Below are 144,179 nucleotides of genomic sequence, written 5' to 3' on the forward strand. Positions count from 1 at the left end.
ACGTGTTTCATGTATCACTGTTAAGGAAATATCAGTTGGACCCATCTCATGTTCTGAGATATAACCAATTTTGATCAGAGAAGACTTGACTTATATTGAACAACCAATTGAAATACTTGACAGGAGAGTGCAAGTGTTATGCAATAAAGAAATTCCTCTGGTTTGTGTGTTATGGCAGTCACTAAAAGGAAGAATTGACATGGGAACGAGAAGATGAAATCCAGGGTAAGTACCCCCAGTTATTTGATTAACTTAAACATGATTTTGAGGAAAAAATCTTATTTATGGGGGGGATGATGTAACGACCCAGACTTTTCCGATCAAAAAGAGTGTACGGCGGATAAGAAGGGAAGAAGGAGAGAAGAGCACATAGCTGTAGAATGCATGGCTGTGAAGCGTGCGGCAATGAAAGGCACGCAAAGGAGAAGACACGGCAGGGTGCGCTCGACAGCGAGAATAGAAGAGAGCGAGTGTGCACGGTGGAGTGCGCATGATGATAAGAGAAAGAAGAAGAGAGAGTGCATGCAGCAAAGTGCGTACCCCGATAAGAGACAGAAGGAGATAGAGTGCACACGGTGATAAGAGAAAGAAGGAGAGAGAGTGCACACGGTGATAAGAGAAAGAAGGAGAGAGTGCACGTGGTGGAGTGCACACGATCATAAGAGAAAGGAGAGAAAGTGGATGTGGTGATAAGAGAAAGAAGGAGAGAGAGTGTGCACGATGGAGTGCGCACGACGGTAAGAGAAAGAAGAAGAGGGAGTGCGTGCGACGATAAGAAGAAAAGAGAGTGCCCTAGGCAGTAAGTGAAAGAAGAAGAGAGAGATGCGCACGACAATGAGAAGAAGTAGAAAAGAGTGCCACCGTGCGCGATGCCGCCGAGTCTATGCATGGTCCATGGTTACCACCTGCCTGCTGCATGCTACCACCATACCACTTGTCAAGTTGCAGACACTTGATAAGCCTAGGATGCCACCACTCATGTAAGAGAGTACAAAAGCCCCTTCTCTCCCTTTTGCTTCACGTTTTGAACCCATCCTTCCCTCTTGAAACACCAAACTCCAGGCCTCTTGAGCCTTGTCAGAAGAACTAAAGTGAAGAGGAGGTGAACTGTTTTAGTGATTGTGAAAGCACCGTTGCACACACAAGGTAAGTGGGTCACTACCTTGCAGGTCCTTAGTCATGAAAGCATGAATTAAGCATGAATCAAGCATGAAGTTGAGCAAGAGCATATGCATAAACAAGGACTACATATGTACCTTGTTATGCCATGTTTTCCAGAAATTTAGCCTACCATTGCATGCCAAAATGAGCATTGAAATCCCTCTTCATTGCCATGAGAATTTGGCGAAGGTTGTTCTTATGTATTTAATGTATAATGGAAAAAGGTTTTATGCTGAAATCTAGTAGGATTTGGGGGATTATTGACTGATCTTTGGGTCATGTTGTGACCACACTGTGAAATTCCAAGGAGGTTTTATGTTTTTCCAACATAGTTTTGACTAAACAAATGACATCTAAATGACTCCAAATCACCCCCATTTGAAAGATAAATGTGTCTACTATGATTTTTGTGCTTAAATACAGTTCAAATTCTTTATAAATGGGGAGATATGCTCCAATTTGTGAAAGCATGTTACTATTAGCAGATTTCATTGATATTCAGAACTGTTGGCTCTATTGCCATGAGCTTTTGACTAACCAAATGGAGTCCAAATGCTTTCAAACTACTTCAATTTGAAAGATCTATGTGTTTACTTAAATTTTCATATTGAAATCATCTCGAAATAACTTTAGATTGAAAACTATTCCCCTAATAAGAGGATTACATCACTATTAGAAGAATTCAGAATTTCACTTTTATTGCTATGAGCTTTTGATCGACCAAATGGAGTCCAAATACTTTCAAATTAACTTTGCTGGAAAGATTTGTGTTTCTAATTGAACTTTAGTTTTAAAACCATCCCAGAATTCCCTAAAATTTGGGAGATATACTCCTGTTGGTGTAACATGTCACCGTCATAGATTGCTGCAATTTTCAGAAACTATTGCTCTAGATGTGTTGGGGTTTTTACTAATCAAATGATGCACAAACAGTTTCGAAATCTCTTTGATCGAAAGGTATATATGTCTATTTCAAGTGAAGATTGAAATTGAGTTGCAATTCCTCATGAATTGAATGCCATGTCTCATTTTGTATATGCATATTTCTAATGGGAGTGATAATGAATACCAAACTGTTATGTGAATCATGCACATGTTATGCACTATTATTTTTTAATATAGCTTGATTTCTTCATAAGGAGATTTAAATTATACGTTATAAGATACTAAAAATGCATGCTTATGATCCTATGAATATCCCTGAACCCTTGCAAATAGAAACGCATGAGCAAATGAACGATTGGGCAAGCATGTACACAGTGCAATTAAATGTGACATGACCACTATGCAATGGGTCCTCCATTCGTAGTTGGATTTTGTGATCCTATTATTTATATGTGATACTGACCACTACACAATGCGTCCTCCATTGGTAGTTGGATATTGTGATTCTGTTATATTGAGAGTGATATATGTGACATGACCACTATGCAATGGATCCTCCATTGGTAGTTGGATATTGTGATCCTATTATCTATATGTGATACTGACCACTATGCAATGGGTCCTCCATTGGTAGTTGGATATTGTGATTATGTTATATTGAGATTGATATATGTGAGATGACTACTACGTAATGGGTCCTCTATCGGTAGTTGAATCGAATGTGCCTCAACTCCAATGATAGGAATGGAATCAGGAGGTGACTGTAAATAACAAGGAGGGTCGCGCCGCCCATTGGGTCCTTCAATGGTAGTGTAACACCCTCTCACCTGAAGGCATAAAGAGAGGGTCGTGTCATACAAGGCCACCGCCTATCAAAAACCCCAAAGCGCACTAGGGATTGTGTATGTGAGTGAGGACATTACAAAATGGGGCTTTCATTTTTCATTGTCCTCTCTGCTGAATGAGGGTAGAAGTTTCAAGTTTATGATTGGCTTAGCCAGATCGATGTGACTTCTACTTCGGGAGTAGACAACACTAGACTTTGCTTGTGTGTTCTTTCTGGGAACTGACCTATTACTGTGATAAGAGGTGAAATAACTATTAGCTCATATAATATGCACTACATTGATATATGAATCATACTTTGTTTTACACTACTAATGAATTGTGATGCATGACTTTACTCTGTGACGCACATGAACTGTGATAATCTGCGGACCACATTATCTTATATGTGCGCATGTAGGTGGGAATGCAAGGGCACTGATCTACTAACTGGGCTTTTAGATCATTCCTCTTATTTTTCCATCTGTGTAGAGTGATAACTGACCATTCTTGAGGGTGCAGCTGGACAGTGGTAGTAGGCGGTTGAAGATCAGGATCTGACAAGGAACGTTTTGATAGTAGGTGTCGGGTGGCGGTGACACAATGTTGTTTTTTATGTAATATTGAAATTTTGTTGTCAAGCTAGTACTGCCTTCGACAGAATTGTAAAGAACCTTTGGAGATTGTATATGTACATAATGGTTTTCATTTGTACAGTTTTATGATGCTTGATGAATGAGTTTTATTTTCTTTCGTGGTTTTCTTTGATTTCGCATTTCTAAACGCGTTGAGCCACTCCCACCTGAGTGACGTTCGTGACCTCTGATCATGATACCACACTCTATCGTCCTCCAGCAAGTACGGTAGGGGTCAGAGAGTGGGGTCATGACAAATTTACTTACCGTTCGTCTTACTCAGGGCAGCGAAAAGGGCCAACCCCTCATTTTCCATCACTCTGAGCCCCCATTTCTAGAGGTGCGACACAAAGAGGAGGCTTCAAAGCTATCCCCTCTCAACTCACAAGGACTAGCGGTTCACCTGCAAGTCCACATCTCGAGGTAACCCCAAAGATACCCCTCCTCACCATCACAAGCTAGGTCTCTTAGAGCTCTGCCCCACACACAGGGGTAACCAGATGGTCACCCCACCAAGCATGTTGCATCTTTGTCACTCTACTCCGGATAGTTCAAAAGCCATGTCCCAATGAGCACACAACCAATGGCTTGGCCATGGTCCATCAGAGCACATGTTTGTTCATTGTTGGAATGGTGACTACCAAGTTGCTCTATTGTGCACACTTCACGACAAGGCCGGCATTGCTAAAGCCAGATCGTTTGCCCCTTCTTAGGGCAGTTCTAGTACTGCCCTGAACACACCTTTGCACTGTGCACACACGCATGGATCTAAGGCTTCCCTTGGTTCTAGAGGCATTCATGAAAGAGGGTTGGAAGAACAAATCGCCTTTGCTTGAAGGCAGCTCTACTTGGCCATGAAGAAGGGAAATCATGGCCAAGCCTGGAAATGAGGTGGGAGACCAAGACACTGAAAGCCCAGCTCAGGGGCAAAGAAGAAAAAGTGATTGAAGGCTTCCCTTTCAAAGATGGGAGTCCTTTCCCCCCTCTCATTCCCCTTGATGTGGATGATGCTGAAAAAGCATGGCATGAGGTGAACACCAAAAAGATTGCTCAGGGCATGATGAAGTTGGTTATCTATGAAGATCCAAGCTTGACTCTAGACAAAGGCGATCCTCCAGACAGGGCAAAGATCCAGTCTGACCCCAGTTACCCCGTCAATCCTGATCCAATTAAGCCATCACTCGATTAGACACCTGAACACATTTCAGGTCGGAGCACTGAGAGCAATGGCCTATTCAAGTAGACTGAGCTTGGGGCAGCTCAAGGGCCCGAGCCAGTTTCCCCTAGATTCCTATTGAATCAAAAGGTACAGCTGCAGGGCAATCCCGATGCCCCAAGTGAGACAGAAGCCAGACCCACTGTGTCCATGATCCCTTGTTGGTGGAAAGTTCAAATGATGAAGGGGCTAGTCTTCTTCCTATGATGCAAGAGAATGATCCACCATCTTTCCCAAAAGTCTGCCTCGACATCCCAACTCCCCAAGATGAGAATGAAAAGAAAACTGGTATTGTTGAGCTGCTCAAAAGGGTGGAGAAACTTATTAACGAGATCTAACTTATAGACAAAAGGAGACTTTTCCATGGTTTTCCCTCTCTTGGCCTTCATCGGAATTCATCTTAAAATCTCGACAAAGTGATGGACTCCCATCCCCACATGATGGTTCCAATGAAGTGGCCTCCCTCACCCTCTCTCATCCAGATATTTTTACCTTTGATGAGAGTTTGTCACTCTCATTGGAGGAAAGCCACTCTCCCGTACTTAATGGGAGGAACTGCACTCCTCGTGCTGACAGCCCGACTGAAATGGTTCCTTCGTGCCCTAAAGGCACCATGATTCCCCGTGAAGTCAGCTGCATGCTTCCCCCATGTCATGCGTGCTGCATGTGCACTCTTGACGATGACAGTGCAACCTTTTCCTATGAGGATTTCACATTCCCGTTTGGTGATGAAGAGCTAAATTCTGATGGGATGATATCCCTTGTCCTCATACACCCAATGACTCAAACCTCTGATGAGAGCACGTCACTCTCATTCGAGGAAAATCATTCCCTAATAGAGGATGATATGGGCAGCATTCCCTTTGTTGACCACCCCAATGAAATGGCGCCTTCAGCTCTCTAAGACCCCATGATTCTTTATGAGGCACACTACATATGGGCTCCATGTCCTGAAGGTGTCGTGGCCCCTTATAAGGACGATTGCATGTTCTTCCAATGTCTCAAAAAATGCTCCCTCAATGATGATGATATGACCTCATCGTCTTATGAGAATTTCACATTCTCATTAGATGATGAGGATACTCAAGCCTTAGAAAATGAAGCAGGTTTGAGGGAAGGCTCAATGACCCTCACTAATGATGTTGTTGAAGAGGCAGCAGTTGAATTCAAGATTGTAAGCTCCGAGGGATGAAATGGGAATATAGAAGAAGTGCCCTCAAGTATGGCAGATGTTGAAGCTATGAGGATCAATGAAGTACCAGAGTCTTATGGAGACAAGATTGTCCAGCTTAAGATCACATTAAGGCAGTTACAAGACGAGATGAGGTCAAAAGATGAAATGGTGGAAACATTTCGCCAAGAGGTACAGGTGTCTCGTACATTCTCGAGGCATCAAGCCCTCTTTATAATCTCTTAAGCACCTTGCCTAGTAATCAAAACAGCACCATCAAAAGAGGGGCCACTCCCACCCTCTCCTCCCTCATTATCGGTCTCTTCCCCACTGACTGAGGATGGGAATGGAGAATTAGTAAAGGGCATGGTAGCTGAAGCATTGAAGAAGTATAATATCTCAGTGATGGAGGAGTTGAACCGCTATCAAAAGCCTTACCCGGCCTATGTCGATAAAACTCCATTCCCACCAGGCTACCAAAGACTCAACTTCCCCAAGTACGATGCCACTAGCTCGTCACAATAGCATATAGCCCATTTCATTACAGCCTATGGCAATATGGCGAACAATGAGCATCTATTGCTTTGGCAATTTGTAGGACCTTACAAGAGCTGCATTCAAATGGTACTCTCAGTTACCACCAGGGTCAATTTCATCATGGGAGCAAATGGAAGGAGAGTTTCTCAAGCGCTTCTGTGACATAGAAAGGAAATTCCAACTTTTTGAACTTCTTGAAGTAAAACAGAAGCCACACGAGCTGGTGAGCAAAGATATCGAGAGGTGGGACACTCTGGCCATCAATTTGGCCACATCAATAGGCAAGCCTCAAGAAACGGAATACTACATAGACAGGATGCAACCAGAATTGACATGTTATGTCATTATCTCATGGCCTACTACATCCACCAAGATGGTTAACAAGGCAGTACAAATCGATGGATTTCTCAAGCACCATGGAAGTATATCTGGGCCCTTTACATTGGTCAAAGATGATGATCAGTTAGCAGTTGACAAGACAAATACCATGCACTCCTCAAGTCAAAGTCGGCGCAATATTTATTCCTTCGACAAGCGCATGGTCCCCAAATTGCTTAAGACCCTCCTATCAGAAGGGATGGTCGAGCTACTCATGCAAAAAATACCTAGGGAAGTCGGAACGGAAAACAAACCCAATTACTACCAATATCATAGAAGACTTGGTCACAAGACTGAGGAGTGTCGTGCTACGACATCGTCCAGAACTTCATAAACAAGATAAAATTGAACGTGGGGCCTGATTCCATGCGTGATTCAGTGACACACTTGGTCCAAGTTTTACAACGCTAAACTATAGCACACGTTCTAATGGCACGACTTTAAACTGCACAACATACGGTCACGGAGGAAAGACCGTAAGCATGCCTTCCGGTCTTGGTGTATGACCATAAAACACACTACCCTTAAGGTCTCAGAGGCAAGACCTTAAACATGCCCTCAGGTCTTGACAGATGACCGTCAATCATACCAAATCGACGGTCACAGTTGCATGATCTTAAACACGCCTCCACAAAAAAAGGGAGAAGGACATGACAAAAACCTGAAAGCGTGTCATGGGTAAAAATGTCAAGAATATAGAAGAGAAAATAAATGACGGACATGGTATGCACCCCCAAAGACCACCATGGGCAAAATATGTCAAAAAGAAAAAAAGAAGAAGAGAGAGGCGGGCATAATTAAAACTTGCAAGGGCACTATGGAAAATATTGAAAAAATAAAGGGGGTGTGGTGAAAACCCTTCGGGGCACTCACTTTCAAATGACGGGCATGTTGATCTTGCCCAATGGGTCATTATGAGAAAAAATGTCATATGTCCTTGTAGCAAGACGTTAAACTATGCGACATATAGTTCATTCGCATGACTATAAACTGCCTCTTATTCTTACATGTCTCCATGAGGTTATCGCATGACATCCACCTACACATACCCTGCCACATCTTCTTCACAAGCCCTCGGTGAAAGGATACCACCCCTCCGAGGTGTCCTCCCTAAACAAGGTGTACCTAGGTTGCAACTGTGAGGCTTTGAAGCAAAGCGTGCATCTCAAAGCATGCAGCCGCCTCTACAACGCCATATCTCAAAAGAGGTGTACCACATTTTTTTGTGAGGCTTCGAAGTAGAGCATGTAAGCATGCATCCGCCTCTCAAAAAGGTAGACCGTAGTTTTGACTGTGAGGCCTTGAAGCAGAGCATGCGACCGTCAAAGCATGCGCCCGCCCCTACAAAGCCATATCCCGAAGAGGTGTACCACAACTCCTGTTGTGAGGCTTTGAAGTAAAGCACGCACTTCAAAGCATGTACCCACCTCCACAAAGCCATATATCAAAGAGGTATACCACAGCTCCAGCGGTGAGGCTTAGAAGCAGAGCATGTAACCATCAAGGAATGTGCTCGTCACTCCAAGAGGTGTACCACAGTTTTGACTATGAGGCTTCAAAGCAAAGTATGCAAGGCATGCAACCACCTCTACAAAGCCATGTCCTAAAGAGGTGTGCCACAGTTTCGACTGTGAGGCTTCAAAGTAAAGCCTGCAAGACATACGACTACCTCTACAATGCCATATCCTAAAGAGGTGTACCACAGTTTCAACTGTGAGGCTTCAAAACAAAGTATACGACCACCTCTACAAAGCCATATACTAGAGAGGTGTACCACAGTTTCGACTATGAGACTTCGAAGCAGAACATGCACTTTAAAGCATGCGCTTTATGATCATATGTCCCAATGGGTCATGAGAAAAAATGTCATATGTCCCTGTAGCAAGACGTTAAACTATGCGACATATAGTTCATTCGCATGACTATAAATTGCTTCTTATTCTTACATGTCTCCATGAGGTTATCGCATGACACCCTCCTACACATACCCTGCCACATCTTCTTCACAAGCCCTCGGTGAAAGGATACCACCCCTCCGAGGTGTCCTCCCTAAACAAGGTGTACCTAGGTTGCGACTGTGAGGCTTTGAAGCAAAGCGTGCATCTCAGAGCATGCATCCGCCTCTACAACGCCATATCTCAAAAGAGGTGTACCACAGTTTTTTTGTGAGGCTTCGAAGTAGAGCATGTAAGCATGCATCCGCCTCTCAAAAAGGTAGATCGCAGTTCCGACTGTGAGGCTTTGAAGCAGAGCATGCGACCGTCAAAGCATGCACCCGCCCCTACAAAGCCATATCCCGAAGAGGTGTACCACAACTCCGGTTGTGAGGCTTTGAAGTATAGCATGCACTTCAAAGCATGTACCCACCTCCACAAAGCCATATACCAAAGAGGTATACCACAGCTCCAGCCGTGAGACTTAGAAGCAGAGTATGTAACCATCAAGGAATGTGCTCGTCTCTCCAAGAGGTGTACCACAGTTTTGACTATGAGGCTTCAAAGCAAAGTATGCAAGGCATGCAACCACCTCTACAAAGCCATGTCCTAAAGAGGTGTACCACAGTTTCGACTGTGACGCTTCAAAGTAGAGCATGCAACACATACGACTACCTCTACAATGCCATATCCTAAAGAGGTGTACCACAATTTCAACAGTGAGGCTTCAAAACAAAGCATACGACCACCTCTACAAAGCCATATACTAGAGAGGTGTACCACAGTTTCGACTATGAGACTTCGAAGTAGAACATGCACTTTAAAGCATGCGCTTTAAAGTCATATGTCCCAATGGGTCATTATGAGAAAAAATGTCATACGTCCCTGTAGCAAGACGTTAAACTATGCGACATATAGTTCATTCGCATGACTATAAACTACTTCTTATTCTTACATGTCTCCATGAGGTTATCGATGATACCCTCCTACACATACCCTGCCACATCTTCTTCACAAGCCTTAGGTGAAAGGATACCACCCCTCCGAGGTGTCCTCCCTAAACAAGGTGTACCTAGGTTGCGACTGTGAGGCTTTGAAGCAAAGCGTGCATCTCAAAGCATGCAGCCGCCTCTACAACGCCATATCTCAAAAGAGGTGTACCACAGTTTTTTTGTGTTGCTTCGAAGTAGAGCATGTAAGCATGCATCCGCCTCTCAAAAAGGTAGACCGCAGTTCTGATTGTGAGGCTTAGAAGCAGAGCATGCGACCGTCAAGGCATGCGCCTGCCCCTACGAAGCCATATCTCGAAGAGGTGTACCACAACTCCGGTTGTGAGGCTTTGAAGTAAAGCATGCACTTCAAAGCATGTACCCACCTCCACAAAGCCATATATCAAAGAGGTGTACCACAGCTCCAGCCGTGAGACTTAGAAGCAGAGCATGTAACCATCAAGGAATGTGCTCGTCTCTCCAAGAGGTGTACCACAGTTTTGACTATGAGGCTTCCAAGTAAAGTATGCAAGGCATGCAACCACCTCTACAAAGCCATGTCCTAAAGAGGTGTACCACAGTTTCGACTGTGAGGCTTCAAAGTACAGCACGCAAGACATACGACTACCTCTACAATGCCATATCCTAAAGAGGTGTATCACAGTTTCACTTGTGAGGCTTCAAAACAAAGCATACGACCACCTCTACAAAGCCATATACTTGAGAGCTGTACCACAGTTTCGACTATGAGACTTCGAAGCAGAACATGCACTTTAAAGCATGCGCTTGCCTCTACAAAACAATATCCCAAAGAGGTGTATCGCAGTCTCCACCGTGTACCCCTACACCTAATAGAGCACTTTCACCACTCATTGTACCCATTCCATGCATCAGCGTGACCAAACACATCATTACCTCAAGACTCTCTTGGCCACCATTTTCCTAGTTGAGTCACACCACTCATAGCCCCCTTAAGCCTCCATCATACACCTTAATTGCCCATGATCCCACTCCTTGTCATGCGTGCTCCTACCTCAGCATTTTTCACAAGGGTGAGGACTTTAAAAGCACCCCTTGGAGGTCCATTGGGTGCAAAAGACCTTAAAAGACCTTTCCACATGAAGCCGAATCTATCGAGGCAGTAGGTCCCAAGCCCGATCCCAAGGTTTGAGGTCCTTCACAAACGGCCTGTAATGACCCAGACTTTCCAGGCCAGAGAAAGTGTGCATGACAGTAGGAGAAAGTGCATGTGGAGGTAAAAGAGAAGAAGAAGAGAAAGTGCACGTGGAGGTAAGAGAGAAGAAGAAGAGAAAGTGCGTGCGGCAGTAAGAGAGAAGAAGAAGAGAAAGTGTGCGCGGTAGAGTGCACGCGGCAGTAAGAGTGAAGAAGAAGAGAAAGTGTGCATGACGGTAAGAGGGAAGAAGAAAAGAGAGTGTGCATGGCACTAAGAGAAGAAGAAGAGAGAGAGAGACACTCAGCAATGAGAAGAAGAAGAAAAGAGTGTCGTCGTGTGCCACACTACCTAGCCGGTGCATGACTCAGGGATGCCACTTGCCTACTGCATGCTGTCACAGCTGCCACCTATCAAACTGCATGTCACCGAACTGCCATATGGCAACCCCAAGCTGCCACCTCACACTTTTGGAGTACATAAGCCTCTCTCACTTTCCCACACGCCATGTTCTCACTATTACAAGCCAAAACACTTAGCATTTGCAGCCCCCTTTCTAACCTTTGTTGGAGCCCAAATTGAGGAGCTTGAGGAGTGAGTTGTGGGAGGAAATCTGGGAACACCATTACACACAAAAGGTAAGTGGATCAAAGGCCTTGCATGTATTTAGTTATGGAAGAATGAAAATTAAGCATGAACTTATATGAATTTTGGGGAAACAATGGTTGCATGTGTATTCTGTTGTGTCATGTCTTCCAGAAATTAGGCCTTCATTGGAAGACAAGATGAGCAATGAAATTACTATTGTTGATCATGAAAATATGTGAATTGGTATTCATGTGAGTCTCAATCAAGATGAAAAAGGTTTCATATTAATATCTAACCTAAATTGGGAGTATTTGATTTGTTAATTGAGAAATGTCATGTTTACACTGTGAAATTCCAGGGAAGTTTCATGCTTTTGTGGCAATCTATTGACCTATAAAATGATATCCAAATGACAATAAATCACCTCCATTAGAAATATACATGTGTTTAATATGATTTTTATATTTAAACTTTTTTCAAAATATTTATAAATGAGGAGCTATGCTTCAAATTGTGCAAGCATGTCACAGTTGGCAGATTTCACTAAAATTCAGAACTGTTGTCTCCGTTGCTATGAGCTTTTGATCACCCAAATGGAGTCAAATTGCTTCCAAAATACTTTCATTTGAAAGATATGTGTGTTTAATTAAAGTTTTATGTTGAAATAAATTTCTAAATATCCTCTAGATTGAAAATTATTCCCTTGAAAAGAGGGATACATCACTGTTAGCAGAATTCAGAAATTCAATTTTATTACTATGAGCTTTTGATTGACCAAATGGAGTCCAAACGCTTTCAAATCACCTTTTTTGGAAATATATATGTTTCAACTTGAACTTTGGTTTTTAAACCATCACATAATTTCTTAAAATGTGGGATTTATGCTCCTGTTGGTGTACCATGTCACGGACGTAAAATTGCTGCAATTTCCAGAACTATTGCCTTTGTTGTGTTGGCCTTTTAACTGATCAAATGATACACAAACAGCTTCGAATTCTCTTTGGTCGAAAGATATATATGTCTATTTGAAGTGAAGAATGAAATTGAGTTGAAATTCCTCATGAAGTGAACGCCATGTCTCATTTTGTATATGCATATTTCTGATGGGAATGACAATGAATCCCAAACTGTTATGTGAATCATGCACAAGTTATGCACTGATATTTTTTAGTATAGCTTGATTTCTTCGTAAGGAAATTGAAATTATATGTTATAAGATACTGAAAATGCATGCTTATGATACTATGAATATCCCTGAACCCTTGAAAATAGCAAAGCACGAGCAAATGAATGCTTGGGCATGCATGTACACGGTACAATTAAATGTGAGACTGACCACTACGCAATGGGTCCTCCATTGGTAGTTGGATACTGTGATTATGTTATATTGAGACTAATATATGTGATATTGACCACTATGCAATGGGTCCTCCATTAGTAGTTGGATATTGTGATTCTGCTATATTGAGACTGATATATATGATACTGACCACTACGCAATGGGTCCTCCATTAGTAGTTGGATAGTATGATTTTTTTATATTGAGTCTGATATATGTGATACTAACCACTATGCAATGGGGCCTCCATTAATTGTTGGATAGACTGTGTCGACTCCAAGGATAGGAATGGAGTTGGGAGGTGACTGTAAATAATAGGGAGGGTCGCGCCCCCCACATTATTCTGGGCACTACACATTGGTTCCTCCAATGGTAGTGTAAAGCCCTCTCGCCTAAAGGCATAAGGAGAGGGTCGTGTCATGTAAGGCCACCGCCTATCGAAAATCCCAAAGCGCGTTGGAGATTGTGTGTGTGAGTGAGGATATTACGAAATGGGGCTTCCATTTGCATTGTCCTCCCTCCAGAATGAGGGTAGAAGTTCCAAGTTTAAAATTGGCTTCGCTTGATCGATGTGACTTTTACTTCAGGAGTAGACAACTCTAGACATTGCTTATGTGCTTTGTGTGTTCTTTTTGGGTACTAACCTATAACTATGATAAGAGGTAAAGTAATTGTTAGCACATACAATATGTACTGCCATGATATCTGAATCATACTCGGTTTTACACTGCTAATGAATTGTGATGCATGACTTTTACTCTGTGACTTGCATGAACAGTGATGATCTGCAGACCACTTTATCTATAAGTGTGAATGTAGGTGGGAATGCAAGGGCAATGATCTACATAGTGGGCATTTAGCTCATTCTTCTTATTTTTCCATCTGTGTAGAGTGATAACTGACCATTCTTGAGGGGGGCAACTGGACAATGGTGGCTGGCAGCTGAAGCTCGGGACTAATCAAGGAACTTTTTGATAGTAGTTGTTGGGTGGTAGTGCCACAATGTTGTTTTGATGTAATATTGTATTGTTTTTGTCAGGCCAGTAATGCCTTGGACTGAATTGTAAAGAACCTTTGGAGATTTTATATGTACATAATGGTTTTAATTTATGCATTATTATGTTGCCTGATGAATGAGTTTTTAGTTCTTTCGTGGTTTGTTTCAATACCGTATTTTTAAACTCATTGAGCCACTCCCACTGAGCGACGTTCGCGACCTCTGATCGTGATCCCACACTTTGTCACCCTCCGACTGGTATGGTAGGGGCTCAGGGGGCGAGGTCTTGATAGTTATGGTATTAGAGCAGCCATGATAGGATTCTTTGCCTAGGGAATCTTAGGAGTATCTCTAGAATGGACTTGAATAAGTTAGTAACTAGGTGATCCTGTTTTAGGTCAAGATGCAGAGGACTCGTGCTAATAATGTGAGCTCCAGCAATGAGAATACCGAGGCCCTCGGTGAATTCTTCAGGACCCTGGGGACCAGGACCCAAATGATGAAAGGCAGCATGCCAGCCCCGACTACTCTTGCCCCTGAACTAACTGATACAGGGTTGATAGAAAGATTTAGGTGGTTCACACCTTCGACGTTCTTGGGGCACGAGGGAGTGGAGAAAGTGGAATGATGGAGGAGACAAGTGGAGAAAAATTTTGATGTGTTACACTGTACTGATGACCAGAAGGTTAGGCTGGGAACCTTCATGTTAGAAGGAAATGATGAGCACTGGTGGGGCTCAGTGAAGCAATCATGGGACGGGTCAAGGACAGAAGTGAATTGAGAAAACGTTTTGGAAGCATTCAATGAGAAGTACTTCCCTGACTCTAAATGGGAAAGAAAGGAAGTGGAGTTCATTGAGCTGAAACAAGGAAACCCATCAGTGGAGCAGTATGCAGCCATGTTTTTTTACCATCAAGATATGCGCCACACATCATCAATATGGAGGCGCAAAAGGCGAATAAATTTGAGAGAGGCCTCAGGCCCGATATAAGGGGAAGGGTGATATCGGGAAACCTTAAGACCTTCTCCCCTTTGGTAGATTTGGTTATGAAGATTGAGAGGGATTGTGAAGAGTCCCAATTTGGGGGAAATAGGAAAATGGGACCAGCCTAGTTTGGGAACCTTGGGAGGAAGACTCGGCCACCTCCGAGGAAAAGCTTCAAGGGAAGGTATAACCAAGGAAATAAGAAGATTTAGAAGACCTTTTTGGGAGACATAAGGGAAAACCAGCGCCCGACATGCCCATACTATGGGAAGGACAATCACTCTGCAGCTGAGTGCCAAAGAAGGGTAGGAGAGTGTTTCAGATGTGGTAAGTCTGACCACCTGATCAATGACTGTCAGTAAAGGGACCAGAAAACCGACCGAAGGCTCAAGGTTGGGTATTTTCTCTCACATAAGAAGAAGCTAAGGCTTCTGCCTCTATAATTTGACGTACGCTCTTTGTTTGTGGCGTGGAAGCTAAAATTCTGATTGACCCTGGATCTTCGCACTCTTTTGTTGCAGCTCACTATATGCCACATGAATGTTAGACCGACACTTCTTGACTGGACTTTGGTAGTATGCACACCTATGGGGGAACCTTTAGAAACTGATATTGTTTATAAACATTGTGGAGTCTTACTTGAAGGATGTGTCTTACCTATAGACTTGATACTATTAGACATTCAAGATTTTGATATTATTTTGAGCGCAGACTGGTTGTCCACACATTATGCTACAGTAAATTGCTATGATAAAACTGTAACCTTTAGATGCCCAAATCAGCCTGAGTTGAACTTTGTGGGCATTAAGGATGGCTCCCCTCTACACCTTATTTCGGCCCTTCGGGCTTCTCGCCTGTTGGCCAAAAGATATGTTGGGTATTTGGCCTATGTAGTAGAGAACCAGGATGTCCAGTCCATGTTAGAAGATATATCAGTGGTGAAGGAAGATCCCGAAGTTTTTCTTGAGCAGTTGACCTCTTTGCCTTCAGTCAAGGAGGTAGAATTTGAGATAGATGCAGTTCCAGATACCATTTCTATCTCTATAGCCCCTTATAGGATGGCCCAAGCCGAATTAAAGGAACTAAAAGAACAATTGCAAGAGTTGTTGGAAAAGGGATTCATTCGACCCAGTATGCACAGGTCCTATTTGTGAAAAAGAAAGATGGGTCTTTAAGGCTTTGAATAGGTTATAGACAGCTAAACCAAGTCACTGTAAAGAATAAATACCCCTTGCCTAGAATTGATGACTTTTTTTACCAACTTCAAGGGGTCCAAGTGTTTTCTAATATTGACCTTCGATTAGGCTATCATCAATTGCGGGTCAATGAAGAAGATGTCCCTAAGATGTCATTCAGGACCCGATATGGACACTATGAATTCTTGGTAATGGCACTTGGGTTGACCAATTCTCTGGCTGTCTTTATGGATTTGTTGAATAGAGTTTTTAGACCCTTTCTAGATGATTTTGTGGTGGTCTTCATAGATGATATTCTGGTATATTCAAGGAACCTGAAAGAGCATGGGAAACACATAAGAATGGTTCTCCAGACTCTAAAGATAGAGAAGTTATATGCTAAATTGGGGAAGAGTGAATTTTGGCTTCTGAGGGTGGCCTTCCTTGGGCCGTTGCATCTAAGGATGGGATTGCAGTTGACCTTTATAAAATTGAAATTGTACTTCAGTTGGGAAGGACGAAAAATGTGATTGAGTTCCATAGTTTTCTAAGACTGGCAGGATATTATAGGCGCTTCATAGAAGGGTTCTCAAAGATAGCACTCCCTGTGACTCGCTTAACCCAGAAAGAAGTGAAGTTTGTGTGGACAGATGATTGTGAAATAAGTTTTCAAGAACTGAAGAAGAGACTCACCATGAGCCTGATACTGACCTTACCTGAAGGGAACGAGGATTTTGTGGTTTATACTGACGCATCTCAGAAAAGGCTTGGATGTGTGCTGATGCAGCAAGGGAAAGTCATAGCGTATGCCTCCAGATGGTTAAAGTTATATGAGCAAAATTACCCTACTCATACCTTGGAACTCGCGGTTGCAGTGGTTTCCTTTAAAATCTAGAGACATTACCTCTATGGGGCCCAGTTTAAGATATTTATAGGTCATAAGAATCTCAAGTATCTATTTTCTCAGAAGGACTTAAACATTAGGCAAAGAAGATGGATGAACCTACTGAATGATTATGACTATACCATCAATTACCAACCAGGCAAGACCAATGTAGTAGTAGATGCTTTGAGCCAAAATTTCATGGTATCAATGGCACATCTGATGGTTCGAGAGATGAAACTATTAAAAGATGCAATGGAGTGGCACCCAACCATACCCCTTAGTGATGGGGTAGGAATGACTGCTTGTATTAGGATGGAGCCCTAGCTCTTTCCACATATTCGAATAGCACAAAAGGAAGATCTCCAACTCATGAAAATCCTTGAAGAAATAAACTGGGAAGAAAGGATGATTTATCTTTGAGCAGTGATGATCTATTAAGATTTAAAGATTGGGTATGTGTTCCGAATGATGAGAGTGTGAAGCGACCTATTTTGCAGGAAGCACACAGCGAGTACTAAGCTGTATCAGGACCTGAAGAAGACTTTCTAGTGGAATGATATGAAAAAGGAAGTAGCACAATTTGTCTCTAAGTGCTTGACATGTCAGCAAGTGAAAGTTGAACATTAGAAACCCACCAGACTGTTGAAGCCCTTGCCCGTGCTAGAGTGCAAAGTGGAACACATCACTATGGGCTTTGTCTCTGGCTTGCCTATAACAAGTGCTAGGCTTGATAGTTGTTTATAGTGTAAAATCAGAGAGATCTTGAAATGAAGTTCTCTCGGATCTAACACCTTGAAATGATGAAAATGAAATAGTAGAGAAGGTGGTACAAATCGAATTCAGATATGAGGCCAGATCTGCCCAGAAACGAGCAGATCTACTCTTAGATCAGTGGTTGAGCCAGCATGATCCAAGATATCAAAATAGGATTTTTAGAGCGGATTAATCAAAAAAAAATCAAAATAACATAAACCAATAAAGAAATGAAGAAAGAGAGAGGATTGAGAATGATACCAAATCGGGCCAGATGACCCGGGACTCCCAAGCCTTCTAGGGCTTACCCATATCAGAACCAATCCTCTGTTGTCTCTCTGATCCAAATATTAGTACAAAAATCCCTTAGTATAGGGTGGTTGTGTCCTGTAGATGGTTCTAAATTCTCTAAGGTTTTAGGGTTGAAGTTATAAGAGGCTTGCTCTAGGGTTTTCATCTCTATCTCTTTAGGTTTTTCTCTCTCTATCTCTAATCGTATTATCTGTCTCTGCTAGGGTTTTTCCCTCTCATCTCCAGCCTCTCCTCAAATGACCACAAAAAGACGCCTTATAGGGGTCAAAACTTGTTGGGAAAGATAAACACGCGTAACAATCAAATCCCTAGTCAAAAGTCAAATTTTTTAGAGTCACCAATTTGGACGGCACTCTCTGTGTCACATGTGCTGCTTGAGTCTTGTCACCTGGGCAGCACGATTCGTGTCGCCTGGGAAGCACGCTCTGTGTCGCCCAAGGCTGGGTAGCATGAGTCGTGTCGCCTGGGTGGAACGCTTTATGTTACACACACCAATTTTTGTAGAAATTGTTATTTTTCACTTCTGGTGTGTTTCTCAGCCTCTTGTGAAGAATTAAGATAAAATTTGGGTCAAAATGGATGTTTTTATTATTTTTAATTATTGTTTTAGTGAAACAGGTAACGAATGCCACTCAGGTTGGAGTGCGCTCATCGCTTTTAGAGAACAGGTAAACAAAGCAAACCACGAGAAAAAGAAAACTCTAAACACAACTATACAAGAAACTGGGCAAAATAAAACTGAAACTTATATTTATACATATTCAAACTTAGAGTATTATAATCGTCTAAGGCACCAAAGGCCTAGATACAAAAATAAATTGCTCCAACATAAACAAGAACATGGCCCACAGCCATTCAAATACATACAATCAAAAAGTCTTTCCGGGAGGTGCAGGTCCTTAGAGCCACCAAAATTCTCACCCAACCAACTGTTCATGACCTGCAGCTACTACTCGACAAGGATAGATAGTAAAAGAATGAGTTATAAAGCCCAACAAGTTTAATCAGATGCCATGCTTCACTATTGTATCTAACAAAGAGTCATGAGTAATTCTTTTCGGAGATAAGCAATAATAATAACACAGACATTTAAAACACCGATCTATCAGATCTTATCAGCACAAGTATCATAACGAATCACAAAACTATAAATTTGAAGTAATACCATTGTGTAACAACATCAACATGTATATTAACCAACTCACTCTCTAGGTCCTCTATGCCCGAAGTAAAGGCCATATTCATCAGGCCAAGCCAATCCCACTGCTTATGACCACTACTATCACTCAGGAGGGAAGACAATGACAAGTGGATATCCCACTTTGTAATGTCTTCACACATGCACACACACAGTCCCCAGCGTGCTTTGGGGTTTTCGATAAGCGATGGACTTGCAAGACACTACTCCCTATGCCACCTTGGTTAGGAGCATCACACCGTCATGGTGTGAATCAGTATAAATGGGGGAGTGACCACCCATCGTCATCTACCTGACTCCTGTTCTATCATTGGGCGAGCCAGAGAGGTCACGAGTCGACAGCACAATACGCTCAAAGCATGCTAACAAGTCACATATCACAATATGGTCATGGAATATGCTCAAAGCATGTCAATCAGTCTCATATCATGATATGGTCATGCAATACACTCAAAGTATGCCAATCAATCGCATATCAAAATATTGTCATGCAATACGCTCAAAGCATGCCAATCAATCTTATATCACGGTATGGTCATGCAATACACTCAAAACATGCCATTCAATCACATGTCACAATATCACATATCACAATATGGTCATGCAATACGCTCAAAGTACACCAATCAATCACAATATCACTTATCACAATGCATAGCTAACCACAGGGGTTCATTCACATATCGCATATCGCAATCGGACATGTATTATGCACACATATCCGAGCAGTGCAATTCTTGAAATCATGTTCATTTGAATTCGTATAACACTTCTCACGTGGCACTTATCATACACATTCATCACATTCACTTATCTCATGCACTTATCACACACACTTATCACAGGTCACTTATCTCATGCACTTGTCTCATGCACTTATCTCATACATTTATCACATGCATATCTCATGCACTTATCATATACATTTATCACATGCTCTTATCTCATGCAATTAATCATTAGCATTCACTGATCTTTCATTTAGAGCTAGTGTGGGCTAGATCAGGGGTATTTTGATCAACTAATTACCCCTTACAAAAATAGGACGATTATGGGATTTCCAACAATTACATCAGGGACACATTCTTTAGAAAAGTGTCCCAATTTTCGACCCTTATGGGATTTCGGCTTGACATCAAATCATTTTTAGAGTAAACTCACACATCAATCAATTAAAACAGGTTGGAGTTCATTTGGACATATTTCAATCAATGGAAAATACAACACAAATACATGGAAGATTCCTGCAATTTTCTGCATTCATAACAATGGCATTGCCTTAAAATCCAAGGAACACCATTTCCAAACCATAGAAAATTTTGACATGCTTCCATAGCTAATTTTACACTAGACACACATATCTTTCCAATGGGGGTGGTTTGAAAGTATTTGGACTTCATTTGTCCATTAAAAACTCTGTACAACAGGGATATATTTCTGTAACGTGCTGAATTTTTGTAACAGTGACATGTCCTCACAAATCGAAGCATAACTTTCAATCTAGAAGGTATTTCAAAATAATTTCAACATACAACTTTAAGCATACACATAGATCAAATGGCAGTGGTTTGAGAGAAGTTGGACTCCATTTGGTTAGTCAAAACTCATAGCAATAGAGGCAACAAATATGAATTTCAGTGAAAGCCAATACTAACATGTTTGTATAATTTGAAGCATAGCTTCTCATTTATAACGAATTTGAAAGAGTTTTACACATGAACATCATAGTAGACACCTGTATCATTCAAACAGCGGTATTTTTGAATCATTTGGACGCCATTTGGATACTCAAAGATTCATTACAAAAGCATAAAAACTTCCTGGAAATTCACAAGTGTTAATCATGGCATACCTCAAAGAACAATCAATAACCCCCAATTCATGATAGACAACCACATGAACCCTCTTTAATCTCATATTAGACTTACATGGTTCTCGATTCACAACGTTTCATGACCATCAAAAGAATTGTATTACTCCAAATCATCATGCAATGAAGGCCCAATTTTTTTCTTGAAAATAGGGTCCTCTTCATTGCTTTGCAACATACAGCCACATGCATAGTAAGATTTCACCCATAACCCAACTTAAGCCTCGTGCAATGCACATTCATGCTCATACTTACAATCACACATACATGATTTCATATTTGGATGAATCAACCAAAAACATGCATCATGAGAGCATAAAAGTGAATCTACTTACTTGTAGCAAAGTTCCAAGTCCCCTACACAACTTCCTCCAAGGTCAAGCTTTCAATGGAGAGTCTCAAACTTGGGTCTCTTAAAGGCTGATGGGTCAAAACGTGGAAGAGAAAGAGAGAGAGTGGGTCTAAACTCTTGAGAGGGTGATTGAAGTGGTATTTATAAACAAGAATGGGAGAGGGGGCTGTATCACAAGCCAAGTGGCAGCAAGATTTACGAGTGTCATGTTTGTGGTGTCCAAGTGGCTAACAAAGGCCTACAAGTGGCTTACATGGGGACTCACATGTGCCACATGGCCATATACTCACAGTAGAAACACCCCCGGCGATAACATGCACTATAGTAACTCTCTCTACAAGCATGACGATAACACGCATGGCGGTAACTCTCTCTACAAGCACGGCAGTAACTCTCTCTACACACACAGCGATAACTCTCTCTACTTACTGTCATGCGTGCTCACCACCATGCATTCTCACAGCCACGCGCACTCTCACTGCCACACACACTTTCATTGCCATGGGCTCTTGCTGTCGCGCGCACTGTAACTACCGTACGCATTCTCACTACCATGCGCACTCACTATTGCACACTCTTGCGACCGCATGCACTCTCACTACCACACGCATTCTCACTGCCGCACGCACTCTCATTGCCGCGCGCTCTTGCTGTCGTGCTCACTCTCACTGTCGCGTGCTCTTGTTGTCGCGCACTCCTCCTTATCCCACCGTGAACTCTATTAGGCCGGGAAAATCTTGGTCCTTACATCATCCCTCCCTTAAAAAGAATTTTTTCCTCAAAATCATATACTTGATCACCTTCTAAATTGGGGTCTAAAAGTGGCACTCTACTCCAACAACTACTAAGGCACAAGCACACGACCAACCTAGGCCCCGAAGGGCATCAAAATCCTAGACATCCAAAAGAATCACACTTAAGGAGGAGACACTAGTCCCCAAATGTACCCCCTGTACCTAAACTCTGAGCCGGCCACCAAGGAGGCGTGCACACACACTAAAGCATGATCAAGAGGTGCAGATTCAATACTTAGGTGACTATAACAAAGAAGGAAAGCAATCAGGGTCAACATAATTCTAGTTTCTCCAACCATAAATAAAGAGCTTACCTTGGATCTCTAAAGTAGAAGCCTTCGCCTCCAGCTCCACAAGTGCAAATACCCTACCTTGAGTCTTTGGCTTGGGCTCATCCCTCATCAGGGGGCAGTTTCTAATCAGGTGGCTTGGCTTGCTACACTTGAAGCATGCCTTTATCTTCAGCCAGTACTCGAAAGCCGCATGACCAGGCTTCCCACAAAAGCCACAATGTACTGGTTGGTTTTTCTTAACATCTTCCAAAAAGTCTCTTGGGCTTTATCATTTGCCCGGTCTCCTCTTTCTTGGTAATCTCTCGGAGGCGGGGGTCACGCCTTCTGCTTCTCTCTCCTTTGTTGGAGAACATGACAATCCTTCTCAATCTTCTTAGCTAAGTCCACCAGTGGGGAGAAGGTCTTAAGATTGGCAGAAATAATCTTCCCTCTTATGTCTGACCGAAGGCCCCTCTCAAATTTTCTCGCCTTACGTGCTTTTGTATGAATGATGTGTGGAGCGTTTCAGGAGAGCTCTGCAATTTGGCTGCGTACTGGTCTACTGACAGTCTTCCTTGTTTCTGCTCGATAAATTCTACTTCTTTTACCTCTCGGACTAAATCAGGGAAATATTTATCGCTAAAAGCCTCCAAAACGTCTCCCCAAGTCACCGCAGTCCCCGACTCTTCTCAAGATTGTTTCACCGAGCTCCACCAATGCTTAGAATCCCCTTCTAACATGAAGGTCCCTAATCTCACTTTCTGCTCATCAGAGCAATGCAACACTTGAAATATCTTCTCTACTTGTCTCTTCCATCTTTCAGCTTTTTCCACTCCTCCGTGTCCCGAGAATGCGTGGCAAGTCTCCTAAACATTTCAATCAACCCACTGTCATATTGATCTGGAGTGGAGGCAGCCGAGGCCGGCATGCAATTTTTCATAATTTGAGTCATGGCCCCCAATGTCCAGAAAAATTCCCCAAAGGCCTCGATGTTGTCATTACTGGAACTTACATTGTTAGTACGAGTCTTCATCGTCTTGACCTACAATATGAACACCCCAGTTACAGACCTATTCATGAACCACTCTAAGGACACGAGCAAAAGAAGTGGAAAAAAAAGCAAACCACGAGAAAAAGAAAACTCTAAACACAATAAAACAAGAAACTGGGCAAATTAAAACTGAAACTTATATTTATACATTTTCACACTTAGAGTATTACAATCGTCCAAGGCACCAACAGCCTAGAAAGAAAAATAAAAGCTCTAACATAATTAAGAACATGGCCCATGGCCATCAAAACACATACAATCAAAGGTCTTCTTGGTAGGTACAGATCCTCAGAGCCATCAAAATACTCACCCAAACAACTGTCCTTAATCAGCAGCTACCACTCTACAAGGATGGAAAGTAAAGGAATGAGTTATAAAACGCAGTAAATAGAATCAGATGTCATTCTTCACTACTATATCCAGCAAGGAGTCATGAGTAATTCTTTTTGAAGATAAGCAATAATAATAACACAAACATCATTTAAAACACCAATCTATCAGATCTTATAAGTTTAAGAATCATAACGAATCACAAAAGAGAGGCTCTATTCCTAACCATAGGGCAACTTCTATAATCAACAAAATGTACATTAACCAACTCACTCTCTAGGTCACCTACTCTCGAATTAGAGGCCCTATTCATCAATCTAAGACAATCTCATTGCTTACGACCTCGACCATTACTCAGGAGGGAAGACAATGACAAGTTGGTATCCCACTTCGTAATGTCTTCACACACGCACACGCACACACACAGTCCCCAGTGCGCTTTGGGGTTTTTGCTATGCGATGGCCTTGCAAGACACTACTCCCTACGCCACCTTGGCTACGAGCATCACACCGTCATGGTGTCAATCACAATGAATGGGGGAGTGACCACCCATTATCATCTACCCGACTCCCGTCTTATTATTGGGCTAGCCGAAGAGGTCACAAGTCGGCAGCGCAATACGCTAAAGCATGCCGACAAGTCACATATCACAATATGGTCATGCAATACGCTCAAAGCATGTCAATTAGTCTCATATCACTGTATGGTCGTGTAATACGCTCAAATCATGCTAATCAATTAGATATCACAATATGGTCATGCAATGCGCTCAAAGCATGCCAATCAATCCCATATCATGGTATGGTCTCAAACCAAGCCAATTAATCGCATATCACAATATCACATATCACAATATGGTTATGCAATATGCTCAAAGTATGACAATCAATCACATATCACAATATCACATATCGTGGTGCATAGCTGACCACAGGGGTCCATTCACATATCGCATATCACAATCGGACATGTACTGTAATATGCACAGACATCTCAGCAGTCCAATTCCCAAAATCATGCTCATATGAACTTGAATAGCACTTCTCACATGGCACTTGTCACACACATTCATCACATGCACTTATCTCATGCACTTATCACATACAATTATCATAGGTCACATAATTCATGCACTTGTCTCATGCACTTATCACATACATTTGTCACATGCACTTATCTCATGCACTTATCATATACATTTATCTCATGCACTTATCACTTGCACTTAATCATTAGCATTCATTGATCTTTCATTTAGAGCTAGTGTGGGCTAGATTAGGGGTAGTTTGATCAACTAATTATCCCATACAAAAATTGGAAGATTATGGGATTTCCAGCAACTACATCAGGAACACATTCTTTAGAAAAGAGTCTCAATTTTCGACCCTTACGAGATTTCGGCTAGACATCAATTTCATTTTTGGATTAAACTCACACATCAATCAATCAAAATAGGTTTGAGTCCATTTGGACATATTTTAATCAATGAAAAACCCAACACAAATACATGGAAGATTCTTGAAATTTTATGCGTTCATAGCAATGAATTGCTTTAAAAACAAAGGGACACCATTTCCAAACCATAGAAACTTTTGACATGCTTACAAAATTAATTTTACACCAAACACACGTATCTTTCCAATGGGGGTGTTTGAAATCATTTGGACTTCATTTGACTAGTTAAAAATGTAGTACAATGGGCATATATATTCTGTAACCTGTTGACTTTCTGTAACATTGACATGTCCTCACAAATTGAAGCATAGCTTTCAATCTAGAAGAAATTTCAAAATAACACAACATACAAATTTAAGTACATACACAGATCTTTCAAATTGCAGTGGTTTGAGAGAAATTGGATTCCATTTGGTTGGTCAAAACGCATGGCAACATAGGTAACATATATGAATTTTAGTGAAAACTGCCAAAAGTGACATGTTTGCATAAGTTGAAGCATATCTTCTAATTTATAAAGAATTTAAACAAGTTTTACATATGAACATCATAGTAGACACTGGTAGCTTTCAAACATCGGTAATTTGGAATCGTTTGGACCCCATTTAACTACTCAAAGGTTCATTACAAAAGCCTAGAAACTTCTTGATAATTCATAGTGTTAATCATGGCATACCTCAAAGAACAGACAATAACCCTCAATTCATGATAGACAACCACATGAACCCTCTTTAATCTCATATTAGACTTACATATTTCTCGATTCACAACTTTTCGTGACCAACAAAAGAATTTCATTTCCCCAAATCATCATGCAATAAAGGCCCCATTTGTTCCTGGAAAACAGGGCCCTCTTCTAGCATAGTTTTGTAACATACAGCCACATGCATAGTAAGATTTCATCCATAACCAAGCCTCTTGCAAAGTACATTCGTGCTCATACCTACATTAGCACACACATGATTTCATAATTGGATGAATCACCCAAAAACATGCATCATGAGAGCATGGAAGTGAATCTACTTATTTGTAGCAAAGTTCCAAGTCCCCTACACAACTTCCTCTAAGGTCGAGCTTCCAATGGAGAGTCTCAAACTTGGGGCTCTTGAAGGCTGATGGGGAAAAATGAGGGAGGGAAAAAGAGAGGAAGTGTGTAAACACTTGAGAGGGTGATTGAAGTGGTATTTATAAACAAGAAGGAGAGAGGGGCCAGTATCCACAAGTGTCATGTTTGTTCCCAGTCTCCTCTTTCTTGGTAGTCTCTCCAAGGACCTCGCCTTCTGCTTTTCTCTCCTTTGTTGGAGATCGTCACAATCCTTCTCAATCTTCTTAGCCAAGTCCACTAGTGGGGAGAAGATCTTAAGATTGGCTGAAATAATCTTCCCTCGTATGTCTAGCAAAGGGCCCCTCTAAAATTTTCTCACCTTACACGCCTTTGCATGAATGATGTGTGTCGCGCAGCAAGAGAGCACTGTAAATTTGGTTGCGTACTGGTCTACTGATAGTCTTCCTTGTTTTAGCTCAATAAAATCTACTTCTTTTCCCTCTCGGACTAAATCAGGGAAATATGTTTCATTAAAAGCCTCCAAAAAGTCTCCCCAAGTCACCGCAGTCCCTGACTCTTCCCAGGATTGTTTCACTGAACTCCATCACTGCTCAGCATCCCCTTCTAACATAAAGGTCCCTAATCTCACTTTATGCTCATCAGAGCAATGCAACACTAGAAATATCTTCTCTATTTGTCACTTCCATCTTTCAGCTCTTTCCACTCCTCCGTGTCCCGAGAATGCGAGAGGGGCAAGTCTCCTAAACTTTTCAATCAACCCACTGTCATCTTGATTTGGGGTGGAGGCATCTGAGGCCGGCATGCAATTTTTCATAATTTGGGTCATGGTCCCCAAAGTCTCGAAAAATTGCCCAAAGGCCTCGATGTTGTCATTACTGGAACTCGCATTGTTGGCACGAGTCCTCGTCATCTTGACGTAAAATATCAACGCCCCAGTTTCTAACATATTCATGAACCACTCTAAGGATACTTTTGAGACTCACTAGGCCAAGAACCCTATCCTGGATGTTCTGAAACCATAACTGTCACGACCTCGCCCCCAGTCCCCTATCGTTCATGCTGAAGGGTGATATAGTGTGGGTCCTTTATCCCAAGGTAGCGAATTGCACTCAGGTCGGAGTGCGCTCATTGCTTTTGGAGATGTGGAAGACAAAGCAAACCACAAGAAAAAAAAGACTCTAAACACAACCATAAAAGAAACTCGACAAAACAAAACTGAAACTTATATTTATACATATTCAAACTTAGAGTATTACAATCGTCTAAGGCAACAAAGGCCTATATAAAAAAATAAAAAGCCCCAACTTAAACAAGAACATGACCCAGGGCCATTCAAACACATACAATCAATGGCCTTCTTGGTAGGGACAGGTCCTCAGAGGCACCAAAACGCTCAACCAAACAACAGTCCTTGACCTGCAGCTACTACTCTACAAGGATGGAAAGTAAAGGAATGAGTTATAAAGCCTAGTAAGTAGAATCGGATGTCATGCTTCACTACTATATCCAGCAAGGAGTCATGAGTAATTCTTTTCGGAGATAAGAAATAATAACTACACAAACATCATTTAAAACACCAATCTATCAGATCTTATAAGTACAAGAGTCATAATGAATCACAAAAGAGAGGCCCTATTCCTAATCATAGGGCAACTCCTATAATCATTAACATGTAAATAAACCAACTCACTCTCTAGGTCACCTACTCCAGAAGTAGAGGCCCTATTCATCTGTCCAAGCCAATCCCATAGCTTACGACCTCTACCATTACTCAGGAGGGAAGATAATGACAAGTTGGTATCCCACTTCGTAATGTCTTCACACACGCACACACACAGCCCAAAGCGTACTTTGGGGTTTTCGATAGGCGATGGCCTTGCAAGACACTACTCCCTATGCCACCTTGGCTGGGGCATCACACCGTCAGGGTGTCAATCACTATGAATGGGGGAGTGACCACCCATCATCTTCTACTCGACTCCCGTCCTATCATTGGGCGAGCCAGAGAGGTCACGAGTCGGTAGTGCAATACGCCAAAGCACACCAACAAGTCACATATCACAAGATGGTCATGCAATACACTCAAAGCATGCCAATCAGTCTCATATCACTCTATGGTCATGCAATACGCTCAAAGCATGTCAATCAATTACATATCACAATATCACATATCACAATATGGTCATGTAATATGCTCAAAGCGTGCCAATCAATCTCATATCGTGGTATGGTCTCAAAGCTTGCCAATTAATCACATATCACAATATCACATATCACAATATAGTTATGCAATATGCTCAAAGTATGCCAGTCAATCACATATCACAATATCACATATTGTTGTGCAAAGCTGACCACATGGGTCCATTCACATATCGCATATCACAACCAGACATGTATTTTAATATGCACACACAGCTGAGCAATCCAATTCTTGAAATCATGCTCATTTGAATTCGTATAGCACTTCTCACATGGCACTTGTCACACACATTCATCACATGCACTTATCTCATGCACTTATCACATACAATTATCTCAGGTCACATAACTCATGCACTTGTCTCATGCATTATCACATACATTTGTCACATGCACTTATCTCATGCACTTATCATATACATTTATCACATGCACTTATCACAAGCCTTAATCATTAGCACGCACTAATCATTCATTTAGAGCTAGTATGGGCTAGATCAGGGGTATTTTGATCAACTAATTACCCCTTAAAAAAATATAAAGACTATGCGATTTTTAGCAACTACATCTGGAACACATTCTTTAGAAAAGAGTCCCAATTTCCGACCCTTACGGAATTTCGGCTCGACTTCAATTTCATTTTTGGATTAAACTCACACATCAATCAATTAAAATAGGTTTGAGTCTATTTGGACATATTTTAATCAATGGAAAACCCAACACAAATACATGGAAGATTCTTGAAATTTTCTGCGTTCATAACAGTGGAATTCCTTAAAAACAAAGGGACACCATTTCTAAACCACAGAAAATTTTGACATGCTTCCAAAACTAATTTTACACTAAACACTTGTATCTTTCCAATGGGGGTATTTGAAAGAACTTCGACTGAATTTGGCTAATTAAAAATGCAGTACAATGGCCAATTTGGACTTCATTTGGACTTCTATAACCTGCTAAATTTCTGTAACAGTGACATGTCCTCACAAATCGAAGCATCACTTTCAATCTAGAAGGTATTTAAAAATAACTCAACATACAAATTTAAGTATATACACAGATCTTTCAAATGGCAGTGGTTTGAGGGAAATTAGATTCCATCAAAACTCATGGCAACAGAGGTAACATATATGAATTTCAGTAAAAACTACCGAAAGTGACATGTTTGCATAATTTGAAGCATATAGTCTCATTTATATAGAATTTGAACAAGTTTTACACATGAACATCATAGTAGGCACTGGTGTCTTCAAACGGTGGTAATTTGGAATCATTTGGACCGAATTGTCTACTCAAAGGTTCATTACAAAAGCATAAAAACTTCTTGAAAACTCACAGTGTTAACTCATGGTATACCTCAAAGAACAGTCAATAACCCTCAATTCACGATAGACAACCACATGAACCCTCTTTAATCTAATATTACACTTACATATATCTTGATTCACAACTTTTCATGACCAACAAAAGAATTTCATTATCCCAAATCATCATGCAATAAAGGCCCAATTTTTTTCTGGAAAATAGGGTCCTCCTCTACCATAGTTTTGTAACATACAGCCACATGCATAATAAGATTTCATCCATAACCACGCCTCATGCAATGTACATTCTTGCTCATACTTATATTCACACACACATGATTTCATATTTGGATGAATCAACAAAAAACATGCATCATGAGAGCATGAAAGCGAATCTACTTATTTGTAGCAAAGTTTCAAGTCCACTACACAACTTCCTCTATGGTCAAGCTTCCAATGGAGAGTCTCAATCGTGGGGCTCCTAAAGGCTGATGGGGCAAAACGTGGGAGAGAAAGAGAGAGGGAGTTTGTAAACTCTTGAGAGGGTGATTGAAGTGGTATTTATAAACAAGAAGGGGAGAGGGGGCATCCACAAGGGTCATGTTTGTGGTGTCCAAGTGGCTAACAAAGGCCTATAAGCGGCTTACATGGGGACTCACATGTGCCACATGGCCATACACTTACAGCAAAAACACCCCCGTCGATAACACGCACAGCGGTAACTCTCTCCACACGCACAGTGATAACACGCACAGCCGTAATTCTCTCAACACACATGACGATAGCACGCACGGCAGTCTTACTACACACGGTGATAACTCTCTACACGCATGGTGATAACTCTCTCTACTTATTGTCGTGCATGCTCATCATCGTGCACTCTCACTGCCGTGCGCACTATCATTGCTGCGCGCTCTTACTGTCATGCACACTCTCACTATCGTGTGCTCTTGCTGCTAAACACACTCTCACTGTCGCACGCATTCTCACTGTCACACATACTCTCACTTTCCCACAGTCTATACACCCTACACCATACACCCTATTCCCTACTACCAAGTTCATACACCCTACACGATACACCCTACTTCCTACTCCCTAGTCCATACACCTTATACCCAACTCCCTAGTCCATACACCCTACACCATACACCATACACCCTACACCCTACACCCTACACCTAATCGGTAATCCTCTCAAGGTGCTGGTCCCCCAAGCTGCCAGTCTTGCCATCATAGATGTCGATCTCCCCATCTAGGTCTCTCTCTTTCTCTCTCCTCCATCAGACTGACGACCAAGCTACCGGTCTCCTCCCTCTCTTCCTTCCACACTTCTCTCTCTCTCTCTCTCTCTCTCTCTCCTGCACCAAACCGGTGGCCAAGCCGTGGCCTCCCTCCTTTCCCCCTCTTTCTTCTCATTTCTCTCTCTTTCCCTTTCTCTCTTTCTATTAGACCGACAGCTCCTCCTTCCTCTCCCTATTTTTCTTGCCCCTTCTCTATCTCTCTCTCTTCATCTTCTCTCCACCGACCTGCAGCCAAGCCGTCGGCCTTCCTTCTCTCCCTCTCTCTCTCTCTCTCTCTCCAGCAGACCAACAACCAAATTGCCAGCCTCCCTCTTGGACCTCTCTTTTTCCCTCCTATCTTTCTCTCTCTCTCTCTCTACCAAACTGGTAGCCAAGCTGCCGACCTCCCTTCTCTCCCTCTCTTTCTTCCTTTTTTTTTCTCTCTTACCCTCTTTGTCTCTCTCGCCTCTCAAACAGACCGGTGACCAAGCTGCTGGCCTCCTCCCTCTTTCTTTCATTCTCTCTCTCTCTCTCTCTCTCTCTCTCTCTTCTCCTTCTCTTACTCCCTCTCTCTCGTTCCCTTCTCTCTTTCTCTCTTACTCCCTCTCTCGTTCCCTTCTCTCTTTCTCTCACACTCCCTCTCTCGTTCCCTTCTCTCTTTCTCTCTCTTCTCTGTCACTCTCGCTTTCTCTCTCACTCTCTTCTCTACTCTTCTCTTTGCTTTGTTCCTCTCTTCCTCGTCTCTCTCTCTTACTCTCTCTCTTTCTCTCTTTTTCTCTCTATCCCTCTTTGGAGACTTGCGCTTGAAGTTAAGCCGGGGCTTATTCGTGGAACTTGAGAAGCCTCCTAGGGTTCTCTTTCTCTCTTACCCTCTCTTACTCTCTCTTTCACTTCTCTTTCTTTCCCCGTCCTTTACTTAGCCCCCGCTCCTTAAGGAGACTTGGGCCTAAGGTTAAGCCCGATTTTGTTCTCTGAGAGGATTGATACCTCTTGACAAGTCTTCGAGGTATTTAGGCCTAGAGCCTATTCCCTTTATCCCGTCTCCGATATTACCTCTTAGCGAGGTGACGTCGAAAGGCTAGCGAATTTTATTGAGCGGTTCCCCCCTTTTGCCTTGACCTATCAAACCTAGCCTCTCAACCCTTGAACAATCCAAGCTTAACTCACCTCTATCCCATCATAACTCTCAAACAAGCACGATCTTCTTTCTCAAGGCCTAAGAGACGATTTCAGGGTCTTTGTCCTGAACCATACAAGTGCATGCCACTAAGCGAGGATGATGTGAAGGAGTTGGTCTCAAACCGGGCCGAAAGGCAAGGAGGCTTTCCACCAGCACCTTAGGATGTCGAGATCTAAGAGAGCAAACACACCTAGGCGCATCCGTCCCCATCACTTTGAGGTAAGCCTTTCCTCAAAACTTTCTTTTGTTGGTTCGAACCGATACACACCACACCGCCCACAACCATTATCCTAGTGGGCAACAGGGTCACCCTCGTGCGTACATGTCTACGAACCCTAGTGAGGTGCGCAGCACACGTTTTCTCCTTTTTAAAAAATAAGAAGTACAAGCACCATAGTTTTAAGAAAGGGTTTTGTGGTCACGAGGTATGGAACCAAGGCCGACCAACTGGAGACTTCTCTGAGGATGCGCCACCCCAAGGTTGGATCATCTTGTTTATGATCTCACTTACTCTAAACACCCACAAAATGGTTTCTCGATGGACCTCTTTAGTAATTTTTGGGACTCTCTTGGTCCTAACTCTGTACTTTCATCTATGGAATCTATCAATATGAAATCATTTACCAAGCCATGGACACCACCGTAGTGGCTTTGATCCCAAAAGTTGATGGGGTTGACAACCTTGAAGCTATTAGGCCCACAAGTCCTCTTAACAATTTATACAAAGATTGTAAAGTCTTGGCTTAAGGGAGGTGCTAGGTTACCTCATTTACCCCGACTAGGGTTCTTTCATTAACGAGTGTGTTATCCTTGATGGTGCCCTTGTTACCTATGAGTGCATGCACTCGAAACATCTTGCTAAACTCCTTGGTTGGTCATCAAGCTAAACTAGGTAGACCATGTTAACTGAGACCTTCTTCAGGAAATCCTAATTAAGATGGGTTTCAATGAGAAATGGTGAAGTTAGATAAGATGTTTTATTTCATCTCTGTCCTTCTACATTTTAGTAAATGGCTCCTTGCAAAGGTTTCTTCTCGTCCTCTCAGGGTCTTCACTAGGGGACTAACTTTCACCTTTCCTCTTTGCCGGAATTTCAAAACTTTGAAGAACAGATCAATATTTCGTGACATCGTGCAAAATACATATCAAATCATTCCTTTCGAGATGATCTCTGTTTTCATGATGATAGATCATCCGAAACATAGCAAAATAGCCCGAAACAACACCCTGAACCATGTGGAAAGGAAGAGCCTACCTTTCGGGGGACTATTTTGTCATGTTCACATTTTTCTTAGGGGTAAATGGTTATTTTTGACCAATTTTGGGATTCATTTTTTACGCACTTTATTTCTATTTTTAGGCAATTCACTTAGTTTTGAGGGTTCACCCTTGTTTAAGGGGTACCTCTATATATGCCCATGACTTGTCATTTGTATCAGGTTGGCAAATTTGGCATGATGTGAATTGAAATTGGGCTTGATCCAACAAAGAGAGAGGAAACCTTAACCTTTGAAAGGAATACCCCTACACCTTACTCCCTTGACCATCCACCCTACACATGGACATCACCTTAGTGGCTTTGATCTCAAAAGTTGATGGGGCTGACAACCTTGAATATATTACGCCCACAAGCCCTCTTAACAATTTATACAAAGATTTTCTACAGTCTTGGCTTAAGGGAGGTGCTAGGTTACGTCATTTACCCCGACCAGAGTTCTTTCATTAACGAGCACCATATCAATGATGGTACCCTTGTTGCCTATTAGTGCTTGCACTCGAAACATCTTGCTAAACTCATTGGTTGGTCATCATGCTAGACTGGGTAGACCATGTCAACTGAGATCTATTTCAAGAAATCCTAATTAGGATGGGTTTCAATAAAAAATGGTAAATTTGGATAAAATGTTTTATTTCATCCCTATTTTTCTCCATTTTAATAAATGGCTCCTTGCCATCGTGATTGAGGTCTTGTCGCTTCATTGATAGGCTATTCCAACAAAGCCTCTTGGAAGGCGTCAACATAGGCAGCCAAGGTCCCACGATCTCCCACTTACAACATTGCGTCACCCTCACTTTTTTGTGATGCCACCTAGCAACAAATGGAGATCCCTTGGGGTGTACTAGTCTTTAGAGTTCACCACTGATATCACGATCAACAGAGCATATATAAAGTTATGGGGGTGGCCATGGACCACATCCAAGTACCAACTTTGCCTGACATATTTGGCTGTGGGTTGATGACCTACCATCCAAGTATCTTTGGACTGCATTGGCAAGCCAAGAAACAATTGTGGGACCCTATAGTAGAGAAATTCGATAGTAGGTTGGTTGGGCAGTAAGTTAGATTCCTCTCAAGGAGAAATGTCCCTTTTTCAGTCCCTACCGCCTACAAAAGGTCCGATGAAAGGAATGGAAGCGATTGACACGGGAGCTCCTTTAATTATTCCGGTTGGCCAAGCTACTCTCAGACGAATTTTCAATGCTCTTGAAGAACCAGTTGATAACAATCATCTTTGGCAGCAATTAGTTTACCAGAATTATAACATTGATTCCATCTTTTGGCTACCTAGTGGACCCTCAAACAGCCAGTCCTCTAAGGTTTCGCACATTCCATGCTTCTCCTTGGACCAATGTTCCTTTTAGAGTTAGGCCGGGGGACTAAGTGAAGTTTTGGCACCACTCTTAGGTTGTATACTCTATCCCTCAAGAGAGTTTTAAGAGTCAATTTTTGTTGGCTAAGACAGGGATGCTTGGGTCACAGATTTATTCGAACAACTAGGGGAAGATAAAGAGTATTGGAGCTCAAACTATAAAGGCACCTGCAGGATCATGAAGTCCCCTTTATCCAATCCTTGCTTTCCACTTACCTACACGTAGCATGGGACGATGCACTTATTTAGGTGCCTGGCTCCTTTGGGCTCATCCAAAAAACCCCTCGCCGGCCCATCAATCCTCTTCCTTAGCACCCACGGCATGGACTACCCCTAAGATCAGATTTTGAATTAGTACGATTGTTTCATCGAGTTAATGAAGAAAGATTATGAAGGCTGAAAATAAACAAAAACAGAAGGAAACCAAAAAGGAAACGATGGAAAAAGTAGAGACATCGTTAAGAGGAAGTCGCAAGCTTAGCAAGAAGCATCCAAGTTGAAGCCGCGATGAACGTTAACAAAAGAATAGAAGATTCATACCCCTAGGATCTAAGTATTTTGTTGGCTTCAGAAATCCAAGAGGGTCCTCTTACCTTTTGACTTTCCTTCTACACCATTTCAATTGGCACTAGGCAACGCCATTCTCCAGCCTACTCTTCCAAAGCTTCTTGTCTGCCCCTAGACCTGCTGAAGGCCGTTTCCAATGACAGGCAGCTATTAAGGGTACCATTTGGGCGACTTCAAAGGAAAGGAACATGAGTATATTTGAAGGATGAGAAACCTCGGTCACTACAATTATGGACCGTATCTATGCTACAATCATCTTCTGGCCACAAACTGTAAAAGGTTTAGACATAATGCTGTCAATAACCTTATTCTAAATTGGCAAGAAAATTTTCCAAAATTGCTCGCCAGCAATTTTGGAAACTTTGCCCATCCAAATGCCTCGCTCATCTTTTTGGTGCTATTTGGAATCAATCTTAATTTTGATAGTTGTTCCCTTCACAACCTTGGACAAGCAGACTTCCCTGGGGTTTTAATGGACCGCAGTGACAACATTTTCTCCTACCCCAGTTTCATTGGCTACACCGATTCGACAAGTGTTGAGTCTATAGCCATTTTAGAGGGGATCGGAGGATTGGTCTAGGCAGTTAGTAGTGGAAGGGGGCTCCAAAAATGTCATATCCTGGGCTAAGAGGGAAGTAGAATGTCCTTGACGACTGCACCACTTCTTTGATGAGCTACTTAATCGTTGTGGGCATATAGTACATGTTGTTTCATATACATGCCGCAAGGAAAACCATTAAATACACTTACCAAGGCAGAAGCATTATCTGAATCAACAAACTTTGCTCCCAATAGTCTGACCTCCTTGGCACCTCTTCTGAGAAGGTCACAACCCCTTTTGTTTTCTTCAGATGTATTCAGAGTATTCAGATGTACCAGTCTCTCAACCCCTTTTGTTTTCTTCAGATGTATTCAGAGTATTCAGATGTACCAGTCTCTCGCCCATTTATATAGCTTTAGCTAGAATGCACTTTCTTGGAGTGTATGTTGTGGGCTGAAATCTTAAACACGCAATATAACTGTTTACATTTCACGAAAACCCAAAAAAAAAACACTTAAGACCATGAAAAGAAAATTGACATAAAAAATCCAAACTTCTACATTCATCCCAAATGTATGTGCTTCGAAGGACTAAAAGATCAACAAATAACCATTAGCTTAATAATTGACGTACATTTATACAATTTCCATGGATGCCAGTCTCAGCTGCAACTCAAAAGGTAGGTAGTCCTTGAGGTGAATACAGGTAGCATGCAAAACAAGTAAGAGGAAACTAGACATGCTTTCTTGGCTTTTGTCAATGCTGCCCTGGAATTTTTCCTTGTCCCCACCTTCCAAATGTGCAGCCCAGCCATGAATGCGCTCCAAGAAAGCCCACAGCTTGGCAGCAAGAGCCTCCACAACAGGTTTCCAGGCACCGGATAAGAAAAGAGAAGGAAGTGTGACTGGCAGGTCCCTCAGGACTGAATCTGGGTTTGAAATCAAAACTACAGCATAGTGGCACCAGCAGCTTGATAGAAGGCCAAGAAATCGTAGAGCCTTGTAGAGGGGGGGGGGAAAAATCTGCAAATCAGTCTCTCTCTCTCTCTCTCTCTCTCTCCCCTTAATTAAAGGGAAAAAAAAACAAACAAGTCTCTCTCTCAAATACACTGCACATATGGGGATGGAGGGAGGAGGATTGACATTTTCTTTCTTTATTTTTTTTTTATCTATTTATTATTTTTTGGAGGGTTCGGGTTTGGCATTTGCTTCTAATTACTTGGTGAGAAGAAGTCTCAACATAACACAAAGTATGAGCACCAAGTACTGCACAAATACAGCCTATTGCATGCTGGACTTGTGGGTGTGGTTTGTATAAGGTTGAGTAAGGCGTACTTTCAAATAGTGTCAAAATATGACTTTTCAGTGGAAAATACTGTGAGAGCCAGAAAATTTTATTTTCATTTGTAATTATAAAATTTGAAGCCTTGGACATAATGCAGATCACGCATATCTATAAACACTAGAAGATATTGAAAATTGAAGACGCAGATAATGCATTACAAGATGTACTATTTTCCAGACTAGAAATCCAATATTTTTTTCACGTTTATGCATCTCGAGGTCGACATGATCAATTCGAGGAGATCGAAACAACCTTTTCTAGTAAATTTTTGAGGTGTGCCTTAATGTAATTGTTTAGAACCTCAATCTTTTAAAAAAATTTCCTTTTCTGTTTTACATGAATGCCAGAAATCAGCATGCTTCAAACGTTTCCCAAAGTATTTTGTACATCTCAGTTACTTTTCTATTGGATAACACAAAGACAACATACCGTAGAAGGATACTCGGTTATGCAACCGATATCAATTGTATCGATAAGCCACTGCTGTTTAATGCTGATTTCGGCACACTGCACAGCCGCAGCCACTTCCAATAGTACCCGCCAAAATCCTGCAACTGCCAACAGAAATGATACATCAAAGTGACCAAGCATGTGTGTGCATACATGCTTGTCACTGTGTGTATATGTGTGTGTGTGAAAGAGAGAAAGAGAGAGAGAGAGAGAGAGAGAGAGAGGATAACATTTCCAGTCTTAACTGGCCATGCGAAAGGAAAAAGTTAATAATCAGAAAAGGAGAACTTGCAATGAGAAACAGACAATGAATGTACATGTCCTCGTGTGTGCGCCCATCCATGTGCAGTGTGGGATTCTTTTCTATATACAAAATCAAAGCAGTATTCCTCACAAAGAAACCAACCATCTGAGTCTTTATTAAGGACATAAGGCAACAATTTCATCAGCTCTGACAGTGGTGAGCGATCATTCATTACTAGTCTAGCTCTCAAAAAAATTCTCTTTGCTGCTTCATTAGACAGCTTTCCTAGTGTTGAGTCTGTTTCCTGTACCTGTTCATAAGACCCATATATCATGCTAATGAAGATTTACCTTAAAACAATCACGTTTGCTGCAGCCAGAACAGAAGCCTACAGGTTCATAAGATTTTGACATAATATTTTAAGCAGCAATCCACTAGATGTAGTTGAAGTATACAAGGAACACCAAATGCCTTATTTTCAAAGGAAAAGGAATTCAATTTTCAAGTCCATTTAACTTCATCTGAAGTTAAAATATTATCCACTAAGATTTTTCTGATTACTTCTGAAGTTTTTGTAATGGAGTTCCGAAACTTGTATCACTACCTAGCACTCCTAAAATTAAACATGGAAAAGAAGGATCTGTTGCCATTTCCAAGACAGTTACAATATTGATAACCAAGTAGCATGCCTTTGTCCTTTCCTATGAAATGGTTCACATCTAGCAGAAGTTTATGCACTAGTACTTGACAAGCAATGCATAGCAAATTTGAGACAGAAGAAATCATATTGGCGGTAAGCTACATGTCGAGAGATCGAGATTGAGAAGTAGAGAGAGGACGGGGGGTTGGGACGGAAGGGGGCCGAGAGAGAGAGAAAGAGAGAGAGAGAGAGAGAGAGAGAGAGAGATTTACCAGCAGGATATTCACCAGCCATTCCTGTTGAGCCTGGCCAAGACATGTAATGGCCTCTGACCACTCTTGATCGCAGTCATCAGAAGGCCATGGAGGCAGTAAAACGAACATTGAATCAAGGCACTTATCCAAGATTGACAGAGAAAGCGTGGTGCCAATTGGCCCTGAAGGGCATATCTGCAAACCTTTCCAGAATGACGCCCTCAATGACTTCTTCGTATTTGGGTCATAATCCATGTAAGAGGAAGATGGAGAACTAAAGAACTCAAACATACCATTGTACAGTTTCTCCATTCTGGATTTAGAGAGAAGTTTCATCATATCTACCAAATGAGCCAGGAGGAAGGACTTGAGAGGAACCTCAAGCAACTGAAACCTAGCAAGCTCAAAGAGCTCATCGAGAAAGCATAGAAGAGGAATGACATGCTGCGCATGTGCAAAAGAAAGAGCGAGGCATTCCACTCTTACTGTTCCTCTTTCAAGGGACTGATCAGAATTATGGTTGATGGAAGCATGATCACCATATTTCATGCAACGTCTAATAATTATTCCCCAATCCAAGGCGGAGGGCAGCCGAGGAGCACGTGCAAGGCATCTCAAGACTGAGGCAACTGTATTTGCAGGGGCACTTGTACTCATCTGATATTCCAAAAGAAAAAAACCAGATATTTATTACTCCAATCGACCAATCTATAACTCTTTTGAAGATAGTGAGTGTCCTAGAATCATCATACACTTCAATAATGGTTAAATATCACCATATTACACCATGAAGGAAACATTTAAGTCATTCGAATATCTGATTCCAGACCATCAAGATAAAAACATTGAAGAATAGCATCTTCGAAGGAACAATACTTGAATCCGGAGTACAAATTAAACATATGCTCCACAGAAAGTTCTAGAGTTTTACATGTTTCAAGGCACATTCATGCAAATTGCAAATATTAGGTAAATGATCATGTTCATCTGGTCTAACATTTTAAAATAAATCAGAAACCAAGCTAGAAGATCATCCACTCTAGTCTAATTGTCTTCTATAAGTACTTGTTGTAGCTTAAAGCTTCCTATTTTTTCCATGGAAATACCAGCTCAATTTCTTTTCTTCACAAATAATGAATGACAAAGAATTAAGGAAGCATTAATTAGCACGAATTCTCTTTTATAAGTATCAATTCAGGCACTTATTTAGTTGTAAGTATGATGCCAAAGGATAGCCCATAGTTAGGGGGAACCCCTTCCCTGGGGAATGCTCCCATTCTAGGAACATGGTTCCACATTCCCGGAGCTGATCCACCTTGGGGAGCTCTCACCTGATTAAATGGGATATTGATCCCATTTAACATGTGAATTGTGATCCATAGTCAATTAGATAGGGCTTTTTTTTTTTGGGATAATTGAAATATAATTCAATAAATTATCCGACTATAGTCACTAACTCGCTGCACTATGGAAGTGTCTGTGTGTGCAATAGGATATCAGAGATAGTTCTCAAGGTTCCATGAACACCATCTAAAGATTGATGATTTAGGGATTTCAGTTCACTCTCTTGTCGTAGCCCTCTCAATAATTTTCCTATGGGACTCTCTTGCTACTGAATTATTATGGTATATCTGTATGAAACATTAAAACATTTGTTTTAAAATTTTACAGTTCCAACCTATTCTATATTGTACATATAACATATATTACATATGATACTATACAAGTATATAATATATAATAAATTTATATTCTATGGCACTCCCTAATATGATATAGAGAAATTTATCACACTACACCTAGGATTTGAATTATTTTAACATCTTACAAATATTTTTCGATCCATTTTCAAATGGCTCATCATTCCCTAGATTAAATTTCAAAAATCAAATGACACATCAACATGGGTTTTGAAATTCATCAAATTACAGCTAGGGTAAAATGTTAATAGTTCAACTTTTAGATGTATTTTAATAAATTTCCCACAATATCTATATTCCACGGGCACCCCAATGACTGTCCAAATCAAGCAATTCCATGCACTCTCATAGGAAGATTTAGAAAGGGACAATCCCCGATCCCCACTCTTGCTCCCGAGAGCTACAGGTAGCTGTTGAAATCTTTTAATGTGACCCAAATTTAACAAATAGTGACAAACAGAAGTACCAAATCCTTGATGCAATACTTCTACGAGAGCAATAGACCATTCATAAATCCCTGGTAGGTGGAAATAGGCTTGCAAAACAATAAATGGTGCACGACCGATGGAATTGGTCATCGAGAACCACTAGTTGATCCAGAAGGTGATTTAAAACAAAGAAATCAAATCTGATGCTGATACAAAAGTTCTGAGCCTCTTTCAGTCCTTATACATGTATTTGAACCACAAATACAACCAGATAAACACCGAAAAGCATTATTACGAGCTTCATTCTTTCCTTACTTTCAGTCAGAATGTTATATGATTTTATGTACAATGTCACCAGATTAGACTGTTGTTTACACAATGCAGAAGAACTATGCATGAAGAGTCTTCGAGTTTCTAAACTGTAATCACCCAAAATTCAGCACAAGAAGATATTGACAAACAAAGGTGAGAGACAAACAAAACTCAAAAACTCGGGATATGGTAAAAACCCATGCATTAAGCGACTCAAAATTAAAGAACTAACACCAACCCGGAATGTCTATATTCATATCAAACTTTTGTCAGCATTACATACCTTTGAAAAATTAAGATCGATCAACCACAAACAGAATTTCCAAACTGCACTGTCTTCTGGAAAGTTTTGAGAGACAGGTTTGCTATCCACTGGGTAACTCTGGAAACTATTTACTGCAGGTAAATCCCTGGACAGCCATCTATTTCTGAGGAAAGACATTGACCACGCAGCAGAACTTCTCATTTCTTGGTTTTCAGATTCTCGAGCAACCAGAAAAATTTCTTGCATGAGTGATGTAGAGAGTGGCTCACAAATAGGACTGGATAGTATGGGCCCATTGATATAAGATGAAGCCTGAACATCAAAACAGAAGAAAAGGACAATGAGTGTCGTATAGGACTTCATCAGAAAAAAAAAAACGTTATTGTGATGGAAAAATAAGGTTAAAATAACTTTACTATTTCGTTGGAATCAATCTGAGAACAAAACCATGAGGATGTACGAGTTAGAAGCCCTGCCCCAGCACCTAACGCATTAACCACCCCAAACATACCACCCAAGTGAACACAAGGAGAGTTTGGTTTCATGTATGCATCTCTCATCATTTCCAGTAAAGATTTTATAAGCTCAACTCTTATAGGGTACACTCCTTCATCCAAAATGCAAGAGATCAGGTTTCCAGCACCAATGCAGGATGCCATCGTCAGATTCTGATGGGATGTTCCGAACTTGTTCACCTTTGAAAGTTCAGAAATTAGTTCACGATATCCAATCACAAGAGGGTCTAGGTTGTCATCCCCCATCTCTGCTCTTTGGCATAAAGCTACAATGGTGGGAAGTGCAAGACACGAGCCCACCGATAAAGACAACATAGGGACATTTTCATAGCTATGAATGTTCACATTAACATGAGGGATCCAGGACATCAGTATTTGTTTTATTTTCAGGACAGTTTTGTGATCTCCGGATCGGTAAATAGCAGGCACACAACTGCCCAGACCAATAATAAGACCAGCACCACCCCATACATCATCCTTCAAATTCTTACAGCTGGCACCGGCCGAACCAACAGCTTCCTTCTCTTCCTGAAAGTGACCAACACCAATGGGATTATATTGGCAAAGGTCCTTCACAGCCATGTTAGAAGGGCACATCAGGGCAATCATCCTTGCCAAGGCTCTCACTATCATTCTCAGTAATTCCACTTCCTTCATCTTATAATTCCCCTCATCTATGCCCAAATCATTACCAACTTCATTTCGAGCAAAGAGATCAAGGCAAGTGAAACCAAGGCCTACCCCACATGCTCCTTGGACAAGCGAATTATTGCTGCCATATAAAACCTGGAAAATAAGCATGTATGTCATTTTCAATTAGAGGCCTTAAGGAAAGAAATCTCATGAATATCAAAATGTTTGCCCTTTGTCATTCAATTAAGCTAATGGAGACTCCAAATATGAAAGACAAGAAAGGATGGGGGTGCATACTCAGTTCTATGAAATAACTTCAAAATGCTATATGGCTAATACTCTCATGAATTGCAGCTTTTGTTTTTAGAAACAGTGTCGTCAATAGCAATGACCATGAAATCCTAAATTTCCAAGAACGCAATCATAGTAACCTAAAATAATTCAAAGGAATAATTCAGAGACTCAATTTATTGGACTCACAAGAATTGACTAAAAAGAGTAGTAAGAAACATGGGAGACACCATGTTCCAAAAATTGCAGTCAACTTGGTATAAAATAGACTTGCACGATCTTATATCAAGAGAGAGTGAAACAACTTTTGTGAGATGATCCATTTCGACTTGAAAAGATGTCAGAAATTACTTTCATACTCCCAGGGTAAATGGAAAATAAGTCAAATGCACGTCACTTTTCCAAATATACAATAAAGGGAAAAGGCACAAATATATTTTAGCCCACGTTTACAAAACTTTCATTTGCAGGAATTTTCTTGCAAGGCACTAGTGAAAAATGGGCTGTAATCACACAAAGATGCCCAATAGGCTAATACGATTTCACACACAACATTGATAAATAGCATTATGTTCCCAAGGAACAAGAACTCTTTAAGAAGAAAATCTTTAATGGACATAGTACACAAACCTTATTTGTCATAATCATCCGAACCTTATTCCAACTATTTGGGGTCGGCTAAGACAAACCCGATCTAAGACAAACCCTATCTACATCTTATCAAATTGGCCACTTACGTACTCAAATAGTTGTATATTCTTAGTCTAAATGCACTGGCATGTTACAATGCCAATATTGGATGTTCCTAGGTCAATATAAAAATGACAACAATTTCTTTTGTTATTTTTTTTATTTTTTATTTGAAAATGTTAACATTATATTAAGTATATAAGCGTTTACAATATACAAAAACCGCCCACTCCTGCTCCACAAACTGCCACCGAGGATGTGGCAATAAACCAAAATCTGATATACAATCGGATACAATAAATACAAAAAAGAGAGATTCGTAGTACAAAAATGGGGCATAGGATCCGTAACAACATAGATCAGGTCATAGAAGATCCATAAGAACATAAATTAGGTCACTTCCACTGAAGCACCTTGCTTAGCTAGAGTGTCGGCCACTTGGTTGGCCTCCCTCTAGGTATGCATCCATGAGACCTGTATATGCCTGCAAATGTCGTAAATCTCATCAAAGATGGTCAATAGTTTCCAAGGTGAGGCAGCCTCACGAGAGGCCCAGGAAATTACATTTCTTGAGTTACCCGCTACAACCAAAACAATGCTCCTTGAAGGGTTTGAGGCCTTCCAGAAGGGCAAGGCCTTCCGCCAATGTGGAATCCACGATGCTGATAGGGGACACGAAGGTAAGAAGGGAGAGGCCATATGTTTTCTAAAGATGCCCCCAATGCCCGCCGGGCCAAGGTTACTAAAGGAGCAACCGTCGAAATCCGTGAAATGGGAACCAAAAGGGGAAGTTTTGCTTACTGTTATGGGAACATTTAAAGCAGCATAACGAGGCCCAAATGAAGGCGTTGGCACATCATGAGAAGTAGCTTCAATGGCTTCAAGGTTATGGCTTTAATGCACTATTCATTCACTCTCTTTAATGCACTATGAAGGACTGGATGCAATGAGAGGAGCATCACTCTCCAAGAATCTATCACTAACTCTCGTAATATGTGTAGAAGATGTAATGAGTTAGGGTTTAAGTCCTTTTATAAGAGGTTCATGTGTGGGCTTTAACCTAGACTAAATCTAAGCCGTCAGTGTAAGCCATCCAAGGGTGAGAGAGGCTAAAGACCTAATGTCACATCCCAAGTTTTATAATACTAAAATTCCTAAGATGTGACAGTTTATTCTTAAGGAACAAAAAAAATTCTAAATTTTTACTATATAATGCTCCAAAACAATTTTTCCGTTCACAAGCTTTTAGACTTGTACAAAGTTTACTTCACAGCTTGTAATAACATGAGGATTTACATATATATATATATATATATATATATATATATATATATATATATACAAAGTTACAAAGGCAAATTTATCCATGACTACAAACTTCTTCCAAATTACTTCTGTAGTAAATACGAATAATACGGCTGCGATTACTCTGAAAAATTTCACAATAGCTTTATATACAACTTTGATAGTACAAAAGTTACAAAGGCGAATTTATCCATAACTACAAACTTCTTCCAAACTACTCTTGTTGTACATACGAATAATACGGCTGTGATTACTCTGAAAAATTTCACAATAGCTTGATGAGTTTGGATACTCAGTAAGTGACCATCATTATCCTTACAAATCATGGTTAGAGAGTGTAAATATTTTCTAAAAGAATGCATACTAAGCAAAATTTCGACATATTAATTTCATGCATTCTAATACATGCTATTATACAGATTCATTTCTAATCTTACACATATCTGGTATTCCTTATTAGACAAAGAAAATAAGCATGATACATTGACCATATGCACATGATCATATCAAGATTAACAATAATCTAAATTTGGTAGTTTAAAACATTACTACAATCAAGTATCAGATATGATGAAACAAGCATTCACAACAACAGAAGTCCTGCAATAGAAGTGCTAACCTCGAGTCCCAGGTCTCGAGTCCAAGGTTAGAACTTCTACTATCCCACAGGAAGAAGCACCGCCAACCGGTAAATCCGTTGCGTAACATAACCCTAGCGCGCTTTGGGGCTTTTGATAGGTAGTGGCCTTGCAAGACACGACCCTCTCATGTGCCCTTCTGACGTGAGAGCGTTACACTACCAAAGGGGTCCCAATGAGTAGTGCCTCACACAGATTTTGGGAGAGCGACCACCCAAACACACACACTCCTAACTCTCATCCTATCATAGAGAGTTAGGGAAAAATCTCAGCTGTCGGCACAAATATCTTATCAGAGGCATGTTTCCATGCACACATATCTTATCAGAAGAATATTACCATGCACACATATCTTAGAAGCATGTTGCCATGCACACATATCTTCTCAGAAGCATGTTGCCATGCACACATATCTTATCAAAAGCATGTCTTATATGTAATCCCAAGAAACATCAACATTTCTATGCTATACATATAGTCACAAGGGCCATCACTATGTCATACTGTCATGCATATAAATTCAAAAGACTTTATTATGTCAATTGCAAGCCATATATTAATGTAGTAGATATCTAGGAACAATAATGCCGTATTTTCGAAATATTATTGAATTCATTAATATGAATTCTCATGAAGCAATTCATAGTAATTATTTGCACATAACATTTGCACATGATACTTACACATAACACTTGCACATAATACTTGTACATAACAGTTGCACCTAACTCTTGCACATAACACTTGCACATAACATCTGCATATACTTGCATATAATATTTACAGTATCTAGGATTTATGCTGCAAATATTACGATTAAATACAAAAATATGTAGAACTTACAGTTTTGGAAATATTATAATTAAATGCAAAAATATCTCTAGGAACATTATCGAATTAGCAGTTTTCTTCAAACAATGATTTTACAGGAAAAATGAAGCCACTTACGTATATGTCAGTCTGAGATAGATAAGTTACTATTGTTGCCGGAGTAGAAATGGAATCAAGGGTATTCAGCTAAAGGTAGAAGGGAGAGACCAAATGAGTTTCTATGGGGAAAGGAGCATAAAAAAAGGTTCATATAAGAGAGCAAGGAAAACTATTATAAGTCTCTTAATTATTTTAATAACACTATCATACGAGAACATACTACAAAAATCATAATAAATATTGTAATAACATTAAACAATATAAATAACATAAGTGCAAAATAATATTCATAGAAATCATATGTAAATGAAAACTGATAATAAAATGTATGTAAAATCATATTATAAAATATTTCACATAGGATGATGCAATAAATTGTGGTCTTTGATGATCCACTACAAAACGTTTCTACTTATATTGCACCTACATCCCCAACAACCTCAGAATAAAGAATTCTTGTGTCTTAACATGTTAACTATACTATTTAAGAAAAATAAAACTTGAACACCAATATTATGAGAATAATGAAAATATCATGCAATATGGTATGCAATAAAAATGAACCAGTAAGGAACAAGTAGGGTAAATATCATGCAATTTGGTATGAAAAAAATATCATGCAATATGGTATGCAATAAATATAATGCAATAATGAAAATATCATGTAATATGATATGCAACAAAAATGAATAACTAAGGAAACATCCTGCAATATGGTATGCTATCAATTAAACAAAATGTGGTTCATACAATAACACCAATATTATGAGAATAATAAAAATATTATTAAAATCATAACATTATTATGAGAATAATGGGAGTATTATGAGTGAGAGAGAGAAACATGATTGTTATGAGAGAAAAATATCATTAAAATAATAATATTCTTATGAGAATATTTTGAGTAAGAGAAAACACTTACTTTAATAAGACTTTTACTATTATAAGAATAATGAGAATATCATTCTTATGAAAATAATGATGCCATTATCATGAAGATTATACTAATATTATGAGAGAGAAAAAGTGAAATTCGTTGAAGAGAGAGAGAGAGAGAAAGTTACAAGTGAAGAGAGAGAAGACCCCATCATTGGTATGATGGACCTATGATGGTTTTAAAGAAAGAGAAAGAGAGAGAGAACCTTTATTCTTGCGACACATGTTGCTTATGTGTCTTTTATTTTATTATATTCTTAAGTGCATGTGTCATTTAATGATACATCACCAAAGAGATGGATCCATGATTGACACATCATTAAGAGGAATGACACATCACCACAAGCTCAATTTTATTCTTAATTTATTAGTATTTTGGTGTAAAATTGTGTTAGTGAAAAGGATAGTCGTTATGGTGCATTTTGACACAATGGACTATCGCTCTAATATTTCTTTATGTAAATATTTTGTTTCCGACTTGCCTAGAACAAGCTCAAGACATGGCAGCATTTGGGTCATTGTGGACCGGCTAACCAAAGCTGCCCACTTCTTGTCGATCCATACAACTTATACTTTGGACAAACTGACCCAGTTGTACATCAAAGAGATAATGAGGTTACATGGAGTTCCAGTCAGTATTATGTCCGACAGGGACACTCGATTTACCTCTGGATTTTGGCTAGTCTGCAGTCAGCTTTGGGAACAAGACTCACCTTTAGCACTGCCTTTCACCCCTAGACTGATGGACAATCAGAGAGGACCATCCAGTCCTTGGAGGATATGCTAAGGGCTTGTATCACTAACTTTATAGGAAGCTGGGATGACTATTTACCCCTGATTGAGTTTGTCTATAATAACAGCTTCCAAGCCAGTATTCAGATGACACCATACAAAGCCCTGTATGGAAGGAAATGCAGGTCACCCATCTGTTGGGACGAGGTTGGCGAAAGAAGGCTTTTAGGGATAGAGATCGTCCAGATAACCTTAGATAAGATAACATTGATCCGAGAAAGGCTCAGGACAGCTCAGAGTCGGCAGAAGAGTTATGCCGATAACCGAAGAAGAGATTGAGTTTGAGTTGAGTGAACGGGTCTTCCTAAAGATGTTGCCAACAAAAGGCATTATTAGGAGGTTCGGCAAGAAAGGGAAGCTGGGCCCGCGTTACATCGGACCCTTTGAGATTCTAGAGAGGATCGGAAGCATGGCAAACAGACTTGCCTTACCACCCGAATTGGCTAAAATCCATAACGTCTTTCATGTATCTTTATGGCAAAAGTACCAGCCCGACCCATCCCACGTCCTGAAATATGAGCCTGTACTGATCAAAGAGGAACTCACCTTCATTGAGCGGCCAATTTTGATAGAAGGGTGCAAGTGTTGCGCAAGAAGGAGATTCCTCTGGTCCGTATTTTGTGGCAGTACCATTCAAGGGAGAAGTCGACTTGGGAGCGAGAAAATGAAATTTAGGAGAAATACCTCCATCTTTTTCAGCAATCAAGTACACAAATTTAGAGGACTAAATTTCTTTAAAGGAAGGAGAATGTGATGACCCTAAAAAAAAATTTTTTAAACAAAAAGACTAAATAATAATAATAATAGTGATAATAGTAATAAATACAATAAAAATACAAACAAAAATAATAATAATAATAGTAATAATAATAAAATAAAAATAAAACAAAATATTTACATAAAGAAATATTAAAGCGATAGTCCCTTATGTCAAAATGCACCGTAGGGATTATCCTTTTCACTAACACGATTTTACACTAAAATACTAATAAATTAAGAATAAAATTGAGCTTGTGGTGATGTGTTATTCCTCTTAATGATGTTTCAATCATGGATCCATCACTTTGGTGATGTGTCATCAAATGGCACATGCACTTAAGAATATAATAAAATAAGAGACACAAAAGCAACATGTGTCACAAGAATAAAGGCTCTCTCTCTCTCTCTCTCTCTTTCTCTCTCTTTAAAACCATCACAGGTTCATCATACCAATGATGGGGTCTTCTCTCTCTTCACTTGTAAGTTTCTCTCTCTCTCTTTAACGAATTTCACGTTTTCTCTCATAATATTAGTATAATCTTCATAATAATGACGTCGTTATTTTCATAAGAATGATATTCTCATTATTCTTATAATAGTAATAGCCTTATTAAAATAAGTGTTTTCTCTCACTCATAATATACTCATAAGAATATTATTATTTTAATGATATTTTTCTCTCATAACAATCATGTTTCTCTCTCACTCATAATACTCTCATTATTCTCATAATAATGTTATGATTTTAATAATATTTTTATTATTCTCATAGTATTGGTTTTAATAATATTTTTATCATTCCCATTATTAAAATATGATTTTAATAATATTTTGTTAATTGATAGCATACCATATTGCAAGATATTTCTTTACTTATTCATTTTTGTTGCATATCATATTACATGATATTTTCATTATTACATTATATTTATTCCATACCATATTGCAAGATATTTTCATTGTATTTTCATACTATATTGCATGATATTTACCCTACTTGTTCCTTATTGGTTCATTTCTATTGCATACCATATTGCATGATATTTTCATTATTCTCATAATATTGGTGTTCAAGTTTTATTTTTATTAAATAGTATAGTTAACATGTTAAGACACAAGAATTCTTTATTCTGAGGTTGCAAGGGATGTAGGTGCAATATAAGTAGAAATGTTTTGAAGTGGATCATCAAAGACCACAATTTATTGCATCATCCTATGTGAAATATTTTATAATATGATTTTACATACTTTTTATTATCAGTTTTCATTTACATATGATTTATGTGAATATTATTTTGCACTTATCTTATTTACATTGCTTAATGTTATTACAATATTTATTATGATTTTTATAGTATGTTCTCATATGATACTGTTCTTAAAATAATTAAGAGACTTATAATAGTTTTTCTTGCTCACTTATAGGAACATATTTTTATGCTCCTTTCCCCATAGAAACTCATTTGGTCTCTCCCTTCTACCTTTAGCTGAATACCCTTGATTCCAGTTCTACTCCGGCAACAATAGTAACATATCTATCTCAGATTGACATAGGTAAGTGGCTTCATTTTTCCCATAAAATCATTGTTTGAAGAAAACTGATAATTCTATAATGTTCCCAGAGATACTTCCTCATTTAATTGCAATATTTCCAAAACTGTAAGTTCTATGTATTTCTGTATTTAATTGTAATATTTGCAGTACAAATCCTAAATACTGTAAATATTATATGCAAATGTCAAGTGCAAGTGTTATGTGCACGTGTTATGTGTACACGTATTATGTGCAAGTGTTATGTGTAAGTATCACGTGCAAATGTTCGGTGCAATTGTTATGTGCAAGTAATTACTATGAATTGCTTCATGAGAATTCATATGAATAACTTTTAGAATATTTTGAAAATACGACATTATTGTTCCCTGATATCTGTAACATTAATATATGGCCTGCAATTGATTTAATAAAGTCTTTTGAATTTATATGCATGATAATATGACATAGTGATGTCCCTTGTGACTATATGTATAGCATAGAAATGTTGATGTTTCTTGCGATTACATATGAGACATGCTTCTGATAAGATATGTGTGCATGGCAACATGCTTCTGATAAGATATTTGCACATAGCAACATGCTTCTGATAAGATATGTGTGCATGGCAACATGCTTCTGATAAGATATTTGCACATAGCAACATGCTTCTGATAAGATATGTGTGTATGGCAACATGCTTCTGATAAGATATGTGTGCATGGAAACATGCCTCTGATGAGATATTTGTGCCGACAGCTGTGATTTTTTCCTAACTCTATACGATAGGATGAGAGTTAGGAGTATGTGTTTGGGTGGTCACTACCCCAAAATTTGTGTGAGGCACTATTTGGAACCACTTTGGTAGTGTAACGCTCTCTCGCCAAAAAGGCCCATAAGAGGGTCATGTCTTACAAAGCCAGTGCCTATCAAAAGCCCCAAAGCGCGCTGAGGTTGTGAGCATGTGTGAGGCACTACGCAATGGATTTACCCGTTGGTGGTGCTTCTTCTTGTGGGATAGTAGAAGTTCTAACCTTGGACTCGAGACCTGGGACCCGAGGTTAGCACTTCTATTGCAGGACTTCTATTGTTGTAAATGCTTGTTTGATCATATCTGATAATTAATTGCAGTAATGTTTTAAACTACCAAATTTAGATTATTGTTGATCTTGATATGATCATGTGCATATGGTCAATATATCATGCTTATTTTCTTTGTCTAATAAGGAATACATGATATGTATAAGATTAGAAATGAATATGATATAATAGCATGTATTAGAATGCATGAAATTAATACGTCGAAATCCTGCTTAATATGCATTCTTTTAGAAAATATTTACCTCTAGCCATGATTTGTAAGGATAATGATGGTCACTTACTGAGTAGCCAAACTCATCAAGCTATTGTGAAATTTTTCAAAGTAATCGCAGCCGTATTGTTCGTATGTACAGCAAGAGTAGTTTGGAAGAAGTTTGTAGTCATGGATAAATTCGCCTTTGTAACTTTTGTACTATCAAAGTTGTATATATATATACATCCTCATGTTATTACAGGCTGTGAAATAAACTTTGTACAAGTCTGAAAGCTTGTGGATGGAAAATTTGTTTTGGAGCATTATATAGTAAAAATTTAGAATTTTTTTTGTTTCTTAAAAATAAACTGTCACATCTCACGAATTTTAGTATTATAAAACTTGGGATGTTACAATTATGGTATCAAAGCGCCAGGATAGGATTCTTGGCCTAGAATCTTAAAAGGACCCTTAGGTTGAATAGGGATTAGACTAGTAACTAGTGTTTGGATGTTCCTATTTAGGGTCAAGATGTTAAGGACTCGTGGTAACAATTCTAACAAGAATAATGGGAACTTTTTGGTAACAGATACGGTGGTCAAGCAGTGTGGGGTATTGCTTGAGGGGTGTGTCCAGCCTATAGACTTGATACTCTTAGATATCCAGGACTTTGATGTTATTTTGGGCATGGACTGGTTGTTCACACACCATGCCACTGTTGACTGTTATGATAAGAGTGTGACCTTTAAACCCCCTACCCAGTCTGAGCTACACTTTCTCGATATTAGGAATGCTTCCACTATACAATTTATTCTTGCTCTTCGGATTCATCGTCTTTTGACCAAAACATTTGTCGGGTATTTAACCTATGTAGTAAAAAATCGGGATGTGCAGTCCAAGTTTGAAGAAGTTTGTAGTCGGGGACAAATTCGCCTTTGTAAGTTTTGTACAATCAAAATTGTATATATATATATATATATAAGTCCTCATGTTATTATAAGCAGTGAAATAAAATTTGTACAAGTCTGAAAGCTTATGGATAGAAAATTTGTTTTGGAGCATTATATAGTAAAAATTTAGAATTTGTTTTGCTCCTTAAGAATAAACTGTCACATCTTAAGAATTTTAGTAAAACTTGGGATGTGACACCTAACTTAGTGCATCACCATCCATGGCTTTCATTGGATGGGGATGATTTAATCACCCTTATAGCCACATATGTCCGATTACTCCCTCCAAACTTCCCTTATTCTCAAATGTGCCCTTGAAAACCCTAATTTCGATTTTAGTCATTAATAACCATCCAATTAGTAGAACAAGATTTTTTGAAAAACCTAATGAGTGCGATGTACCACCCCCTCTTTTCTCTCCCATTTGAAACTTGAACCCCACTCCACTCTCTTGATGTGTCACTGTCACAAGGAGACACATTCTTATTCCCTTGCCATAAAATGTCCCCTCTTGAGCATTCACACTAATTAGACAAGACCACACCCTTAAAATGCTTGACTATCAAATCACAATGTTTCATAAACTCAATGCATAAAACATTTTAAAAATATAATTTCTCATGCTCACGTGTTCCCACACACATGTCCTCACACATGCGGCTCACACGTGTGGCACTACAACACACATATCATGGATGTGTCAGCAAATAAGTCTTAAACACGCCTACCTATATGATCCATGTCATGCCTACTATGCAATGATGTGGCACTCCAAGTGAGGTCAACGTGTGGCACACATTGGCCACTTGTGTGTGGGATTCACATGTACGCCTGTCCTTGTTTGGAATTATATCCTAACAAATATAACAAATCATTGTTACTCAAAATAAAATTAATAAAAATTATCAAAAATTACCATAAACTATTAAAGAAAAACCCAATAGATGGTCAGGTCTCTGGGTGCTAAGTGGATTGTAGGTGCACCCCCGAGGACATGCACTCTTGTGGATGCAGGGGTTCCTCTCGCTGCACATGTGCATAGTTTTGATTCAATGGATCTTACTTCATCAGAATGGCTTCCCATTGCGACTATTCTATGCACATATGCAATGAGTAAACTGCAATCGTTAGAGATTTAGTCTTATGTCCTCTCAAAGCCTTTCTTCTCACACTTTCTCTAACAATTCGGAATTCTCTGATCCTATCTTGCATTCCCAAGCCAATACTCTTATGATACATTCTCTTACCGACCCTAACAAGAGGAGACCTCGAACCTCAAGGTTCTAAATAAGGCCCTCAGGTCTTGCCATATGACTTGTGGTATTTAGGATTTCCAGATCCCGATATGCTCAAATCAGGCAAGCACAGCATTCCAGTACACTCCCACTGTGACTGATAACTATTGTGGAAAAACAGAGTCAAGGCCTTGAAAGGTCATAACTCCAATAGATGATATATGATGTATAGATGTCATAGCAAAGTGTTTATTCAACATTTACATCACACTCATAGCTCAGCTCATTATTGCAAAGCAAATATCATGACTTCATTACCTATTTAGCAAATCTGAAGTACCAAGTTGTTAACATTTGGTTGTAATAGGATTCTCCTTTTTGACAAGAAGTTGCATAGGATACATTTACAAGAGATAATGACATGAAAATAAATCAAATTTAATCATACCTTAAGAAGTGTGTTGACAATGTGAAATTTTTTCTCCCAATCAGTTCCATGTAAGCAACCAGATACCAGGCCCAATGAGATTGCAGCTGGCCATTGCTTGTATTCATGTTCGTGTTGATGCAACCAATCCAACAAAAACATTGATGCAATAGAGATTATAGAATGGGCTGGATGAGGCAAGACCTAGAACACACCAAAAGTATTTTATAATGCATGATTATGAATAAGTATTAAAGCAAATAAGAAAAATCATCAAAATTGATGAGCCAAGGACAAGCAAGTAAAGAAATATACTCATCAGGTATACTCTAACATACGACGAAATATAAGAGTGACATCAAAGAGAACTAAGTTTGCATTTCTAATGTAATGTCACTATTGACTGACAATAGCAAGAAAACATGCAAGGGAGGAAGATATGTGTGTGCGTGTGTGTGTGTGTGTGCGTTTGGGCTTTTTTTCTTTCATGGGGAAAGAAAGAAGGGGAGGGGGAGGATAGAATATGATTTCATATCAGTAATCCCTCTTAACATTAAAAGGTTCATGGAGTTGAATACCCATTTAACAGCCCCATTACATAAGCACCGACATTCTTGGCCCTTTGAAACCTCCCAGACAAGACAAGATAAAACCCATCTTATATAATGCAGCCCCCTCGCCCCCCCAAAACAAAACAAAAAAGGCAAAAAGGAAAAACCTAATAAAATTAAGGGTTTGTATATTATAAGACTATTTACTTTTGGTATTAAGGGTTTCACAATTATTCTTAGATGCCGGATGCGATAACTTTGTGTCCAGTCAATAACACACCCCAACAACCTGATTTCACATCTAACAATCATTATTGATTGAGATTTACTTGAACCAAAAGTAAATGGTCTTATTGTATATATACATTCCCTAGAATTAAAACCTTGGCTTTAGAAATATTTGCAAATAAAATATCTATGGCTCTCAATCAAGAATGTAAAAATATACTTCCCGATTAAAAAAATATCTAACAGTGCTAGAGAAGTCCTGGTTGAATATCATTGCTGGCGAAATCATCCGAATCACCTAACCTTTTCTAAAGCGAGGGCCTTCCAATGGGCCCAGAACAATAGGACATTTAGAAAGCTACTCAATAAAGTAAGTGGAGGAAACTTGGCAAAATAGTCAGATAAAAAGAAAATTCAAAAAACAAGCAATAATCGTAGGAACACAACTGGTGCATTGTCATTTCCAAAAGAAAAATGAGCAGACCAGAAGGTTGAAAATTGTGAACTCAAGAATAAAAAAGTAAAAGCCATTACAATATTCAAAAGCAAGCACATAGAAATCCAAGCCAATGTTCAAGAAGTCGATTTTGGCTGCCTATATGGTGGCTAGATTCCTCGGCGGCCCAAAGCGCGAAGAAGGCACTTGCCAAAAAGTGAGGCTATAGATTGGCTTTATGAATATCTTTTTTTATTTGTATAAAAGAATAATGTTAATGTAAGCACCACGTGCAGTGGTTATTTATATAAATGTGCCACATTTATGCTTCTTTAAAGCACTGTCCCAAAGGTGATCAGTGGGCACCCAGATACTTGGGGGCCCTAATGCAGTAGTGCTGTTTGTTATATCGTGGGGAGGGAGGGAGGGAGAGGAGGGGGGGAGGGAGAGAGAGAGAGAGAGAGAGCATATGGGTCTGTATGTATGTGTGCGAGTGATAGAAAGAGGCCTCATATCAAACACTAGAAGTTCATCTTATTCTTTTAGTTTTTATATGAAATGGGATTGTGAGAGTGAGAGAGGGGTCACGCATCCAAACTTGGAGGTCCTTGTCTTCTTTTTCTTTTCTTTTTTTATGTAGAGACAGTTAGGGAGAGCAAATGGGTTTGTGTATGTGGACCTGTGTGTTTTTGTGAGCGTATATGAGTGTGTGTGTGTGTGTGTCTGTGTGTGTGTGTGTGTGTGTGTGTGTGTGTGTGAGAGAGAGAGAGAGAGAGAAGCACCTCATATTAAATTATGGGAGCCCCACTGAGGCCCTTTAGGCGGGGTGTGACTCAGAGGAGACAATGGAAAAAGAGTAGCATGTCAAGAAGGGGAAGACTCTGACAATGATAGCTTGGCATCCAATTCAGCTCATAGTGATGAAGATGGTGGTGGTGATGATCATGTGGAGGCTATGGACCATGACCATGAATCTCAGTTTGCAATGATTATAGAATGTCGTGAGAGATTCTAGTAGCTATTAACAATTCAGAAAGATGAGCCATAAGGTGGTCAACCCATAGCTGGAAATCATAGCACGTTGTCAAAACCTTTGGTATATTTGAAGCAAATACTACGTTGCCACCCATGAAGCACAACAAAAAAGAACAAAAGAGAGAGAGAGAGAGAGAGAGAGAGAGAGAGAGAGAGATAACTACCAAATTTCACCTTTTCTTCACAAGCAACCCATCTTAATTTGTTGAACAAATAGAAAATATATAGACCATGTGAAAGATTGCGACACGCATGACGGACGAGAAACAGGACTCGAGCACATCAGTATATAAAGGTATGTACAATCCATAGAAGCACCAATGATGACCTACAACATAACTTCCTATCAAATAATAAATTGTCAATGCAATGCGATATCATTACCATGCATAATGAACCAATGGCTAGAGCTATGTTTTCAGCTGCTCGAGGAATGGATCCCTCCGCTATCCTACAAAGAACCTATATGTGAGTGAAAAAAGTGGTTAGATTATTACACAACAAAATTGGGAAACAAATGTAACAAAAAGAACTTAAACACTATTGGCCTAATGAAACAATCAAAAACTGATTTCACCAGTATTAATTAATCATTTAAAAGAGAAAACATACAAGCATGTATCTATTGATATCTGACATCTCCATAGTACATCAGCAATACATTAAATGATAATAGGTTCTCGCTGATAGGAAGCCCATTCTTCATCACTCTTTAAAATGTCGAATATTGTCATACTTACCCTCACCGAAACCAAGTCAATTTGCAACCTGGAAAAGTTGATGAAAAGAGTTTATTATTTTTCTTGGCCTTTTGTCGGCAGCTAACTGTTCCTATAAGATAAGCAGTCCAAATGAAGGCCCAAAATTAGGGGAATTTGCACACAACCTGCCCCTAACAGTGACATCTCTCACTAATGCCAGAGACTGTGGAGCATAGCCTTGTTGTATCATTCCAAGTAAATGAACCATTATTCTGGACTAGCCTAGTGGAGTATTCCAAAGCCTAGATATTAGCCATGAGATCTCATTTACCCATTTTTCAATTTTATTTCTATCTAAACTAAGTGTTTTTTATGGAAAATGTTTTAAAGAATTTTTTAGAATTTTTGGGGATTTGTTGGATTTTCTAGAGTGAGAAAATGAGGTTTTTGAATTTGTTCAAGATAACTTCTAATCAAGGACAACTAGTAGGGGCCCCACAAACACCCTCATGTTGTTGATGTCAGCATGACATGAAAGCCCCTTGTGGTCCTCTTTAGGAATTTGGTGATTTGTTCATAAGAGCATTTTATAAGGTTTTAAATAAAAATTTGTGTTTTAAATTTTAGTGACTAATTTTATCTCATGCTTAATTAGCAGACATGTCAGCTTGATCACAATTGCATAAGGTTGAGGGCAAGCCTTGAAATATTGGCTTAAACCCTAAGTCTTAAATGGAAACCTTGTTATAACTTACCTCTTTGAATGACATCATCCTATTGGCTAAGCCCATGTAAAATCTACACAATGGCACAACGTGGTTAGATGATCCATTTGAATTATCCTATTTGAGTAATTAACAAAATATCAATTTGCAAATTGCCTAAGGGGCACACCCCTCCCCCTTCGGTTTTTTATTATTTTTAATAGTTTGGATGGGCATTTTTTGAATGAGAAAATGGCTTAAAGGAAATTTATTTTTAAGTCTTATGGACAATGTGGTAAATTCGCATAATCTGGGGTTTTAAGGAGTGATAATAGTGTAATATCACATCCCTTCATCTTGAAGGCTATATAAGGATGTTCACTTGGATCATGTCCCTCTCATGTACCATGGATGATGAGCATCAAGGGCTAAGATCATATCACCTATAATGTCACACCACCACTTGCCTATGAATACCTCCACTTAGCTTCATTTCCTACACAACCTAATCAGTGTTTTAAAATGCGGGATGGGGCCAAAAGTGTTGGGGGGACCGATGCAGAGATGCGGTCCGGATGCGGGTACATCGTGGCGATGCAGCCAATAAATATAAAAAATTCTAAAAAATCTAAAAAAATAGGTTAATGAATAGAAAAAAATATGGAGGTAATATGTGATAGCATGTATTTAGATTATTCATTAACTCTAAAAGTATTAGCTGGCAGAGATTTTGTATCTACTATCCCCTAATAGAAACTAGAAACTTGAAACTAGCTTCATAAAACATTCAACAATCAACAACCATAAGCACAAATCTGCAACCAAAACTTTAAAGTTACAAATTTTATAAACTCTTTAATCTTGGAAAGAGTCCATGAAGTTCTTCGAATCGATTTGTATACTTTTTATAAACTTTATAAATTTATAAAAATGTTGTAACTTTACAATATCAGAGCATTTATGAAGATCAATAAATTTTATAAACTAATTAATTTGTAACTTTATTGTATTTAGTCCATGAAACTCTTTAAAGTTCAAATTTTTATTTGAAAAGTACTGGGAAAAGTTCTTTGATTTGTAACTTTTAATCTTCATGGACTTCTAGTTTGTAGTATCTTGTACTACAAATAGAAAACTTCAACAAATAAAATTTGCGCCCAAAATTTTATTTTGATTCAATCGATCCAATAAAAGTCGCGGATGTGGCTGAAAAATGTTGTTTGGGTGGGGTTTAATACCCCCCTCCAACCTTTCCTCCCATTTCAAAGGTCAAAATGACATTATTGCCTTGCTTGAGGGGTACAGTTTTGAAAAAAATGGCGGACAGATTATGCAGCCTGATGCGGTCAATGCAGGATGCGTAGGGATGCGGCTCTGATATGGGTGCATCTTTCCAAACCGCATATGCAGGAAAGTGCAATGCGCTGGGTGGCGCATAGCGCCTGATGCGGCCACATTTTAAAACACTGAACCTGATTCACTTACAGAGAGAGAGTAAAGAGAGCTCGCACACCCCACTCCTTAGGCTCTTTCTTCTTCATCATTTTCTTCATCATGAAGAAGGGCGATAGTCATCACCATGTGTAGTCCCATTCAAAACATAACATCTAGTGAGGTAAACTCCGTAGCTTCTCTTCCATTTTGAAAGAGCTTCATCTTCATATCTTATGCTTGCAGTAAATTAGGAATTACAGTAGCCTTAGTTAGCAAGTTGTCTTTTCAAAAGCTAATTTTTACTGGTCAGCAATTCACCAATTTGAGCCATATATCAACTGTGGCTGAAAACACAAAGGGTAAGATCCATATAATATTGTGGCTCTCCATAGGAAGAGCTTCGACTTTGCATAAGGAGGGGTGAATAAGGCAGAAAAAAGTTGCAAAATGGAAACGGGTATGACCCATTGCCAGTTCAAATCCCTCCAATTGATTGCCCAAATAGTTGCAGCAGAGAGACAGTGCAAGAACAAAGGCTATATGTTTCTTCAGCCTCCAAACATAAGCAGCAATATTAGCGAGAGGAAAGCCTCTCCTTTGGAGATAATCAATTGTGTGGTTGCAATTGTGGATTGTAAGCCAGCCAAATGCATGGTCTCCTAGGGGGGCTATCCATACCTTTCTTAGTGGAAAACTCATTATAGGGGTGGCTGGGGGAGCTTTATAGAAGGAGAAAACAATGAAGGTTCGAGTATTGGGATGGGGTCATCCAAGTAACTTATCCGATGGATGTGCTTATGTCAAAATTTAATCAAACATTGTGGAGACTAGTAGGTTAGTGGTTTTGGAATTGTGAGGAGCCTAAAGATTGGCTTCCACACCAGGAGTTGTTGGAAGGATTCGAAATACTAACAACAGAAGCCAAAGGCAAGATTGAAATTAGGAAAAGATTTGGCCACCTCTCTGTAAGGTGGCAATCCACAATCCAGAGGTCCGTGTAGATGTTTCCACAGTTAACCTTGAACCTAATAGGAGACTGCAAAGATTATACAGAGGTAGAGATGCTTGTAATGATTCCCACAAACCAAGAAGTATCCCTTGTAAGGGAAATTCGGCGAATATTTGGGCCCAACAACCTTACACCAGAGACCATCAGGGTTGGTGGAATAATGCCACCACCACTTTCCAAGAACTGCGAGATTCACACATTCGAGGTTTCAAATACCTAAGCCAAGAAGGTGCTCAGGCATACAAACCTTTTCCCAAGCCACAAAATGAATCTTCTTGTGACTCCTGTATTCAGACCACAAGAATGCTTCCATGATCTTTTCCAGGGCGTGGGCGTTAACAAAATTGTGGGGCATCAAGAAGGGCAACATGTAGTAAATGGGGAGATTAAAGACCATAGCCTTGATGAGAGTGAAACAACCTCCTAGGACAAAAAATGAACCTCCCATATGACTAGCTTTCTATGGGAATTGTCAATGACAGTATCCCGCAGAGCCTTACTGGATATGCCTACACAAAGGGAAAGCCTATAGGGTGAATGTCAATAAGCTTGTCTAGAGGGATTCAGTAGCACAACCTTGTCTGGAGGCAATGAAAGAGGGTGAATGCCCATAAGCTTGGATTTTTTCCATATTGATAGGCATCATCATAGCAACTTCAAAGAACCTAAGGAACAGCCAAAGCATGTCAACTTTAGTTCAGGAGAGGCATTGGATAAAACAATTGTGCCATCTGAACATTGTTGGTCAGAGACAATGTACCCTCGACCATTTCAAGCCAGACAGGCGACCCCTGTTGTAAAGCATGGATATGACCTACTAAAAACTTCGGCCACAATCGCAAAGAGGAAGGGGTAGATGGGGTCATATTGGTGGAGCCCTTTGGAGGAGTGGAACTGGCCCTTGGGAAGCCATTAATAAGGGCCGAGAAGGCAATAGAGGATACACATCTATGGAGCCAACTCCTCCACCTCCGACCAAAGGCATGAGTCTCATGACCTGGTCAAGTATTGACATTGTAAGCCTTCTCCCAATCAAGCTTCAAGGTAAGGCCTAGTGCTTTGGAAAAGTGTTTAGATTGAATAACTTCACGGGCAACCAAGGCCCCATCAAGGATCTACTTTCATGACTTGTTCTTGGACGAGGCAGCAAAGCTATCCTTGATTTCTTTTCTCTTTTTTGTACTTTTCAGAGGAGAAAAGAGTGCATGTACAAGGTTTTGTGCATGATAGGAGAAATCAGTAAATGAAGCTGAAAATTTTTTGATATACAGAGCTAGCATGTGCCAACCATGCAAAAACCACTTTCCTACTAAGCAAGACAGAATTTGGTTTCATACACAACACGTCATGTCATCCATAAATAGAGTAAGGCACTATTTTATTAGAAAATAATTCAAAAACCTTGCTAATAAAGACAGCAGAGAGGGCATATGAGGAAGAGCTTGAAAAGAAACCTTAAGAATGCAATCGGCTGCCATTGTTGATCTTCTTTCATTGGTTCCAAACAGCTCTTCTGTATCAAAGAGCATGATTGCTCTTATCCAACGGGACATGAAAATCTGCCATGACTGAATCGCGAGCAATGCAAAAACAATATTCCTTGACAGATTCAGGGTTACTGTTATTTCCGTCACAACTCCCTCATATACATCTTGGAATTTCTGCAATTCCTTACCAAAGAGAAAAATAGCATGCGTCAATTTTGATGCACTTCTTACTTAAATATTTTGACGAGTGGATGATCTAACAAATCTGGATTTCAACATTAGCAGACTAGAAAAGTAAACTAGATTTTCATGTCAATTAAAAGAAAAGTAACCGAACCTTCTGCATCCCTCTGCCTTGGTGATATTTAGGTACAGGAAAGGCAAGGCAAAATAAAGCAGTGCCAGGGTAAATTCCAACCGCTGTATCTCTGTGTCCTGTAACTCATTCAGAAACCAATGGGAACAGGGAAAGGCAGATCAAAAAACGTTCACTGACAGCACAAAATCAGTTACAAAGATTAGAAAAATCAGAAGTACACACCCCTAGATGAAACAATCTAACTGGTAACAAACCCCCAAAACTTCATATACAATAGATACAGGGGACCAATTCACAAGTTTAACTATGAGAAAAAAAAACGAACTAAGAGCTTCATGCCCATTCAACGAAACACAAGCAAACATAAGAAGATACCTGAAATGTTTCATGACCTCATGGAACTGGCAAAATTGAGTTTCCCAAGAACATATAAGTTGTTTTAGAGGATTCACAACTGATTACACAACACACCAATGGAACTTGTGTCCAAAGTGATATATCAAAGAGGAAATTTTCAGTCACATGTAAGGGAAGTCTGTTCAAGCAATGGCCACAACTTTCATGGGATTCGCCATTAGGAAGGGCACATGCCCTATATGATTTGAAAATGCAACTTCGCTAGTTGCATGTGTAAGTTACAAGAAAAGACAACTTTGCTAGTTGCATGTGTAAGATACAAGAAAAGACAAGTCAAGGTTCAAGGTTCTCCTCATAAGGATTGCCTCGAATTATTGGCAGATGCCTACTTACATGCATATATTCATACATTGCGGTTAAACCCTGAGGAATCCTATGAGTTGGCTATGCACATGTTGAATTGAACTCTTTTACACAATAAGAAACTATGACTCGGAAGTCCCATGAAGGCTCACAGACCCTAATCAAGGACTCACAAAGTCCATGCATCTTTTTCCAGGGCTGGCAAAAAACTGAATGTCAATTACTTGGTTCTTGAACAAACCTTACCTCATCGGTCAATCCCCCATATGACAACCTTGCAATCCCCCAAAAATCAGAGCATTCTAAAAGGTGCCATCCTTAGGTGCTGACATAATATGATACAGATACCAATATCGGATACTCCTCAGATACTTCCAAATATGACAGATATAAATATATAAAAAGAATCGCACATACCTCACTTGTGGAACTCCAACTAAGTCTCCAGGACTCTAAGAAGTGCACACTAGCATGGACCCCGTGGCTCTTGGGCTCACAGATATGGGGAGCGACATCATGGCCGTCAAACGACGCGTGGTCAGTGTGGGAGCATGCGACCCCTACCGATGGGGAGGGTATTCGCGGGCCCCATGGTTCGAAACCCTTGCAAGAAGCCCCAAGACTTTGTGCAGGCATAACTTTTCGCTCTGATGTCGGCTCCCCCAAATGATTCTTCCCCTCTTCTAGAGGCCACTGGCATGGCATCTCACTATTCCTATTCGCCATCATCGCCAAAGTCTTCAATAGATTAATCTCTGGTAAGTACCGGAAACGCCTCCTTATAGGCTTCAAAATTGAATCCAATGGCCCTAAGATCACACATTTCCAATATGTTGATGCAACCGTCCTCTTCTGCGACGCCACAACCCAACAGGTCGACTCTCTGCTCCTTTCCTGAAATGCTTCAAAATGTCCAATTGATTTGAGTGAATATGGCCAAATCCAATATGATTGGAGTTTTAGTCGCAAGCCATGTTATGAATTGTATAGCGAATAGATGGGGTTGCAAAGTTAAAGACCTGCCATCATCCTATTTGGGCTTACCCGTGTGGATTGGCAGGCCCCATCAGCAGTAATGGAGCCATAACATCGATAATTTTGATCGAAGGCTCGCAGGATAGAAGGGAAGGTTCTTCTCGTTTGTGGATTGAATTACCCTTGTTAAGGGCCACCCTCTCCAATATCCCCATCTTCCATATATCCCTCTTCCACATGCCTTCCACAGTAGCTCTCTACCTCAAACAGCTCATGAAAAACTTTCTCTGGTCAGGCGAGGGAGGCAGAAAGTATCACCTAATCTCTCAGGCCAAAGTTTGTTCGCCTAAGTCCCGAGGGGACATGGGCATCCGCAACCTTAAATCTAACAACTTTGCCCTCCTGGGAAAATGGAGGTGGCGCTTCGCTACCCAAGATAAGCACCTGCAGCAAGAGGTCGTCCGGCACAAGTATTGCCGTGTGGATTTTTCTTGGCTTCCAAGTTGTAAGGCCAGCAGCATTCATCAGGTCCATGGGTATCTCTGCTCTGCAGCTACCCTTTCATAGCCAACATACGCTTCCGACCTTGGACTGGAAACATAATCGTTTTCTAGTCTGAATTTTGGATACCATTCCCCATTGAGGGACCAGTTCCACAACCTGTTCCTTTTAGCTAGAGACCTCCCAGGCGATTGTGACCGACCAATTCAGCATGCCCAGGGTATGGAATCCAAACTTCAAGAGGCCACTGGTGGACCACGAAAAGCCAGATTTCCTAACATCATCCTCCCTTCTTTAGTATCTTCCACCCACTCCAAGGCACTGATAAGATCATTTGGTCACTTGCTCCCTCAGGGGTCTTCTCAGTATCCTCCTTTTACCACACACTTCTACCCTTGTCGTCCTTGCCTGCCCCACCCCTCTATCACGGCCAAAAGCTTGGTCTCCCTTGTCCCTCCAAAAGTCCAACTCTTCAGCATGATAGCAATATCCGAGAGAGCCCTTACAATTGATCAGTTTCAAAGAAGGGGATTGCAAATTCCAAATAATGCACGATGTGAATACTGGAGGAAGAAACCAATGCACATCAATTTATCCACTGCAACCTCACAAGAACCCCTTAAGGCGATCTGTACAACTCTTCAACTGGTCGTAGGTGAGTCCGCCATCAAAACCCCACCTCTTTCGCTCTCTAATCCGCACCACGGTCAGAGTCAGAGATCCTCCCGCGGAGGGCATTCATGGCATCGACGTTGTCGGTCATTTGGATCAAAAGAAACAATAGGATATTTCACAGAGAGAAGACCACCATCGAGGTCTTGAAACACAGGGTCAAACCCTTAGTCATCTTTTGGGCAAAAGATGGCAATGCTGAATTTAAAGCCCATCTTCATTACTCGCGCCGCTCTCTAGAGACCACCAGAGCCCAGCCAATCCAAGCTCAACTTTGATGGCTGCTCCCTCCCCAACTCAGGCCCAAGCGGCATAGAGGGCATATTCAGAGACAAGGACAGCTGCACCCTCTTCTCATACTCATGTTTCATTGGATACACCAACTCCAATACGGTGGAGGCTTTAGCTCTCCTGAAAGGCCTTAGGAACTTCAACCCCAATTGAAGCCTAATGTTGATTTTCGAAGGACACTCAAAAAATGTATTGGCATGGGCCAAGAACCTCACCTTGCCCTTGGAGGCTGGACCATATTTTTTATCAGATTTTCCAAATTTACAGGCCTATTCACTTATTTAGGAGGCATACCTGGATGGTAGCCAATGCAGCAGCTGATGCCTTGCTAACGAGGAAGCCATACTAGCAAGAGCAACACACGCAGACACACAGGTGACCTTTTGAGCACCTTTTTGAGAACTTGATCCATTTTGTTCCATATACTGATTGTATTGAAATTTTTGGGCCCTTAGGGGAATTTAGTATAGGGCACTGGCCTGTGGGTTTCCTAATCTCTTATAATTTCTTTTATTCAATACAACTCCCAACATATTGAAAAAAAAATGTACAGAAGACTCCTTTGATACTGTCCTGTGATAAATTTACAAATTGACATCTATCACAAAAGTGACAAAACTATGTTACATAAACAGCAAGTAAGTATTAAGAACTTTTGAAAAACTTTAACATCATAAACAAAGTACCATTAGTGTCCACTAGATTCTGAATTTATTATCACCAATTCATAACTTAGTGTTACCTGAAGAAAAGAAAACTTGTGGGAGGACACTCAACAACTTTTCAACTTTTTTCACCAAAAGTTTCTTTTCCCTTCCGAAGCGTCTTCGATTTCTGCAAAAAAGGGATAGAAATAATCATCAATTGCAGCTCAATCACTTCCATAGGTTAATGACATACAAGTAGTTCAGTAAGGAATACAGACACATGTTCATAGGCCATGATCTTGATTTCCAGTTCTTCAATGGCCCTAAGTACTTGTGGATCAGATTCAGATAGAAGCCAATCCACTTTCTGGCTCAGAAAGTCAGGAATGGTTTGCTGAATATGCCCAACCTGAAAACAATTGGCAAGGCATTAGCAAGAGAGAGAGAGAGAGAGAGAGAGAGAGAGAGAAGAGGCATTATTTGAATTGCTGCTGAAAAGAGATAACCAACAAACAAAATAATAGAAATATTTAATTACTATTTTGTAGCGCAACTAGTGCAAGCAAACTATATAGCAGATTAAATTAGAATCAGCAACAAAAAGTACCTCATAATGGTTCAAGCTTTTAAATGCAGAGACCCGTGCCTTTACCCATCTATCTCCATAGCCTATATGCCTTGAGGTTGCAATTTCCACAAGAATTTGCAAAATGCTCTTTGAAGGTTCAGGATATGCCTCGACATCAGTTGCGGCCCATCTTAGAAGAATGCATAAGCTTCAACAATATTACAAGATTTAGGATAATTCTCTCTTTCAAATAGATTTGTAACAGCAATAAAGAATAGTACAATATTCTGAAAAAAAACTCGCAACACTGAACAACAATAAATAAGGCACTGCATGGCTGCACCAAAAATCCTGAAATTATATTTCGTAATGCATGATATTCGTGATTTTGACATTTTGGATATTGTGTTTGACAGCCCAAAGTCCTATCGTATAATTTCACGATATGTGCCCAAAAATTAGGATTTATTTGATAAGCTCGGGAAAAAAAATCACAATATTTAAAAGTGCAATAAAGGTACAGCTGACTTTCCTTTCTTTTTTAATCATGCATTATAATAATATTCTTCTGTTTTGACTGTCTAAGTATGTTACAATTTTCAATAGGATAGAAATATGTGATTGTTTAACTGACAATTTAGTAAATTATTTTTCATTAATTATTTTCTTATTTATAATTCTAGGAACAGATTTGATCATAACCAAGACCCCCAGCCTCCTCTCTCTCTCTCTCTCTCTCTCTCTCTCTCTCTCTCTCTCTCTCTCTCTCTCTCTCTCTCTCTCAAAAAAAATAAAAAAAATAAATAAACTTACAACATTCAGCATGACAGAATTTCTAAAGTTCGGCATAACAATCACATACGATTCTATTCATGAAAGAGGCCACAATTCTGACTAAAACCATGAACAAAAACATGCAAACAAAGCTCCATCCAAGAGAATCAAGTGCAATAAATGCCCTAAAATTTTACCTCCCACACCCAATTTATTTGTTTTCCTCAACGATAATAATCAATTCACATTTATTTTGGAATCTTTTCTGTTTATTGCATTGTACGGGCACTTGTAAGTAAAATTTGTGAGTCTTGATAAAAGAAAAAGAAAATTTTTGAATTTATACACCAGATAGTTCCAACTTTCAGATGTTGCAATGCGATAATCTCGTAATCCCTTAAAGAACATGTTTGGAACACCAACTCTATGATTAAAGTTCCAAAACCACTTTATTATAGATACCTAGAGATTTGCACATTAATGTACAAAAACATTCCTACTTGTACCTCAATCACAATCTGGAGAAAAAGCAGCCATCAAAATGGTTCACTTCCTCTTAGTGTTTTTAAATTAATGGATTTCCATCACGATTAAGGGATTTTGACATGGTTGCATAGGTTATAACATTCTCAATTGCTTTCATATGGGTGGCTGCTCTTCCTGCCCATTGTAATTGAGGGACATGTAGGAATACTTTTACGCACTGCAAAAAATTCCATCAATATCAAAATGGACCGATTCAACACTTGGTCAAATGGTCAGTTTGATACCTTGAACACTTCTTACAGTGATGACTAGACTCTATCCTTGCCACATCTGTCTTCTATCAATGAACACTCATTCAGAAATGCACAATAGCTATTATCCCCCTTAATCTAGGAATCATTCAAACAATATCTCCTTGCCATATCTGACACATCAGTCTTCTATTTTTTTATTTTCTTCTTTTACTATTCACTGATCAATTTTATTTTGTGAAAAAAGAAAGTTCTTCTTTTGGCTTGATTTACAACCATGTTCTTTCTCCATTATTGTTGATTTTTACTTGTTTGAGGTTCGGGAAAAAGTAGATTTAATTTCCCCCATTTCTTTCCTGCATCAACTACTCACCAAAATCTTTACATTGTTCGTGAAACCCAAATAAACCAGTTTCTATCGCCCACTTCATCTTTGAGGACTTTACCACCAAATATTATGTTTAAATTGTTGGCCCAGCAATTTGGTCTTTTCCCAATGTCTTCCTATAACATAGCTAGGGCCCATTTCTCCAATTTAACTTGCATTGTTTTTCTTTCTTTGGTGAAGTTTCAGTCTGCTATCCACAACAGGCACATCCATTGCTGTCACCCATCGCTTCCTCTGAGAAGACGACAGCCTCCTCCCCTCTCAACCACTCTCTCCAATCCTCTCTCCACTCATTAGGGGGCGGCACTAAGGACGACACTCGTTCTATGGAGGACCAGTTACCATGCAGCATATTTAACCTATTGATTATCTCTCCCACACATCATGAAATAAGCTACAGTACCATCTACTGTATGCTTGGCATTATAAGCTAATTTACCCACATTCTAGCACAATGTTATCGCTTCTTACCTTTGATCTGCTTCATGCAACTATTTACACTAATACTGTAGCCAAAGAACACTGCATGTGTTACAAGTATAACACTCAATTCTGCCTTTTTGGTCTAGATTTCCAATTTCCATGAGTTAGATCACTCTGATGTAAGAGGAATTTATGGTTTCTTACTATATTTACCTCATCCACGACTTTAACAAAATAAATGGATAAATCGAATATTCTGGATATTCTTCTTGAAGCACAAATCAGAAGTTTATTATGTATTTAGTTCTTTTCATAGCATATTAAGTACTCAATTTCTTTTTACTAATGGTGATTTCTCGTTCATTGAAGAAAAAGGTCTATAACTATAATCCATGTACAAAGAATTATAACAAAAATAGGATTTGACAAAATTGTAAAAGAGATGAGCCTAACTGACGATTGTGCTGTGAATAATTGAGAGTGAAGATTTGTTAGTCTTGGGCCAAAGAAGTGGCTAGCAGCCAAGTATGTTTGAAGATACCACAAAACAGAAATAAAATCAAAAGATCATGTCAAAAAAATTTTCAAACACCATGGACAGGCAATGCTTTTGTTTGACCAAGACAAATGATGGTGAAGTCACCTTTTATATGAAATGGCCCCATCTGAAGATTGCAAACTCAGATTCACCAAGTCATCAAAGTTTCTCATTCCGAATCAAGGGGCCATGAATTGCTTCGATGGTCACAAGTGTCACTATTATGGGAAAGGAAGGACAAGAAAATTTGCCCATTGGGTGAAAATGAAGAAGAAAGTGAAAACAGATTTTCTACCATGCACTCCCAAAGCACTTTTTACAAAATTTTCAGAACTTGAAACAAGTTGAACATGCATGTAGGACTTTTCTGGTTGAAAAGCAAAACTCTTAGTTGCTGGAATTGTATTCCTTCCAAAACCATTTGTGTATTTTGTTCCTCTAGCAATCTTGGCGCATTATGACAGGGAGGAATGGTGGGGATCAGCATGGGGGTAGCAGTGTAGTGAGGATGACAAAAGGTAGTAGGAAATAATCCCAATTCTTATATGATTAGGATGATAAAAGGTGATAGAGAAAACCTAACCGCCCTGAATTTCATTCATTCAGATCTTACTAATCCAAGTAACTTAAAAGAAACTGTCAATTAACTTTAACAGCACTCCTAATTTGTTAGCACTTTATAATTTAATTTCAGTAAAATGACAAATAAACCAGAACAGTCAGCCACAAGATTACCCCTTAGATCCTACACCAAAAAACTATAAGTTTCCCAATCCATACCACCGGCATTATCTCATACAATCTCTTGCAGGTAATGATATATAAACATGATGTCATGATGACATCAACTATGAAAAATGCTTTGATCCTTGTTTTCCCCTATTTTACCACCGTGATCACCCAGAATGAGCTTTTGTTAGTTTTCCCCTCTCTTTTCTTTTCTTTTTGTCTGTTTTTTTTGGTTGTTTACAAGATACTTCTGGCATCAAGCCACAATTGCCATCACCACCAACATGAACCCGCCACCACTGCACCACCACCATGATCAATCAACTGCCAACAACACTGCTTCACCACCACCTTTCAAGCAGAGCTATCTTCTATGGTGAGAGCAAGAGGATATGTGGGCCTCTACTTCAAGGAGAACTAGAAACCTCGCGAGAGATAGATAGAGAGAGCACAGCATGGCAGCAATGGCAGTGATGGTTGTGATGCCTCTTTCATGGTGATAGTGCAAGTAATCAGCGACTGGAGTAGGGGATAGTGAGGTTCATGGAAAAGAACCAATTCTTATACAGGTCAGGGCCTACGCAAGTCTTTTGATCTAATCAGATGGATGACCCATATTGAGACCCATATTTTCCATTTAATAGGATAAACAAAATCAAATTTTATGGTAATTTTTTTCCCCTCAATTTGGGCAAAGTGAATTAAAAATTGTGATACCCCGATATAAACCAGATAGCAAAAGAGCAATGGACACAGAAAGTAGGGCTCTTATTTCACCATTTCATAGATTCCAGGATTATCCAGCAAATAATAGAAATAGATTATAGCTTATAAAGGAAAAAATATACCATATATCTTACTTTCATTCATATTATCTTATAGTTATATGCTCTAATATATCTAAAAGCAATCATATTATAATTTCAGGATATGATATTATTTGTTAAAAATTGTAGTTATCAAAATCAGATGTCATATCACAACGAAAAAAGGAATAACTAGTAGTATCTGGTAACAGTTTATACTGTCGACAGCAGAACACCAAGAATATGCGCATATCAGGCAATCTTGACAAAAACCATATTTCACTGTAACTTCTACTGTTATAAATTTATCTAGAGTGCAAATCATAATGAATCCATAAGTGAAATATAAAGGAAAACCTAGAGAAGAAACAATTTATACAGTAGTTGAACCAGTGTCAACAATATACGATCAAAAAGAAATGAACAGTGTAAAAAATATCACTTAGCTTAAGAAATCGCTTACGGCAGGACACAAGTCACCAAAGAATCATACCTACAAGCAACAATTGGGTCCTTTGAATAGTCCAACAAATGCTGTTGAATTACATCCCAAGCCGTGTAAAAATCTACACAAAAGAACAAAGATCACCACAATCAAAAAACCAATAATAGATGGATTTTTTTTTCACTGTAATAGATGAAGGAACATCCTTTTGTTACTAATAGAAAAGCCGTATAAACCACGCCACATGGTACTTTCCAATGCAACGGCACTGAATTGAACAAGTGTCTGATAGATTAATTGTATCTACGAGCTAAGAACCTTCATTGAAGTTTAGCAATCTCACTGTAACAATCTCAACTTCAGTCCTTCCAATTTCAAATGTTATACATTTTTTTTTTTTTTAAATAATTTCAAATGTTTTACCTTGTATGTTCATAAGCATAAAATGCAATAATAACATCTTAAGATAAACCATTTCTCAATGCACTAGGCATTGTGAAGTCAAAGACAGAAAATTTCTGAGGAGAAACCAAAGGACCGACTCTTGGAAGTGGAATAAGAGGGTGACTAGACATTATGCAGATAATAACTTATTTCAGGCACTAATTGTCTTTCTACAAGCCCCAGATAGATCACTCACTACATCAAGATGCCTAAAAAGCAAAAGAAGACATTTGAAGGCAATCAAGGAAGCTCTCAGTTCTACATGAGAATAGTCACAATGTCCCTCCAAACCCCATAAAGGCATCAAAAACCATTAGTAAGCTATCTCTAATCATGAAACCCACAAGTGGGCACTCTAAATTCCTTTGGCAGCTTTCGTCACTAATCACAATCAAGAGGCACAAAAAAAGAAGACATTTGCAAGCCAGCCAATGAAGCTTCCACATCTAATCAGTAGAGTTGATTTAGAGTCACAAATCCCCGTAACACTGCCAAGATATTGGAAACTGTTGGATTTATAGCCGTTCAAAGTCTTGACCCCACCATTCTATGATAGTTCTCAGTCATAGTGGGAGCGAAATAGTACACTTGTCTCACCGAATTTTTGCAAACTGGAATTTAAAAAGATATAAACCCTAATTTATGAGGACTGAGTGCTTAAAAGGGGGCTTTCGGACCAAGAGATTTGAGGGTTCCCTCTAATCAAGGTTGGTATAAGTACACTTCATGATTTTGTTATCCAGGGTATGAATATTCCAATGGATCTGAGAAATTCTGTGAGCCCGACCGATTTTGAGTATTTCTAATAGCCCTGCGTGAAAAGGATGTGCTTTGAGAGGACATGAACCAAAATCCCTAACCATGAGCCTTCTCACAGCGTGTGCATATATAATTGCAAATGGAATTTTTTGAGAATGTTTTAGAATTTTTGGGAATTTTTCTGAAGGCAAGAATAATGAATTGTGGATTTGTTCAAGAAAACGATAATTTAGGACAGCCACACATGTGGCCGAGGTGGTGCCCAAACGGCCAATGGGCACCACACGGCTGCCACGTCACCACACCCTGCTGATGTGTGGCTAACGTGAGGAGCCCTAGAGCGACGTGCCCATCTTATTGTGTTTGGTTGGAGCACATATTGTGTGCTCTTATATTATGGACATCAGGTGAATTCTTGGTGCATGCAATTTGCCATTAGGACCAAGATTTTTTCCCTGATGTTTGGGGCTTTGTCCAATTAAAATCAATATCTTACAACATTTTTTTACGTGGGAAATTTTAATTGCACGAGTGTGTGTACACATGAATGCTATGACACCTGTCTAATGACAACACATATTTGGATTAAGACCATGGGTATTTTTGGCATCAACATTTATTTGGATTGAATTTCAATTTACATGTAATCAAGAGAAATTTGGCAATGAATTAGGGTTTCGGGGGATAATGGTGTGACAAATCTCATCCACACGTGATAGTCATTTTGTGAGATGAACGAAGGATCTTTGCTCTCTCTCACCCCTTCTATGCCCTTAATCCATGGTCCAAATTTAATTACACTTGAAGCTTCCACATACCAGCCTAGGTATACCCTTATACCCTAATTTCTTACATACCTAGGAGAGTTAGAAACCAACTTTGAGAGGCACGCCACCCTTTTCACTTGTTCTATGAGTATTCTAAGACAGAAAAGAGAGAGACAATGAGTAAAAGGGAGAGGCACACCCCCCTCTCCATGGAGCATCTTTAAGGGCATGAAGCACACCTCCTTTCCGCTTCTTCTTCATCATTTCAGCCACCTTCTTGCTGTAAATTGAGCAACTACAGCAAGGTAAACCTTTCCTTATGATCTTTTAAGTTCATTTTCTTTGGTCCTTGCATGCTTAACTAGTTTGACTATACACCTTGTTCACTATATCCCATGTCGGCATAGTTTCTCATTGGCTCTTCTTTGGACATATCCTATCTTGGCATGGTTTCTCATTGGCTTGTCCTTTGAGTTTTATTTGGGTGAAATTTTCTAAGTATTTTCATAGTCTACCAGCAAGTTAAAGTCAATTCTGGTGTACTTAGAATGCCATCTTTCTTAGACCTTACCATGAAAAACCTTCCCCGTGCATACACATGATTCTCATACTCTATTGTTGACCCATATTCTTGACGTGCCTTCTGATCTAGCCCACACGTTATCATCTTCTTGCCCCATTCTTGAGTACTTTATTTGAGAACTTCAAATGTGGATCAATGCTTCATGATGCTTGCTTCCCATAAATTGAGATTAAATTTGGACACATGAGCTTGCGCTATCGGTAGTAGGCATAACAAGGGTTGTGTTTAGATCCTTCTTGACACACCGGGTAAAATGAGCTTAAAATCGACTTCCCATGATTTTAGATTAATGTGCACACGGTTTGTATATGTAAATAGAGAGTGAGTTTGTATAAATTTTGCAACCCTAGTGTTTGTGTTAATTCGAGTTTGTATTAATTCATGAGTTGGGTATATGTGGCTGAAATTGTATTTAAGGGACATTGTATGGTATTTTCACAATCTCTATGGTGTCCATATGAATAAAAGTTTTGTTTGGATAATATTGAGGTCATGTATATGTGATCTTGAGTGTATGTAATAGTCCTTATGGGGCGAAAGGTTGGATGTATTGCCACAATTTGGTCCAAGGTCTTCATACCTCAAGTCTTTTGTATTCAAATTTATAAAAAAAAATAACTATTGTTCCCTAGGAAATGGGTTAAACACTCGACAAAACCTAAGCTAAGTTATATCTACGACACCCATTATGAGGCGCCCTTGATTCCTCTTGCAGCTTCCCTTAAGAGTTTGGAGCCACTTACTTAGGCAGCCCCATGTGCTAGTGTTTTATGATAGCAAGTTCTCTTTTAGTGATTCCCAATAAGGCAAAACTTTTTTAACCACAGTTCAATTTTTAGATTTCTTTAGAAGGGTGCCCCTTCGAAAATTGGCAATTCATAACCCACTTCCTTGTCAAATTTATCTTCATTCACATTTCAAACACTCCCTGGATTTTGGCTTGTAAGCACAAAACCCCAAACATTAATATCCTAAATTTGGTAAGAAAAAAGGCCAATCAAAGATGATGGATCCATATTTTTTAGGAAACGAGAGTCCAAAAGGAAAAAAGAGAAACACACAATATACTACACACGAACACTAAAAAATATTTCTGACAGTTTGAAAAATATCCTAAAACAATAAGAAATGGTTCTAAAAGTGGATTTGTACCATTGGGTCAAGAAAAGTAATTGTCAGGGCACTCTTCTCATGATTGACCCGTCAAAGTTAGCAAATAAAAAAAGGAACTGTAGTTCCAGTATCGTGGATTACATGTTCATCTCCCGAGGAGTGATTCACATGCACTTTTTGACCTCCCTTGGTGTCACATGCACGTATCGCTAAAGTGCAAAGGGGACTCTATATGTGCACATGTACACGTCTCCCTTTGCAGGGCTGCTTTAGAATGAGGCTGTCATATGTACATGCCGTGTGGGAATTTTATTCAGGATTTGACCCTCGCTCTCATAGGCTTACATCCACACATAGGAGACCATGAAGCTCTCCTGGCCTACATACATCGTCCTTAGACATCTCTCCAACCATAGTTGTTGGAAACGCCTGAGAACCCGAATCGTTTCAGAAACCGGAATCGAGGAATCGCCCTGGCCAGAAGTTCCCTGTTGTAGGAATCGTTGTCCGTACAATAGGAATCGCTGGGAACGTGATTCCTAATTTTCAAGAATCGAGTATCGATTGGAATAGGTCCAAGTTTCACCTACATATGGAATCGAGATTCCAACCTCCTTGGAATCGAGATTCCCATCCCCCCGGGTTCGACACTCCAAGTGTTAAGTTTCACAAATACACGGAATCGAGTTTTCGACATATGTGGAATCGAGTTTCCGATATACACAGCATCGAGTTTCCAATATACGTGGTATCGAGTTTCCGTTGTATGCGGGATCGAGTTTCCATCATTTATGGAATCGTGCTTCTAACATATTAGGAATCGAGTGTCAATCATCTAAGGAATCGTGTTTGTAACATATTTGGAATCAAGTTTCTAAACTATGTGGATAAGAGATCCATGTTCGTTTGAGATCGAGATTTACAATAGCGCAATTTAGTTTCTGGCATCACTTGATTCCAGTTTCTGACATACGTGATACATAGATATGTTGCTGTGTAGAATCGTGGTTCCTACATATTTGGAATCAAGTTTCTGAAGTATTGAAGGGGTGAGTTGGTCAAGTGTCACTGGGTAGAATTTTTAGACATTAGGAGTACTACAATACCATTTAGGAAGTGTCAGGTGTCACTAGATTGTTTAGACTTTAGACATTAGAAGAGTTTGGGTTTTCTCAAGCTGATGCTATCACAGAATGTGGTATAGGGCCTATAGGCATTGTCGCAGCTACATGGCGGCATGTTGTGCAGTGTGTGGTATAGGGCCGGCATTATCGCAGCTACAAGGCAGCATGTTGTGCGTGAAGGAAAGATGGTTGTATCAACATGTGTTAGTGTATCATCTGAGAGACAACGTGGTTGGCAAAGTTTACACTGGAACACCAACTTACCCCTTCAAGAGATCAAATTTAAATATTTAGAGCTTTAAAGTACTAAGTTACTAACTACTAAACATGACAGTGATTTTTTTTCAGATAACAAAGGAGGTTATAACTTAATAACTATCAGACCATTTGAAGTTTAGATTTTTCTGGAATATAATTTTTTGGAACTAAGAGGATGTGGCCATGTGATCATTAAGAGTTATTTAGAGGTAAGAGTTAAAACTAAGTAATCCACATCTTTACCCTCATTAAAAAGTACACAACTCGATTTGTTACTTTTGCACTGAATTTTTTTAATAATAATTTTTTGTTTAGGAGAAGATGTGTTTTATTTGTTTAAGAGAAGCAGTACCTACTCACTACTAGACCAAATCATCAAATTATCTCGACATGGACACCTAATCACAAGTTACAAGCAATGATCATATACGTGTTCTTTTTCACCTAATCACAAGATAGAAGATGCAAATATTTTTTACTCATCTTTTTCATAACTATTGGACACTAAATAATTGTGAAATGTATTCCACAAAGAGATTGCAAGAATGTTATAGTAATTCATACTTAAATATTTCAAATCTTCTCGCTCATTTATGAGCGGGCACATAACTCTGTATGATTGTTTTGCACTATGATTTTTTCATAATAAATTTTATTTTTGAGAACAGAATTTATCTTTGAAACCATTTTTTTTGTTTAAGAGAAGCAATCCCGAGTCCCCACGACACAAGAGCATCAGATTTTTGGAGTTGGAGTTGGACTATATACAAGTTACAGGAGGCAATTTTCTTTTACTCATTTAATGCAAGTATTGACCAATAAAAAATGAAGTGTACTATGTTTGATTAAGTGTGGGACGTAATCCACCGAGAGATTGCATAAAAATGCATCCTTGGCTTATTTCACCAACATGTGGGCTGTGCACTAAGTCAAGAGAGCACTAACGCTTACAGATGGCCTTCCCTTCACCCAAGATAGTGTGATCTATCGCTTACACGATGGCCTTCCCTTCACCCATGATAGTGTGATTATCAATGTGATAATGGGTTCCCCCGTAATGATTGCTGGTCTCGATGAAATGTTGGGACCAGTATATGTGGTTCTTGTGAATTTATCTATTAGAGGTTTTGTCCGAGGCAATAGGAGACTAAGAGTGAAAGTCCATTTATTTATTAGAGGTTTTCTATTTTTCTTTGCATTTTATATGCTTTTAGTTTCTCCCTCCATGAAAGCAACCCAGTAAAAGCGAGAGAAAGTCCATTGAGAGAGATAGGTTACGTCAAAAAAATGGAAGAAGCAAGTGAAAGTCCATTGAGAGAGAGGATATATAAAAAAATGGAAGAAGCATAGCAGGGGAGTGAGAGAAAAAGATTGGCGAGGGGTAGAGAGAATGTAGGGAGAGATTAGCATAGGGGATGAGGGAAAGAGAGAATAGAGAGCAGTTGCTAAGAATTATAAGAAAGAAACTTCAAGAAATGTCATGAGCAAATACACGGTAGATGACCCAAGAAAAATTAAGGAAAGTGGGTACAAGTAAAAAAATTTCAAGAACACAGAGACAAATTGATACATGGACCAGCAATTTACTTGCAGAAGAAAACCAGCTAGTGATGGATTCTACAAATCCAGTGAAAACACTGTTCCTTCTGATTTGAAATTTGTCTCCAATTAATATCAAAGAGTAACATCAATAGAGAACAAAATGGAACTGAAGAACTGATAAACAATTCATCGCTTTTTCTCCTCGATAAGAATCAATCCTTTAAAGCAAATATTGATGGTTTTTTTGAGTCTATGAATCTCTAAAGGAGTTTGTGAGGGGTGGGGTAGTCCCAAATCTAGTTTTTCCTCTACAACTTAAAGGAGTTTTGGGGGAGAGAGAGAGAGGGTGATAGGGTAGAGGTCATGGTACATCATAGATTTAATAGTGACTCGCATGGTAGGTTTAAAAGCCATCCATGTAGAGAGAGGGAGAAAATGAGTGGGATTTGATATTTTGGGATATTGTACTTGCAAGATAATATTTTATGAGATTCTTGCATTTAAAACCTAATAATGACCTATAGATTTTTTCGATTTTGGTAGGTTTAAAAGCCATCCATGTAGAGAGAGGGAGAAAATGAGTGGGATTTGATATTTTGGGATATTGTACTTGCAAGATAATATTTTATGAGATTCTTGCATTTAAAACCTAATAATGACCTATAGATTTTTTCGATTTTACCCTTAATGATAGTTTACCCTTACCGACATAGGCGATTATGTTTGGTTAAATATATTTTAACATTGTATTAATCGACATAGGCGATTATGATTGGGTAAATATATTGTAACATTGTATTAATCGAGACTTGTACATAACATTTATACTCAAAGATCGCTAAAATATGTTTTTATTGCTATCCACGTGTAATTTATAAAATTGAGATACCACCACAGAATTATTGACAGGGCGGTCCATCCAACATCAATGGCCCTTATGGTCAGGTGATGGACCATGCCTAATAATCCATAACAACCAAACTCGACTTAGTTGTTCGAATCCAATAACCTAATTCACACTTTCACACTCTTTTGAAAAGGTAGGATAATGATATGAAAAGTGAGATAATGATATGCACTTATTGTGTAGCCGTACCACTCAAAATAGTAATCCTAATAACACGTATAGTTAATAATATAGTTAGTAATGAACAACTTGATAAGATAGCATAGTTAATAATAACCAACTCAAGGTGACGTCCACCAATTTTGTGATCGTCATCGTAGTCCTATGGTGAGTATGAACCATGTCAACCCAATAAGCTTCTAAAGTTGGGAAAATATTAAATGCTCATGATGACGTGTGACCATGTCATCGAATTTTTTGATGGCATGAATAGTCCTTGCATTGAAGAGAAAAGAAGGTTGTGAAAAAGCAAAGTGTCAGACTATTAATAGTAATACTCTAGCTTGCCATTTGTAGGCTTCAACCAGTTAAGATATGAGAATGAGGAGAAGAGGTTGTGAAAATGATTAGGCCCTATAAGTTCATAGTGAGTGTTGTTTGCCTTTTGTAGGCTTCAACCATTTAAGTCATGAGAACCAGGAGATAAGGTTGTGAAAATGAGTAGGCCTTACCATCAATGCATGTGAGAATGTGCTTGACGTGCTCATTTCCCTATTGTACTACTTTAGTACACAGAATTCCATTGCAGGTGTCTCTCTCCGTGCTATGGTTCTTTTTTTCTTTGAGGAAGTTGGACAGTATCGATATCCCATTCTAGTTTCTATTTAATATTGGAAAGTTAAGGTTAATCATATTGGGCCCTATGAGTCCTTCATAAATTTAAGTAGAAATTTTAAATAAACATTATATATAATATTTTAAATAAATATTATATAGAATATTTGTAGTTCTATATTATATAATATATAATCAACTTATATTATAATCAATATTATATATCTTATATAATTATTATATTAATTTAATATTATATATAACATTTATATTATCGTATTATATAACACATGGAAACACCACAATGCCATTGAAGTGGAAGCCGTATTTTTCATAAGCTCTCTGTAAAATGGGGAAGAAAATGGGTAGGTCGATGTATTTTGCCATAGGGAGAGAGATAGGTGGTGGCGAGAGGCAAGAGAGAGAGGGAGAGAGAGGACAAAGGTTGTGAGAGAGAAGGATTTGCTGATGAGAGAGATGCAAGGGAGCTGTTGAGAGGGGGTGAAAATGTTGAGAGGAGGTGAAAGAGAGATTGTACACCTTCAAATTGTGATACACGTGATAGCCTCAAAAGCCATCCACAAAAGAGAGAGAGAGAGAGAGAGAGAGAGAGGGAGAGGGAGAAATTACCATCCACGTAAAGAGAGAGAAGGGAGAGGTAAAAATTGAGAGATTGCATGAGATTTTTGCATTAAAAACTTAATAATGACGAATAGATATTTACGATTTTACCCTTACCCTTTAGTTTTTATGGCCATCCACGTGAGTTATAAAATTGCCATACCATACATTTATTGACGGCCATGGGTCCACCTAAAGTCAATAGTCCCTGTGGTGAGGTGATGGACCATGGATAATAATCCACAAAAACAAAACTAAAGCTTATGTTTTAGTCCAATAACCTAATTCACAGTTTTCACAAATTAGAAACCTGGGATAATGATGAGCATTTATTGTGTTTGAAGTTCCAACCATTATAATAACCCATAACTTATAGTTAATAATAACAGAAAACTTGATAAGATCCCATAGTTAATAATTAGGAACTCGTGGTGATGTGCTGATGTACCAACGAGTTTTCTTATGGTCACCAAGTCCACATAAAATTGTAGTCCCTATGGTGAACCGTAAAACAATGATAATAATCTATTAAGCTTTGGTTTTATCTAAAGGTGAGAAATATTGAGCATTTAACGAATTAAATGCTCCTGATGACGTGTTTTTAGGCCACGTTGTTTACAAGTATATCTATCCCACGCTGATTTCTATTTAATATTGGAATGTTAAGGTTAACCATGTTGGGCCCTACGAGCCCTTTATAAAGGTAGTCCGGTAGCTCTACACTGTAGTAAGGGATTATGGAATGTAAAGGCAGTCAAGACCCTCGAACGCTTAGGGATTCTACAGGTCTAGGAATGCAGTAAATGTGCTCTACACTGTAGTAAAGGATCATGGAATGTGAAGAAAGTCCGGTAGCTCCCCTACAGACATAAAGTGGACAATAGACGATGGGAAATATGACACTGTAACTACAGTCCACTGGTATGGTGTCCCATACCCCAATTGTAGTTCATGTGGCTTGGACACCCGATGGATAGAGTGGATCACTACTCCATAGAGCACAATCCGGTTAGCTCCCATACAGACCTAAAGTGTACAATAGAAGATGGGAAATATGACATTGCATTTGCAGTACCCCGGTATCATGTCCCATACACCAATTGTAGTTCATGTGGCTTGGACAACCACGGATAGAGTGGATCACTACTCCATAGTCCACAGTCCGGTTAGCTACCCTACAGACCTAAATTGTACAATAGACGATGGGAAATATGACACTGTAATTACAGTCCACTGGTATGGTGTCCCATACACCAATTGCAGTTCATTTGGCTTGGACACCCCATGGATAGAGTGGATCATTACTCCATAGTCCACAGTCTGGTTAGCTCCCCTACAGACCTAAAGTGTACAATAGACGATGGGAAATATAAAACTGTAATTACAGTCCACTGGTATGGTGTCCCATACACCAAGTGTAGTTCATGTGGCTTGGACAACCATGAATAGATTGGATCACTACTCCATAGTCCACAGTCCGGTAAGCTCCCCTATAGACCTAAAGTGTACAATAGACGATGGGGAATATGACACTGTAATTACAGTCCACTAGTAGGGTGTCCCATACACCAAGTGTAGTTCATGTGGCTTGGACAACCATGGACAGAGTGGATCACTACTCCATAGTCCACAGTCCGGTTAGCTCCCCTATGGACCTAAACTGTACAATCGACGATGGGAAATATGACATTGTACCTACAGTCCGCTGGTATAGTGTGCCATACACCAAATGTAGTTCATGTGGCTTGGACAACCATGGATAGAGTGGATCACTACTCCATAGTCCACTGTCCTATTAGCCCCCTACAGACCTAAAGTGTACAGTAGACAATGAGAAATATGATACTGTAATTACAATCTACTGGTATGGTGTCCCATACACCAATTGTAGCTCATGTGGCTTGGACAACCATGGATAGAGTGGATCACTACTCCATAGTCCACAGTCCGGTTAGCTCCCCTACAGACCTAAAGTGTACAATAGAAGATGGAAAATATTGACACTGTAATTACAGTCCACTAGTATGGTGTCCCATACACCAAGTGTAGTTCATATGACTTGAACGATCATGGATAGAGTGGATCACTACTCCATAGTCTACAGTCCAGTTAGCTCCCCTACAGACCTAAAGTGTACAATGGACGATGGGAAATATGACACTGCAATTACAGTCCACTAGTATGGTGTTCTATACACCAAGTGTAGTTTATGTGGCTTGGACAACCATGGATAGAGTGGATCACTACTCCATAGTCCACAGTCCGGTTACCACCCCTACAAACCTAAAGCGTACAACAGACGATGAGAAATGACACTATAATTACAGTCCACTAGTATGGTGTCCCATACACCACGTGTAGTTCATGTGGCTTGGACAACCATGGATAGAATGGATCACTACTCCATAGTCCACAATCCGGTTAGCTCCCCTATAGACTGTACAATAGACAATGGGAAATATGACACTGTAATTACAGTCCACTGGTATCGTATCCCATACACCAATTGTAGTTCATGTGGCATGGACACCCCATGGATAGAGTGGATCACTATTCCATAGTCCACAGTCCGGTTAGCTCCCCTACAGAACTGAAATGTACAATAGACGATAGGAAATATGACACTGTAATTACAGTCCACTGGTATGGTGTCCCAAACACCAATTGTAGTTCATAGAGTGCATCACTACTCCATAGTCCACAGTTCGGTTAGCTCCCCTATAGACTAAAGTGTACAATAGACAATGGGAAATATGACACTGTAATAACAGTCCACTGGTATGGTGTCCCATACACTAATTGTAGTTCATGTGGCTTAGAGACCCCATGGATAGAGTGGATCACTACTCCATAGTCCACAGTCCGGTTAGCTCCCCTACAGACCTAAATTGTACAATTGACGATGGGAAATATGACACTGTAATTACAGTCCACTGGTATGGTGTCCTATACACCAATTGTAGCTCATGTGGCTTGGACACCCCATGGATAGAGTGGATCACTACTCCATAGTCCACAGTCCGGTTAGCTCCCCTACAGACGTAAAGTGTACAATAGACGATGGAAAATATGACACTGTAATTACAGTCCACTGGTATGGTGTCCCATACACCAATTGTAGTTCATGTGGCTTGGGCACCCCATGGATAGAGTGGATCACTACTCCATAGTCCACAGTTCGGTAGCTCCCCTACAGACCTATAGTGTACAATAAACGATAGGAAATATGACACTGTGATTACAGCCCACTGGTATGGTGTCCCATGCACCAATTGTAGTTCATGTGGCTTAGACACCCCATGGATATAGTGGATCACTACTCCATAGTCCACAGTCCGGCAGCTCCCCTACAGACGTAAAGTGTACAATAGACGATGGAAAATATGACACTGTAATTACGGTCCACTGGTATGGTGTCCATACACCAATTGTAGGTCATGTGGCTTGGACACCCATGGATAGAGTGGATCACTACTCCATAGTCCACAGTCCAATAGTTCCCCTACAGACTTACTGATCCGACTTGATCAAACCCATACGACTCAGTAGTGTATTATAATATGTAATATATTTTCTAAAATATAATATAATAATAAAATAAAATATTAATATTGAAATATTATAATATTATCAATCTGGGGGTCTTACTGATATTAAATCTAATTTATCGAATTGGGTATGAGAACTACTCCAACCCGATCATACCCATATGACCCGATAGTCTATTATAATATGCTATATATTTGATAAAATATAATAATAATACTAAAATAAAATATTTAATATTTAAATATTATAATATTATGGATCTGGGCCTTACTGATATTAAATCTAATTTATCGAATTGGGTCTGAGAACTGATCCGACCCGATCAAACCCATACGACCCAGTTGAGTATTATAATATGTACTGTATTTGATAAAATCTTATATAATAATAAAATAAAATAATAATATTTAAATATTAATATTATCGATCTGGGTCTTACTGATATTAAATTTAATATTATCGAATTGGGTCTGAAATCTGAATACTGATCCGACCGATCAAAACCATACAACCGGATCTGTCTATATATTACATGATTGCTTCATTTAATGAAGCCATCATGAAAATCTTTCCAAAATCTCTCTCACTTATGCCCCTCCCTCTTCATGCCTTGATAAAACCCCCATCCATCATTTCAATCACATCTCCCTTCTACCTTCTCTATCACACCACTTTTTCTATTGGTCTCTTGAGACTATCTCTCTCTCAAGAGACCACCACCCCTCCTCTATCTCTCTCTCAAGAGACAACCACCCCTCCCCTATCGGTTCCTCTCTCAAGAGACCACCGTCCCTCCTCCATCTATCTCTCGAGACCATAGTGTAGAGCATCGAAGCAACCCCTGCAACACCATATTCAGGTTTTCACCGGAGTGCGGAAGGTGAACGCAACCTCAGCACCACATCCTTAAGGTATGCCTTGTTAGGGGTATAGATTATCATGTGGATGGGTGAATAATATCATGTTTATTGGGTTTTTTTAGAGTATGGTTTATTTCTTTTGTATAAAAAATTTCGTGATATTTTAGAGTAATCTCTGTGGTAAGGCTCCATGAGTAATCTCTGTGTAACAGTTTATTTCTTTTTCGAAAATGTTTTAGAGTAATCTTTGTGGTAAGGCTCTGTGAGTAACCACTGTGTAATCTTTAATGGGTTTGTTAAAGTGAGCAATCTTTAAATAAAAAAGAAAAGTGTTAGGGGTATAGAATATCATGTGGATTTGGTTTTATAGAGTAAGAAAAATGCTTAATGGCTCTATGGTGTGGTTTTGTTTTTTTTTTGGTATAAAACAATTAGTGATATGTGAGAATAATATCATGGTTATTGGGTTTTTTTAAAGTGAGCAATCTTGAATGGCTCTGTGGTAAGGTTTTGTTAAAAAAAATGTGATAGTGGCAAACAAATATCATGTGTATTTTGTTTTATACAGTGAGAAAATTGCTTAAGGGATCTGTGGTATAGTTTACCCCTTGTGTAATGCATATGAGATTGTCGTTTTTGTTTTTGACTCAATACTTTGCTTCCTTTCATCTCCTTTATATTGCCGTCACAATAATCCTTCTGTTAGAACTGCAAATTTCCGTACCTCTCCTATACAATCTGAATTAACTATCACCATGGGTTTTACATCTTTTAGTTTTGCACTTTTGTTTGGCATGGCCTCTGTCGTTGGTTTTTTCTAAAGCATTTGGCCGAGATGTTTAATTTGGAAAGAGTGAAATTTTTCAAGAATGAAATTGTATTCTATCGACTCAATTTCCAGAGCCGTAATATCCTGCAATTGTTATGGTTTTTTAAGTTTAATTGCTCATGCGTATTATGTTTCTCATTTTATGTATCTATTGCTTTTTGGAACTGGTTAACAATCTGTGTAGTATTTTTTTTCAATTCGAATTAAGAACTGCGTAATGCAATGTCTTTTTTTTGCAATTCTAACGAGATAGATTTGAAATATTATGAAGTTGCCCTTAATGCAAATGGCTTTTTTGAGTTTCTAATCATAATACATCACTCATGAAAAGTATTGTTTTTGTTAGAGTCACTATCGAAGTTCAGTATACTGCACAACATTTCTCTTTGACATGGTAAGTTATGTTTGTTAGTCAATTTCTCAGTTAAGTAAGCTGAACAATGACAATAAGGATAACATTCTCTAGGAATGTGAGTCATGAATTCTCTTAAGAGGGACTATAGTAGAAGATTGTAGAACCACCCTTATGATGAAGAAAAATAGGCAACATGTCCCTTGTTTTTTGATTTAATGTTATTCTTTTCCTTGTGATGTTTTCTGACTTTTGTTTAACACTAGAATATGGAAATTCCTGCAAATGATGGACATCCTTCATGGGTCAAAAAGGCTGAGGACCTCATTCAGAAAACTGAGGTCTATATCTTGAGGTTTGATTGTTATTTAGCAGATCTCATGCGCCTCTAGGAAGAGTTTGAACGTCTCAATCGTCGTCTTGACGAGGACAATGAGCGCCTCAATCGGCGTCTAAATGCACTTAGTGTGAGGCTTGATAAGAACGATGTAGACGTGCAGGCTGTTGTACGTGGTGCCGAGGTTCTAGAGGACTCAGTTGAGGAGCTCCACTCCTCTTTTTACCAATACTAGATTGTTTGCAGCCCCTCAATTTTCACTTGAGGACTAGGACTGTTTACTTAATGTGCTATGCTTATTACTGTTTCTTAATAACTCAAGAGTATGAGACCGCTTTATTACTGTTTATTTGATATGTTGGTTTGTTAGTATATTATGTCTTGTTGGCTGTTTAGTATTTTTTGTGCTTGGTTTGATAGCATTTTTTCGGTGTCATGCATGTTGTATTATACCTTGTTGTATATGTGTTTAATTGCAATTGCAAGTATCTCAGAGCTTACCTGAGGTAGCCCCTAAGATATTTGCATGTTAATGCATATATCACATGGTATTTGTTAATTTTGAAATATTCATTATAAAGAACCCTATTGGTTTGGCCCTTTTTTTTGTAGGTACAATGGAAAATCTTTGCAATGCGGCCTTGTCAATTGGGCCATCTCGTCCTCGCCATCGGGCTCGCTCACCACGGCAACCCAGACCAATTCCGCCCTTTTTCGATAATGTTTTATTCAAAAATCTTCTCCAAGAAGAATCGCAAAACGAGGAGGACCCCTCTTTACCAGTTTATAGCATAGAAATTTCAAGGACCCGTCAATGCCGTAGTTTTAGGCCATCCGTAGTTGTTAAAGGGCGCACCTTTAATGGTGGGCAATGCTTTACAAGAAAGGCGGCAGAGCAATCTGCCGCCAAAGAAGCCTACATCTACGCTAAAGCTGTAGGGTTTGACCCCAACTCCTGAGGAAAACCTTAGGTCTGAAATACAAACTTAACTACTAGGCTAATGGAAGAAGTTGCCAATACCCAACGAGCGAACGAAGAAATATCGCTTTTAAAACATGAGATTTTAAGCCTAACCTCCCAGTTAGAGCAATGGACATCTTCTTTTTGGGTTGCTCGTGATGCCCAATTCGATATTTCTTCACGCTTAATTGTTGATCGCACAAGTGTCATGCCCGTTTGTCCCCGACCACTCCTTCGTGAGCAAGGTGAAACAAGTGGGGTCATCCATAGGTTAATGGAAGAGGATCAGTAGGTCAGTACTACTAGCCTCGTTCTAGTTTTGCCATGTAGCCCATATTTGTGTTAGGCTAACAATGTTTTAGGGCGTTATGGATGGGGTTAAGCTTGTGTTATTCGGGCATTGTGTTTTGGGTGGGGAGTGTGGGTACTTGGGCAAACCTCTAACCTTTGATTGGGTATTTTGGGGTATTTTTAAGCATCAATCATGAATTGTGGGACTTTTTTTGCTTAATCTCGGTTCATGCCATTCCCCTTGGCCTCCTCTTTTCAGGTTTTTATGAGATTTGATGGAGATCTATACTTTTGCATGGGCTAGTCGGACCACATAGACATTGGGTATATTTTGTGGTCAAATATGTATGGTATGGGCTTTTTGTGACTAATAGACATCTTTTTACCCCCTTTCTCTCTATTTCACTCTCTTGTAGTTTACATGTGCATGACTTATACTTTATTGTTATACTTTATTGTTCATGCAATGACTCTTATTTAATGTGGCTTAAATTGTAAGATATGTCATCAACTTTTTTAATGATGACATCATCAATTAATATAGATTACTCTTTGTTTTATAACCCATTGAGAGAAAGAGAGAGATCCAAATTGAGGGGAGAGAGAGCAATCCAAAGTGGGGGGAGGGAAAGATTCAAACCATGGGGAGACGGTAATCGATATTGATGGGTATGGGGTTGAGAATGCGATTATGCAAGGATGAAAGAACAGAAATTACATTTTTTTTTTTTTTTATTGTGGTGACTTTTAGAAAGCATCATACTTAAACTAATTCTCTATGTCAAAGAGAGAAGTAGGATCGATCTAGCTTTGGGTGCGGTTAGGAGTGAGTGGAGAAGTTATGGTATATCCCTTGTATCTGATGGTTGGAGTAATATTAAGAACGAGTCTTTGATTAATGTCATGGCTGTATCAGCTGGGAAGGCCATGTTCATTAATAGCTTTGATTGTTCATCAGTTGAAAAAGATTAGTCAAGTGATTGCCGATATCCTTTTAAAATCCATATAGTCGATTGGACCGTATAATGTGGTTCAAGTCGTAACCGACAATGCGGCCAATTGCAAAGGCGCAGGTACTATAATTCAATGTCGTCATTCCCACATTTTTTGGTCGGGTTGCTTGGCTCGTACTTTGAGTCTGCTAATGAAGGATATTGTTGACAAAAATAAGAGAAACCCATCTTTTGCTTTCGTTCGCAAGCATTGTAAGCAAGCAAAAGCAGTGGTAAAGTACATTTGTAATCATACAAGATGCCTGTACATTCTTCGGACTCATTCTAATTTAGAACTTCTTAAGGCTAAGAAGACGAGGTTCGGGTATCACTATATCATGCTAAGAAGATTGATGGAAGTGAGAGTCACCTTGACATCTTTAGTGTTGGGTAATGAGTAGGAAGGTTTGAAACGAGGCACATCAGATAACCAACATGGTATCATACGTGATACTATCATGGACGATGAATTTTGGAAGATGAATAAATTGATATTGTCTTTTTCAAGGCCAATGGAAGACAATAAAGTTTGCTGATAGCGACAGAGCTGTCGTGGGAGATGCATACGAGCGCATGGATACTATGTTGGGGGAAATTGCACTGGCTCTATATGATGATCTTGTGTTATTCAAAGGAAGACGTTAGTCGTGGCTCATTTGGGACCGGTCAAATCTTCCGTTGCATTGTTTGGCATTCCTTCTCAGTCCTAAGTATTATTCACGAGAGTGGTTGGCTACATCAGCACCTGGGGTGAAAGGAGGATGAAGCCCCACCAGGACTCAGAAGTTTCTGCATGTTACCGCACAACCCTTGATGTACTGATTCCAGATGATATGGAACGAGGAAGGGTGCGGCAACAAATTCGCGATTTCCTTGGAATAAGAGGGGTTTTCGCCCTCTCTGCATCTATTGCTGAGAAGGGTTCTATGGAAGCAGTGTCATGGTGGGACATGTATGGTGGTGGTACTCCAGAATTGCATGCAATTGCGGTGAAGGTGTTGACACAAAGTGCTAATTCCTCGGGTGCAAAGAGATGTTGGAGCACGTATAGCTACATACACAATGTTAAACGAAATCGGCTGAATGCGGATCGTTCTGAATCATTAGTGCATGTTCATTACAATGACAAACTATTGATTAGATTGCAAGCAGACTATAAAGAGAAATATAAGAATTAGGACTCTCATCCAGAAGATGATCATCTCGAGGATGACATAGTGGCTCTCGAATCGTTGGATGCATGCCTCGATGTTGATGATGACAGAGTTGTGTATGCACTGCCTTTGGGATCTGTCACTCCATCGGGTACTTCAAGAGAGCCACCTAGAACTCCAAGTCACCCCAATGTATTGGCAACTGAAGGTACCATCGAGCACGTCCTCAGCCAGACTACACCAAGCATCGCCCCAATAGTGCAACCATCATATTCTACCCCAAGAGCGTCTCCTACAGTTCGAGTTCCTCCAACAGTTTCTACCATTACACAAAAGCTCCTCGCAGTAACTCGAAAGAGTGGAAGAAAGAACAAGTCGTAGCCACCCTCCCCCTCTCCTTCCCTGCTCTCTATCTCTCTCTCACTTTCTATTATGAAGTATTGTAACTTTTTTTTATTACATAATGCACAAATTCTAGAGTTTTATTTATCAGTCCATGTGTGTTGCTTTATATGTTAATAAAAAGTTTCAATATTTTATAGGCATTTAAATTAGAAGCCAAAACATTCAATTAGCATTATTAACAACCACTTTACATTCAGTATTCAAATACCACTTTACATTCAGTATTCACATAACATATGAGCAAGATTCAGAAACAAAGGCCGTTTACATATTGCAAATATAAGAAACATTATTCTATAGGCATTTAAATAATTTGACATAACATATGAGCAAGTTTAAGAAACCAAGACAATTTATATCACTGCAAATATAAGGAACATTATTTTATAGGCACTTAAATCAGGCAAAAAAAAGTAAAAATAACATTATTAATAACCATTTGGCAACCGGTAGTACAACACTAAGCAATGTTGCAAGACGAGACATGGTGCATGTTCACTTAAGCAATTCACATAACTATGAACAAGGTAAAGAAAAATATAAGAAACATAATAAAGATAAATAAAAAAAGCACCACAATCTCATTAAATTCCTTCTAAAATCCATGTTTTATAAATAATAATACCCCTTCTACTACACATGCCACCGAATGACATCCACTAAAAAAAAAAACATACTTCCGTGGTTGTTATTTACAAGAAACCAACGTTTTATACGGTAGATAATTCAAAAGTTAAAACCCTAACTAAACGAGTTTCATTACATGTAGAATCGTGTAACAGTTATCATGGAATCAAGATTTAAACTACACTGGAAGCCAGATTCAATCTGCTTGGGAGTATCTACACACATTTAGGGGGGGTCAAGTTTTTCTAGATCTGCTGGATCGAGATATCCAAATGAAGGAATCGAGATTCTGAAATTAAGGAATCGAGATTCCAAAACTAAGGAATCAAGTTTTCGTGGTTCCGAAAAATATTTCTAAAAGAAGTGTTGAACTGAGATTCCGAAAGTAAGGAAACGAGTTTCCTTGGTTCCTAAAATAGGTTTCCACATATGTGAGGAATCTAGATTCCGAAATCAAGGAATCGAGTTTCCTATGTTCTAAAAAAAGGTTCCCACCTAGGTATGGAATCGAGATTTCGAGATAAAGGAATCGAGTTTCCGAGGTTCGAAAAAACGGTTTCCGTGGAGTTTCCTAAACGGAAACGCGGAAACGGGTTTCCGAACTAGAATCACGGGATCCCAAGAGAGATTCCGGTAACTATGTCTCGGACTTTAACAAGGAATGACCCTCCTGAAACCCTCAACAGAGGTGCTTATAGCCAAGGAAAGGGTTTTAGACATGACGTGGCCAGTCATCGAACATACACTAATGAAATGCACAATCCACTATATTTATATACTTTCAAGGGCTTTAAAAGCCACAAACCCCACAAATATCTTTTTCTTTTAACTCAAAGGTCCATAGTACTTGAGAGTTTATTTGTGAATGCAATCAAAGGGGGCTATAAGGCTTTTCCCTTTGTTTTCAGCTTAATTTATGCTCCTACGATTTTTAAATATTTTTTGAATTTTTGAAATTATATTGTTGCAAGAAATCCCCTAAAAAAGCAATGTTGTAATGTCTTCAATTTGTGGGGGGCATTGTTTTTACGTGGGACCCAACTGTTTTTTTTTTTCATTTTTAGTGGGAGGGGGCGGCCAAGGGCCCAACCCTCACTAGTGTGGGAACCACAAGGTAGGACGCGGGACCCACTTTGGCCGCACGCCCCAGTTGTTGAAGAAATATCTCTGTTTGTTACGGAAATCTTTAGAAATATTCCATGGGGATTTGTTGGTTCGAAATCTTTTCCTATGACTTTGAATTGAATCTTCAAGCTGACTTTGATTTCTAAAGATATTAAAAGTCATTTCTATGCGAGTAAGAGTCGAAATTTTATGGGACTATGGAAGAACTAGTTCTAGTCTAACTCGAAGTGAATAGGAGTCAAAGATTCAAGAGATAAGGTTCCTAGATTCCTCCCTAATCATGAAGGCAGATTTCAGGAATAGATGGCACTAATTTGTTTACCATCTCACCTTAAAGAGTGGTGCCACATAGTGGTATGCCCCAAAGGTTTAAAGGATCAGGGAAACCCTAATTTCCTAGCCCATGCTTTGAGCCGCATTGTTTGTTAGAGGTTATTCTAGAGGTGCTTCCCAGTTCAATGGATTCTGTAAGACCCAAGGATCAAGTGCGCCATCGGTTCGCTGATCGGTTGTGGGGTATGCTAAGACCTAAGGGGGTAACCCTAGGCAAAGGTTCAATAAGTCATTCCGGGTTTTTGTTTATCAATTTATCTTAGTTCTTGATTCATATTTGGTTTAGAAGTATTAATTATATTAGAACTCCTATTTGGATTAGGATTTCTACCTGGAAAAGGACTCTTGTTTTCATATTGTAAGCTTGAATTCAATTTTCAATGAAGTTTTATTTTGGCAGTAAGAATTAAAGATGCTATATTGTAGTAGGTTTATTTTCTATTTCTGCATTGTATTGTGGCAATTGTAAGTCGAAATTCCAACTATTAATAAGAAACGAGAAAAAAATTTGAATTTATGCTTTGGAATTCTACATAGCCACACCTTTCCTATTACCCCCTCCCTACTTTTTTCATAGTCCAAATGACAATACTTCTCCTTCTTTTTTGTAACGACCTCATCATCCAAACCATAGAAAAGCTCCACCCCCTCTCTCCATTACCTGTGAACCCTTTCTTCTCTACCTCCCTTGAACAGATCTCTCTCTCTCTCTCTCTCTCTCTCTCTCTCTCTCTCTCTCTCATCTCACAAGTAGGCTAAGTGCAGCATCCCAAAGTCCATTTGAATGATGGGGTCATTAGAAAAAAGAAAAGGATAAATACTGTAATTTGAAGGCGTTAAACATCCCAAACTAGGAAGGCGTTAAACATCTTTTTTCTTTTAACTTGGAAGGGATCCATGGACCCAAGGGTTATTTGGAATTATAATTATAGAGAGGGAGTATTCATCCTTCTCCCTAAAACGTTTGACAATCTAGCAGATCAGATCTTATAAAATCATCAAAAATTGCCACCGAAGAAAACAAATGTGGAAATTGTTTGTGAAGCTCTACCAACTACATCAGCTTCACACAAATGGCCTAAGCTCTCCAAACCCAAAGCTTGGACTGTGGAAACTTTGCTCTCAATGCAAGCCTGTAGAAAGCAAAACAAAATACATGACCACAGTGGGACAAACATGACACAACTTGCTATCATTTTATTTGTGGGATTCAAAGGATACTCACGGAAACAGATAAGATAATGTCAACACCCCTGTCAGCATCCTTCTTGCAAACATCACGCACAGAAGCAGCCAGGCTTATACCTAGATCCCTCTCCGAGGCAGAATCTGCAAAAGCAGTAGGAAGCAAGGCACCCTGAACATACCAAGCAAAATAGCTGTAAGGAGCATGCTAGCATCAAACCTAGTGGAAACATATATAAAGACAAATAATGGGCATGAAAGAAAACTAGAAGAAAAAAAGAACGTAACTTTCTATCATAGCTAACTAGATAACCACATAGCCTAAATGATATAACAGCATAGCACACACACCTCACATTCCACCACAAGCACCTCACTACCTTGTACCATCGCATGGTAGATTAAACCAAAGTTCAAAAATGGAGAAAATGGAATGCTCTAATGGATTGAGTAAACATAGTTAATATCATATGTTTTGGGCACTTAAGTATAAATCTATATTTATGGGAGTGAACTTTTAGTATTCAAGAATGTAATTTGTACCCATGGTTTTCTTTGCACTTGGCCATAAATTAAAGATGACCATTCGTAAATTGGTGGAAGTGGAAGATAAGATAATGTGTGAATCCATTGAGAATCAAAAATCTTACGAGAGCTCTAGTGAGACGAAACACAAACACTGGAAGTATACATTAAGGCAAACTAAGACCAATCCAAAAAGGAAAGCACACTAGGGCCCCTAGATGATAAAAAGCACAAAGAGGAGCAAGACAACAATATAAGCCTCCTAAAGTGAAAAAATAAATAGTAACTATAAAATGAAAAATTACAGGTGAACAACCAAATATGTACACATGTCCCAAATAGCAGAATCAAACATATGTTGCATACATTTCCATCAATTGTCACATAAGTTTAAATTCCCATATAAACTAGAGGTGCACAGTCCAAGACTATCAAGCATTACTCAAAGTAGAAAAGAAAATAATTTCCTACTCGTAGATGTGCAAAGACACGGTCTGAAACCTCCCACGTCTTGGAAAGCAAGCGAACAGATGTTGCAATTAATATTCTGCAAGTAAATGAAACCAACAGACTTTAGAAATAATGGAAGATAAAATTTGAGGGTCCCTTAGACACCAATGGAAGCATCTAAATATACAAATATGCATACCAAAAACTACATAATGTATAAATGCAACCAACAGACTTTAGTGATAATGTAAGAAAATATTTGAGAGTTAGTCACCAATGGGGGCATCTAAATATACAAATGCACATACCAAAAACTACCTAATGAGTGTGTAGGTACATACATGTGTATGCAAATCAATGAGTTGAACAGAGCTAGGCTCCCACTACCTCCAATTGTCCTCAGGAGTATAGCAAACACAAACATGCACATCAAGTAGGAAAAAAAAGAAATGGAAGCAAGAAAGATATTACAGCAAAATAAGAGTCCTAGAAGAAGGAAGTAAACCCCAGGCAAAAGACCTTCAAGAAAAACCTACAGAAAAATAATTGCCAACCAATCCCAATACACATGCTATAGAACAGTGATGCTTTAGTCACAAGAAACTTAGATTTTGATGTGGAAACAAAGAAGCCGATTGATAAAATGAAAGTAACAAGCAATCTATCTCTGAGATGCCATCTTTTATATGCTAAGCCACCCTCTGACGTGCCACAGAATTACAATAGATAGATATCATACGGTTTGGCATCCCTGTGAAGCATTGGTAAAATAGTCTGGATGATAAGTGGTACCATAGAGGAATGTGATGCCAGTGATGGAAGCATACCCAGAAGTTTGACCTGCACATAATGCAGTTCGAAATGTCAGCATCAATGCATACAAAAAGATAATTGGAACAGATGAAATGAGATAGGGAAACAAAACAAGTCTCTGCTGATCCTACCAGAACTTCATTAGAGTTACTCAAGTTTGTGCACAAGATTTTACTATAGAATAAAGTGACAAGTAACAGTGAAACATCTAATCTGGGCTCCATCATCCCAATAGCAGTCAAAGCTTCAATGGCAGGGCAGCCCAAAGTTTGGTGCATAACTAAAGCTGAGGCGACAGCACCAAGCAATGAAGGCATACCTAGAAAAGGAGACCAAGGCAGTCAATATTTAATGACAAAAATCCTACTGCTAAAAGAGACCATTTTAGACCAATGATACAGCCAACCGAAAGCAAAAAGTTCCAAAGCAACAATAAAGAGTCAACCTCTTGTCTGGTAATCTTGCAACTGAAAGACAGATGTAGATTTTAACCCTCCAGAAGAACCAAGACAGTACAACCTCAATTGATCTAACCAAGACTTCATCTTGTCCGGAATTTCATTACTTTTGAATTGAGATTTGCAAGTCAATAGCAGACAGTACACATCAGCTGAATAAGAATGATCCTGATACACAAAACAAGAAATATAAAGAAAGGTTCAGACTAAAATTTCATGACACATAAAAAGAAACAAATTATATGAGATTTTTAGAAGTTCAATGAAAAAATGGACAAATAAATTACGATTGGATACTAATAATCATGAACAATTATTTGTCAATGCCCCTCAAATTCATCAAAATATTGACAATTCATCAAGTAAGTACTTTATACCTCAATATTTCCCTTGATAAAATGTATTTCAGTATGCCACTATTTACTAGTTTGGTCAAAATCAAAAGCAAGACATGGTTTAGTCCAAATAAGTAAACTAAGATGTCCTCTCAACATGTTGAAGTTTTCCATTTATTGCTTTCAGAACATCCCAAAGTTCTCACGTTGTCATAACCAACACAATGTGTAGTCAGCATAACTCTCCATTGCCATTTTGCTACTCAGACCGATATTACAGATTAAGGGTCTATAATTAGTGAACGCTACATACATTAGAAGCTTTCCCAACGAAACCTGCAAGCAAGCATTGTTGGAATTATGTCCATTCAAAGCCTTAAATTCGACATTTTCAATGGCTCTTAACTTCAATAGGAGTAAAAGAGCAACACTACTTTAAGATCTTGGTATGAGCCAGGGCAATACACTCTATGTATGAGCTTGATGATAAAAAACCCTGTACGACATGTTTAGGGCCAATAGAGGACATTGGCCTAAATCCCTGACTCCTAGTATCTTCTCGTAGCATGTGCATATACAGTCGCAATGCGTGGGAAGCCTCTCTTCCAAGGATCCACTAGTTGGAGTTATGCACATGTGCCAAGAGAAGAACCCCGGCAACTTGTGTGTGCATGTCCTCTAGGGGTTGCACCTGAAATCCACTTATAATTGGGAATTCAGGGTCACACATTGGTTTGACTTTGATAGGCTGAGATCATGAGCCCCTAATTATACATTGTGGGTTATGAGTATGTTGGGTAATACTGAGAAGGTGGCTCTTGGATTCCAAGTCTAGCTGAGTGGAGTGCTCCATTTCATAATTCAACTCCAAGGATCCTAATTTCCCTTGTAAATGTTTTTAATCAAAGCCAAAATGATTTTTTTTTAATAAAATTCCAAAATGATTTATTTCGATGGAAAAACATTAAAATGATTTCTATGGATTTATGGGAATTTTTCTGGATTTTTCTGGGCAAGAAAATCTATTTTCTGAAATTGTTTGAGAGAAAGGACAAACAAGAACAGTCCCCGAAACCCATACGGGACACCCAAATAGCCAATGGGTGTCCGCGTGTTGGCTTGGGGGATCCAACGTGTTGGCATATGTTCCATGCCTAAAGCAAGGGCGTTATGCACATGTGCAGAGGATTCTAAAAGGGGTATAGGGTTTGTAATTACACGCATAACCCTAAGGCTATACAGTAAATGTGCAATTAACCACCTAGCTTAGGTGGCATGATTTCATTAGCCCCACATGATCTTATAAAATAGTAGGGACTTTTGAGACTTGCTTTTTGCAGGAATTTTTGACGAAGTACCATAAGGATATACCCTCCATCTTGGTTTTAACTTTATTAAATGTAAAGAGCAAAGGTATTTTGGAAATTTGAGTGAATTAAAGGAGGATAAAGGTGCTTCAATCCGTACCACACGTCTTGATGCCATGATGGTGGATAAGGGGCTAGGATCATATCTCTCTTTGTAGCCATTGGTAGATGACATGGACGGTCAAGCTTCATCCATTTAGAAGCATCTCCACACTTTAAGGTTAGAAGCTTATAAATACCCCCTTAAGCCTTCATTTCATGGACATGAGTTCAATTCACCTTTCTCTCTTTAAAAGGTGGCATAGATTTTTCTATCTCTCTCCCATTTGAGTGGCACACCCAAAGTCAATTCTTCTTCCTTTCTCTCTCTATGATCCTCCTTCAAGTTAAGATGAGTGATGAACTCCATTGAAGGTCTTATACTACTCTATTAATGGTGATTCAAAGCTGAATATTCAAGTCATGGATGATCTAGTCTCCAAGCCTTCAACAATTGAGCAAGATCTTTCTATTTTCATTGATTCCTTTAGTTTCTAATTGCTGTAAATTTTTTATTACAACAACATTTCTTCATCCTTTGATAATTAGATCTTTGATCCTTTGAATCACCATTGATCTCACTTGATCCATATAGTTAATGTTAGGTTTTGTGGCTTTCAAAGGCCTAGAGTGCTTGTAAAAATGAATGCATAATGGAATACGCACTTTGGTAGGAGTATATGTGTTGACTAACTACGGGTTTGGCGGCTTGTGGCCCTGGTTATATCCAAACCCTTGACCCTAGGCATGTGGTACAACTGAGAAGGGTTTGAAGTATGTCATCCCATGTTGAGGTCGAAGAGATACCCAGGGATCATGTTTGTAGGCCAGGAGAATTGTGTAATCTCCTGTGTGCGGTTGTGGACCTGTGAGAGTAAGGGCCAAATCCTCACCAAACTTCTGCACGACAAATACACATAACAGCCATATGGGCAGCAGCCCTTTATAGGGATACGTGTACAAATGCATTGAGAGAGCCCCATTTGCATCATAGTGACAAGTGTTAGACTTGCTCTTAAAAGGGAGACTATAATCCACATTCCAGGATCATGGTCCCACTGTTTTATTGTTCAACTTTGACAAGCTAATCATGAGCCCCTGTAAAGAGACGGTGGGTCATGGGACTTTGTTGAGTTGGATAAGATAACAGTTGTGGATCATATTTCTGGGGTGAGTGGAGTGCTTTTATTGTCGTTTATTTTGACTCATTGGTATCAATACACTCCTAGTATAATTTATTTTGGTATTATATGCGTTTTTTTTATTTTTAAATATTTTTCAAAGTTTTAAAATATTATTTCTGCTGTTAATTTTTATAAAAGGGTATTTCTAAAAATTTCAAAACTTTAAATCACATGTGAGACCACGTACCACCCTAGGGACTACACCCTAATTTTATCTTTTAGCATAAAGGGGCATGCCTCACTATTTTGGTGTGGGCCACGCCCAAAATATTTCTTTTAAAGCTTTATGTGGCTCCATGCCACCTTTTCAGCACAATGGAGGGAAGCCCCATATTTGTTCTTAAATTTTATTTGTTAACCAAAGGGGGGCCATGCCACTAGATGAGGAGAAAGGGGGCATATCCCATTGATTTAGTATTTGATTTAAATATTATTGAAAATCTTATTGACTTTAAATTAGATTTGGTTTCCTACATTTTATGAGATATCTAGATAATATTTATCTAAATATTATAAATTCCTGTAAGTGGAATTCTGGTATTTGGAACAAAAATAAAACAAAAATTCCTTAATTTAATACCTTGAGTTCCACATAGCCATACCTTTCAGTTAAAGGCTTCATCCATGCACATTTTGACATAGTTTCTATGAGCTTTCTTTCTTGAACATTGTAGTAGTTTTGGCTAATATTTCTTTGAGTTTTTCATGATCATATTAGCCACTTAGACCTTCTTTCTAATCCCTTGAATTGTTGATTTTTTAAGAAGAGACCATACTAAAATTTTGTGAGCCGAACTGTGAACTCTATTAAACCGGTTTGTGTTTTAAGAGCCCAATTTTCTCCCATGATTTTCCCACTTGATTTAATATTTAGATCTCTGCAAATCCTTCCATGTTCTAAGTGTGTATCAGTAGATGCTGGGCTTCCCACATGTCAGATGATGATATTGGCCCAATGTTTAGGTATGGCATCGCATGTTACCCAATGTCACATAGCTAAGATCCAAGGTCGTAAACCGGGCACCCGAGAGCTCCAATTGGCTTCCCATGCTCACATTGTATTGCACACTTGAGCATATGTATGTTCATATAATGGAGATCATGTTGTGATGAGTTTTTATGAGTTCATTGATATATAATTTTGCTTTGTCAATTTGAGTGGTGCTGAAATTTCAAATCCATACTATTCATGTGCAGTTTGATGATCTCCTTCTGTAACTTGTTTTCTTCATGTACAAGGGCCCCTAATTGAGTTGTATCTTCTCAAATGAATGTATTTGAAAGTCAATAGCTCAATGTAGTTGCAGTGACCTTGCTGTAATTTATTTTTACAAGTTGTAATTTCAAAGTGTATTAAAGTTTCAAGGTGTATTGGCTTGTTTTTGTCTATATTGTAGTACAAGTCAAGCGAATTGTTTTCTATATACTCACAAGCACAGCAGCTCTACAGCATCGTCCTGTTTTAATTTGCTGTCAGTACTCAATCTTCCCTATGTAAGTGGTACCAACTTACCCAAAAAAAAAAGTGGTACTATCTCTCCTGTAACAAACTCCTAAAAGCAGCTTACCGTAGAGTTCCATCTAATGCTACCAAGAAATCATGGTACCATCTCTCTTATAACAAACTCTTGAAAACAGCTTACTGTAGAGTCCCATCTAGGGCTACTAAGAAACCATGAGAATAAAAGAAACTAGATAATTTGTCCTGTGATAAGTAGGGTCCAAATACAATGTTTGACCCATGTAAAGACAAAGATGTTTAATGCACACATGATTATATCATTAACAAGATCATCAATGCCATGTCTAGTTAAATTTTATTTTATTTTTATGACATCATTTTTGGATCATTCAAAAGTTTGTTTTGAGAAATGTTAACATTTGTATTGCTGTAAAAGAGAGATTACAGTATAGTGATCCTCCTGGAGTGCCCTCTAGATGGGACTCCTGGTAAAAAATAGGTCGGTAGACCCAGTACAGTAATTGGGTTATAAGAATTCCCCCCTAACAAAGATTTACAAGGAAGAGGCAAGGACAGGGCCTATAAAATTGCCCCTCCACCTCGAGAAGTACAGAGCCAAAAAGAAAAGAGAAAGGCCCAAAATATTTTAGATAGAGGTTCACTGGTCCAGTGCAAAAAAGAAAGTGGATCCAGTATGAGCAGCCTGACCATGTCTTCTAACGCCCTCTTTCGCCAGCCGATCCACAACATCGTTGGACTTGCAAATTATATGACCAAAAAATTAATACTATAATAAAATTCACAATTAAAAATAAATCACAAAAAATATGACACTTGTTTTAATTAACCATCAGTTTTTGTTCTGTCGGTAGAATTAAAGAACATTTGACAATACGTCTATGTCATGGATAGTGCCAACTCGATCATAGCAAGGGCTTTAGCTCTTTCACACAGGTTCTACAGCGCTATATATTCTCGCATGAACCAAATTTGCATATAAGGAGATCGTAAGAAAGAAATCACATAGCTGGAAAAGGATGGACTTCCACACATTCTGTTATGTCTTCCCGAAACTTTAGGTTCCTTTGCCAAATGGGAAGGGAACTTGTGGCCAACACCCTGCCTATCATAGGTGTAAGAAGAACATAATTTGGGAACTGGGATGTCAATTGTGTAGTTTAAAGATTCTGAACCATATTGATAACTTTTCCATGATACTTTTAATATTTTCAAATAATGTGGATAGTTTTGATGTTCGCACTAAAATATCAATGATAAAAGAAATACTAAAGTGACCACCAGACCCTGTAGAAATAGGAAACAAATTTAGACTGTGCGTAGAGCTAGGACAACAAAAAAAAATATTACAACAAAAAAAAATATTACAACAAACAAATGGCATGCAACACATAAACCTTATATAAATGAATATTATTGACTAAGAAAATTTAAATCCTGGAAGGGAATCTAATCTATAATGCAAGTCAAACAACTAATTGAGTTCCTCATTAAAATACATACAGGCCAAATATGGACTAGCCAATCACCGTAAAGTTGGAGTACGGTGGACTAAGGGCCTGGTAAGCCAGAGTCAGGAGTGAAAGGATTCAATTACAGGCCAAGCAAGCCAAATTTATTGAATCTCCAGATCATCCAGAAATTTTTTAAGCATCACTAATAGGAAGACGAAGTGTAAACTCAAGCTACAACACGAGAGAACTTGCATTAAAGCTAAGCTGAGAAAATGATGCGTGAGAAAAATCATAACTTCAACAAAACAACCAGTAGGGAGGAAACAATTTGTCCAACACAAGTTGAAAAACCAACCTGAAGCCAAAGGTACCGGAATAGTCTTCGAACAACAGTTTCTGGTCTGCTTGTGGAAGGTGGTCCTTCATTAATGAGTGCAATGTTCATTGGTGCAGAAAGTAAATCCACTACTACACTTTCTAAAACATGAAGAAGATCAGCAGCTGCATCTTTGATGCACTTAGAGGGAGATACCATAAGATGAGTAATAGGTAAAACAAACAGAAGTTCTTCACCATAACAAACTCCATGTCTTCCCCTCACATATTCTGCAATATACAAAAGATTTGTTTAACACCTCTGTTGTCAAATACAACAAAAGATGTGCTGCAATACCAATCCTCACCGTAAGAATCAAAAGATTCATTGAAATAAGCAGTTCTATTAGATTAAGATCCAATGGGCGTAAAGATTTTCAAATTATTTAATGAATTGCAACATATCCTCTAAATATAAAAATAAAAATAAAAAAACAAAAAGAACAATTAGAAGCTGTCTTAGATGCTACATCACCTTAAATGAATACTATAGTGAGAAAGGGCTACAATGATACAAACTAATTCAAAGACCTTAATTGGATTTTGTGCTAGCAACCACAAAAAGCATTAATTCATAGAAAAAAGGACTAATACAAGTATCTTCGTTACTCCCTTGCTATCCGAACATAAAAATGCATCCTAGTCATGTTTCTGATGGGTTTTGTAGCCTTTAAAGACAATATGCACTTCAGTGGGTGTGTGTGTGTTGATTGACTAAGGATCAGGGCGGTTTATGGCTCCGGTCATGTCCAAAACCCTTAGCCCAATAACCATGTTTGTAGGCTAGGAGAACTGTGTGGTATCCTATGTACCATTGTAGGCCAAGAGAACTGTGTGGTATCCAGTGTGCAGTTGTAAGCCTGTGAGAACAAGGGCCAAAGCCTCAACAAACTTTCGCATGGCATGTATACATGATAGCTGCCTTACTGGGAAGAAGTCCCATAAAGGAACACGTGTACTTATGCATAGAGAGAACCTCCTTTTCACTGTAGTGACAAGTGTTAAACTTGCACTAAAAGGGGAGAATTGAAATCCACATTCCAAGATTATGGTCCACTTGTTTATTGTCCAACTTTGACAAGCCAATCATGAGCCCCTGCTTTGAGAATGTGGGACATGAGTTTTTGTTGGGTTGGATAAGAAAACAGTATTGGATCATAATTTCTAAGGCGAGTGGAGTGCCCACCTTTTGGGAAGAAAGGCGGTACGCCCCACTTTATTAAAAAAAAAATTGAAAGAGAGAATGGACGCCATCGTTTTTAAGAAAAAGGGGCACACCACATTTTATGCAAAGGGGGGGCACGAGATTTTTTTGGTAATAACTAGCATGCCACTTTTTTAGGTAAAAGGGGGCACACCCCATTTTGTTGTTTCAATCTTGATATGGTTCAATTTTTAAAATAAGTTAGATAGAAAAATCTAATTCAAATTAAATTTGGTTTTCTATCCTTATGGGATATCTATGATATAGATTGATTATATTTCAAGTTTTAAATAGGAGTTGGACTTAGGTCAAAGTTTAAGGGATAAGGTTCCTCTCATAATATGGGAGAGAAGTTCAAATAGCTTTTTGAGATGGTGGTTCTGATTAAATCTCTCTTGCCCTAAAGGTTTCCTATTTATCCTAAAGATCTAGCTGGAAATTGGATGAGGCAATACTTAGAAGGAATCCTATTTCATTTGAGAGAGAGATTTTTTTTCTACAAAGCTATTTGAACCTCTCTCCCAAATTATAACACAAGATTCTCTCTCATGCCCTAAGATCTCTTTCTCCCCCTCACGCCGTAATTCTCCCTCTTCTCTATTTTTCCTTCGCGCACAAAAAAAAGGGAGATCTCTCTCTCTCACGCCACCCTCTCTCTCCACTATTTTTCTATTCACACCACCCAAAGTGAAAGAAAAATATGGTAGAACATGAAACCCTTGGGCTAGGGTTTGTTGTTTTTTTTAAGGATGCAGCGGTATGTGCAGCTTAGAGTAAAATCGATTCTCAAGTTCGATCCTAATTTGTTCCTATAGGGTTTCTATAAACCCTAGTTTATTTTTTCTCTCTAAAACCCTAAAAGAATAAATATTGCCTATAAAGCTTCCCTATCTCATAAGGAGTAAAAGTATGCCATCAATCAAGCAATCGAGTGTGGGGTGTAACAATTTCTAGTAGGGTAACTATATGCATTTCCAATAAGTCTTTCCAGTAGTTTAACTAATTGTCAATAGTATTTCCTATTTTCTATAAATATTCAAGAACTTATTTTGTTCTAAAAACTATAGTGGAAGTTAGTTTAAAGGTCCTAGATAATTTCTATTTCACTTGGCAATGAAAATAACGATACTAGATTGTATCTAGGCAACAGCAACATATTGTGGATCATGTAAGTGGAATTCAGGTATTTGGAATAAAAGTCAAAGAAAAAAATTTTAATTTAATACCTTGAGTTCCACATAGCCACACCTTTTTTTGCATTTCAATTAGTGGATTTGCGAGCCATACAATATCTGGATAGTAAAGCGAGTATACTCAATAAATAGACTTCATTGTTTCAACCCAAAGTCAAAGCAACAAAATGAAGGTCACAAACAAGGTTTCCAAGGAAGTATAATCAAATTTGAGTGTATAGGTTATATAGGGTTTCACATAGGTTAGCCCTAGTACAAAACACCTGATTTGAAATTTAAGGAAATCCATAATGATGACGTCTTCTCTCCCCTAAATCCAACATTTAAATTTCAACTCTTAAGAAATTTACACTAAATAACCATTAACTCTTGCTTCCCCACCACCGCACACTCCAAGGCATTTCTAACAACTAAAATCTGCACAAAATTTCAGCAATTATAGCTCTAGGAACATAAAACTACATAATTCAGGCTCATGTCATGATAAAATCATACTACAAGTAAAGCAATAACCAGAAAGCAAATTTTCTTTTGGATCTTGATTACGTATTGTAGTTCAATAACTTTGATACTCAATTTGCAATTCATAATATGGAATCGAATGGGTCTTTCCAAGCAATATCGAGCCCAAAGGCACTAACTGCCCAGAGAGGAACAATAAAAGCTTAACAAAAAAATAATAGTCACAAACACCTAAGGAAATCTAGAAATTTGTCAAAACACATTTTCAATAAAAAGCTAACACTGATTCCAGGTTTTCATAGAAATACCATTCATAATTCAGTTTGATGATTCCAAGTTCTAGAGGCAACCATCAGCTCGATTGATGAATTGACATAGGAGTGGAATGCAGTAACGTTTTTCCAGTTCATTATGAAGTCAAAGGCCAACAATGCATTCAAATCATTCCATTTGGATGCCCAAAAGATACCAGGGCTTTGATCCCATCTTCTACAGCTCTTAGTTGTGACCTTTAGTTCTCAAATATTTTCTTATTTCTTTCCATCCAAATGACCCAAATCAGAGCCACCATTGAAACACATGCTAATCATCATGAATCCCAAACTAGAGATTATCTTGAAAAATCAAGAACAGGCAAGGTCCAGGGGATATTGGCAAAAACCTAAAGTAACTAAATTTTCCTTTTATTGTTGCTCTTACATAACAATTGCTTAGTGAATTATTCTTTGACAAAAAAAAAAGAAATTATCTTCAAACACGACGAATCAATAAAGTTGGACAGTTTTATGCTTTTGAGGAAAAATAACCCAAATGAACTCAAAACATTTTTCATTTAATAAAGCATTAAAAATGTTCATGAGGGATATTTCTAATCAAACAAAAGTGTGTAAGCAGAACAAGATGCAGGGAAAATACCCAGAATACAACAAATGTTATATTTAACCGACTGAAATGCAAGAAATATGAACGGGGATGCCATTTACCAAAAAAAAAAAAAAAAGCCCCTTATTCTAATTGGATAGCAAGCTACATGCAAAAATATACATAAATTTGTGTGCAATACTCCTTATCAGCCCAAAGAATTAAAGAGAAAATCAACATACCACTTTCATGTCTCCATTTCACTAGTAAAGTGGAAAGTTTCAATATTGAGAGTTGCTCATGTTCAATCTCTGTTGCAATGAGAATACAGAACAAAGATGCCACAATTGCACTGAAATCAGGTAAATAACTCAAAGTGTAACTCTTTTGGATGAGTACAACACGCTTTGATAGCTCCATAATTGGCTCAATCCCAATAGTTAGCTTCCAAGGATATCTATAGGATAAAAGAATGTCCATCAAATCTGTCCCAAGGGCTTGTGCTTCGTTTACCAGCTGCAACCACAGATACAAAACCACAGTGATGGGAAGAATGAAAACCTAAAAAATAAATAAGCAATAGCAAAATAAAGAAAAACATGAACTAGTTTGAAGAATTAAAATTTGAAGTAAACAAGCAGAGAAAGACATGAAAACGAAACCCAAACCCAACGTTAGAGTGCTAAAAAACAATACCTCTTCAGAGCCAGCCATTTGCTTCAATATGGCTTCAAATGCATCCACCAAATCTTCCGCACAAGCAATAAGACACGCAAAATCCTGAGCAGAAACACAAAGAAGGAATAAAAGAGCTACTTTTGATTGGATAATAATATCTGCCACAATCATAGGATTTTTTTCCCGAGAGAAAAAATCTACTTATGTTGTGGGTTTTTGTAGCCAACATAGCATAAACGAATTTATACACACATACATATACATATGTGTGAGAGTATACTTGCTGTTCTAAATAAGTAGTAGAACGAGATTAAACACAATGTTCACTAAACTTGTAGGTGAACTTACTTCTGAACTCTCCCAAGGGAAATATTTCAAGGATTCTATAAGAGTCTTGAAGATGGGTAGCCCCTCTGAGGACAGAGAGCAAGCTAATGATGCCAGAGTGGACAACAATCGCCTCACAAAGAAGGACGAAGCACTTGAAATAGAAGCTTGAAGAACAGTAAGCATCAAGAATGGTCTCACGAATTTGACAACATCTCTGGAATTCAATGATTCCATGTGCAAAATCTGCAGAATTAACTGTTGTATGAGTTCATTGTGAACCTCAACTCGACAACCAAACACCTGTTGCATAGAAATGCACTAAAGTTAGAGACCATTAGCTTGATGTTACAACGGGAACATTTCATTTCTCGAATACCCCAAAATTAAATAATGGAATATAAACCAAATCACACCACGTATCTATGCATAATTACTCAGAATTCAGCAATATATGTCAGAATAAACCAACGAATATTAGAATTATTACTATTTTACAAACAAAAACCTACCTTAACGAATGGATGAAGATCAGGGGGGCCGATAAGCCATGATGGTTCCTTTTCAACAGCAATTCGACAAAGAAGCCCTATTCCTTTGACAAAAAGACTAAGTGAACGAGCATTGCAGGCCTCAAGACCGGCTAGAAGCTCTTGAAAAGCTAAATGAGGTTCCAATATTCCATCCTTTACCAAAAGACACAATTCTCTCACTGTCTGGTCCAGAACAGCGAGCTCTTCGCAATGGAGACAGTTATAGAGAGCGTCCCTGCTTGTATTAGACTGAAAATCGAGTTTACTTGCAGAGGATCTGAGCTTTCGGAAAATAGAAATCACTGCAAGTCGTTGGAGAGAGGGTTGAGGAACCCTAATTTTCTGGATAAGAGGACCATAAGTGTCCATTACTGAAGCATTGATAGCTGTGGAGTATAAATGAGAATGGGTGGTTTGCGAATGGGTCTTGGACCTTGGTGATCGGTTCAAGTGGGGAAGGATCTCGAAGTAGAGAAAATGGACTTGGAAATATGACCAGTAATCCGTGTTCGCCAAATCGAATGGCCGGTAAACCGGCCGATTCGCCCGTTGTAGCCGGGCGCTCAAAAAAAATGTTTAAAAAATAAAATCAAATATAAATAAAAATACACTAGACGAAAACAAAATACATTCAAATGAATTTGAAAATTAATGAAAAAATAGATTCAAAGATTTGATTTATGCCTAAGGATATCCTTTTAAATGGGAAAGGTTTATAGGCTTCCCTATAGCATAGAAGTTCTATCATCCCCCTACCATCCAACCATCCAATTTTGATCAAGAGAGCTACTCACTGTTTGATCTTAGATTCGATGTCTCAAAGTATTTTAGTTTTAGTTTTTTTATATACAAATTGTATGGATATGAAATTTGGTGAGTGTCATCTTCTCATTGGGGTGCTCCTATAAAAAATATCAAAAATATTTTTTCAATAAAATATAATGACCAAAATGCCTTTTGAAACTTTCAAGGGTATTTTGATCATTTTATTTTATTTGAAAATATTTTTTTTATATCTTTTGCTAGTGCGAGTTTAATAAAAGAATGGACGTCCAAAATTTGGTGTGAAAATAGTTTATAGAAAAAAATTTAAAAATAAAATAGTGTAGAAACATGACATTGTGATTGGGGCAATCTTAGCCCTCTATTCAGAATGAACGGTTGGATAAGGGGAGGATCGAACTTCTATGTTGTAGGGGAAGCATAGAAAGCTTGCCATATTTAAAATTTTATGAAAAAAATGAGAAAATCTAAAAGTGAGTATTAATGACCAAAAACAAATTTTAATCATTACCATAATGTAAAGAATATTAAAAATGCATTACAAACCGAATTCCTTTTTTTTAGAAATTTATTTAATTTTTTTTAATTTGTTTTTTAAATACCAATCGGTCACCAAAACCGTCCAAAACTAGAACCGGCCACTAGCAAGTTCCCATCTAATTGGGTAGTTACTAGTTAGATCGCTTGTTTTTTCCAACAGTGCTGGTAATCGAGCCGGTGGACGGGGCTTGGGCCCCACGGAGGGGTAGGCTAGGGTAAGTGCTAGCCCAGTTTGGCCCGGACCGACCAAATTTTCTTGTTTTTTCTTTTATTTTTTTAATTTTTTGGGCAGGGCCTAACCCTGCCATATGGGAATAAGGGCCGAGCCAAGGTGTAGCCCATTGCCACCCTTAGAAGGGTGAAACCACAATACACAATGAGGTTGTATACCCTTGTTCCGAGTAGGCTCTCAAACATGTGGGATTTGAAATCAAGCGTTTAAGAGTGTACCATCATTTAGCCGTTGATTCCGAGAAAATTCCCTAGAGAAATAGCACATGCCAGCTATCTAGTTCTATATCTAACAATGTAGATGTTTGTGTTTGTATTTAGGAAAACGAACGATCCCACTATAACAACTATGCCCAGGGTTACACAGATACTGCCATGCATAACTATAACAATCATGCCCAGTGTCGGAAGTAGTGTCAGTTCTTCCGACACTTCCAACACAACTAATGTTAAACAATAATGTTATTATTTATATAATGTAAGCTGCTAAAAATTGTTCAACTTAATCAAAGTGTAATATCAATTGATTGAAATACACCATTGGGGTTTCTTAATTTTCTATTATAAATTTCGTTGATCATGATCAAAATCGCCAAATCTGAACTAGGTCACACATTATGGCTAATTGTTTTAAGAGGCAAATCAGCCATATTCCATTTTTTTCAAGTTTTTAATTTTTGAATAAGTAGGACCCACACAATTCCCACACTCCCCCGTTTTTTTTTAATGAATGGCCCGTTTATTTTTAATGAATTGGCCCCCACCCGATTCCCACTCACTTTTTAGCAAAGGGACTAGTAGGCGTTACTATGGTATCATGGGGAGGTAAAGGCCATTTTATATTGCCTTACCTCCCATTAAATTTCATTTCATTTCTTCTCGATGTGGGACAAATGAAACACAAAGGAATTACGAATTACGACTATAACCAACTAGAAGGGTATCTAAAAAAATGTGACGTTTTGGCCCTAAGCATGTGAGTGCCTTGACATATGCATTAGCATGTGTGCGCACGAGGGAGAGAGAGAGAGAGAGATGTTGGTAATTTGGAGGGTGAAAAAGGGGGGAAAAAGAAAGAATCAGTCGAAATCCCATACTATTGTCGAGCATGAAGGCACTTTCATAAGATAATATTTGTCCCTTTCAATATAGTAAAAGATGTGCATGTGAAAGGCAATTTATCCTTAGGATATAAAAAACATAAAGTCTCTTTTGATGCTTCAAAGCTCTATGCACCTGCTAGAAGCCCATTGTAAAACATCATAGTCTTGTATATTATATATAGAGAGAGAAAACGAGTAGAGAGAGGAATCAATGCCAAAGCTCTCTAAAAATTTGTATGGAGTGATAAACATAATGTGTTTAGAATGGGTGAAAAGAATCATTTATATAGAGCTCTGAGAGGCTGCCTATTTATTATTGAACTTGTTACATACACCACCTTTAATCTCATTTACTATTGAAGTTGTTACATGCACCACCTTTAATCTTAACGGCTGTGATATGTTAAAGTTGTTACATGCACCACCTTTAATCTTAACAGCTGTGATATGTTAAAGTTGTTACATGCACCACCAATAATCATTTGTTACGCCTTCAATTTCGACGATAGTGATCAGTTACAAGCTTTTAGCATCTTCAATGGCTAATGTCTGATGGATTCCCCACACACACCACGCTCAAGCCCAACTTCACACATATGTGAAGAACACCTCATGCGAGGCAAGCGTGCAAAATGCAAAGTGTGCCATCAAGCGCCCTCTCTACATGCACCACCAACAATCACTTGTTATGCCTTTGATTTCGACGATAGTGATCTGTTACAAGCTTCTAATCTTCAATGGCTAATGTCCAATGGATTCCCCACACGCACCACGTTTGAGCCCAACCCACAAATATGTGAAGAACACCTCATGCGAGGCAAGTGTGCGAAATGCATAGTGTGCCATCAAGCGCCCTCTCACAAGCACACATACATGCTCACACGTCACATGCTTCGCGTGCTTCGTGTATGCACCATCACTTACTCTTTTTTTTTAAGAACGTAAGGCATGAGAATTCCCACATTTAAATATCACTCAATCCATACTCTCATCTTCAATATGGGACTAAAAACTCACATATTTCTCTCTCTACAAAAGAAAATTGAGGAAAACTACACAAAACTTAGTGTTATTTTGAAATACACACAAGTATTTTTCAAAACTAAAAATACTAACGAGAGAGAGAGAGAGGGATTTAGAAAATAACCACCCTTGTGCATTAAATTTTTTGCCTCCCATGTGAAATTAAGATGGCATGTTTATCTCAACATAATAAAAATTACCTCATGCATTACATTTTTCTTAATAAAGTAAATCTAAGCAAGCAATTAAAATTCAAAACTTAAAACTATTAAGAAATTATAAATTTAAAAGTTAAATAAAAAAATTCCTACTAAAATGGAAAGAATGAGATTTTTCTTTTCATCTATAAAATAGGTATTCACATTAGAAAGTAAAAAACGTTTGATTCAAAATAAACTAAGAAAGAAATAAAATTTATAAAATCACAAAACTCACTTTTGGCATTGTTTCTTCACTAAAAATCACAAAATGAGTCTAAGTTTTTTTATACAAGTACTATATTAAAATTAACATTAACATTAATAGATACTCAATAAGATATGACATATCAATTTTCATGTATTTTTGACAATCATGAAGGTACAAAATGCAATACTCCATTTTTTGGAAACTTAAAAAGCAATATATTTAGGAATTTTTTAATTTTTTTAAGGTGGATTCGACCGATCCGTCCGATTCTTCAATCCAAATTGTCGATCTGCCCATCCAACCCGATTTTTTGTGTGGACAATCCCAGTTACTTTCTATTTTTAAAGGATTATGTTAGGGTACTCATACATATGAGTATTTCCTTAAGAGACTCAACTTTTTTTGGATACTTGATACCTTTACTTCACCAAGTAGTAACTTTTGTCTAGGAGCATTTTAGATAATTAATCAAATTTAAAGTAAAAATTTTTGATAGAGGATAATTATTTATTAACTATAGTGAAAGATGACATCATCTGCATGTGATGTCGTATCACATGCAGCCATGATTGCTTCTTAACCACTAGTTTTTTATAGAAGTATTTCTACCCCTCTTAATGATAAAAATACTATTACTAAAAACTTTTGCATTACAAAACAATGGGCAATGAGTATAAAAAAATGTTGAGTACATTATGGGGATACCTGAAAATATATTATCTGTGAAATATATTACTTGCGTAATACATTACATGCAAATGGATTGTTATTGTTTGGGTAGTATTTAGATGCAACATGGGAAATACATTGCAGTTAGATTACACGATTTAATATAGACATTGCACCTTAAATTTGCTCTTACATTACTCTCATTGGAGATAGCGATTTAATATAGAATTGTCTACAAAGAGACCATTTATCTTTTGTACACACAATCATTCTTGTCCTTTAAATTTCAAAATGGGTGGTTGTACTAGTGTCATTGAATAAATGCAAAATTTTCCAAAAAAAATTCACTTTGTGACTCACCTCAAGCCATCTAATTTGACATCTAATATTTGAGAATGATTGTGACATCCATTCACAAAAGATAAATGGTTTCTTTGTAGACTTTCCTATTTAATATTGAAATGCATATGTAGAGATAAAATGATTATACCATGCTTGTCATGCCTTAAAGAATAATAACTTTATAGTGTGAATTAATATTGGTCATAAATATTGAGTGAACATTGCAGTCACAACATTTAAATACTATTAATTTTTAGTTTAAATAGTAAATGGTGATGTATTTAAAAAAAAAATTATTGTGAAATGGTAAAATATTCTAAAAATTAGATTGAGATATTGGAAGACGCCAATGTGGAAAAAAAAAATATAGCTAATATATTGTAAGTAATTTATCACTTCTTTATCTGTATCTAAATCTTAATCCCAAAAAGTCCTCTATATGATAGCTGATTGATTTAGATAAGGGCAAATGGATGTGAGCAAGAAGTGCAAACACTTATAAGTGGAGTTTAGAGAGAAAGTAGATGTGCAAATGCAAACACTTATAGGTAGAGTTTAGAGAGAAAGTAGATGTGCACATAAGAGAGGGAGAATGATGGGAGATAGATGGTTTTTCTTTTTGGTATATTATGGTTTTTCTTTTTGGTATATTAAGAGTTTAGAGAGATATATTAAGTACGTAATATATTAATGACCTCTAAGGAAATACTCAAGTGCCCTAACATTAAAAAAAAAAGGAAAAAAAAATTCAAACGAATGCCTATTTAACCGAATATAGCAATGTTTTCTTCTTGAAGTAGTCTAGGGTAGGGAAAAAGAAAAAAAAACATTCCAAATATAGCGAATGCCTATTGAAAACCCCAAAGCTCGCTGGGGATGGGTGCGTATGTGAGGGCCTTACAAAGTAGGTCTTCCACTTGTCATGGTCCACCCTCCTGAGTGAGGGTAGAAGTCCCAAGTTCAGGATTGGCTTAGCATGACCAATGTGTCTTCTACTTCAGGAGTAGATAGATAAGTTTGTCCGCCTTATTTACGCTTTCTGCATGAGCTTTTAACTGTAATTGTGATATGTTGTCTTTATTACTCTACTTTAAGGAAGGTGATTGTGACTTATACATTATATATATTGAATTGCCTTTCTCACATTTCTGTTAGAGTGTTGAGAAGCATGTTGAGGGACTTTATTTGATGCAAGTGTATATGTACGTATATGTGTGTTGCGTATTTGTTATTACTATCATGCTAGTTAGAATGCAATGGTGTAGATCTACTTACTGGGCTGTTAGCTCATTCCATCTTATTTTCATAACTGCAGAGTGAAGATTATTGACACCTGTGCTTAAGGTGGGTGACTATTGGGGATTTTGAAGCTTGAGGTCGAGCGGTTGAAAAGCGGTCCTTTGAAGACTTTCTTTGTATGTTTTGGATTTCTCAGTAATGTGTAGCATACCTCATTATGTGTTTTTTTTTGGACCTGTAGTGTCAAGAAGGAATTGTAAAGACTTTTTAATATTAGATGAATGAGATGGCTGTACTTTTGGAATTGTTATTTGCTTGGATTAATGATTTTATTCTAGTTATCTTTCATGGTTTGCTCCTGATCCCGCGTTTTCATGCATTGAGCCACTCTCACCTGAGTGACGTTCGTGACCTCCGGTCGTGGTCTCGACTCTGTCACCCTCTGGCAGGGGTCAGGGGGCGGGGTTAGGACAGAGCAGGAAGTTGTAAGATGTATTAGTGTCAATCAAATGAAACTGAGTGTAATCGTTGAGATCATCGATCTTGAGGTGAAGACACATGTGCCAGCTGGCTTTTCTCTTGATTGGTTGAGCCCTTGCACGGTGCTGTGGGTAGGAGTGAGGTCATCATATCCTAATCCCAATCAGGTGAGGATCCGTCTTGGGATCAGGTTGACTGCTGACCCTCCATCCAATATGATCCGGTTGATAGGGTAGGCATGTAATTCACCATTCACGAAGAGGGGGCGGTTGTGAAATTTGCCACCCAATTGAAGGTCATCTTCGGAAAAGGAGATTGCCAAGCACCCACTCAGGATGGCTGGGTCAACCTCAATAGGCTCCACTTCAGTCTCGTATATCTCTAGGTTAGAAAGAGCCTGAACCAGGGCCATATGATAGTCTCTAGACAGCAGAAGGGCATCATAGATACTTAGGAGGGCTGGAAGCTTTCTCAAGTGCCCAATTACATCATACTTTATTTTATCCTCATTAGACTTCTATGTTCCTGATCCAGTCACTGGTGTAGGTGGTTGGGTAGGGTTAGGAACAGGCTTTGGTTGAGTCTTGGTTTGTGACACTGACTGACTTTGTTGTTCAACTAGTGCAGTTTGGGTTGATGGGGAGGCAATAAGTATTTATATTAGGGATGTAGAGGTTTGAGGTTTAGGCTTAGGGAAAAGTGAAGGATCAGGAAACTTGAGAATCTTGAGCTTTTGAGGTGTGAGCTGTAGCTTCTTTCCTGATCTTAGGCTCATTTGCCTCGTGCTGGATGGTACTTCCAAGAACTGGACCATGTGGGAGGCCTCTTTGGAAGAAGAGCTTGAAGATGGTTTGGTCTTAGCTTGGGCAAGCCAGGGCATCAACAAATGTCGAGAATCCAGCCGCTTGGGCCAACATCTCTCTTGGGCACTTCTGCTGCGACCTACTAAGGTTGGTGCCTTCGAGCCCCATGTTTAAAGCATCGAAGTCTGGGGGTTGCCGAGCCGCACCTATGGAAGAAATAAAAGAGGAGGGAGTAGAAGAAGAGTTAGAATGTCCCGAGCAGCTTTTTACGCTGTCGTCGGAATTGGACATGTGCAGGGGGTATATTAGGTCTTGACCTGGCTTTGACTGTTGTGGGGTGCTTTTAGCGTCGTCACCCATATTGGACGACGCCCGAGCTGTTGATGACTCAGGGACATCCATCTGATTGGACGACAGGATAAAGCGAGCTGCACCTGGGATGAAGTCCTGTAAGGTTGGAAGTGGAGGAAGGGCCTTGAGAGATTCTTGCTCGGCTGGTGGCTGAGGGAGATGATTTCTTCGACGAGCAGACCTGGGTGCACGTCTCCTTTGGATCCTTGAGGAGCCCTATCGAGCTGATGAGTAGCCCTGGCTTGGTGGACTACTTCACGCTTCATGGATTTGAGCCTACTTCACCCATGGTAGACTTTCCAAGGCTGAGAAGTCGAGGGCTCTGAAGGGTTCAGTGTGCGCTCAGAGGGGACCTGTAGTGGGGCTTCCTCTTAGACGAGAGTGACGACTTGGGAGTTCTCTGGGAGAACGACACAAATGATGTGGCTTTCCTGTACCTTCTTAGTGATTATAGCTTCAAACCTAGAGCATTCCTTCAGCTCGTGGCCCCATACTTGGTGATATGGGCACCAGAGGTTTTCCGTACCCTGTACCTTCCCAAGTCTTGTGTCAGGAGTTCTTCTTACACTGGTGGAAGAGGGACTTGAGGGCATCCTTCTACATTACCATGAGCTTCCTGGCATTACTGCATCTTCTTTGCCAAGAGTTGGTGGAAGCCAGTACATTCACTCACGTCATGGCCTTATATTAGGTGATGCGAGCACCAGAGGTTCTCAGGTCTCACTATGTGAGAAGTCTCAGTTGCCCCGAATGCTTTCTTTAACTCTTTGAGCTTTATCTGACCCTTGTTAATAAGAGCTTCGATGGTGTCATTGAGCTTATAGTAGTCCTCAGTGGGGTGACCTACTTTCCTACGATAGTCGCAGTACCTTTCATGGGTGTCATGTCCAGCTTGTTTTGAGGTGCTGACCTCCAGCTGCTGGATCATGATTTGCTCTAGTAATAGTCGAAGCAGTGCAGGGACCCACTTCTTGTCAAAGGGGTATACATTATTTTGGCATTGGATTCAGAAGTTGCTTCCATTAATATTTTTGGGAGGTAGGACCTTGTTGTAGGACTATTGCTTGCCCCCAGCCTAAGACGTTTGTGCCTTGAAGAGGTCAAGGGTTTGAGGAGCGGCTTTGTTAGTGTCAGCCATGGTGACAGCTGCACTGATCACTACTTTCTGCTGGTTGCCCCGATTGTTAGAGCAGGAGTTCGAGCCAGAGGGTTGGTGACGAGATCCGCCATGGTGTTTGGACAGACCCTTGATACGAACTGCCTTAGAGATGAGCACTGACATGGAGGGTGGATTGGAGGCCTCGACAAGCAGGTTTCGTATGCAGGTCTGGACAACTTCTTTCTCCGTCATGAGTGTGGTGTGAAAGGTTGCCAGCTCTCTCCTTCGGGTGATGAACTTGTCAACCGGCTCACCAGGGTCTTGAGTCAGAGTGAGGAGCTTTATGGTTTCCATGTTCCTTTGGACTTCGTAGAAGCGTTGGTAAAACAATTACACCATTTTTTGCCAGGTGTGCACCGAGTTTGGAGGCAGCCAAGCATACCACTGGTAGGCTAGCCCTTCGAGAATCTCGACGAACTGATGGAGGAGGATTCACCAGTCAGTTGCCGTATCTCAACAGGCTGCTTGGAAGTAACCAGTATGCTGGTGCGGGGACGTAGTACCATTGAACCGGGGGAGCTTCCCCTTTTGGTAGTTTGGGGGAAACGACACTTGGTCAATGTACGAGGGGTACGGCTTCTGGTAGAGCGACACCTCTTGCATGCTTGGGATCTTATTCTTGAGGCTATAGGCCACCATGAAATCTATGTCAGTTTGGGAAACTCCGCGGGAGGCAAAGGTATCTTGGGAAACCGATGGGGGAGTTTGCTTGGGAACTGTGTCTTCACCAGACAGAGAATCGGTCTAATGGTGAGAAGAAGGGGACCTGAAGGCTTGTAGGCATTCCATATTTTCGAGGATGGACTGCATCATTACCTCGAACCTATTCATTTGCTCTTCTTGGGCGTCGTCCGACTCGTTAATCACCACGACAATGACTGTTTCTTTTGGAAGGTCAGAGCTAGGTAGAGTAATGGACAATCGGGGTTGGCGAGTCGTGTGTGGCAAGTCGGTCTATAAAGGCTCAGCATGCCCCGACTGGACTCGAGCCTTGTACGCCAATCTTATGAGGACCTGTTCTTGACGGTCATGAGACCGTGGCTTCTGGGCAGTGATCACTGAGTAGTATTCTTGGAATGGTTCAGGCTCTAGGATCCGCAGAGGGAAGAAGGGATTACAAGGCAGGTGATCACCAAAGGTGATAACCTCAACTGCCTTGGGGGCTTCTTTGGTCAGAATCTATAGACCTTTCTTCTGCTTGATCTTGAGGCGGTTATGGACCTCACTCCCAAATCGAGCCTGAGGCTTGGACTGCCCTGTTGTTCTTGAGCAAGCGAGGGTCGTGTCTATTAGCTGAAGCAAAGAATGGGATCCAAGGACTGAGGGCAACCTGAGTCGCTCCCTAGGAGGTTGGAGGCTCCTTTCTCACATCAGATCATTGCCTCGAATTCCTTTGTGGGGTCAGGGTGCACGGCTGAGCTGAGGCTAGCTCAAGATGGTACTCTTAGGGAAGACCTTTGAGTACCAGGTGTCGAGGTGCTTGCCTGGTGAGAGAGGAGTGACAGATGAAGGAGCTGGTTCATGACTCCGCCTGAGTCGGGAGCGAGGAGGAATCTGCAAAGTCGGTGCATGTGCACCTTTAGGGTTAGCCGTCCGGGTGACTTGGGGTTCTCTCAATCGGTTCGACCTTAAGAGGTCGAGATCCACGAGCTTGTGTCTGTGAGGGATGAGGTAGGAACCTATCTCTCGCAGGGTGAAGCTGTGTGTGGTGAGAGGGAGGAATGAGCGGTCGACCATCATGTCCTCGAGCTGGCGCAGAGCTGACGCTGCCTCGAGGGGTGGGATGCATGGCGTGCGCAGGGTTTGGCCCGAGAAGGCCTAGCCTTGAACGCGAGTTCGAGGCAGCACGAAGGTTGCCCCGAGATGTGGCTTGAGTGGATGGACCACGAGCCTTTAGGTGTGCGCGTGGGGTGAAGACCCTAGGATCTCCGCCTCTGTTTGCCGAGCCTCTATGTGTAGAGGTTCGGGATAGTGAAGGAGCATGGGGGGTTGCCTTGCGGCGGCCTTGAGAAGTGATGGCAACTTGATTGCCTTTCGCAAGAGTGGATAGGGCAGTCTTCTGGCGTATCCCAACAATATGACTGGCAAGGGACTTGCCGGTAGCAAAGTGCATGCTGTGTGCAGCAGCAGATGTGCTACCAATGCAAGGGGCCTTGGTGGAGGATCCACCAGGGCGAGGAAGCAGGGCGCCAGGGACTTTTAAGTCCCTTCTCGTACCAACCTAGGAAAGAACTTGGGAGCCGGAATGTGAGTCTTGACTCAGAAGGAGAGTAGGGAAGGAGGCCTGAGCAACTTGCTTCTTTGGGATAGTCATGAATGCAGGGATAAGAAAATCCTCGACTTGGATGAATGGGTTGAATAACTCAGGTGCCATAGAAAGTAGTGCAGAAAGTAAAACATGATACTGATCAAACAAGAGAACCGACGAAGGGGTAATCAGTGGAGTCGCCAAGCTCTTTAGGTGCCTCGATTTTGTCCTTCGGATCTAGATGATCTGGAGGCACGTATCTGGGGTTTCTAGGGAACCCGGGACTTGAGATCGCTCTCTCAGGAACCTTTCTCATCAACCGATGAGAGAGGAATTTAAGGTGAGTTCGGGACTTACTCGGGCTGGCTCGCGTGGGCACCTTCTTAGATCACGAAGAAAGCCCCCAGCTGCTTTAACTGGTTTGGAATCGCCTCCCTTGACCTGCGATCCCCTTGTTTTCTGCACAACATTACTATGGTTAATTTTCAAGACAAGTGGGCCAAAAGGCGCACCCTTGTCTTAGAGAAACACACATTCGCATGGCTAAGAATGTGAGAAATTAGGGTGATGAAGAGGAAGGTTCAAATAAAGATAGGAAAGAGAAGAGAACTTGATGAAGGGGCAAAACTAGTGTGACAATAGGAAAGTTACTGACTCGAAGGGGCAACAAGACGGGCACGGTACTCGGGACCAGCGTGACTACAATACTACTCGAAACCGAGGCCGATAGGACTGTCCCAATTTGATGTGGCAGCAACACGGGCATGGTACTCAAGATCAGTGCAATGGTAATACTGCTCGACAACCATACCGCTATGGCAGTGTTAGGCCAAGTCTACCCTCAGTCAAATGAGTAGAGAAAAGAAAGAAGAGAAGAAAAGACAATGAAGAGAGAGAGTGAGATGGCGAAGGGAGGAAGAATCCAGACGGTAATGGGCCTCACCGTTCGCATCATGAGAAGACACCGCGGCCCTTGCGGGTGGTGATGGCTTCTAGTGAGGGTCACGACGATAGCTCCCCATGAGGCACACGACGCTGGACGTGGAACATGAGAAACCTGCGGATGGCAATAAGCATAGATATTGACAACACAAGAAGGCAACACGTCTCTTGCGGATTGTGATAGCTTCTTGCGAGGAGCACGACGATAACTTCTCATAAGTCGCACGTCGATTATCTCTCATGGAGTGCACAACGATAGACGTGGGACACAAGGGAAGCCTGCGCACAACAATAGACGTAGAGAGGCGTGAAAGGAACCTACATGCGGCGATGGGCATTGAGCAAGCGAAAGAAGCCTACGCATGGTGATAGACAGAGAGAGGTGCGAAAGGAGCTTGCTCGCGACGATGGCCACCGAGCAAGTGAAAGAAGCATGTGCACGACGATAGACGTAGAGAGGCGTGAAAGGAGCCTACCGCTGCGATGGGCACCGAGTGAGCGAAAGAAGCCTACGCACGGTGATAGACGCAGAGAGGCGCGAAAGGATCCTGCGCGTGACGATGGGCATCGAGCATAAAAGAGAAGCTCGTAAATGACGATGGGTATTGTCGTGACCCTTTATGGATGGCGATGGACATCACCTCCTGCAATAGTCATGCCATAGGGTGAAACCCTCGCAGACAGCAATGAGCTTCGCTACCCGCATTCCTCGTTGAGACGTCGAGGATACACCTGTGGACGATGATGAGCAGCACCATCTGCAAATCTCGCCAAGAGATAGAGATGCACAAACATAAGGGGAAAGGGATGGCGTTGCCATCACCATGCGCGATTTGTGAAACCACAGGGAGAAGAAAAAGAAAAGAAAGAGGCATGCACGACACTGCCACTGTTGTGCATGGCCTTTGAGGGAGGCTCAGGAGAAGAAGAAGAAGAAGAAGAAGAAAGAAAATAAGAGAGAAAATGTTTACCTTGAGCTTAAGGGTACCGATCCAAAAGCTTATCTCTCCTTACTCTCTCTCTCTCCAAATGTGCCCAACAATGAGAAGGAAAGGGAATTCTGTTAAGTAAAAATTCTCTTCTGTGAAGGGTTTCAAGCCTTTTTTACATGCAATGATGGTACGAGGTATATATAGAATTGTGCCCAAACATGGGTAGATGATCAAAATTAAACCTAATTGTTAGAAATTAAGATTTAACTGAATTAAAAGAAATTAGAAAATAGGGTGCAAAATGATAGATTTGCCCCTTCCTAACAATTTGTAAAATTACAAGACAGTCCCTGCATTACCCTAGAACATGCATGATTTTTCACAGATGATCCGGGGTCATTCTGATGCCGTTTGATTGAAAGGTGGTTGTTTTCTTGTAGGGCTCGACATGACGATTGATTTGATACCAACTTGGAGCCATGGATCGTGTTTTTAGGGCACCATCATGTGACTTGAAATTTGAATGAATATTGAAACTTTTGATCGATTGTGTGCTCGTTCCTTGATGTTTTTCTGTGATTTTTTTGCTGGATCACACTGAGTATGCCGTCACGGTCGCGGGGCAACAAACGTAGCTCGATTTTGTGCCCGGATGAAGGTTTTGCAAGTTTGGAGTTTTGGCCGGAATCTGGAATTCCAGTGTCGAAATTTACAGTCACTTCGTTGGCTTCGTGTTTGAAATCCGACTGTTCATCATAGGCGAGGTTCGGACCAGTGATGTCCATGGACCTTAAACACATGATGGAACTAGTTTCACATCGATTGGGCACGTGAGCGGTGTGATTTGGCCGCTTGAGCGAGGCACGACACTGCTGATTTTCCTACACTTTCTTCACATATCAGCAACTTCTCTCTAGCTTTTCTTCGTGCTGGGGTGTCATCACTGGGCGTGCCACATATTGAAACACTTGTCTTGATGAGACGAACAAGGCTCCCTAAATTTGAGCATGACACGACTTGAGACGAGTGATATATGAGCGTCGAAAGTCACTAGTCGTGACTGCCCCTTTAATGGAGTTGAGTTGCAGGGTGGTCGCACGGGAACAGCATGCGGCTCCTCTTGTTTCGCTCTTTTGCATATAACTTCTTTTTGGAATGTCAGTTCAAGCTAAAATTTGACCCTTGGGGGTTTTCAACCGTGTCGGATCCAATGACGGTAGTCCTACAACAAATTGAAATACCAAAAATATATCTCTAGTTATAGGGTCCATTTTAGGGTGCTAAAGGCTGATTCTATCGAAACTGTTTTTCAGTCTGCATTTCTGTAAAACTAGCCTCCACCAAACCCTTATTGCTCAAGAGGGACCAAGGGCGCTAAGAGGCCGAGCAAGGCGAGGCAGACCCAAAGTGGCATGACTATGAAGCATTCAAGAGGAAAGGTTCTGATGTTACCTCAACGGGCACCGAAGCCCTACCAGAAGTCTGACATCAAGGCATCATAAGCAACAAAGTCACATCATGGGCGACTCGGGACACCGAAGGCTTGACACCATTCCCATTGAGGCCAAGTCTCGGTACCCTGGTTCCAAGCCACAATAAGATCCCCCTTTCAAAGCTATAACAAGATTAAGATGCTTGGCGGCAGAGCCAATACCTCCAGTGCCATTTCCAACAGCGTCAGGTCTCGAGCCCTTCGCCAGTTGGGACACAGACTGGCCGAAGTGATTGATGTGACGTGCTGACATGTCAGTCTGTACCTGCCATCGTAGCAGGCCTGTACTGACAAGTCAGTTATCATTACAGAGCGTGGTTGTTAATGTTTTATTAGATCATGATCAGAGGCAAGTACAACCAAGACAACTGAACAACTGGTACCCGACGACAGTCGAAATGTCACCGATGCTAGTCGGATCCGTTTCAAACTGCGATTGACAAAATCAAAGCAATCAAAGCATGCCACGTGTCCTGAAGAGTGGTAGGCAGCAATTGGAATGCCGTCGGCGCCATTTCTAACAGGTCGTATAGAACCCGCATTAATGTGCAATTAATATCTACTGACTATCATTATTACAACATTAATCATATGGCGACATTCCAACCAACGCTAGCGCCATTCCAAATAGTGCCAAAGCTGTAAAGACCTAAAATTTTGCTCAAACTAGATACAAGAAATTTGCATAGATCTTGAAAACTTTCAATCAATAGTGTGCTTGTTCCTTGATTTTTTTTTCTTTGATTTTTTCGCTAAATTGCACTGAGCATGCCATGACAATCACGTGGCACCAAACGCAGCTGGATTTTGTGTTCGGACAAAGATTTTGCAAGTTTTGGGTTTTAGCCAGAATTTGTAATTCTGGCAGTCGGAATCTACAACAAATTTGACGCTTCGTGTGTCGAATCCAACCGTTCATCATACGTGGGGTTCAAACCAAAAATAGCCATAGACATTATGTACAAAATGCAATTGGTTTTACGTTGATCGAGTATGCAAGCGCCGTGATATGGCTGCTCGAGCGAGGCATTTTGTTGCTGAATTTTCTGCAACTATCTTCATGAATCATCAACTTCTCTCTAGTTTTTCTTCCTGCTCGGGTATCGTCACAGGTTGTGCCACATATCAAAACACTAGTCTTAATAAGACGAAGACGCTCACCAAATTTGAGAGCGATCCATCTTAGAACAAGTGAGATACGGGTCCTTGAAGTTGCTGATCGGGACTATACACATCAGCGTCCTTTAATGGAGATTGGTGCAGGGAGGCCGCACATGAATAGCGTGCGGCCTACCCCTTTTTAATGTTTTACCTATAACTTTGTCTTGGAATGTCCGTTTAAGCCGAAACTTGACTCATATAGGTTTTCTACCGTGCCAGATCCAATGACAGTGGTCACATAGCTGTTTGATGCACCAAAAATATAGTTCTAGTTACGAAGTCCGTTTCAAAGTACTAGAGGCAGATTTTTTCTAAATGTTTTCTTTGTCTGCACTGCCTTAAACAAGTCGAATTGAGACGAAACTTGGCAGGTGGCCTTTTGGAGTGCTTAAGAAGATTTTGACCCTTTCTGGGGAAATTATGAGACTGTCAGGAATTCCACTATATGTTAAGGCTTTATTGACTGACCTCTCTTTTATTCCGTATTGGGACTCAAGGTGCTGAAAAATGTGTTCAAACAGCTTGCCATGGCGAATGTTGCGAGAAGGACAACATTCAAAAAATTTCCCTCGGCTTTATTAGTTTTTTCCTCCTAGCTGCAGGACCAAGTGAACGCCGAGGAGATTCACGTAATGTTGTAACTAGGATGCTCAAACATTTAGATGCAATGTACAGGTCCATCTGTGGACACTTTAGGAGGAGAAGAGACTGTTTTGAGGGATTCTATTGAAGTCCCCACCATCAAGGGACTATTTGTGATTTTGACAGTTGAGAATTTTGTACGGACCTCATTGGTTAGAATCAGGCCCATCTGGTAGTTGAGTATTGTGTTGAAGGGCTTTTTTCCCATTTAGTCTAGATTTTTGTGTCCTCTAGTGTTGGTCCATGTTTTGAGGATTTTGCTTGTTTCGGATAGTCTGCTGAAGGGGCTTTGGTTGGCATCCATCTGCGTTGTGCAACAGATATCCCTTGGCGAGTAGGTACCTCAGTTTATCGAGGTGACCAGCTTGGGGAATAACCCTTGCCCACTGCTAGTAGTTTCAACAACCAAGATACCTCTCTTCTTTGTCCGAGGCAACCCCTGAGGATTCAATCCTAATTGCTACATAACAGGTCCAAGGCCATGGTTGACTTGGCTTTCTTGGGGCTTCTTCAACATCTTTGAAGTGAGTTAGCGACCTTGTGGGTATAGTGCTCTTCTTCACGAGACTGGTCTTTCCTTCTTGGCGAGTCTTTTGTCATTCGAGTCCTTTTTGTGAATGGACTCAGGCTGTCGGAATCTTTTTCTTGAAGCTCGTATCTTTGGGGTCTTGGTATTGTGACACTAGGGATTTTTCTTTTGAGTGTGGGTTGATGCCAAGTGCTGCATCAACCTGTTTATTGGTCCAAGTGCCCTTTACAGATTTTCACTTAGATTTGGGAAGCGGCGTAGTAGAGACGGTTTTTACTAACTTCCTTTTTGTTTGGGGCTCTTTTATCCATGACCTTTCAATCATGTCCACCCTTATTTTTTCCATTTGTACTCACAGTGCCCTTTTGGGGTTTTCACTGTGCCTAGGTTTTTATTTTCATGAAAGTTTTTTACTCATAGTTTCGTGACCATGCTGTCCGTCTTTTTTACTCATGGCGCTCCCTTGTCCAGGTATACACCATGTCTGTCATTCATTTTTTTGTGAAGGTGTGTTTAAGGTCATGCCTTCAGGACCTGTGCGAAGTAGTTTAACGTTATGTGGCCAGGATGTGCACTACAGTTTAAGGTCATATAGCTAGACCATGGTGGTGATGAATGACAGTCTGTGGAGACCATGGAGTGACTATGGTGGTGGTTGTGACTCACTTTAGGGAGATGACACAAAGCTACCTATGAAAGAAGGATGATGTATGAATGGTGGGTGAAAAAGTGGTGACCCACTAACTGACGGCGAGTATAGATGGCGGGATGGTTTGTCGTTTTGTGAGCATGGGTGAAACTCACTGGAGAATGATAAATGGTAATGAAGGAAGGTGGACTTACTAGGTATTTGATGAAGGTGGTGCGCGCACATGGATGAGTTGGTTTGGAAAGACGTACATGAAGATGCACGTAAAGGGCGTGTGCGCGTGTGTGGGGATGTGTTTTTAGATCATGCCTCTGAGACCTATGAAAAAAAGTTTATCGTCATGTTGCCAAGACGTGCACTATGGTTTAGGGTTATATAGCTTGGACCGTGGTTATGCAGTTTTAAGTCATGCAACTAAGCCCATGCAATTTTGGGTCGTGCAACTAAACCTTCGCTACAGTTTAAAGTCATATAGTTCGGACCATGGTGCTAAGCCTTTTATCGTCATGCAACCAGAACGTGCATTATGGTTTAATGTCATATAGCTTGGACCTGGGCTATGCAGTTTAAAGTCATGCAGCATGGACCATGCAGTTTTGAGTCGTGCAACTAGACCTCCGCTACAGTTTAAAGTCACATAGTTTGGACCGAGGCTGTACAGTTTAGGGTCATGCAGTACGGACCGTGCATTTTATGATCGTGCAATTAGACCTCCACTACAGTTTAAGGTCATATAGTTTGGACCGTGGCGTACGGTTTAGGGTCATGTAGCACAGACCGTTGTGTGGGTCTCCATGTAGGTGAAGCTCTATAGGGAATAGATATGTGAATAATAATTTGACTCCTTGAGGATAAAATGATAGCAGGTTTTTAGATGGGAAGCAGACTTTACTGGGGATTCGGGGATAAGTATGACTCCATGGACGGTAACTCGACTCATGGAGATAAGAAGCTTAGTGTGAGACTAACCCACTGGGGATAAAAGGGGTAAGCACGATCTTAACTCCGCTGGGGATAAAATGATAGCAGGAGTGTAATCCCTATTGAGGATGAGGACATTAGCCTGTTCTTGACTCCATGGGGGATGACCAATCACGACCTGGGTGCAACGGCCTGGGTATAACTCCACTGAGGATGAATGGCAATGGCGTACTCATAATCCACTAGGGATAGTGGTGAGACGTGCACGACGAAAACCAAGTGTTGACACATGTGTGACATTAGCACGGGGGGCATACAACAATGGTCATGGGCAGTGGCGGCATTCACATATGCAGCGCCAGTACGGGCAACAGCAACACACGTGACGATAATCTTTTTGAGAACACAGCCGGCATTGTGTGGTGTAGCGCTAGGCTTTCAAGAACACAGCCGGCATTGGGTGATTTAAAACACAGCTGGCGCTGAGTGATTTAAAACATAGCCAACTAAACCATTGAGAACACAGCCAATGCTGGGTTAAGACTACACAGCTGGTGATGGGTTGGGATTACACAGCCGGCGATGGGTTGAGATTACACAGCCGGCGATGACTTGTGTTCGGGTCTTTGGCCCAAGCCCGACCCGGTCTTGGCTTCTGACGCATGGGATTTCATGGGCTATAGTAAAATACATTCGGGTCTCAGGTTAGAGCCCGACTCGACCTGGCCCATCGTCGCTTGGTCTTCAAGTACTTGCCTGGCATTCCTGGTTTGTGAGGGGCACTTTAAGGAAGCGTTGTCTATATAAGGGGGGTAAACCCCATTTTTACTATTTTTCATCAAGGTAAAACGGTAAGTTTTAAAGTGAGTGAGAGAGAAGAGACTCCAGCGTGAATTTCTGACAAGCATGCAGGAATTGGTGAACACAGCAGGCACTCGACATTGGTGAATACAGCTGGAGTTAGGCATTGCCAAACACAACCGACGCTAGGCATTGGCGAACACAACTGACGCTAGGCACTGACAAACACAATCAGCGCTAAGCATTGGTGAAGATAGTCTGTGCTAGGCGTTAGTGAACACGGTCGACGTTGGGCCTCTAAGAACGCTGCCGGTGGTGGATTTTGGCAAACATAGCGGGCACTAGTCCATGATTTGCGAACATAAGTGAGTCCTTGAGCTTTTATAAGATGGTCGGACCTTCTCACAGGATCCCTAATGTGAAGAATCTTTTGAGGGGAGGAGAGGTCAGCACCGGTGAATTTACTGGCGAAAGTCTAGTGAGGGGTGAGCCCATTTGGCTCATTGATGCATTGTACATGCCAGAGTGGCCTCTCAGCGTCACCTTTGTTACTGACCTCGTTCATTTTGAAGTCTGGGAGGATGAAGACAGAAATATCTGTATCGAAGAAGGAGTGGCCCTTCTTCATTGCAGGCATAGGAATGTGGCCTCTAGTGCCAATTTACCCACATTGGGGAAGAGAATGGTGAAGACCAAGGGGCTGATGTGGTCTTCTGTCGGTCTTCATGTTCAGGGGGAGCACCAATATTTAAATGGGTACTCTTCCTGGACCATCAAGGTGCTAGGATCACACAGAAGCATTTTGATGCGTGATTCTCCGCTATCAACAGTTCAGTGCTTAGCTAGCTATTATGATCAGTGCTTCAATACTGTCAAGGTTCTGCTAGACATGAAGTCATGTTAGCAACACATGGCTCCTTGGGCATGGGGAGGTAGAAATCTCCTTGTTGGATCTTCATTTTATTGGCGGCCTTCCACTAATCAAGGCCATGTATGACGAGTTTGTGCCTCAGAACTCAGTCATCTTTGGTAGTGCTTGGCTAGGGAGAGAGGAACCGCCTGCCAGTCTTCAGAAAGTTTTCTAGATATACCAGTTGCTTCATTTCAAGTCTAGCAGCGGTCGGGTAACCTTCACCAAATGGGTGAAATTCTTTTGCGGGGATTACCTCGAGGGTGGCCGAGGCTCTTCAAGAAGAAAGGGGAAGGCAGTTGTTAAGGAGACGCCTCCCATCTATCAACCTGAGACTAGTGACAACTCTATGCTAGCATTATTCTTACTAAAATTCATAATTCCTAGAGGGGCAGTTGACATCCAACCAGGCACACTCTATGTAGCTTACAGTATGGCAAGGGGACGTGAGTACGCTCTCACTCAACCAGTCCTATGCAATATCTACCATGGACTGGGGGCCATTTCCAGGGGAAAGCCTACAAAGGGAAAGAGGGGAGAAGCCTTTCCTAGAGACTTTAAGACTCCATTCCCCACCCATTATGTGTATGGGTGGCTAGGGGCCTATTTCCCTTCCACCTATGTTATGAGTCAGGGCTCGGGGGAGAACATGTGCCCCTTCTTGATGAGAATTGCTTGTCAAAAGGCTATCTTTCATAGCCCGAAGGAGGCTCGAAGCTTGTTCGGGAATGACTCCTCAAACATGTGGCAGGTCCCATTTTCTGTTGGGAGCTTTATCGACCGTGCTTTTATTGATGAATGAGGGAAGGATTTGGACATCTCTCCCACGACTATCAGGGAGCTCATGTTCATGTTGAGCATTAGAGGGGGGGTTTTGCCGTATCGGACCCCTCACGATGCCAGATTGGAAGGGTACTTCCCTCATCGTTTCGCCCATCAGTATGGGCTAGATAAGCGCTGCCCTTTCTCTGTGTTTTTCAAAAAGTGTCGTGGCAGGGTAAACACTGGGAAAAGGAAGAGCTTGGGACTCTTCGAGAATGCTGGTTGCCAGAGCATGTACAGGCTGCATGGTCCAAATGTTTGGAGAGACAGAGATTAGCAAGTATGTGTTGCCCCATTTTGGCAGAAGGGTCCGAGTGACTGAGGCTAATGCACACTGGTGGAGGATTACCAGCTCAAGATACTGGGAGGCTGATCACCCCTAGAAAGGGGAAAATTGTAATGGGCATTAAGAGATTAGACAAAGGAGGATCGTCAACGCTCCTGCTTTGGACAAGGTTTTTGACTTGGGTTATCCCTGGAATTGACATGCCTTTGGGATTCCTCGAGGGATAGCGGTTGATGACACTTCACCGTAATTTCTTGTCATGAAGAAAAAGACTGGGAGCATCTTTGATAAACTCAGCCCTGTCTTCAAATGGAAGGGGGGCTGAAAGGTCCCAGGTCATGAAGGGCGTCCAATCCAAGACTTAAATGCATTGATCGAGAGCGGCCCTCACAATGCTCTTGTTGTGGGCTCGTCACAAGTGGGGAGTTCTGAGGCGGCTGCTTCTTCTCCAGCAGGAGGGAAGAAAAGGAAACGTTCTATCCCTATCGGTACTCGTGCAGTGGCTCAGGCTGCTAGACCTGCTCGAAGATGTAAGGATGCCAAACTTCGGTGATTTTGGAATCAGGAGGTAGCTCTTCCTCTTCTGATGCATTAACTACTCCCTCAGTGTCACATTCAGCCCTTTCTCAAATGTCTTCTGCCTCTTCTGAATTGTTTTCTACTTCTTCAGAGACCGAGGTGGATGAATCCGGCCCCTCTGAGCCTATTATCATTGCTGCTGATAGGGAGGTGACTCCGGAACTTGGGGTCGTGTCTCCAAGTTCAAGGGTGGTTCATGAATCAGATCCGGTTCCTGTTGAGGTCAATGAGGCTGAAGGCCCTGCAATCATTGCCCAAAGAGAGGAACCTAGCACTGACATGGCCTCTGACCCACATGAAGTTATTGCCCCGACTGAGACAGGGGTTGAGGTAATGGATGATGAGGGCTTAGGCATCTTTCTTGAGGAGAGCCCTATGGTTAGCAAGGCTCTTGAGCATCAAGAGACTGCTGCTCCAGAGTGCACGAGTCAGGAAGATGAAGGGGTTGAGCTTTTTGTTGCAGAAGTTTTGATTGTAGAGGATGCATGCCAGGTGGAAGAGGCCATGGCTGAGCTTGAACTTGTTGAGGCTATAGCCGAGGGTGAGAGACAATCGGAGGAGGCTTCTTTGGAGCATGATGAGATAGAAGTCGTGGCCCCAACAGGCGAGGGTGACGAGGCTGGTATTGAGGATTCCAGGCAGGTTGAGGCAGGGGCTGCCTCTGGATCTGAGGTGCCCAAGGCTTTGGGATTCACAATTGCTCTAGAAGAGCCAGTGACTCACCTGGCTATCGTCCCTTCGAGCTTACCCCTCGAAACCGATGTTCCTTCAACGGTTGTGGACTCGGTTGTACCATCAAGACCTATTTTCAACGGAGTTTCTAGCATAATTGCGGGCATGCTCTGTGCAGGTCTTCAGTGTATAAGGGAGCTGCCTCTCACTGAGCTAGACGAGGCAATAATCAAACTCAGGGAATTTGCTGTTGCGACCAACATTTTGGGGAACGCGTCAAAAGTCCTTTCTCATTTGAGTTGGAGAGCTAAAGGTTGCACCATGAGGTTGAGACCAACAAGCTGGCTTCCTTGGAGGAGTCAATCTCACACTGACACGTGGGAATAGATGTCTGTGCTCATAAGAAGGTTACTATGATTGCCCATCAGCTTGATCTCAAGATGGAGGGGAGAGCTTGCTTCAATAGGATGATGGGCATAAGGGAGGAGATGCGAAAGCTGAAGGACGAGCTTATTGCTCTTCTGGGGGAAATGGTTCAGAGAAGGGCCTTGGATGCTTCTTTGGCTTAGGATCTATCAGATATCACTCGCACCATCGAATCAGAAACTGCCTCTATGGAGCAGGACGCTCAAATGGTGGTCGAGCTAAAGGAGTATATGCAGCATGCCAAGGCTTCTTTTGCAGTATCAAGAGCAGAGATCAATAAGATTATTGAGCGTTTTTTAGAGTGTCATTTCTTTTCCAGCACTTGTAACAATTCTGAAATTATGAATGAAATCCCCCTTCCTTTTTTTGGATAATTTTACTGCATGACTTCATTCTTCTTTTACTTCATGGCACCTCATTTTCTCTTTTTGGGCTTGAACGCCTCTCGAAATGTTTATTGTCTCAAGGGGCTAATACCCTAGGCCTTGTTTAGTCTTGTGACGAGCTACTATGGCTTCAATGACTTCGAATGGGGGAGCAATTGCTTCTTCTCCCCTTAACATTTGATTGGCAAAGGGCTCATAATTCATTTTCCTCATTATTTGATGAGCCTGCTCACTATAAATAGTCCAATCAGGAGGGGCTTTAGCCTTCATTCGTGGTGCATTCACTTCAAGCCCGTCATAGCTCTTGGTCTCAGGCACGAACTCCTTTAGATGTTTTGAAGCAATACACATAACCTCCAATTGACTCTGGATACTGCAAACTTCTCTTCTTAACTCTGCTAGGAGATCTTGTTCCTGAGGGCGAGAGGGTTGTCCTTTCTCAAACTGTTCTCCTCCCACCAAACTAGGGAAGTGTAGAACTTGTGGTTGACTACTGGACTAGACTGGCTCTGTGATGGGAGGAGAAGCATCCTCTATGCTTATAGCAATCGGGTTTTGAAAAATCGTCCGCGGCGGTTGGTGTGCCACTTCTGCTTTTAAGAGTGCGATAGGGACATGCAAGACTTTTTGATGGTTCGGCGTGTAGGTGACCTTTGGAGCCGAGAATTCTATCCCCATACTTCCCCAATTTCAGGAGTGGCCTCTGGTTCATCTTCCTGAAAGGTGGGTTTGGATTGGAAGCAGAAGGGGAAGCTTCATCTTCAGGCGGAGATGGAGCTTGGTCTTTAGGGGTAGTGAATAACATGCTAGGATGAAGGGGAGTCAAAGGGAGAATTTTTCCTTGTCTTTACTCCTCTTTAAACATATCCACCAGTGTTCGCTCGATGTCCTCAACGTCTTCATGGGACGAAGGTTCTATCTTTCTTACGGACTTGTAGTCACCATTATTTGGCTTTTGGAATGACACCGAATCTGTGAAGTAATACTTGGCATCAACATAGTGGGCTTCGGCTACAGGAAACGATCTTTTTTTGGCATAGACAGTATGCTAACTCCCATCTCGACTATACTTGAAGCACTGGTGTAGTGTGGATGGCACCACCCCCTGATCATGGAGCCATGGGGGGACCAAGAAGGATATTGTAGGAGGTGTCTGTGTCGATTACATGAAACTGAGCATAGTCATTCAATTGACCAATCTTAAGATGAAGGCAGGTAGTGCCACCTGGCTTCTCTCCTGACTGGTTGAATCCCTGGACTGTGATATGCGTCGGAGTGAGATGTTCAAAACATAATCCCAACTGAGTGAGGATTCTCTTGGGGATAATGTTGACTGCTAACCCTTTATCCAACATAATTCAGTTGATGAGGCATGCATGTAACTCACCAGTCACAAAGAGAGGGCGATTGTGAAATTTTTCTCGCAATTGCAGATCATCCTCTAAGATGGTGATCGCCATACATCCACTCAAGATTGATGGGTCCACCTCAATGGGTTCCACTTCAGCCTCATATACCTATGGATCGGAAAGAGTCTAGATCAGAGCCATACGATAGTTCCTTGAGAGCATGAGAGCATCATAGATGCTGAGAAGGCCGAGAAGCTTCTTTAAGTGCCCCATCACATCATATTTCACCTTTTCCTCTTCAGCCTTTTGCATTCCTGGCCCTACCACTGGTTTGGGTGGTAAAGTAGGTTGGGGAGCAGGTTTAGGTGGACGAGGTTTACTTTGACGTGTTGGCTAACTTGATTGCACAACCAGCTTGGTTTGGGTGATGGAGCTTAGAGGTGGCTGGGTATATGGGACCAGCGACATCCCAGGGAATTGGAGGATGGGTGGATTGTCCGGGGTACTTGGGTGAGGAAGGAGTCCAGGGAGCTAGAGGATTGGTGTATTGTTTGAAGTATTGATGTGAGGGAGAGGTGGTGGACCAGGAAACTTCAAGGTACCCGGCTTCTAAGGTGGAGGTTGCTGCGTTTTCCCTGATCTGAGGCTCATTTTCCCCGTGCTGGGTGATGCTTCTGATATCTGCATCATGTGATAGACTTCTTGAGAATAGAAGCTCTGCCCTCTTGATTCTCTCAACCTCTGCTCAAAGTTAGGCTCAGAGGGCCACTGGAATTTCTTTGGCTTTGACTTCTTGTGCTTCTTAGTGGAAGAATATGGTTGTGTCTTGGCTCAAGCCGCTAGGGTGTCAGCAACTGTTAAGAATCCAGTTGCCTAGGCTAGCGTCTTCTTCAACTGCCTTCGATGCGTCCTGCTTATATTGGTTCCTTCAAGTTCTCTATCAAGAGCCTCAAAGTCTGGAAATTTCAATGTTGTACCTGCAGGAGACATAAAAGAAGAAGCATGAGAAGAAGAAGAAGAAGAAGAAGAAGAAGAAGGAGAAGGAGAAGGGTTAGTAGGTGAGGGACTTTTAAGGTCGTTTCCTGTAACAATCCTAAACTTTAAAAAAAAAAAAAAAAAAAAAAAAAAAAAAAAAAAATATATATATATATATATATATATATATATATATATATATATATATATATATATAAATAAATAATTCTTTATAATGTGATGGTCCATATAAGTATTATGGTCCTTAAGGCCCATCACCACTTTGTTAATTTTTTTTCCTTTCAATACCACGTCCTTTAGCGGAAGTGGGCTTTAAACGTTTCATGTGTAATATAATTGTTACTCCTCATGTATGAGGTGTAACTTAATAAAATATTACAATAAGGTATCTTAAGAATTTAAATAAGAGAGGCGAGGACTCTCACCCTAGAAAATTTTTGAGATCTTTCTCTCTCTAGTTGAAACGCAGTGAGCTCTTTCTCTCTTTAGCCGAATTTTTATCAGAAGCTCCCTCTCCTCTCAAATATTTTAGGTAAGTGACTTCATTATCTTGAAAAATAATCCGTTCTTTTTAAAAATGAAATGAAATAATTACTTCTGCTTATTATCATGAATTTTAGGAGCGATAAATTTTATGCTCAAGCGACCTCATTATTTTGAAAAATAATCTTTTTAATAAAATTGTGATATTTTATCTATGTTAGAAATCTTAAATGCTGTAAATTCTTAGAAAAATAAATTTATTTATTTTTCTTGTCTATTGTTAGAAAATTTTAGATACTGTAAAATTATTAAAAATAAATGTGATATTCCTGCTTTTAGTAAAATTGTGAGATTTCTTTCTACTGTTTTTGAATATTTAGACATTGTAAATTTCATGTACAAATGAATGCCTTATTATTTGAAAACTAAAATTTTGCAATTGATTATAGCAGTGTCTGTGAAATGTTTATTTGCGAATTAACATCCCATAAATTGTGATAGTTCCGTATTCTTGAATTTCTATAAGATATTTCCTAAACATATTAGATTGGAAATTATACTAGAATGTTTTTACGAACTACTACCTTTCTAAATTTGAGCCCAAAATATTTGACTGGTTATTTTTAAATTGTTATTGAAAGTGACTGTTATTAATGGTTTCAGTGAAATTCGTATTAATAATTTCACTGATATGTTGAGTACATGATATTGCTGCTTTCGGATGTTTAAAGAGATTTAGAAATACTTTAAGTATACAAGTGGACTCATCTGGTTTGTCGGTGAGGTATAAGTGGACCAATCCGGTACGCCGGTAGGAATTAAGTTGACTCATCCGATATGTCGGTGAGGTATAAGTGGACCTATCTGGGACACCGATAGCGATTAAGTGGACTCATCAGGATGCTGATGGGGTATATAGGTGACCTACTTGGGACGCCAGTAGGGTAATTTATGAAATCCTTTGAATTATGCACTGTCGTTAAAATGTTATATGCATTTCAATTATTCGGATTATACTTAATTATGCATTTTTTAAAGTGAAACTGTTAATGCATTTCTGTTAATAGATCTCCTTTTTGAAAATATTGATATCTTTCAACCATGATTATTTTTAGGATTATGATGATCACTTATTGATTAGCCAAACTCATCAAATTATGGTAAAATTTTTTTCAGGATAACTTCGGTTTCATTTTGAGTGCTCGTCAGGATCAACTCTGAAAGATATTGTAGTTGTGCTTAAACTTTCTTTTCTTACTTTGTAAGAATTTGCCACTGTAAATTTGTCCTATCAAGAGATGTATATATGTTTTGACTGTCACATCTCAGGAATACCAGTATTGTAAATCTTGCGGCATGACATTCCCCTCATCGGATCGATCTAGGCTGTTTTTTACGTCATTTCCAGAGTTGGACATATGCAAGGTATATTTTAGGTCCTTCCCTTACTTAGACTGTTGGGGAGTTCTTTTAACATCATAGCCCTCATTGGATGTACTCCGAGTAGAAGATGGCTAGGGGACCTCCTCTTGACGAGGTGAGGAAGGAAGGATGATCGCATCAGGGTTAAAGTCTAGCAAAGTTGGCAATGGGGGAAGAGGCCTGAGGAATTCCTGCTCAACTGATGGTTGAGTAGTCTTGTTTCTCTCACGAGCAGCCCTTGATGCTCATCTCTTTCTGGTTTTCATTGGCAGTGGTTGATCCATCTCTCTAGGTTTATGGACAATCCTAGCTTGACGAACTGCTTCTCGCCTTAAGGGCTTGAGTCTGCTCCACTCGTGATGGACAATCCATGGTTGAGAAGTCGAGGGTTCAACATGATCTGAGTCATCTTTATCAGGGCTTGTGTGAGGACATCATCTCATCGCAGTGGTTTGGGGACCTCTCCCTGGAACGTTGTAAGATTCTTGGCATCCCTGCATTTTCTTAGCTGTTATATCATGTAAACTGGGGCATTCTCTTAGGTTGTGGCCCCGTATCTAATGGTACGGGCACCAATGGTTCTCAGTTCCCTGAGCGAGGCATCAAGGCTACCTTGTCTGTTTTGGTGTGATAAGGCCTTCTTGAAGCATCATAATGAGCAATGCGTGAATGAGATCAGGCATTTCGTCTTCCTCTTAGACTGTCATTGCGTGGGAGGCTTTTGCTGCCCGAATGCCTTCTTTAGCTCTTCAAGCTTTATCTGACCCTTTTGGATTAGGGCATTGATAATGTCTTTTAATGTGTCGCAGTCCTCTGTGGGGTGGTTTATCCTCCGATGACAAGCACAGTGATTCGTATGGGAATCGAGTCCGGCCTGATTTGGAACTTGGTCTCTGGGAGCTCGATCATGTTCTGTTCCAGTAATAATCAGAGTGGTGCAGTCCTTTTTAAAGGGGTAGACCTTGTTCCTACGCCTGGTCCAATAATCATCTCGATTAAGGTTCGTAGGTGGACATACTCGGTTGTACGACTGTTGTTGCTTGCCTGCCTGAGGCGCTGTCTTTGCTGTGCTTATCCCGATGGAGAAGTCCAAAGTTTGAGAGGAAGCGTTCTTTGGGTCACTTACGGTGACGGCCACACTGATCACTCCTTTCTATTGGTTGCCCCGGGTATTGGTTCGAGAGCTACCATTGCCTCGATTGTTTCCTGAGTTTGCAAACTGTTGTCGTAACCCACCATCGTGGTGTGTTAGGCTTTCTATGTGGACCAATTAGAGATGAGCTCTGACATGGAGGTCGGATTGGGGGCCTCAACATGTAGAGCAATCTCAGGTTGCATGTTTCGTACACAAGTTTGAACCGCTTCCTTCTCAGACATGGGATTGGGATGATGAGAGACCAAATCTCTCCACCTTGATATGAATTGATCCACAAGCTCATCGGGATCTTGGGTCAAGGTGAGAAGCTAAATGGTTTGAATGTCTCTCTCGACCTCATAAAAACGTTGGTGGAACCGTTTCTCCATTTCCCCCCAAGTATGTACTGAGTTTGGGGGAAGCCGAGCATGTCATTGAAAAGCTGGGCAGGCCATCAAGGGTTTTAACAAACTGATGGAGAAGGAGTCTCCCATCAGTCACTGTCTCTCAATATGCTGCATGAAAGTGGGCGATATGCTGGTTCGGGGATGTGGTTACATTAAACAGAGGAAAATTCCCTTTCTTGTAATATGAGGGAAATGACACCTAGTCAATGTATGAAGGGTACAGCTTTGATAAGGTGTTGAACCCTATATTCCCAGGATTTGTCTATTCTTTAGGCTGTGAGTCACCATAGCATCGATGTCTGCCTGTGATACGGGTGAGGGATGGAATTGTCTTGTGAGGCAGAGGGAAGGGGCTGCCTTGGAGGTTCATCATCTGAGTGATGGGAATTTACCTCATGGTTAGCTGATTGTCATGTGGCATCTATGCGATAAATCTTCTCCATTCATTGCGCGCACGAGGTCTTCAAATTTACTCATGCGCTCTTCTTGAGAGTCTCCAAGCTCGTTTACGACCATTACACTGACTGTTTCTCTAGGGAGGTCTGGCTTAGTTGCAGTTGAGGGCTTCCAAGCTTGATGGGTCGCACACAGCAGATTGGTCAGCAAGGGGTTAGCGTGTCCCGACTGGACTCGAATCATGTATGTCGATCGCGTGAGGACCGGTTCTCGACAGTCTTGGGACCGTGGCTACTGAGTGGCTGGGTCATCTTCTACGAAACTAACTACATGGCCTTGTTCTTCAGGCTTTTTCATTTGAAGAGGGTAGAAGGGGTTCAGGTGAAAAGGGTTATCAGAGCTAGTTGCCTCGACCTTCTTGATTGCTTCCCTAGTCAGAATTTGCAAACCCCTATCATGTTTAGCTTTGAGGTTTTGAAGGACCTCATATCAGAACTGCGATTGAGACTGTGGCTAGTTAGTCCTTCTTGCGTAAGAAAGAGCTGTTTCCATTAGGTGAAGCAATGGGTGTGGGCTAGGAACTGGGGTTATCTTAGACTGGGGAGGACAAAGGACTTTATCTCCGATTAGGTCTTTGCCCCGAGGCCTCTTATGACCTCCATAGGCATGATCGAGATGACTGGGGCTGGTTCGAGATGGTACTCTTGGGGAAGGTCTTTGAGTACCAAGGCTGAAGGTGCTTGCCCAAAGGAGGAGGGGCAGGCAGGAGAAAGGTTGACTCATGAGGGCACTTAAGTTAGGAGCGAGTAGCTGTCTGTGATGATGACGCATGTGCGTCCATTGTAGAAGGATCACGGGTGACCTTGAGGTCAACTCGGGCTCGAACAAGTGGTCTCTCCTTAAGAGGCTAGGAATTGTGAGCGTGTCTTTATAAGAGAACAGATGGAAGCTTGCCCCTTACAGGATGCACTAGTGTGTGCTGAGTGGGAGGACAAATGAGTCGTCTCCCCGTGTGCTTAGGTTGACGCAGCGATGGCAATGCCCCAAGTGGTGGGATGCATATGCACAACGTGTGCAGGACCTGGCTTCAGGAGGCTTGATTCTGGACGTTGACTCGAGGTAACATAAGGGTTGCCTCGAGGTGTGGCTCTAGTGGATGACCCATGAGCCTTATGGTGTGTGCGAGAGGTGGAGGCTTTAGGGTCTTCGCCTCGATGTGCCAAGCCTCTAAGGGTAGAGACTTGTGGTGGTGCAGGAATGTGGGGGGGAAGCCTTGCAGCGACCCACAGAAGCAAGGTAAACTTGCTCGCCTTTTGCAAAAAGGGACTGGGCAGCCTTTCAGCATAACTCGGCAATACGACCGACAAGTGACTTGCCGGTGACAGGGTGCATGCTATGAATGGCAGTAGAAGCGCTACCGATGTAAGGTGCCTTGGTGGAAGTTCCACCAAGGAGAAGAGATGAGGAGTTAGGGACCTTTAAGTCCCTCCTCGCGCTTATTCAGGTTACGACTTAGGAGCTAGACACTAGGTCTTTGCTCAGAAGGAAAGTTGGGAACGGAGTTTGAGGAACTTGTTCCCAGGGGACTCTCGCAAATGCAGGGATCAGAAAATCCCCGATTCGGATAAATGGGTTAAAGAACCCAGAAGCCATGTGGTGTGTGAAAACAGAAAAACAAAGGAGAAACTAGCCAAATAAGAACGATCCGACGAAGGGGTAGTAAGTCCCCGTGGAGTCACCAAGCTGGTTAGGTGCCTCGATCTCACCCTCTAGATCCGAATGATCTGGCAGCATGTGTCTCGGGTTTTGGGGGAACCCGAGACTTTGAGATCGCTCTCTCGGGAACCTCACTCAGGAGCGAGGGCAGGTATACCATCCGATGAGAGAGGAATTTAAGGTGGGTTCGGGACTTACTCGGACTGGCTCTCGTGGGTGCCCTCTTAGATCACGAAGAAATCCCCCCAATCGTAAAACTGATTCAGAATCATCGCCCTTGGATTGTACTCTCTTGTTTTCTGTAATGACACATACATGGTTAATTTACAAGATAAGTGGGTCAAGTGACCCTTCATTGTTTTTGGGCGAATGCACATAGTCATGCACATTCAAAAGAAGAAAAAGGGGAAGGGAATAGATGAAAGAAGAAGAAAGAGATAGAATAGAAGAATGGGGAAGATAAGAATTCGACTAGGTAGCTGGACTAACACAATAGCTAGAGCGGCAAGTGATTGACCTATCGTGGTAGCAAGACGGGCACGGTAACTAGACCGGTGCAACGACAGTAGTACTAGACAACATAACTATCATGATCAGCCTGTCAGATGGCTAGCCTATCATAGCAATAAGACGGGCACGGTAACTAAAACCAACATAATGACAATACTACTAGACGATGAGACAACCCTGGCAGTGCTTGACTTAGCCTCCCTTGGTCAAACGAGAGAGAAAGAAGCGAAGAGAGAAAAGAAAGAGACAGAGAAAGGCATGCATAGTACTACTGATGCTGTGCATGTGAGAAAAAGAGCGGAACGAGAGAGAGAGAGGAAAAGAAGAAGAAAGGAACAGTAAGAAAGAAGAGAAAAAGGGGAAGAAGGAAGAAGAAAGGGGAAGAAAAGAGAAAGAGGAACATGGGCGGCGATAGACTTCCGCCATCCATGGCAGAGGATTGAGAAGAGAGAGAGGACATGGACGACGATGAGCATCCATCGTCCAAGATGAAGAAGAGAAGAGAGAGGACATGGACAACGATGAGCATTTGACGTCCTCGATAGGGAAGTGAAGAGAGGGAAATCATGGACAGCGATGAGCTTCCACCGTCCATGACAGAGGAATCAAAAGAGAGAGAAGACATGGATGGTGATGAGCTTCTACCGTTCATGATAGAGAAGTGAAGAGAGAGAAAACATAGACATCGATGAACTTCCACCGTCCATGACAAAGGAATCAGAAGAAGACATGAATAACGATGAACTTTCGTCGTCCATGACAGAGAAGTGAAGAGAGAGAAAATATGGATGGTGATGAACTTCTACCATCCATGACAGAGGAGAGAAGAGGAAAGAGAAAACATATACGGGAATGAGCTTCACCATTCATGACACAAAAATTAAAAGAGAGAGAAAATATGGACGACGATGAGCTTTTATCGTTCATGATATAAGAATTAGAAGAGAGAAAAACATGGACGGTAATGAGCTTCTATCATCCATGATACAGGGGAATAAGAGAGACAAAACATGGACAACGATGAGCTTCTGCCGTCCTTGACACGAGAATTAGAAGAGAGAAAACATGGATGGTGATGATCTTCCGTTGTCCATGACACAGGGGACGCGATGAGCTTACACAATCCATGACACAAGAATTGGAAGCGAGAGAAAATATGGATGGCGATGAGCTTCCACCATCCATGACACAGGGGAATAAGATGAACTTTGACAGAGGCCTGCTACTCGGGTTAAGGCCCGGCTCACTGTTTAAGTCCTAGAAACAAGAATACATCATGCCATGCGGTAGGCTCCGCCATGCATGAACAGAGAGAGGAAGAGAAAGAAAAAGGAGAGAAGGAAAGTGAAGAAGAAAGAAAGGAAAGACAAAAGAGAGACAAGGAAAGTGAATAAAGACGATCAGAGAAGAAAAAAAAAAGAGAGATAGAGACGAGAGGAGAGAGAAAGAGAGAGATGAGAGGAGGAGAGAGAAAGAGAGAGATGAGAGGAGAGAGAAAGAGAGATGAGAGGAGAAGAGAGAAAGAGAGAAGAGAGGAGGAGATAGAAAGCGAGGGAGGAGAGAGAAAATTACCTTCACCAAAAGGTACTAGACCTTTTCTTCTCTCTCCCCTTTCTTTCTCTAAGACGTACCCTATTTGAACGTGGAAACTCTCAAATTTTATTGATGAGTATTGAAAAATCAAGGCTCTTATAACAATTGTGTTTAATATGTACTTATAGAATTGGGCCCAAACATGGGTGTATGTCCAAAAACTACCTAAATTGATGATGATTACAATTTAATTCAATTAAAAGAAATTCTAAAATTGGGTGCAACATGACTGTTTTGCCCTTGCCCAACAATGTGTGAAATTCGAAAACATTCCCTGTTGCTGCTCTAGAAATTGCGTGATCTTTCATGGATAATTCGGGGTTTCTCAGGCATCTCGTAGGTCGAAAGATGATGTATTTTTTTTTCGTCCTCGGTGTTATGATCAATTTGATACCAATTTCGAGCCATGGATCTTGTTTTTAGGCCACAATCATGCGACTCGAAATTTGTATAGATCTGGAAAACTTCCAATCAATAGTGTGCTTGTTCCATGATGTTTTTCTTTGATTTCTTCATTGAATTTCATTACACATGCTGTCACAATCACGTGGCAATAAACGTAGCTCGATTTCGTGTTCGGACGAAGATTTCGCAACTTTTTGGTTTTGGTCAGAATCTAAAATTCTAGCGGTCGGAAACTACATCAACTTTGATGCCTTCATGTACCGAATCCAACCTTTCATCATATGTGGGGTTTGGACCAAAGATAGCCCTAGACCTTATGTACATAATGCAATTGGTTTTGCATTGATCGGGTATGCGAGCATGATGATATGACCGCTCGAGCGAGGCGTGCTGCTGCTAAATTTTCTGCAACTGTATGGGATATCTAACCCATTTAAGTGCCTGATTTAAAGGTTTATAATTGATTACCAACCTTGGTGCTTCTCTTTCCTTTTCTGCAGCATTTTCGACATAAAAAGCCTAGCAACTCCATGGAGATGAACTTTTTTTAATTAGCTTCTTCTGCAGAAATTCGTCAATTTCCTTTTTACATATTTCTAGGAGTCTAGCATTCATTTGTATGGGTCTTGCTTTGGTTGGGATTTTATTATCAGTAAATCCTTCTTCATAAGGAAGGCTTACCATATGTTTTTTCCTGTCCCAAAAAGCGTTTGGTAGATCATTGCAAATTTCTTCTTCTATTTTTCTTTTAATATTGTCTGTTTTCTTTTTATTTTCTGTTAAGAGAAGTTGTTCATCTATCAATTTATTTTTTATTTCTGTTTTTAGATGGCATAGAAATTTCTCTTTATTTTCTATAGTCTGCTTAACATTATTGAGTTCTTTAACTTTAGGTTTATCTATGAATTCGAACTTTACTTTGTGACCATCAAGATTTGACTCAATTCCTGTACTATCAATTTTTAAAGGATAAAGCAAGTTTAAAAAAGGAGTTCCAAGGATAACCACTTGGCTTAAACCTTTGACCATGATGAAAGGTATTTCAAAACAATTTCCATTATTGCATACTGCGGCATTGGATAATTTGTATTTAATTATAAGTTTACTACCGTCAGCAGTATTTAGTATTTGGGTGGTTTTATCAAAATATTTTGTTGGTACTAATCCTTCATTTATGCAATTAAGGTCAGCTCCTGAATCTATTAGTGTCAGAGATTGAAAACTAAATTCCTTATTTACTATTACTCTTATTTAGGTAAACTATTTTTGGGTGATGACTCTGTCTATTAGATTTACATAATTATTTTCTTGTATTTTGGTATTAGAAGATTTAGATTTTTCAGTGATAGGTGGTATAGCATATGGTATTATTTTTTGGGTGTTTATTGGGCTATCAAATTCTAATTCATCACTAGAGTCGTTTTCTGAAATATCAGTAGTCATTTCTAAAATTCTTATTCATTTTTAAGGTGCTGGACTTTCGATTTTACTTCATTTATTTCTTGTTTTAAATCAGAAATAGTAGGTTCTTTAGGTTTGATATCCCTGTAATTTATTCCTTTAAGAATTTCAGCCAAACTATATTCTTCTTGTTTTTTGACCAGAGATATAGGTTTATTTTTTGTTTTAGCTATTTTCAGGTATTGAGTTAATGCTTCCTTTTTATCTTCTGAATTAGGTATTTTGTCAATCAAATCTATTATGAAATTTTCTTCATTTGTGAGAGTGTTAACTGTTTTACAGAAACAGTCTTCCATTTCTTCATCAGATTCTGAACTACTTAATATCAGATTTTCATCTTCTATTAGTCCTATAAGAGACTCAGAATCAGATGTAAAAGTACTATTATCAGACTCATTATCTATTTGAATTATGTCATATATTTGCTTCTTTATTTCTTCTTCAAGAAATAAAGCATTAATTTTCTTTTTGACTTTTCAATTACTTTTGTAATGTCCAACTTTTCCGCATTTATAACATGCTGGGATTTTCCTTTTTCCCTTTTTGTATTTAGCTTTGGGGGCAAATTTCTTTGTAAATTTATCTTTATTTTTATTTCGTTCATATTTTGGTTTTTTATTTTTAGTTTTATTTTATACAGTTTATCTGATGATGGTACATTATTGTATCCAAATTGTTCACAAAAGTCTCCTAACTCCTTTTTCCCCGTTATCCTTTATTTATCAAGTTGCCTTTTTAATTTTAAATCAGTACAGAAGGCAAGACCTTCTGCAAAGATTTCAGCAGAGAGTTCTCCTAGTGTATAAAGAGAGTATGGGATGATTCCTCCATTTTTATTCTTTAGCCTGGTTTTTACCTTTTCGGCGAAAAGATAAGGTAACCCTGCTATAAATTTCTCCTTCCAGTGATCGGAACTACTGTCTTCTCGTGACAGGAGTCTTGAGAAGAATACATCCTTATACCATTTATAATGAGATAGAGTGGGGCATCTTAAATTAGAAAGTAAGTCCTCTGATCTAGCATCTAGTAAAGAGGTACTTCCTACAAAATGAAGGGTTATTGTATATATAAGTGTATTGACTGCATCAATCTCACTATGAGGTACATCTTGATTGAATTCAATCTTAACAACCTATTGTCTTGTCGTATTTAAGATTTCATTTTTGGTGGTTTCACTCATGTGAAAATCCCACCATCCTCTCAACCATCCTGTGAACCCACAGACGATGGCTTTAGCGACTTCCTGATCTCGATTTCCCGCGACTTTACAAGCCGTGGCATACATAGTAATAAGTTTCATAGTATCAACTATTTGATGATCGAACATACCATCAATATTTCAATTTACTATCGATCTTCCTGAATAGGTTATAGTATGTGAAATCAGATCTTCCTCAAATTGTATATCTACTG

At 40.0% G+C, this 144,179-nt stretch overlaps 1 protein-coding gene and 1 long non-coding RNA gene across 37 annotated transcripts; both read right to left on the reverse strand.

Annotated features, from left to right (window-relative positions):
- Window positions 1-23,597: 23,597 nt before the first annotated feature.
- Window positions 23,598-36,514, reverse strand: LOC148782844 (uncharacterized). 2 transcript variants are annotated; one of them, XR_016052429.1, is made up of 3 exons: window positions 35,540-35,673; window positions 35,163-35,279; window positions 23,706-23,817 (listed from the first exon to the last, which is right to left on the reverse strand). It is a non-coding gene; the product is annotated as an uncharacterized LOC148782844 (long non-coding RNA). The 2 variants fall into 2 exon arrangements; XR_016052430.1 differs by lacking the exons at window positions 35,163-35,279; window positions 35,540-35,673 and adding an exon at window positions 36,264-36,514 and having other exon boundaries at window positions 23,598-23,817.
- A 58-nt stretch (window positions 36,515-36,572) lies between these two features.
- On the reverse strand, window positions 36,573-107,841 carry RST1 (ARM repeat superfamily protein). 35 transcript variants are annotated; one of them, XR_016052426.1, is made up of 27 exons: window positions 107,344-107,833; window positions 106,853-107,134; window positions 106,523-106,606; window positions 106,069-106,342; window positions 102,087-102,337; window positions 95,860-96,040; window positions 95,546-95,733; window positions 95,341-95,441; window positions 94,623-94,698; window positions 93,667-93,798; window positions 93,493-93,574; window positions 71,783-71,855; window positions 66,934-67,102; window positions 66,605-66,735; window positions 66,422-66,513; window positions 62,539-62,636; window positions 62,169-62,375; window positions 57,251-57,328; window positions 56,614-56,784; window positions 54,638-54,820; window positions 42,108-42,992; window positions 41,710-42,003; window positions 39,280-39,643; window positions 39,005-39,189; window positions 38,255-38,402; window positions 37,828-37,952; window positions 36,573-37,052 (listed from the first exon to the last, which is right to left on the reverse strand). XR_016052426.1 is itself a non-coding variant. In XM_088862421.1 (26 exons), the coding sequence occupies exons 1-26, from the start codon at window positions 107,731-107,733 to the stop codon at window positions 36,690-36,692; spliced, it is 5,439 nt and encodes a 1,812-aa protein (XP_088718547.1). In that variant the 5' UTR covers window positions 107,734-107,829; the 3' UTR covers window positions 36,573-36,689. The 35 variants fall into 35 exon arrangements, 26 of the variants coding, with proteins under 26 accessions (XP_088718547.1, XP_011620614.1, XP_011620612.1 ...); XR_016052424.1 differs by lacking the exon at window positions 56,614-56,784 and having other exon boundaries at window positions 39,005-39,181; window positions 107,344-107,831; XR_016052421.1 differs by lacking the exon at window positions 56,614-56,784 and having other exon boundaries at window positions 37,828-37,946; window positions 39,005-39,181; window positions 62,169-62,384; window positions 107,344-107,830.
- Between the last annotated feature and the right edge of the window lie 36,338 nt (window positions 107,842-144,179).

Source organism: Amborella trichopoda, chromosome 3, assembly GCF_054954075.1.
Source record: "Amborella trichopoda isolate Santa Cruz 75 chromosome 3, AtrichopodaSantaCruz75HAP2 v2.0, whole genome shotgun sequence".
NCBI lineage: Eukaryota > Viridiplantae > Streptophyta > Magnoliopsida > Amborellales > Amborellaceae > Amborella > Amborella trichopoda.

Coding starts and splice junctions, on each gene's coding strand:
- RST1 (XM_011622310.3), bottom strand. CDS start 107,733: ATGGACACTTATGGTCCTCTTATCCAGAAAATTAGGGTTCCTCAACCC. Junction 95,442..95,545: donor GTAACTCTAATGAAGTTCTG/GTAGGATCAGCA, acceptor CATTATGTGCAG/GTCAAACTTCTGGGTATGCT. Junction 71,856..93,492: donor GTGTGAAGCTGATGTAGTTG/GTAGAGCTTCAC, acceptor TCTTTTGTGTAG/ATTTTTACACGGCTTGGGAT.